The sequence below is a fragment of the Ictalurus punctatus genome, chromosome 18 (genome assembly GCF_001660625.3).
Source record: "Ictalurus punctatus breed USDA103 chromosome 18, Coco_2.0, whole genome shotgun sequence".
NCBI lineage: Eukaryota > Metazoa > Chordata > Actinopteri > Siluriformes > Ictaluridae > Ictalurus > Ictalurus punctatus.
This window is the reverse complement of record NC_030433.2, coordinates 23220561-23363898: the sequence shown is the minus strand read 5'-3', so window position 1 is coordinate 23363898 and position 143338 is coordinate 23220561. Positions and strand designations below refer to the sequence as shown.

Sequence of the window (143338 nt, the reverse complement as noted above, 5' to 3'; positions counted from 1 at the left end):
CTCGTTTCTGGGAGTCATGTTTCATCGTCAAAATGTGTCGCGTTGCAAATTTAGAGGGATTCTCGATAATAAAATAGCATCTCACTTACGTGGCTCCAACCTGACGTAGGCGTAGAAATGCTGGAGTGAACTGGTATCGCACGAATCGTCCAGCACTGGGGTCGATGTCTAGTTTCTCTCCACTTTTGTCTAACGCGACAGACATGAAGATCACACACGAGCATGGATTTACATGATTTAAAGGGATTATTATTTCATGTACCAATAGCAAAGCAGGGGAAGCTAGGGGTGGACGATTTGACAAAAATATCATATCACGATTCTCAAAAATATTTACACAATACACGATGTGTGTGTGTGTGTGTGTGTGTGTGTGTGTATATATATATATATATATATATATATATATATGTATGTTTGTTAACAATCTGACAGCAGTGTTATATTTTGAAATATAAAGGAGAACAAAATCTGTAACAATGTTAACATTTTACAATTTTAAAGATTAAATACAAAAATTTTAACATCAGTGGCTTCCAATCTGTTAGTAATTTATTTATTTAATTTTTTTTTTTAAACATTAAAAAATTTTGTTTACTACAATAGTGTTAAAAAGCATACCGTGGAATAATTTATCATGATATATTGATATTATATCATCATAGTGCCGAGACCTAAAACATACTGAGATGGCACGATACCGCTTGAGTATCAGCTTTTTAAATTAAATAAAAAATTAAATAAATTAAATAAATAAAAACACCACTAAGCTTTAAAATGCTTATTTATTTTGTAAATAAATAAATGTAAATGTATTTATTTGTTTGTTTATTTACAGAAATTTTATCTGGAGCCGTTAAAAACAGAAAAAAAACATAGCTAAACCACAAACACAAAACATAGCTTTCGCACAAAAATCTCTTACATCATAAATTATTATCTATCTACCTATCTACCTATCCATCCATCCTAACAGAAATATGACCAGGTCTCTTTATATATACTGTAAACATCTATTAAAAAAAAAAAAAAAAAAAAAATATCCCATATCCCATTCCAATCTTTTTTGTTTGTTCAGAACCAGATCAAATTCATACATTTTTTTCCTCAGATATCCGATCCAGATCTACTACTGCCCTGAAATCGGATCAGTGCCATCTCTAAAACATACTATATAAATTCCTAAAAAAAAAAAATTCCTCTGTAAATGTAATCACATTTCAGGGTAAATCACAGGGATAGGGAAGCACTTGTTGTCAGTCTGCTGCTCCGAGAATAAATCCGCACTGAAGGAGAACAGTTACGTAATCGGATCACTCAGACTCACTCAGACTCACCTGTTACTGGAGGCTTTGTAATCTCAAACAGCACTGTCCCCGTCTCCATGTCCCTTATCTTAAACCGCGTGAAGTCAATGTTGTATACGTTGTCCTCTGGACTGCACAAGTAGTCTGGAAAAGGAGTCATTTATTACCAACATGTCTGCCATTTATCTGAACGGATCGATACAACAGTATTAATACAACTCGTGTGATACAATATCGCAGTATGAATTCTTACATTATTGTTTATACCCTTTACACTGCAACAGACAAGATCTAGCGTTGTGTGTCTTCGCAAAGTTCAAAGGAAACCAGCAAAAGTGTAACTGTGCTCTGGGGACGTTTGGGACATGTCCCCGCCATGCCCGTCTTTGTCCCGACCACTTTCTCTTTTTCCAAAGTGTACTCCATTAAAATACTTATCATCTGATCTAGATATCATATATCATATAATCCAAAGGGCAAGGCAAAAACGATAAAAAGACAGGAAGAGGTCAGGTGATCAGGCAAACAGACTAGAGCAGGTAAGGCAGAAATCAAACCTGGCATCAACAGCTCAGTAGAACGGCTCGGTAATCGGCGGAGACTACAGCAACTGAGCGTTCACTTCACAAAGGTCTAGTGGATGAACAGTCTCTTTTATAGTGTGGCGTGATTGGGAACAGGGTGTGTGATTAGTCTTCTGGGGAAGTTGAACGTGTCTGTGTGTAGTTTGTAGTTCGCGGTGCGTTCTGGGAAATGGAGTCGCTAGTTTGCCGTGACATGACGGCTGCTAGATAACTTTGGAAAATTTGACCCCGCTCTTCTCGAGAGATCTCTTGTAACTGTGAGATGTCATAATCTGTCTTCTTCGGATTATGTCTGGAGAGTGATCGAGTCACGGTAAACTATTTGTAATAAATAGTAACGTAATGTCGGCTGGGGGACTGATCGGAAGGTCGGGAGTTCGAGCCCCAGCACTGCCGACCTGCCGCTGTCGGACCCTTGAGCAAGGCCCTTAACCGTCTCTGCTCCAGGGGGCGCTGTATCATGGCCGACCCCGCGCTCTGACCCCAACTTCCTAACATGCTGGGGTATGCGAAGAGAAGAATTTCACTCCGATGTAATGTATACGTGATCAATAAAGACTCATCATCGTGAAATACTTAAAAATCTGTTCATTTTGCCTCACGGTTCGGATCGTCGTCTCGTTACATGGTTTGCCTCGTCGTTCGACTTTTTGCAGATATACTACAATACAGCACAAACTGGCCTTCAATAAGATAATCCAATTCCACGCGGAAAATGTCTGAGGAATGCGACGTCAAATCGTTACAAAGCGAATTCGACCAAGTGTCGTGACGTTAGAAGACAAAATGTAGAACGGCTCTCAAATAATAGTCGCGTCAAATCTTTCATCGCGGTAATAAAATCTGCTTCGTCTGCTGTTCTTTTCACCCCTCACACACACACACACACATCCCTGTTTCCCTCCCTCTGATGGATTACAAATCCTTTTTTGTATTCTACGGCACAAATGAACACAACCTGTATCCCAGAGATTGGACCGCCAGACGGACCACCGAGGGATTCCTGAGCCGGGATCTTTCCCTGTATTCACTCTAATATACTCACACTTCATATACTTAATCATTCCTATTATCTACACAACACAAAGTGTACCTCTACCAGTGTAATGAGTGTGACTGGAACAGGAATAGATCACGAAGCCCTCTAATAAACAGGTCATCTTTGTTGGCATTTTTTACAAACGACTATCGGCCGTTGGCGTAGTACAGTTCTAGGACAAGGCCACGTTTACGTTCCCGTGGATGCATTTCCCGTCGTCACATAAGCCGTGTCGGTGAATGCACCAGGCCCAGATTAAGGTTTAAGCTGCTTATAACATCTGAGCACCGAGGGTCACACCGGGATGGAGTGGATTTAGTTCCATTTACCTCTCGAAGTGCTGCCAGTGTACGGTACATATTCCATGTGGCAGCAGTGCAATGCATAAAATCATCACTGCATATTCAGGTCAAATGCTTCAATTCATGATCACGTCAAACATCAGAATGGGGAAAAATGTGATCTCGGTGACTTGGCGTGTTTGTTAGTACCAGAAGGGCTGGCTTGAGTATTTCAAAAACACCCGCTAGCTCTCGTACGGTAACGCAACGAACCCGTCTTTACGACCGTGATGAGCAGAAAAGCATCTCAGAGAACGCACAATTCACAGCATGGTGCGAGAAAGAAAAGAACATCCAAGAGAAAACGCCTTGTTAAGGGCATCAAGTCGTATAATCAGTCTTTACAAGCGCGGCGAGCTGAAAAGCATCTCAAAATGCCTGGATCGGCTACTTTAAATCTCCCCAGGTGCGAATGAACTCTCTGTACGAACGGGCGCGATGACGAATCAAAACCTCTCTGGAATAACTGTGAATCCACGTCCATATTCATCCCCGAGTACTTTCTGGGCCTCTTGTGACACTGACTCACCGTCTTATCACAAACCCTCTATTATCATGTAGAGTTTATGCGTCACACTGTTTTATTAGCGACGAAATGCAACATTGTGGAAACAGAAGATTAGAAATTTCATATCTGTAACAGACAGTCTAGTGCGCACTATAAAACCTAATGGCGATGGAGAGAGTGAAAGGGCGGACGAGCGAGTGAATGGAGAAGCGTATTAGATAAGAGGCAGTGAGTAATCTTCTCAGTGCAGTGAGGTCACGCTCAGAGCGACGGGAAAAATGACGCTCTGCACAAAGACATGCACAAACTGTCGAATAAATGATACACCTGCTGGTCACATTATTAGGAACACCTAACACTAATACCATTTTGCTCTCAGGTTCCTGTTCTTCGCTGACAGGAGTTGACCCCGATGTGGTCTTCTGCTGTTCGAGCCCATTCGCAGCAAGGTTTGACATGTTGCATGTTCTGGGATGCTTTTCTGCTCACCACGGTTGTAAAGAGTGCTTATCTGAGTTACTGTAGACTACCATAAACCGATCTGGCCATTCTCCTCTCACTGAATTTTTATTTTATTTATTTTTTTACTCCATGCTGTGTAAACTCTCGGTGTGTGAAAATCCCAGGAGCTCAGCAGTTTCCGAAACACTCAAACCGACAACGCCGTCGCAGGAAGGGACCTCAAATAGAAATGACTAGCGACAACAGTGCTAACATGGACTGCAAAAGGAAATGAAAATGAAAAGCTATATAAAAGATTTTCAATTGCCTCCCTCTCTCTCAGACACACACACACACACACACTGCGACTGCAGTAGAAACGACAAAGCTCTTAGGTTTTTTGCAGCACATTTTCAGACAACATAACGCCACAAACCACGACCGGCCTGCAGAACAGAGTGAGCACTAAAGCAGAAATCTACTCGCTGATTTAAAAAGACGTGGACAGCACGAAACCCCACAATCAGTCAGCAGGAACAAGTGTTTAGCACGTCTACATTTGTTAAAGGGTGTCAAGCATTAAATCTGTCAGCCTGTGGACTCGGTAACAGCATGCGATTATTCACATACGAGCAATTTCCCCTTTCCTGCTCATTTTTAACAGCACCGAGACGGACAAAAATATTGTCATTATGGACTACAGCGGTATGTGGACTCACAGTTGTTTATGACTCATTCGCTTTGTATGAAGCAGTGATTCATGGTGTGATGCAGCTTTGGTGCCTAACCTATATTTTATTCTCTTTATAGCGTATCTCGGAACTGCTCGGTCCTGGAAAAAAAAAAAAAAAAAAAATTAAAAAATAGACTGATTTTACTTCAACGCTCAAAGAAAGTTCCTTTAAAACTACTTCTTGTTAGGAAGAAATATCGTCACTGTATCAGATCCAGCCTTACTCGGTGCGAATAAAACAACACGCACTTGCATTCTACACACGTTCGTACACATCGACGGAACAGCTGCTCATTCATGCGATTATCCAAACAGTCCATCGTGTAGAAGCAGAAAAAAATGACTTCAGTGACTTTGACCAGACGTAGCATGGACGTCATGGACTTGGATAAGCCTGTAGCCTGAGAGTCCTGTTCTTCTGTTCTAGCCTCAAGGTTCGCCGTGATGCTTTTCTGCTCACCACGGTTGTAAAGCGTGCTTATTTGAGTTACCGTATACCGTCCTTTTAATGAAAGGCAGAAAATCGACACCATATGGGAGGAAAAAATGAGCAAACCTAACAGATGTATCAGCATCAGAGACGTGCTTTGTGAAACAGGGCTACTGAATCAAAATCGCTACGTCGTTGGAGAACAAAAATAGAAAATAATCCCATTCTGTACACAGCAGAAGCCACAGTGTCGGTATATTTTCCTTTCAGCCTTTCCTACTTTCTGAGAGACATTCTCAAGGGTTCTCCTGTTGGACTATTCACTTAGAACTCTGACTGACAGACACACACAGAAGCTACAAGCTGCTCCACTTGTAAGCTGTTTCTTCTGCTTTCTCGTTCTTTCTCCACCCTCGTTCCCTCTCATCCTCTCTTCATCACCGCCCTTCAGACTCCGCCATCGTGCTTCCTTGCTCTTCTTTCTCATCTATTCCATCTCACCCTGCTTTCTCTCCTGACACCGACTCGCCTCCACTCGGCTCTCTCGTCTGCACTCCTACGCCTGAATGTGCTCGTCATTCTCCTAGCGCTCAGATCGAACAGAACACTTCTCCGGTGGAAGTCAGACACTTGTAAAGCAAACCACTGGAGAATGGCCGGATTACGCCTTGAAGATGACTGCAAATGTAACGTTTTGCAATGTAAACCAAGCTAACGACCCATCTACCGAGCTATCCATCCATCCATCCAAGATAAACAGACAAATACAAGTAAATAGAGAGACAGATTATGGTTACAATAATGCCAAGCATCACAGGAAATGCTTGTAGGCTTTCTTACCATTTCTGTATGAACTCAATTACTTCAACACGATGGGCTTGAAATGTCGAGTTTCAGTGAGTCTGTACTGACTGTAGCGTCAGATACCTGTTCTTGGCTGACAGGTGTGGAACCCGATATAGTCTTCTGCTGCTGTAGCCCATCTGTTTCAAAGTATTCTGCAACGCTTTTCTGCTCACCACAGTTGCGAAGAGTGTTCATTTGCATCACTGTAACCTTCCTGTCAGTGTGAACCAGTCTGGCCGTTCTCCTCTGACCTCTACCAAAAACAAGATCCTTGTTTCCTCTTGTACCTACCAGAATTGACATATCACACCAAACTGAAGAAGTCTGAACATACACCCATCTTCAAATTACTTCTATAACCTATATTGTCTCCCAATTTTGTGGAAAATGCGTAAGTGAAGTTCTGTACTGCTATACAATGGGCTGGGCTTGTTAGCATTGTCCTAGCGAAAAACACCGGACGTAAGCAGGAGTGCCATATGGTAAGTCCAAAAGAAATGCAACTGGCAGCAGAAAGGGTTTTAATAGAAGTAGAGACTCCTGCTTCTTTTGTCGTATTGATTAGAAAAAGGTGACCACGGAGTCGAGAAAAAGTGGTTTGTATTTAACTCGTCATATTGCTCGCCTCAGAAGATGCATACAGTTTCATCCTTTATACCTAAACTACACCGGGTTAAAAGGACATCCGTGATACATAAAAATCAGATTAAACATTGAGACACTTAAGAATGGTGTTTACGAACTGAAAGAAATGACCTGACAAAAACGAATGGACGTAATTAACACTACTTTTAACAAAAAATAACGAAAGTGAATGTTCGGCCTAAAATGCTTTCAGAACTGTTGTGTCATGAAGACCTCATAGAGGAATGGTGGACAATAAAACTAATACAGGACGGAGACAGCTGTGTCGGCCATTTTTCGGCCTTTAGAAAATGAAGCGACACCAGGAATGTGAACCGATTTCAGTCCTGTGGAGCTCAACAGCTCTAATCTGGTTTAGTGATGGGAGCAAATCCATCTAATCAGAGGATACAGCCGGGGCGTAAACGACAGGGACGGAGATGGAGGATCCATGCGGTGAGCTTCCAGACAGAAATAAACAAGAGTAATAAATACAACCACGAAGGCCAGGCCAGGCAAGGCAAGGCAAGGCAAGGCAAGGCTGGGAAATTCGGGCCAGGGTCCATAATATCCGGCTTTGTGAGTTCAAAAGATACGATGCTTGGAGAAAATGGTCTTCAGTACTGATATTTGCCCAACAGCAGTGGGGAAATACCTCAGTGACTACGTTTACATGGACAGCAGTAACAGAACAGTGAACACCCGGAGCGTAGCAAGTCTACCTAAGAAAAAGGGGCGAAACAACGTCAAAAAGACTCGTAGTGAGAAGGAACAAACTTGTAGAGATGTTAAATATGATGTACAGAATATTAAATTCCCAATTTCTTAAACAACCGACGACTAAAGGTTTGAGAGGAACGATCAGGAAGTGAGTCACGTTTGCGAGCGTCCTCTCACGGTTTCCTCTCTGTTCGTCTGGTTCCTCTCACGGTCCCTTCCTCGTGCCATCTGGGGGAGATTTTCCTTCAGACCATCACCTCTTGCTTGTTCATTAGGGATCCAAATCTACAGCTGGATTTCTTTGAAGCAGCTTTCGCCAATGCCCGTTGTTAAACGCGCCGGGCGAACTGAATTCAACTGAAGTGGCTCGTGAGTTGCTATGGCAGTAAAACAGAACCATTGCCACATTAATCAGCTGGTAATATCGCTGCTGCCGTCATACGGCGTAACTGAGGGCGCGAGTCAAAAAAAAAAAAATAAATGCACGATCTATTCACTGAAACCGCTTCGGAAGCATCCCATAATGCTTCTATTTTAACCGGCAGCTTTATAAATTAGTAACAGCGTAATGACGGATGTGTTGGAAGCCTTTTAAAATGGTTCACATCACCTCTGGGAGGTTGTTAAAAGAAACCGAAAAGACGCATGATTTAATCAGCCACATTATTGACTGCTACAGCCGGTATAATGCCTCGCACTTTGTGTAATCGCATACGCAGCGAGATCAAGATTGGAGTTTAATGTAGTACATTGCACTGTGTGTAGCAAACATGAAGAAGTGGGGTATTTATTTATTTATTTTGAAAAGTTTGTTAATTAGTAATCATCCCACTGCCTGAGTTTTAGTACAATAGGAGACTTTTTTTTTTTATTACAGCCAGCCTTATTCTAAACAGGTCTAAAGTAATATGTTTAGAAATAAGTTAGCTCCTGTTATAGCAGCTATAAACAGTCCTTCCCTTACCAGCTTCTCTCTCTCTGTCTCTCTCTCTCTCTGTAGTATAACATACAAGAGTTGGGACAGTACGGAAAATGCTACTAAAAACAAAGAGGAGTGATTTGTAAATGTACTTTGACTTGTATTTAAACAGAAACCAAGTAAAGACGAGGTATTTGATGTTTTATATAACCAACTGCATAGGTTTGTTTTTTTTTTTTGAAGATAAAGGTTTATTTTGAAATGGATGCATGCAACATGTTCCAAAAAAGTTGGGACAGGGGTGGTTTAGGACTAATAGCGATGTGAGAAGTTGAAATAAGAAGGTGCAAACGTCTAATCATAGTATATGAGGAGCCGCCAAAAAACGCTGAGTCATGAGTCAAGAGCGAGGACGGGTCGAGGATCGGCCATCTGCCAACAGATGCGTCAGCGAATAATCCAACACTTTGAGAAGAACGTTCCCCAAAGACAAATCGGGAGGATTTTGGGCGTTTCACCTTCTACAGCGCACAATATAGTTAAAATGTTCAAGGAATCCGGTCAAATCTCGGTGCGTAAAGGGCGAGGCCGAAAACCACTTCTGAACGGGCGTGATCTCCGACCCCTCAGACGTCACCGTCTTAAAGACCGTCATGAGTCCGTAATGGAGATCCTGACATGTTCTCGGGAATACTTCGGTAAACCTTTGTCGGTCGACACCGTTCGCCGCTGCATCCACAGATGCGTTAAGGCTTTACTGTGCAAAACAGAAGCCGTACATCAACACTGTCCAGAAGCTCCGCCCACTTCTCTGGGCTCGGTCTCATCTGAGATGGACAGTAGCACAGTGGAATCGTGCTTCGTGGTCCGACGCCTCGACATTTCAAATAGTTTTTGGACAAAACAGCCGTCGTGTTCTCCGGGCCAAAGAGGAAAAGGACCGTCCGAGCCGTTATCAGCGTCAGGTCCGAAATCCAGCGTCTGTCATGGTATGGGGGCGTGTCAGTGTCCATGGTATGGGTAATTCACACATTTGTGAGGCCAGCATTAAAGGGCAGCATGCAGAAAGATATGTACACATTTGATACTTAAGACAGTCTCTCTCTACAGCATCATTTAAGAATTAACGGTAGGCCTACGCCAGATTCTCTACAAGGTTGCTCACATACCGATCAAATCCCTTATCCTTGATGTTTCAATTTCTGTTTAAAAAAAAAAACCTATCATATCATAATTTCCTAATATATATATATATATATATATATATATATATATATATATATATATATATAGTAAAATCCAGCTTTACTACATTTACCACAATACTTCTGACTAAATCAGAGTCATTAATAATAACAATGCATAATTATTTACATTATTTGTGACCATTAAGATATATATATATATATATGTTTATGTTTAAGAGAGCTACTGTAGCCTTCAGATCCTTCTGGATGATGTAATTCCCAGAAACAACAACTGCAGCGTTAAAAACGTGATGATGTCATTGAATATCCTCTGACCTTCTTGTGCATCCTCTCTAATGCTGACTGCGTGAATTAATAGCTCAGAGACGGGAAATGTCACTCAGTACACCACATTCATGGTCGCTCAGCTTTACAGAGGAAAAGGGACACGAGACATTAATCCTGTCCCCTACATTTAGACACTGTACGTTGGGAAAGAAACCAATTATTCCTGATCATGTCTTACAAATAAACATGACACACATGTGGAAACGGTTGGTTGAATCTGAAGCTCTGACGCATTAAGCCGGTTTACTAATAATGCAGCAGTGGCATTTCTGATGGTTTCTGATGGTTTCTGATGTGTCTTGGATTTTTTTTGTGGTAACGGAGGAGCGAAGCTCAGAACTGAACATCGGCTCTGAACTGCCATCTGCAATGATGATATGATTCGATAAAAATCTGTTAGTGTGCAAAAGTCACATATAACATGAACTTAAAATGCATTTTAAATATCAAATTACTGCTGATACAACCAGATCGCCGCACTATTACACCAGGCTCAATATTGACTACGGACTCGTCCTTTATTATAAAAGAAAATATTCGATTACTGCCGTTACGTCCTGATGTCGAGCATGCACTTCCTTTAGACTTACATATCTTTATGCACCAGAATGGGGGGGGGGGGGGGGGGGGGGGTATGATCTCAGTGACTTTTCCATGCCGTAGTTCAGAAGCCGTGGATCTCCTGGGATTTTCACACACAACATCTCCAGGGATTATACACAGAACGGAAGAAATACATCAAGTTCTGCAGGCGGAGTCCTAACGAGTGAGGTCCGGGGAGAACGGCCAGACAGGAAGGCTAAAGTGACTCAAATAACCACTCTTTACAAACGTGGTGAGCAGAAACGTAGCTCCGAATGCACAACACATCAAACCCGTGAGGTGGACGCGCTACGACAGTAGAAGACCACATCGGGTTCTTCCCCTGCCAGCCAAAAACAGGAATCTGAGCCCCACCATCAGACATTTAAAGATTGGAAAGATGTTGCCTGTATTTTTACAATGTGTTGCATCGCTGTTGTATCGCTGTAACATTAGCGTTAACAGGAACTCGCATAACACTATCTAAACATATAACTATATAGTTATTATTATACTAAACAGTTCAAAAAGTATTACGTGTCATTCTTTAGTAAACAAACAAACAAACAAAAAAACTTTATTGTTGGCAAATTGCTCTGCTATGCAGAAACTGGAATAAAACGTGACCGGATGCGCTGGTAGCGGAAAATAATAAACGATGCACTGAAGTTGATGAACGTCCTAACACGGAAATAAATCAAATCCAACACAAAATTGCAAATATGAGTGTAAACGATTCAGCCATCTTCTCGCGCGCACGTCTCCGCTTATTTTCATCGAGGACATCACGCTTAAATATGATTTATCCGAGTGTGTTTAGTGGCTGTGGATCAGCTGGTACAGCGGGTTGTCCACTAATCGTAGGGTCGGCGGTTCGATTCCTGGCCCACGTGACTCCACATACCGAAGTGTCCTTGGGTAAGACACTGAACCCCTAATTGCTCCCGATGGCAAGTTAGCGCCTTGCATGGCAGCTCTGTTACCATTGGTGTGTGAGTGTGTGTGTGAACGGGTGAATGAGAACCAGTGTAAAGCGCTTTGGATAAAAGCGCTATATAAGTGCGCCATTTATTTATTATCCCTTAGAAGATTGAACGAGTATTGCAGAAACTCTAACAAATCACTATCAGCTTTCCAGCAGTGTATCCTTTTAAAGATGAGAACAGACTCCACGTAGACTTTTTAAAATCCGATAACACGGGTTAAACGAACTTCAGCCGATCCTAATTGCTGCTTTGTTAGAGTTTAAATGCGTTTGTGCTGCTTTATAACTCATAGAGGAAACGATGTCTGTCCAGGGCCCCAGGTCACCCAGAGAAGCTCATTAAAGTGTGTGTGCGAGAGAGCGGGACTCGCCTCGCTTCAATCAGCACACGCTGTTACCATAGTAAACTCCGGAACGATGCCTCAGGGATTTAAACATGTGTCGCTAAGGGGCTTATAAACCAGTCTGTCTAAAAATATATCAAGGTGCAGGTTGTACACCTTCATCCTCGGTTAACTGTTACTAAAAACATCTTGTTTACGTACATGGATTTAGAATATTTAAAATCCTGTTCACGAAATTCATTCAACTTGATTGTTATCCTGTACAGACGGAAGAAGAAGTAATGAGTTTATTTCAAGGATAGGCAAAATATTACTTCACTTTACAGACAAACAATATTTTGTCTCTCAGTGATGGGCAGTAAGTATCGAGGTACTGGCAGAATTCATTTTAAGTGATCGATCCGACCTTTAAAAACTGAACGTGTCAGCCAGTATGTATAGGGACGATTGATTTCACATGCGCCTGGTTTCTCAACGTAGGCCATACTCACCGAACAAGAGGTTACGCAACAGCCTACAACAGATTATTAGAGTACACGGTGAGGGATCACACGTTCAAATCCCGATAATGCTACGGACATTCGTAGCCAGGACTCTAGAAAGCAAACCTGGCTGTACTCTCTGGATAGGAGGAGCGTACTCTCTTTCCCCCGTCAATCACGGCGATACCAGCCAATCGTGGGCATGTATGCCGAAGAGGGCCGATAGCGCTTTCTTCCGAGTGTGCGGCATCGTCAGCAGTTGGATAAGATGCAGTTGGCTTGCTTCACGTCCCACGGACGAAGCAAGTACATGAACGAAGAAAACAGTACATGAACTTTGATTCTAAAACACGATGAATGCCAAATTCAAACCGTTTATATCAATGGAACTGAAACGCACGCGTCACTTCACGGGCTACGCATTACGCGATGGGATCACGTTACAAGCGATACACGTCGTTTAACGGATCGAAAAGGAGTTTCTTTGCAAAACCTGCAATATCTGTTTTGAACAAATTGCCTGCGCCCAAGAGCTTTATCTAATTAACATCATCGTTAACATCTAAAAACGATTTCTCTTACAGCTTTATATATGTAAACTTACTTTTTTTTTTTTTTTTTTTAGCCCAAAACAGGCGGGAAAATCCCACCGCATCTGCAAATTTCACGCATTCCCAACCAAAACACCAACGCGGTGGCATTAACTGGCGAAGACGCTTGCATCGGGACAATCGTTAGATGTAATTTATGCCGAAAACACATACGATATTGCATCAAAAATGGAAAAAGTGGAATCGGTATAATCCTACTATAAAACACGCAGACAGTCAAAGTGACATCATATGACATCAGCTTTTTTTATCTTATGTATCCCAGTAAACTGTAATACACTGTATAAACTAAAAACAATCCTCAATCTTTAATAAACTGTCCATTTTAATTTAAATAACTGGTAATGAGGTGTGACTGAAGGCAACAATATGTGAAATCAGCTCATTATTTTTCACCGACGTGGTGTCTGAACACACTTAACGCGAATCTGAAAATAAATTTTAAAAATTAGGAAGCAAAGTGACGCGTTCCTGCTCGGTGGCTACAGACTGAAGCGTCTCCACGGCATGCTAGTCTTTCAACATGTCGACCGCCTTAACATTTTGCTCGAACAATCGGCGTGTAAAATTATATTTAGATTTACAGCGGCTTTTTCCAGAGAGATCCTCTGGAGCAGCATGTACAGAGGGCACGTGAGAGTAGAGACTTAAATCCACAGGTTAAAGGCACAGATTGCAAGAGGAAAGTGCAATACCTCATGGAGTTGTTCCTTTTTTTAAAATAAATAAATAAATAAAAAGCAACAGAAACCAAGCAAACAAAGTCTCTAAAGACTAGAGACGTTGACGAGACTTTCGGTTGAGCCCTGTCACGTCAAACCGGTGAGCAACGGATATTAGCGTCCACGTCATAACGTCTGACAACCTGTGCTTTCCTCTAAAATATTTTCTTTCAGTCATGTACAAAATGACCAGATGTCACCATATATTAAAAAATAAATAAAATAACACTAGCCTGTGATTTCTAAAAGTGTTTTAAATGACCTTGTATGAGCCCGTAAAATTCAGAAAAACAATTACAGCTTCGAAAACGAATCTTTTTGAGTCTAGTAAATTACATTACGATGGATTCAGAAGGTCATACCTGACTAACACCGAGGCAAACGGACCAGATACGTGAAGTAGTTTGTTGACTGAATCCTAATGCGGTTTTAAACTAAACGCTACTCTCGAGACAGTTTAAAGATGCGTCTGTTTTGCGTTCATTTGTAATGAATTAATCGTATAACTTGTGCAACAGGTTGCGATGTAATATACAACAGGGTCCAGAAGACTGGGACCCGAGACGTGAAACGATCAGCGTTCAACCATGAGAATTATATCACGAGCAATAACTTGAGCGAAAAGTAGAATCAGAGGTTTGCGTAAAAGCTGATGATCCGTGTTAGGCCGAATCCATCGCCGTGTCGTCTGAGCACCTGCTTTAAAGGAACGGATAAGACTCGGAGGAAATCTGACCTTCTGTACAAAGGCGTTAACACGGTCAATCGGACAAATTCGCTTCCATCTAAACAGCGACTTAAATACAACAGAACGAAACAGAGCAGTGTCTGGATCGTTCAACATTAAAGAGATTTCCCTTCTTTGTTTTTAAATGCGTTTAATTCAAGTCTGTGGACTCAGACCCTACTTTGGACCCTATATCATTGCTAATTGTCCCACAAATGATATGGAAAACTACGTGGATGGTTTTAGGAGTAATACGAACGGAAATAACTAAGAATATCAGACATTATTTTCTTACAAGCCTTCCGTACTGATCTGAAAATCTCCGTCACAGTAATAAACGCTTAAGAGGTGTGTTGTGTAGAGATGTTTATACGCAGATTTATGATGACGATGATGATGATGATGATGATGGAACACATACTTACTGCCTGTTATCTAATTCTTAGGAGGGCACGGTTCGACAATCTGAAGATTAAACATAGCTCATCCTTCTGCGTGTCATCGGGACTATAAATACACACGATTAAACACATGACTAAGATATAACCACAAACTGATCCGCGGTAAACGGATCTTGAACGTGGTATCGGGTAGTTTCGAATGTAAAATTATCTTCTTTTTTTTTTTAAATAAAAAAAGATGTCAGCACGTGAAAACATCTTGTAGATACTCGAATTAATCTAGTACTTCCTATTATGTGATTACAATAACCCAGAACAAAGATATCGGATTATTAAACCTATTTCTAGACATTCAAGCTTTCGAGCATTACATTTCTTTATTCTGTTGGCGGATTTTCCTCCTTTGAGAAGAAAATTCCTACAATTAGCAAAGCTTTCTGCCAATAGAAGACTATTTCAAGCTTGAAAATGTCTAGAAATACTCTTATATTTAGTTGATTGTAATCTTTTAATGGGAAATTACTATTCTTCTTCTTCTTATTATTATTATTATTATTATTACAGGAAAAACAGCACGTTCAGTGCTCATTTATAAGTTATTATTAGTACACTTTTCATTGATGATCAGGGACTGCACTTCTTATCACTTCTCTCACCTGCAACACGTGGTCTGTGCTCAATCGAATGGTTTAAATGGGAAAAGATCAGTATAATAATGAGATGTTTTAACAAGCGATCTGTCTTTGGGACAAGGAGTAGAAAAACACACTCCACTGAAATGAAACGATGGCAGAGGTAAATCATTCTTAATGTCGCTTTCAAGTGTCCACACACACGCGCGCGCGCGCTCGCGCGCGCACACACACACACACACACACACAGTGTAATGGTCAGTGGGATTTAAGGATTTAATGTATCTTGTAGCCTTTATGACGCATGTAAACAGCCATGCTTGTTGTTTTGATCATGTCAGCATTATGATGCCTGAACAGAATAAATAAATAATAATAATAATAATAATAATAAATCTTCCAGACGGTCGCGGTCTCCGGTAAACACGCAGATTAGCGAGCGTCACTTACTTTCCGTGATCTTCTGCAATCCCAGCACGTCCTCCGGGGTGATGATGGTGTTGGCCAGCAGGTCCTCCTCGGTGGTGACGGGGACTCCCACGTCCGTGGTGTTGCAGCCCTTCTTGACTTTCATGGCCTCCTCGGGTTCAGGGTTCGAGCTCGACTCGCCGTCGCTGGGACTGGGATTGAGCTCGACGTGTCCGGTGCCGCTGCGACTGGCGGGATTAACGCCGCCGCCGCACTTCTTATTACAGCTCGATGCGTCCTGGCTGGTGCCTGCGCTGGTACAAGAATAGCTCATTATCCTGTCCCTCCTCCTCCTCCCCTGATCCCCCCCGTCTCCTCCTCTAGCCCCTCGGTCCAAGCGGAACAGGCAGGCGGTCACCGTCTCTAAACCGAAGGGGTTTGTTTGTGTTTGTTTGTTTGTTTGTTTGTTTATTCAACCCAAACGCGCTTATTGAAATCCGCCGTTTTGTCCGGCAGTCGCTCTCGCTTTACGGCGCATTCGCCTGGCAAAGCGCGCGTGAACCGGGTGGTGAGGGGTGTGGTCTCCAGGCAACCACCACCATCTGAGATTTACATTTTGTGTGTAATCTGTAATCTGTAATCTACAGCACATACACTTGTTAAAAACTTCCTCACAAGGAACATAACACGGGAGTAAACTGTGGTCTTGTCAACAACACAGTTGGTTGTTGTTGTTGTTGTTGTTGTTGTTGTTTGTTTGCTTTTCTAATTTTTTCCCTTTGTATAAATCAATACAATTTAACTTGGAAGATCCAAAAAGAAAAATTTGAAATTCAAGTCGAATTTCTAAAAGCTACGCCTTCTGTTAACTATCAAAAAATATGAAAGGAAATAAAATGATTTTTATCCATCAATCCATTTCCTGTCATTTACCCACGGAACTCGGGGCACCCTGGGCAGGGTGCCAACCCACTGCAGGGGACAATCGCACAAACATTCCCACACAACAGACAATTCATCAGTGCCAGTCAGCCTACAGCGCATGTCTTTGGACTTGGGAGGAAACCGGAGTACCTGGAGAAAACCCGGGGAGAACGTGCAAACTCCGCCTCCACACAGGGCGGAGACAGGATTTGAACCCCCAACCCCAGAGTTGTGAGGCAAACGTACAAACCACTAAGCCACTGTCCCACCCGACAATTATCCATAATCATTTTCTAGACTTATTCCATTATGGTACTGCGTTAACAACAACATCGCAAACAATGTAAACCCTAAATGGAAACAATGTCAATCCTAAATGTAAACATTTTAAACAATATAAACCCTTGTATTGTCATTGTCGTTGTTGGATGTGGTTGTGGTAGCACTGCGTTGCCTCACAGCTCAAGGGTCCTCTGTTAGCTCCTCTGGGTTCTCCGGTTTCCTCCCACTTTCATGAAACATGCATCTAGGTGAACTGTCGATGCTAAATTACCCATTAGGTTTATCAATGTGTGTGTTGTGGTGCCTTGTGATGAATTGGTTTCCTATTCCGTGTGTGAATAACCACCTCGCATCCGGTGTTTACGGGATTGGCTCTGGATCCACAGCGACCCCGCAGGCCAGGATAAAGCGGTCATTGACAAAAAATAAAATGAAAAAATCAGTTTAAAATCTCTAACACTGGTAATAAATGTCAACATGGTAGATATACAGCGCGGCGTGTGACTGTGATCTACGTAATCACATGGAGAAGCTCAACAGCCTTCATTACACCCATGTGTAGCTTTATCAGGGTGTTGGTACGATAAGTGAGTTTTGTTAAGATGGGTATGAAGTGAGCTAGAATGAAAAGAGGGACTCACACACACTCACACACACACACACACACACACACACACACACACACGTAATCACACAGTCATTTCATCTAACGAGCTTGCTGACATGGCTACCTTCTTTGTTATCAGTGTGGTTGCTCTCATCAGCAGAAATGAACACACCCGCAAGCGCAGACGTTTGTACACACACTCAGAACTACGTTTGAAAACACATACAGAGACACACTAACTTCACACATAGACACACACGTATAACTTTCTCTCTGGGCATTCTGTCGGCTAAACAACGTGCTGACAGCGGTGGACTGTGAATGTACAGCTTATTGACTTGATAAAGACTGACGTGTTTTATCAATTTACCCTCCATGAACGTCAGACTAACAGCTTGTCGGTTTCATTAAATCATTATAAACAAATAACATCATTGACATTTTTGCACATAATTAATCCATATTGGTTTCTAGGTCCTAGGTTGTTGTTGTTCTGATTCTCAGAGCGTGTGGACTATAGATTCCCAAAATAAAGCTTAATAGGACCTAAAGGAAGGTTACATTTTGAAGCTTAAAAAATTGTCCAATTTTAAGTAGTCTAGAAAAAAAAACACACGTACAGGCCAAATGTCAATGTTTGATCCCAGACATTTTAAAATATATATTGTTGTGTAGAGTAAAATCTCTGAAATGCAATACGTTTTTTTCGTCTCCAGTTACAATTGAAATGCCAAAGATTTCACTCTTGTCGTTTTTACGTATTTGATCTTAACCACAGGTACTTGTGTTTTCATCACAGGCCAAAATATCTAGGCCTACTATTTCAACATTGCTCTAACAGATAAACATGTAATAAGAAAATAATAAAAATAGACCAACACAGATGTTCACTTAAACGTACTGTGGCTACGTGCTCTGTTTTTAACTCGCAGAGCTAGCTTCTTTGTGAGGCGTGAGGTGGGAGAATGAAAGGCCCAAAGCTCAGTTTAGAGACAAAAAGACCCCCAAAGCAAAGTGCTGACAGCAGCCGGGGTCTGTGAGACAGAAAGACCATTCACTTCATCCCTGTATAAATACCCCTACACGTGCTTGACCGAGAGACCACTTTTTGGAAACCCCCCAGCGCACACGGCTCATACCTCGGGGTAAGTCTATCAAACACTGATTAACACCATTGATGACAGTCTTCATTCATGAAAGAAATTTTAATTGTGGTTCATCCGGGGTATGATAATCGTTCCAAATCATAGTAAAGACTAAAAAAACCACCACAGACAACTTATGTTACAAATGATTCATCTAAAAGAGTACACTCTAAAAGAAAACCCACTGGGTTAAATACAACCCAAATTGGGGGATTTTTAGCCCAACGCCTGGGCTATTTTCAGGGCTATTTTTAACCTTAGAAAACGTCAAATCTACCACATTATAAACAAACATCTCAACACGGTATCTCCTTTATTTATACACAAGAAGGTGTTCAGAAATGTATTGCTAGAGCTGATAAAGTGGTGTTTATGTATAGACTTTGAAGTAAATGACTCAAATAAGTCGTATATTTAAGCCGAAAACGTCAGACTTGGACCAAAGGAGACGTTTAAAACATCTTTAAAAAAAAACAACTAACGATCTGGTGGGCATTACAAACAAGTACGCCAAAGCTAACAAAGATAGTGGTGCATTTAATGTCATATAAACTGGACTGTTACGCACATGTTTTGCTTTTTCTAGAGTACAGTGATGCTTTTATGGATAAATATATTCATACGAACCTTGTTTCTCCAAATAAATCTAGCAGCATGTCTGTGTGAAAACCACTGAGTTGATTTGACCCAAGGAGCTGGGCTGATGTGTTGGGGTGGGGTGTGGGGTGTGGGGTGGGGGGGGTGCATTGATTCAACTGTGAGTGAAAATGACCCAGCCGCTAGCCCAGCAGTTGGGTTACACAAAACTACCCAAAAACCCAATTAAATGACCCGAAAGGCTCAACCCAGTGTTAGGGGTAGAAGAAATAACCCAGCATCTTTTAGCGTGTAATAATGGAAATATATCTAAGTAAGGAGTTTATCAAAAACTGAAGAAACATAACTACTATGTACCTGTGTGAAAAGTTGTGCATGGGTGTAATGTTTGTCCTGAAATGGTTCTCATTCTTCCCCACAGGTCAAGCAGTAATAAGACATTAGACATAATGGCTCAGACCAATCAGATGAACATGGCCATGGGACCATGGAAGGTAAAGTCTGCTCTTTGGGCTCTGGGATTTCCTAACTTTACATCAAATACAAATTTTCCACCAGGCCACTAATAGCATAAGACCACAGCACTATTGAGTTCTTGATTGTGATTGGTCAGAAGGTTTTGATTCATTTTCTACAACAGCACGACTCTGCAAGGCACAGGTTCATCTTAAATATCGCTCTGACACCTTAGCATTACTATAGTAGCAGCTCATTTACCTAATAATGAGCAGATTTAAAGAAACCGTGCTGTTATTTAACAAAGAAATAAATATAAATATTGATATGTTGGAGCTATTGTAAGGAGACTATTTCACATTTATGGAAGGAGTCTCCAGTGTCAGTGCTTTATAACATTATTAAACACTGAAAAATATACTGTTAGAACATAAGCGGTGACAGGAGCTGGCTTATTTCACAGACGTTCCACAGTATCAGATGTAACTATACTGTAAATGGACAAAAAGCATGTTGTGTGGCTCATTAATAAATAAAAAGTGTAACTTGCGGTAGCCTATAAGACTAAAACACATCAGGTTGTGCCGTTATGGGAAAATAATCAACTTTATATTACCTGTTATCAACGCTCCACCTTTTTGTTGATTCTTTTTCCTAGAACTGCTATAATCTTGTCACGTTTTATTCTGTACAGAGACAATTTTTCATGGCTTACACGTGTAGTTAAACGTATCTGTGTTTTCCACCAGATCACTGTTTATGACCAGGAGTACTACCAGGGAAGATGGTGGGAGTTCACTTCCTGCTGCAAGAACATTATGGAGTATGGCATGGAGAATATCCGCTCCATGAAGGTGGAATGTGGCGCGTGAGTATTTTTTTTTATCAGGCATAAACGCTTGATTCAATAATAAAAAGCACATACTGATTCAACTGAACGCTTCAAAATTCTTACATAGCTCCTTTACAACGTCAATGATCACCTTAGCTGTGTAATTATAATCAGCCTCTCTTTCACATTCGTACCCTGCTTCATCGCATTGTCCGTGTTTGCCCTTTTCTTTGGTACCCAGCTGGGTGGGGTTTGAGCACAGCAGCTACAACGGCCAGCAGTTTGTCCTGGAGAAGGGAGACTACCCTTGCTTCGAGGCCTACATGGGAAGCCATGGCTACCGTGTTGAGAGGATGATGTCTTTCCGCCCAATCTATTCGGCTGTGAGTTCATCCAACATACTTTTAGAAAATTCAGTATATACTGTTATACCACAGCGCGGTTGAATTCTCAAATCTGATTGGTTGGCTAATATTCTAAAACAGCAGCTGTGACCGAAAGTGACAACTGTAGCCTTTTTCTCTGTTTGGACTCCTTGAACATCCTAAAAATCTTATGTCTCCTCTTTGTCCAATTCTATTTCTCCTAAGGAATTTTACGAGAAATATAAGTAGCCAAGTCGATACCTAAATGAACCACGAGTGAGAATCCCCATGAAATGTTGTGAGATATCAAAGAGAAGGGGGGAAAAAAATTCCTCTGGGGTTGTCGATTAGGCAGGTAGACCATTCTGAGCAAATGCTTCCAGTCTTAGTCTTCTTCATGTTGAAACAGTGCCACAAGGAGTCCCGCATGTGTGTGTGGGAGTGCGAGAACATGATGGGCAGACAGTGGGAGCTGTGTGATGACTACCCTTCCCTGCAGGCTATGGGCTGGCACAACAATGAGATCGGCTCCATGAAGGTTCAAAGTGGCGCGTGAGTACCTCTGCCAGAACCTCTACTATAAACACATAACACAATCATAGTCATGACAGATACAACCTCATCTCTCTTCCAGTGAAAACAGTATCTATGATATATAATGGAAAGAATTATAGGATTATTAAGAATGGACGTTTTTGATGATAGGGTACTGGACAATATCAGCATGATTTCAAGACTGCAAATGGAGTTGGTTTTTATTAGACAACTTCATTTATATAAAATGTATTCACACTATATGACCAAAAGTTTGTGGACACTTGACCGTAATACTCATACCCACCCCTTGCTGTTATAATAAGCTCCACTCTTCTGGGAAGGCTTTCCACTAGATTTTGGAGCGTCGTTGTGGGGATTTGTGTTCATTCAGTCACAAGAGCATTAGTGAGGTCAGGTACTGATGTTGGATGAGGAGGTCCGGGGTACAGTCAGCATTCCAGTTCATCCCAAAGGTGTTCAGTGGGGTTGAATCAGGGAGTTGGGGTTGGGTCAGGGCTCCATTATAGATTTCATACCCCTTTGCTCTTATAATATCCTCCACTATTCTGAGAAGGTTTTCCACTAGATTTTGGAGGTCTGGAGTGCAGTAGGTGTCCTAGTTCATCCCAAAGGTGTTCAGTGGGGTTGAGATCAGGGCTCTGTGCAGGACACTCGAGTTCTTCCACGCCAACCTTAACACACCATGTCTCCATGGATCTCGTTTTTTGTGCACAGGTGCATCGTCATGCTGTAACAGGTTTGGGCCTCTTAGTTCCAGTGAAGGGAAATTGTAACATTACAGCATACAAAGACATTCTATACAGTCTGATCAGAAAGTCAGGAGTTCAAGCCCCAGCACTGCCAAGCTACCATTGTTGGGCCCTTGGGCAAGACCCTTAAGCCTCAATTGCTCAACTGTATAAATGAGATAAATGTAAGTTGCTCTGGATAATGGCGTCTGCCAAATGCCATAAATGTAAAAATAATAATTGTGTGTTTCCAACTTTGTGGCAACAGTTTGGGGAAGAACCACATATGGGCATGATGGCCAAGTGTCCACATACTCTTGGCCGTATAATGTATACCAACATTGCTCATTAGAATGTTGTAAGGTGGTATGTGATCTGTCTTGTAATATCTTTTGGCTGACTGGCTCATTTTATTTCATTCTTCCAGCTGGGTGTGCTACCAGTACCCTGGTTATCGTGGTTATCAGTACATCATGGAGTGTGACTGCCACGGAGGAGAGTACAGATGCTACAGGGAGTTCGGCACCCACGCTCACACTCCCCAGATCCAGTCCATCCGTAGAATCCAGCACTAAAAATAACATGTCCTTCCTCCTTCCGTTTTTCTCCTCCCTCTCCAATCTTTCCATTCCTCCATACTCAGCTCCACAGTACAGACCTCACTGCAGGGATTGCCAGCCGAATAACTGGTGCTACATTCATGTATCTTGTCCAGTAATTTTTCAGAACTATCGGTTAAGGAACGAAAGACACAGAGTGAAAACTTAAGAAATAAACTTCTTGAAGCTGCAGTCAGACTGTAGCATGGTGAGACACCAGGGACATTGTTTTATTTTATCATTAATAACTTGCAACGCCTGTCAACTTCTGTGAGACTTGGTGAATAAAGACAACAAGGGAAAAAACTGAAGAAAAGGAATGTGTGGCTCTTTTCGGCATCATAGTGAAGTGGGGGTGGTGTATTAGCCTAACTTAAACAAGTGTACTCAAGTGAAAGTAAAAATGTTGTTCCCTTTAAATGTACTCAAGTCTTAAAAACTAAATTGTAAATGTTTTTTTTAACTGAAAAAATAATAACGACTTATAAAAAAATATATATAAAAAATAATAATGACATATAAAACAGTTAGGAGATTATTTACGTTTTTAAAGCAACTACGCCATTAGCATGAAAACATCGTTCAATCTCTGTCAGTTGGAAATATGCGTGACAAACACTACCTAGTTTGCTAATGAATTAATCAGAAGTAAAATATCAAGCAAATAAGCAATATTTACCGTTAGCTAGAATTTCACTTGCCGCCTAGCTAGTTTATGTTAGCTAATGGAATCGATGCAAGTCTAACTAGCAAAGAAAACAGGTGAACTTAGTTAAATATAGCCGGTCAATGTTGGCTGATTAGCAAAGCTTACCTCTAGACGCTTTTTCAAATTAGATGGAGTTCATGCGTTCTAAGGAGGCGAACAAGCCACCTCATTTCATGAACAGGTGTCGTGAATGTTAGCTTGCTAGCTAGCCAGTCTTCTGGTTATATCATAGAACAAACAACTCCTGAAATAACATAGTCCTTGCCTGCATCAGCTGCTGTTTAGGGACACTGGACACCACTGGGCTATCATACAACGAGCTAATCTCAGTAGCATTAACTTCATTCACATGCAGTTTAACTTACATAGACATTCATCTCTGGTGTGCAGTTTATGGTCAAAACATACCTGATCTACAAAGACTTTGCCTTTGTGCCAGTTATTCTACACACAAACACACACACACACACACACACACACACACACACACACACACACACAATACCAGTTCTCTGCGAATCCATAACTATTAACGTTAACTATTAGACATTCAACAGTAGTGTCAATAGATGCTCTGATGAATACAAACTAGTAAGCTGAAAGAAATGGAAATGGCTAACCGGAAGTCTTGCACAAAAATAACCTTCAAACAGACCGAGTCCATCAGAACGCTGATAATAAAGTGGATACGAGTCTTTGCTTACTCCAGCATACGGAATATATTTTACCGAGGTAGGGCCAGGGGCGCTCATCCTCAAATTTAACACTGCAGTCTGGTGGGTTATCCATATTCAGATACCTATAGCTATAAGTTACATTCTTGATAGTTTATTTTCTACATTAATCACCTTGATTGGATGTTAAACTGAGCCCATTAGATTTACATACAGCATACAGTCAGATGAGAGATCAGACTTCCCTGCTAAAAAAACAAACAAAACAAAAACCAGACAATAGAAACCGTCACAGAAAATCTAATGGTTTCCACTTCAAATACCGTTACAAACCATTAAAACCATTACCATTATTGGTCCTTAATGGTATCCACTAGACATAACATGCCACCAATAGAAGGCAACAAATTACCAGCAGAGACCCACAGACTATTACAGTTTCCATTAAAACCAATACAATTCCCATTATAACCATTAAAACCTTTACAAATTATATGAGGGTTTTGAAATTTGTAGTTTACTCTGAAGGTTTAAATTATAATGTAATTATAATTAATTAATCCACTTCCCAGAAATGACATTTAGTTTGGGTATTCAATTTGTTTAAAACCCAATTAGTGTATTAATTCGCCAAAAATAATATTTATTAAGTATTACTTCGTAATATTTACTTCTTTAGATTTAGTAACGAAGCTAATGCTAATGCTACTGCAGGTAACTACATGTTTACTTCTCTTCGGGTTTATATTTTTTATCTTTTCGCCAGCGGACTATCGTGTGATAGTAATTAACTGATCAAATGTAATATTTAGTTGTATAAAAAAACAAACAGTATTATCAGTTTAGGTTTTTTTTTTAAAAAAAAAAAAAAAAGAAAGAAAAGAAAAAAAAAAAGAAAGAAAAAGAAAGGTCACTGTTTTTCGTGTTTCGTGTTCATACACATTTCCGGTAGCGCATAAAACGCAGCGCGCGCCATCATGACTAGGTCAAGGTCACCTAGCAACATGGCGTCTATCTGGTCCATTTTAACACATCTTTTAGCGATTTCACACGTTGTTTATTGTGCCGATGTCGAATTCCAGGCATATCATGAGGAAACGTACAGGCATTACTACAATTCTGTGGAGATTAGTCGTCGTCTTCAGCATTTCGCTGAGAAATACCCGCACATTTGCAGCCGCACGAGCGTCGGCAGGTCGGCTGAAGGCAGAGAAGTTTGGGTGATGAGGATCACAGCTCGCACAAATGTTCCCGGGAAACCGAGATTCAGATACGTGGGGAACAACCACGGGGACGAGGTGCTGTCCAGACAAGTCTTGATCTACCTCACTGATTATCTCCTGAGTCAGTACGGAACTGATCCCAGAGTGACTGAACTCGTAGACAGCACGGATATTTATATCTTACCCAGTGTGAACCCTGATGGCTTTGAGAAGGCTGTAGAAGGGGATTGTACTGGCAGCAAAGAGGGCAGAGAAAACCACAAACAACATGACATAACCCCTAGTTTTCCTGACCAGTTTGATCTTTTGGAAAGCGCACCTGAGGTGTTTAAATGGTTTTTAGAGAAAAAGTAGGTCTTTACTTTTGAAAATGCATTTATTTTCCTATTTCCTGTTTGTGCGCCCCCTATGAGAATTCGGCTTTCCGCTTAATTTTGGAGCATGGCTGTGGGGATTTTAGTCAGGTCAGGCTGATAACAAGTCAGAAGGTCTGATGAACAGTCTGTATTCCGGTTCAAAAGCGTTGAGGGTTCTGTGCAGGCCACTCAAGTTCTTCCAATCCAACCTTGGCGAACCATGTCTTCATGGGCTTTGCTTTGTGCACACGTGCACCGTCATGCTGAAACAGGTTTCAAGTCAAGGGAAATTATAATGCGACAGCATACAAAGACAATCGTGTGCTTCCAAACTTTGTGGCGACAGTTTGGAGAAGAACCACATATGGGTGTGATGGTCGGGTGTCTACGTACTTTTGGCGATATCGTATATAGCGTTCTTTAGGTTCGTGATTTTTTTTTTTTGCTTGTAATTTGAAATCAAATGCAATCTGTTTTTGTCCCCAAGGTTTGTTCTTGCTGGAAACTTGCAAGGAGGTTCAGTAGAGTCCAGCAACCACTTCGATTACTCCAGTTCTCACGTTACGCCAGGTGCATACAGACATACGGATGATGACGATGATGCCCTCTTCCACTATTTGGTACAGACTTTTACTGAAAACCACTCGAACACGAGAGAGGGCGAGTCGCAGTGTCCTGACGAGATGAACGAGGAGTTGGGAAATGGGCCAACCGCAGCGTGGAGCGGCGTGCAAGGTGAAAATGTGTGCATGGTGTTACTTTATTCCTGATGTCAAATTGCATCTTGATGTGCTTGTAAACTGCAGGAAGCATGCAAGACTTCAGTTACTTCAGAGGAAACTGCTTTGAAGTCACCTTTCAGCTGAGCTGCTGCAAATACCCATTGGCTGCAGATCTCTATACTGAATGGAACAACAACAGGGAAGCTCTGCTAGCATACATGGAAAAGGTAAGAACATTTGGACATAGCAGTGTTCCAAATGTTCTGGGACTTTTTGTTCAGTTTAAAAAATTTTTTTTTTTTTAAATAATCATAAAAATGTCTTTCAAAAGATAATAAATGATGTTTATCTATCTCCATGATTTTAAATTAGTTTGCTCAATTAATTAGCTCTATTGGGGCCTCCTGAGAGTTTCTTGGTGGAAGCACATGATGGCTTTCAACCTCTCTTGATGGTACCTGTTGTATGATGGGACAGAGTTGGCTGGAGGGAGGGAAATTTGGGGTATAATTGGGGGGGGGCATGGATCTACTGGGTCTCATTACTGTGCAATTTGTTTTTATTATTATAAATTAAACATTACTGATTTGCTTTTGGTCACGTCAGTAAATAAGCTGCATACGTCATTATTATTATTATTATTATTATTATTATTATTTATGTATTTATTTATTTATTTATTTATTTCAAGGTTCATATTGGAGTCAGAGGTTACGTCATGACCACCTCGGGAATGGGTATCCCGGACTCAAACATCTCCGTTTCCGGGACAGATCACATCATCACAACGTGGATATTTGGTGATTATTACCGCTTGCTGCTTCCTGGAACGTATAACATCACAGCCAGCTCCCTTGGGTGATTACCAATAATCAGGATTGTCTTGATCTCAGTTGGTGTTGGTTGAGCTGTTACCTTTATCTTATCTTTTATGCGTCTCAGGTACCTTCCAAGCACTGTAAACAACGTGAAAGTGATCGAAGGCAAAGCTACTCTACTAAACTTCACCCTGAAGGATTTGAGTGAAGAGGTGCTAATACCCGGCCTTCCCACCACTCCTGTACCGACAGAAGTGGGATACCGGTCGACTGAACAGGTTCTTGACGACCACAAAGCTCCTACACCTGAGCCCTCAGTCCAGAGACAGGCTTTTAGTCATCGCAGTTACTCAGACGTGGAATTGTTCTTGCAGCGAATTAGCTCTTTTTATTCATCTCATGCCCAACTGTACTCTATTGGCCAATCGGTGCGGGGCAGGAAGCTCTATGTCATGAAGATATCTTCTAACCTTGGCACTGATGAACCAGGTAGTCCCTTAGAAGAAATCTCTTTATGTATATATTCCGTTTAGAATGATTGGCATGCCAAATCAGTTTTTAATGGCTGAGATTAGGGTTGGGCAATATCATTTATGATCATTTAAAAAAATACATTATTTTGACGTAAGCATGAGTTACTTGCTTATAACGTGAATCGGCTCATCATTAACACTGAGGCCAAACTATCTCCTAAAATATGAGCTATATCAGTAGTATGGAAGTGGTTCAGCTGTACAAGGTCAGTTTTTTGGTATATAATGCTGGTATATAAATATATTCTATAGTATAGGATATAGTCATTGCAAAAATATCCAAAATATTGTAATGTTATTCGAAGGCCATCCATATTGCCCACTCCTATCTGAGCTGCTCATTTACTTCTCAACATTTGAACTATTTTTTCCCCATTTTCTGGCCTCTGTTGAGCAGGTAAACCAGAAATCATGTATGTTGGCAACACGCGTGGCAATGATGCTGTAAGTCAAGAGATTCTCTTGAATTTGGTCGAGTACCTGTGCAGTAATTATGGCAACGAACCTTTAATCACACAACTGGTGAACCGTACAAGAGTGCACATTCTGCCTTCCATGAACCCAGATGGTAATGAAGAAGGTATGAGTCTGGGAACGGTAAAAGGACACGATATTGTTCTGCTCTGGAAAACGACGTCAAACGCACACATTGTTTGTTTATCTCTGTTGTAGCTCAAGAATATTCCAACGCAAACGGAGAATTCACTGGTGGTGTGAAAGACGGCGACGATCAAAACTCTGACTTGAGTGGGAACTTTCCTGACAGGTTCCACGCGAGCGATTTTGTCCGACCAGAAACCAAGGCAGTGATGAATTGGATTAAGGCTCACTCGTTTGTTTTGTCTGCTAATATTCTTGGTGGTACGTTCTAGATTTTGTGTTTTAAACTTTAGCACGACGTCGAGAATCGCCGTGTTAAACCTTTTGTGTTTCTTAGGAGTGATCGGAGTAACGTATCCGGGTTCGGTCGATTCCGTTGATGAGGCTGTATTTAAATCAATCACGCAAGCCTATTTGGTAAGTACAGAAGTATTTCGTATCATCGATGTCTAGCTGGAATGAAATGACCTGTACTGAAAATACTCGTGCATGTGATAACTGAACATCGTCATCTCCTAGAACATGCCCAAGTAAAGTGCAAGGACGGCAACGTCATATTCATAGTGTAGATACGAGGCGGAAAGGTTCTAAAATATAATAATATATCGGATATTTACTCTAAATTGAGTGCAGTGAGGGCAAATATGACTCCACACCACCCCCCAAAAATGCTTGACTAGGTCCATATTGAGTTTCATGAGTGGCAGGCTCACAGTAGCAACCGTCCGTGTCCGTCTAAAAACAGTTAACGATAATTTGAGGAAGAGGAACGGTGAGAGATGGAGAACATGCACGTTACCCAACGTGTGGTGAGGAAACGTTTCTTGTGCGACTAAAAATCTAGAAATGCTTCAACCCACTGAAAAGCAAAAGGAACTCTCTGGTGGGAAAACCTCAGTTTTATTCAAAGAATGGCAGGATTATACCTGAAACTATTTTTGTGGTATTCTTTATGATCTTATTGTATTACTATTTGGGTGGAGGGTATGTTTCACAGACAATAGAACAAAATGGAAATCTAGTATTCACCCAAACCTACTTCTAATGTATTTATTCCTTTCTTTTTATTAAAAAAAATTACTTTTATATATTTATTTTTGGTTCAGAAGTATTCTTCTCCCCCGATGCCACAGACCTGTGAGGACACAAAGCAACTGGATCGAAATAAATTGAATCCTGGAGCCCCTCCAGGTGAGGCCTAGCTTTGATTTTTAGCCATCATCTGGAGACTAGAATATATTTCTTGAAACATAAACATGTATACAGTTGTCTGCTCGAGTTCGGAATGAAATTGAAACTAAACAATGAAAGCATTGATGTATTAATGACCCTGCCTCTATTTGCTTGTAAATTACAGTGTTTTTTTATTATTATTATTATTATTATTATTATTATTATTATTATTTTATCTTTCCCATAGAACTATTTGAAAGCTGGTATGTTAATGATCTTTCTGAACGCAGGGATTGATCTGGAGGACTGGACGTACCGTAACACAGACACTCTGGGAGTCCGTGTTGGAGTAAGCTGCGATCTGCATCCACCGGTTGAAAACATTACAGTGTCTCTGCTACACTTAATCCGACAGGTGCTCTCCTTTACTGACCTGCCTTCATCCTTTCTTTGCTTCTTTTCACTCATGTATTTTCTGTGTAGAATTTGCCTAGAAGGAAGCAACAGAGGAAAAAAAAACAAAATAATACTGCAAAATAGAAGTATTGATTGAGAAGCGTTTTTTTTATTATTATTATTATTTTTTTTTTATTATTATTATTATTATTATTATTATTATTATTATTATTAACCATTATGTCATTCTGTCTCTCTATGGTTACGTACAAACTTCCTACTGTCATTAAATATTGCGTGTCCAGTAGCACACCTTTCATGGTAGCCTCGGATATGTTATACATTTTCAATATGTATATCTGTGATGGTAATATGGTCCCTTTTTGTAGCTATCCCCTGTCAATCAAAGTGACACTAGCCAATCGTGACTGTCTGTGAGCTCATGCATGCGGGTGAAGGCTGATACGCGTTCCTCAAAGTGTTACGCTGCTCTGTGGTGCAGTTTGAAAAGATGCGAGTGGCTGGCTTCACGTGGCTCAGAGGAAACGCGTGTTCGCCTTCACTAACCCCAGGTTTTAGTTGTCATGTGATGGGGAGAGCTGGAAAATTGGCAGACGACCAAATTGGGGAGAAAAATGCAAGGGGGAAAAAAAAGTCACTTAATGCTTTTCATGTTGTCTCAAGCAGTTCCTTCTGACCACTGTTGCCTCTAGCTTGCTTATTAGGGATTTTAATCTATTATTAGAATTGCTGGAAAGCTGCTTTGTGATGATGTCTATTGCGAAAAGTGCTGTATAAATAAAATGGATGCAACAGTTAGCTTTGCCGCCTCACAGCTCCAGGGTCCCGGGTTCGTTCCTGAGCTCCAAGCGGCCGTATCTGTGAAGTTTCTCTCCGTATTCTCCTCCTGTCTGTGTGAGTACGAGTATGAGTTTGTTTGTTTTTTTTTGTCAGGTTCATTTTTCAGTCAGGGGTAGAGTGACTGATAGCCAGTCCGGTCAGGCTATTGCTAATGCTACCATAGAGGTGGACAGCTCCAGGCATCGGGTCCACACCAGCAGCACAGGAGGGTACTGGAGACCTCTGGCTCCTGGGATGTACCAGCTCCATGCCCTCGCACCAGGGTGAGAAATAAAAGGCGATGCGATTACACCTTACTGTATATACACTATATATACTATATACTGTGTATATACTATAAAATTTGATGTCCAAAAATACAGCAAAACAACATTTCTTGATTATTGAAGCATTAATACAAATCTATTTTGAAGATTTAGAATCAGTAATTATAATGTAGATCTAGTAGTGCAAGCTTTTTATCACTTTATTTATTTATTTATTTATTTATTTATTTATTTATATATATATATATATCAGTAACCTATTAGCCTATTAACCAATAGGAGTTTCCCAGGTTTTGTTCAGGTGACGCTAATTGTAATCTAAAACAAATTCTCATCATTATAGTGCTTACTGGAATAATTAAGCAACCATAATATAAGCAGCTCTAGTTTGTTATTTAATGCTGCTGTCTCTTCAGGTATTTAACACTCTCCGCGCCGGTCACGGTGACTGAAACTTGGGTGGAGCAGGTGGATTTTGTGCTGACTCGAGATCAGCCATCGCCATCTGAAAGTCAGATGGAGGAAGAAGAGTTTCGGAGCTTGGTGGAGAACCTGTCCTCTGCTCATGGCCTTGAACAGCTTGTCCAGAACTATCTTCCGGCCAGAACTCTGCACTACAGGAAGCACAAGGAGAGCTCAGAATTCCTGCATGGACTTCACCTCAGCTTTCCTCGTATCACTCGTCTGTACAGGTAACCTGTTGTTTATTATTATTATTATTATTATTATTATTATTATCATCTGTGGGGTCCAGGCAGCCTTCACAAATATCACGCCAGTGTCCAGTTCTTGTCAAGTTACCAAGACCAATAAAGAGATCTTGGATGAACATATTTAGCGTATTTATGTGACGGTAGCTCATTGCTCAATGTATAAAATGTGTGCTGAAAGCTGATTGGCTGTCAGTGGCCATGCTTTTGAATAAATTCTTCAAAAACAAAATCCATTTACGGATTAGCACAAAGGTTGCAGTGTACCAAACTTCAACTTGATCGGACTTGCGGTTCCAGAGAAACAGCTATTTAAACTTGACTCCGCCCCTATTGGTTCAATGAAGGTATTTAATGGCAAACGACTACAACTTTTTAAAAAAATGTTAAAAATGATGAATTATTCTTGTGTTAGAGAGCTCTTTTAACCAAAAGGCTTCATCTGAACTGTTGATCTATTTCAAAATGTAAGTAAATATGCACTTTTTTATTTTATTTAATTTTGTTAAATGGTCGTTTTTAAAAATAAGCATCAATAAGAATAATTAACGGACATATCCGTATATACTATTTAGCAAAAATAGCTGGATTAATATGAAAAATTTGTGTGAACAAACTGTTTTGTTTGGGGGGGTCAGTCTGGGTAACAGCTGGGAGTTCCGGCCTATCTGGGTTCTGGAGATCTCTGCGGGTCCCGAGTCGACACGGCCCACGGTGCCAAAAATCCGGTACGTCGCAGGTGTCCACGGAAACGCTGCAGTAGGACCAGAGCTTCTGCTCGAGTTTGCATCTGTTCTGTGTAGAAACTACGGTGGGAACCCTACCATCACAAAGGTGGGTGTCACTAGTCAGCAGCTTTATTTCACCTTTTTGCGGCGCATCAGAAAAGCGTCCGCTTTATCGTCTGTCGGAGCTCGCAAATTCGAATCTGAGGTCTGAGGCTTAGCATACTCTCTCTCTAAATGCAGACGCTAGCCAATTGCAGGCATCTCTGAGGTCATGTGTTTCGAAGAAGGCGGATAACATTTTCTTCCAAGTGTGTTTGGCTGCCCTGTGAAGCAACATAAAAGATGTGGCGGCTGGCTTTGACGTGTTTCTGAGGAAACACGTGTTAGACTTCACGCTTCCTGATGATCGGTAGCTGTAATATGATAGGGCAGAGCTGCCTGGTGGGCGGGACTTGGCCAAGACCAAATTAGGTCTTAGGAAGAGAAAAAAAGTATTAATCTAGCCACTTATTATTATTATTATTATTATTATTATTATTATTATTATTATTATTACTATCAGCTGTGCTCCTTATTATTTTCATTTTGCGTGCTGTTTTGAATTCTATTTGTCCACTATAACCAGAACACTGTGCTTTAGCTCACACACACTGGCCGAATAGAAACGGATTCATACAAGCGCCTCTGCTCTTTCAGCTGATTGACAGGAGCAGGATTGTAATCGTGCCCCGTGTGAATCCGGATGGTCGAGAGCTGGCTCAGGAGGGCTCGTGTTTCTCCACAGCAGGACTCCACAATGCTCACGGTGTAGACCTCGACACAGACTTCTTCTCTGGTCAGTTAGTACACTGCACTCGGTTCTTGCTGTTTGTTCACTTGTTGAACGATTTCAGTCCCTGAAGCCTGTAAACGTGTTCAGGCAACACGTCCGCGCAGCCGGAAACGCGTGCGATGATGAATCTGATGGACGGAGGAGGCTTCTCTCTGTCTGTTGCGCTCGACGGAGGCTCTCTGCTGACGACGTACCCCTACGACAGACCCACTGAACCAGGTAATTTATTTCTTATCTGGCTCTGAATTGATGTTTGTTCAACACGGATGGACCTTTGATGGACATGCTTGCATCTTTCTAGCACACAATGAAGAAACGCTGAGATATTTGGCCTCGATCTACGCAAGCAGTCATCCTGTCATGCACTCGGGTTACCCTGGATGCGTAAATGGACTGGGTAGGGACGAAAGGCAGATCATTTCCTGGATGGAAAAGAACGACAACCACCTACATTTGCCTTGCATAAATATTCACCCCCTTGTTAGTGTTACAGCCTGGAACTTGAATCGCTTAATTGGGATTATTTGTGATAAATCAACACAAAACTCACCCATAATATTGAACTGATTTTTCTAGTTTGCAAAATATGCAAAGAATATTTTTTTTAAATAATTTAAAGGTTTAATGGTGTTCCACGGGATGTTTTTGAATGGTCGCTTGTTTTGATAGCTCCTTGGTCTTCAGGAGTTTTAAAGCAACAGGGGTGAATACTTATGTAAGCACAACTTAAGGTTTTTAATTTGTAAGTAATTTAGCAAAATACCAGGATTTGTATAGATTCATGAGATATAATATATAAAAACAGTACAAAATGTGGAAAAATCTAGGGGGGGGATACTTGTGCGAGGTATTATATTTATATATGGCAGTCTCTTAAGTGTGTGTGTGTGTGTGTGTGTGTGTGTGTTGATGTGAATGCTGTTATCCCACAGAGTCAGTCCAAGGAGGAATTCTGAGGGGTGCAGAGTTCAGAAGTCACATGGGCAGTATGAAGGTTGAGTCAACATCTTATGCTTCGTGGTTCTACGTATAAAAATAAATAATATAAATAGTATAAATAAACACCACCATTTTACATTGTTTAAAATGTTAAATGCTTATTAGCTTGCTTCAAGTTTAACAAACACATTTTCTTCTTTTTTTACACAGGTAGTGTTTAGGGTCAGTGGGTACTGTCGTCACGTCACAGCTCCAGGGTGACTGGTTTGATTCTGAGCTTGGGCTACTCTCTTTGAGTTTCGCACGCTTTCCACATGTCTGTATGGGTTTCCTCGGGTTTCTATGGTTTCATCCAACCTCCAAAAAAAAACAAACAAACATCCCAGTAAGTTGATTGGTTAAGATCGCTTCCTTACTTCCTGTTTCCTCAGAGGGGGGAAAAAAAATTGGCCTGCATGGATAAAAATCTTCTCATACGAGATCAGCTGTGCGTCCGAAAAGCATTTTCCTTTGCCGCTTACGTGTTAGTGTCACACTAAAATAATTTTTTAAATACATGAAGCCTCCACCTAGTGTCAAGCATTTTGTGAATCCGCATGCAAAAAAAAAAAGAGCGACGCGTGGAATTGCACATACAAACCACAATCGAGGAAAAAAATTTCAATGTGAATGCAAACCTGTGATTATAAGCCCCGCCCACCACCAAACCAGCCCAGAAACGGCCCCCGAGTATGTAATCGAGTGTCGAGATGTGAAAACTATCCCAAGATAAATCGCCCCGAGGTGTGAATGTGTACGCATGGTATCCTGCGACAGGCTGGCGTCCCATCCATTGCGTATTCCCACCTCGCACCCAGTGTTCTCAGGATTAAAGTCTTAAAGGTTATTCTGAGCCTTGCGTGTAGAAGGAGGAAAAAAACGTATGCGTGATTGAAGACGGTTGTTAGAAATCTGAAGCAGTTTGTAAAGTTCTTATGAAGTCTCTGTGTGTTGCAGGATTTCAGTGTGGATGTGGGTTTGTGTCCTGAGATCACGGTATACACCGGTTGCTGTCTGTTCCCACCTGCTCCGCAGCTGCTCCCGCTCTGGGCAGAGCACAGGACGGCTCTGTTCGCCATGCTGCTGGAGGTCAGCGCTGCATTCACCGCACGTGGAGAACTGTCCGAGATAACGTTCCACACTGTACACGTCACAAATCACACTGCCACTATCGTTACTACAGTGTGTATCCCGTTCACATTGACATGTTGACAGGTGCTGCGATTTTGCTCGGCGTAGCGATTAATGCTAAAACCTTCATAAAGCAGAAACGCAGACAGTACATATACAGATTATACACGACGTACACCCTGTGCTATGATTTTGTAAGGAAAGATTTTGTATTGGATTAGAAACGAATGCCAGAAAGAAGCCACAGAAAATGCGAATATATAAATGAATATGAATTCATTTCATCGGCACGTTGATGTTTCCTATACACTATCCATTTAAATAAGATTAATAGAAAGTCATCCAGTGTGGAGTATAATACAACAATGAACTGAATGGATAAAAGCATAGTTTTATTTTAATATTAAATCTAGCTGTTCGATTGGATGTTTTTGTTTATTTATTTAGTTTGTTATTTTAGTTATTAGATATGCTCTGTAGTGCACAAAATACAGGAATGCTGCGTCTGGTTTTTGCGTGTCCTAGGTTCATAAGGGGCTGAGTGGCCTGGTGAAGGACCAGGACGGCCGGCCGGTGTCCGACGCGGTGATCAAAGTGAACGGTTCGGCGTTGGTACGTACGGATGCGCGAGGCTTCTTCCACACTCTGCTGGCTCCAGGAACTCAGCAACTGCAGGTTCAAGCGTCAGGTTTTCAGGAGCATCTCATGCAGGTTGGTCAAAAGAGAGTGGGTGGGGGAATCTGGATTGGATTCCAGCTGGTACAAAGGCTCCAGGAGAACCATCTCTAGTGTCCAGTAGATGGTAGTGTAAGCTTTGTGCTCTGGTTTTACTCCTATTGTACCGTTCTGATGTGTTTATTTATTTATTTATTTATTTATTTATTTATTTGTTTGTTTGTTTGTTTATTTTTCTTTTTTTTCCTTCTTCCCTGTGCTTGTCAGGTAAACGTGTCATCACGTCAAAAGGCAGTGCCTATTATGATCCAGTTCACTGACGGCAGGAGATACAGAGGCCAGGGATTAGTGCTGGCTGCTGCAAGTAAGCAAACTTGGAGTATATTTACATACTACAAATGCAGAACTTTTGGGATTTATTTATGTATTTATTTATTTATTTATTTATTTTTTTATCTATTTATTTATTTAACTACTGTCTTGAACTCTTATTTTGTATTCATTATTAACATATCTTTTTTTTTCTAATTTTGGCAGTCTCCACAGCCGTTATCCTGCTCTGCTTGCTCCTGCTGTGGCAGTTCAGCCGGATCAGAGAATCGGTTAGACGGTTCCGTCGTCTGCGAGAAGATCTTCAAACGGAGGCCATAGCGTCTGAGAAGTTGCCTCTACAGAGCATCTTTTTGGAGGACAGTGAAAGCGAGGATGATGCTTTTTACCTCGACCAGCACTGATTAAAAATCTTAGCACCCTTGAATTTATGTCAATTTTCAGTTCTCCATTCTGATGTTGCTAGCTATATCTTTAATGTAATATACATTTATATTTGTGTGTGTGTGTGAGTGAATTTATTTCAACAATAGTAACTACATAATAAACATAACAATCTTGATAGGAGTTGATTGTAAACTCCACCACCATCATATGCTTTAATAAGAGCGATAGGAAACGCGTGGATATACATCACGGTCCCTTGAGAACCGTGGATTTGTACCATTAGTATGTATTGTGAGATTTACACACTTCCGTTTGAAACGAAACCATAAAACTCATCGTGTTTTGGGGGGGGAAAAACTTTCTTTTGAATGTAGAGCGAAGCATTATTGTGTTCTTGTGGATGTGCAAGAGAACGTGGGGCTGGAGAGAGAGAGAGAGAGAGAGAGAGAGAGAGAGAGATAGATAGATGGATAGATAGATAGATCAGCAGTGCAGGAAGTCCCAGCAGTGCTCACTTCCAGTAAGTGTGAAGGAGGAGGAAAGAGTTGGGAGGGTGCAGACCTGTGTGTGTGTGTGTGTGTGTGTGTGTGTGTGTGTGTGTTACGAGTGAGCATGCACAGGGTTAATTAGTAGTGCTTTTTCAGTCATTTGTTTCCAGGATTTTGTAATGTGTTCATACGCTGTAATGATTCAAAATCAACCACACAATCCTAAAGCTTCTAACGACCATGCCTTGTCCGTGTTGGCTTTTAGCCATGCTGCTCCAGAGACACAGAGAGAGAGATTGTGGGTGAAAATGAGTGAGCGAGTGCATTAGAAGTTTACTGGAATCTCAATACCATTCGCTACACCCCAATAACACCACTTATCTGATTCTTTATGCAGTTCTTGCATTACGTTTACAACAGCGTTGCAGAAATCAGTGTGTGTGTGTGTGTGTGTGTGTATAAGCTAACAGCTTCCTCTTATTACCAGCATGGCATCAATGCGCTTGCTTAAACAACTCTGAGATCATATTGAATTGATCTCACACTCGTATTTCCTTGCGTTCGCTCTGATGAATGACGTGACGGTTCTGTGATGAAATCATGAAACGGAGCATGCTGTAATTAAATAGCTGACACTTTCGAATTGTCGCTGAAGTGCGTTTCAGGCACACGCTTCGCCTCCCGTGGACCAGACGAGATGAGGCTTCGTTCTAGGGAAGAATCTGAATGAGGCAGACGAGAAGAGCACTATCGATTTCCAAAACATCATTTAAGCAGAGCAGGATCTCTCCTGCTTTTAAACGGTGTGCTACTTCATCGTTCCCAGCAGAGATCCGTCACACACATTGCTGTTGGGAAGCTGCTGTTTCATTATAATAATATATCGTGACGTTAAACGTCGCGAAGATATACAACACTTAAATCCTCGTACTAATATGCAGGGAGGGAAGTAACAAACTACATGTACTCTCCTTACAGTACTAGACTACATGGTTCATGGTAATGGTACTTTTTTTGAGTATAATTAAATCATAATACTTTTACTTGAGTAGTCTTGTTTGTTTTGTTTTTTTTAAATAAAATATGCTCACTAACCACTTCAATCCCATAGAGTTATTATTGCACCTAGTGGTCAAAATGGGAACTAACAAGCACTAATAAAGGCCCACTGAGCCAGGACTCACGCTGCCCCATGCCCACTTTATGAACATTTTCCCTGGAGGAGGAGAAAAAGACAGAACAGTTAATGACAGGGTTGCCAGGGTGATGGATTGTACTCGCATCTGAATAGAACTATTTCTATTTTAAGATATATTACAAATATGAAAGGAAAAGAGGGATTTCAGAGTGGTTAATGGCTGTATATCAAAAATGCATGTGCACTACAGTGACCTTGTTTCCCACTCAAAGGCTGAGTAAAAGAAGAAAAACGTATCTCTCTTTCCCAGTGCATGATTTTGGGATATTTTCAGGCCTGAACACAGGTACAGCTAAAACCACTCACAGCAAGCTGCTAGATTGTACGCTGGATGATTATGGGTTTCTCTAAAACTTCATTACATGATAGCGAAGTCGAGCGTGATAGCCTCTCAGCTTAGTTTTGTTTGAAGTTACGTTGTTATTAATGTCGTCCTGCCACGACAAAATCTACAATCGCACACCGCTGTTGCGTAAACGCTTCATATAATAGACGCAATCATTATAATAGTCCGTATAACGTCCTCAACTGTGTACAGTTTCTCTCTACAGAGTCTGCGCTCTTTAAAAGATCATCTATTAGTTGTATCAGAATACGTTTGGTAGACGGTTAAGAGGCGCATGGAAGAGAATAGCTGGGGAACACCATGTCAGACCACAGCACTCGAGAAATGTAAAATCCTTGTAGTCATCAGTAGCAGATTTGACACCGCTCCCGAGAATGTGTTAAAGACCATAAAGGGTCTCCACATAAACATTACTAGTATGTAATTATTATTATTATTATTATTTAAAATAAATAACTGATGTACACAGATCTGACACTGGATTAGAAACATACTGTACATCCAGCTATTAATACCAGTCTATGGTCCTCCATCAGCAAAGCCTTTTATACCAAGGTATGTGCTTTTATCATTATCTCCGCTTACGAACACCCACATACGCATTAAAGAAAATCAAGATTCTTTATGGATTTTAGTAGCTCTAAAACCTTCAGCGGGCGGTTCTGTGGTTTTAGGGCCTACAGGAACCTGCTACATGAACTTCGCTCCATCATGAGAAATGTTCACAGGGCAGCAAGATAAAAGTTCAGGAGATCATTTCTAAGTGCATACACGCAGACCTTGTAGAATCCAAAAACCCTTTCTTGATGATGATAGGTGATTGATACTGATGCCTGAAAACCTACCAGCAAGCCTTCCACGATGATAATAGCATTCTAACAATATACTGTGTGTAATAATTAATAATATATTCTTTACTGGTTGTATTACGAGCTCGTGTTTCCTCTGCATGCTCTTTCATTGGTTTAACCACTCAGTTGAAAGATATTTTATGTGATAATCATGCGGCACGAGAAAGAGACAGCTCTAGTTTCTGACGGGAAAGCCTGCCTTAGCCATCCATGCCTTGCTGGCTTTGTAGCTGGTAATGACTAAATGCACATGGAAGCTGGTAATGACTAAATGCACAGACATATGAAAGTAGTGCACTTACAGAGAGAGCGTATCGATTACCGGACTCGCCTCTGTCTCTGTCTCCTCTGATCTCTGGGTTTCTCAGTCCTGGATGACTTTTAACCTGATTTTCCCTCACCCAAGCTCACATGCGGAACACATCTGACAGGATTCTGTGAAGGTTTTCTTTTTTTAAGGTGAAACCGTACGAGCTGAGAATAACGGTGTGGATTTTAGGAACGTTTTGACATTTTTCACCATCATTTTAATGAATATGTATGTCAGTAGGATCTTATTTTAGAGTGGCACTTGGGATTATGGGATTGCGATCTAGATTCATGAAGCACAATTCAAATAAACACACGTCGATTAACCAGGCATGTTTATTTTAAAGACGTGCAAGAAATGTGCTTGGAAATGCATGGAAATCAAACATGTCTCAATCGATCTGATGCTTCGTACAATATTGACACCTCATTTGCATAAATTACGATGAAAAAAATCTACAAAGGACTCGAGATTTTTATTAGATTTTTTTTTTTTTTAAACATAGAAGCATCGCGTAAATGGCACAGGATGCGGACCAGCCACCTTCCTATCGCTTATTTTCCCCGTAAAACCATATTAAACACATTTAAAAAATAAGCCTCACCCGTGGCTCAGTTGGTGATTTGTCATAAACACTGTGCTTGTCAGAGTTTAAAAAAAGAAGAAGAAGAAGAAATGATCTCTTAATCCAGCAGGTGTGTTGAACAAAAGAAGCAAATACCAATGAAATCCATAACAGCAGACTGTGATTATTATATATGGTTATAGATTATTAAATAAATTATTGTAATTATGCATACTTTAACCACACAGAGCATAGACTGTTTTTTTTTCCTTTTCCAAATGTAACTTTTATGAGGATTAAAATACAAATAACACGCCTAAATTTGAATTTAAACAGTTACGAAAATCTATAGAATTCATAGAAATGCTTCTAGTCCATAGAATTACTGTGCATATTATATATATATATATATATATATATATATATATATATATATATATATATATATATATATATATATATATATATGTTTTTTTGCTCTGCTTTTCAAGCTTTATTGGCAGATTTCAGCTCATGACAGTTTATTTGGCCGCGCCCGTCAAATAAGACACGCCCCACGCAGACGTTGTCTACTATCTCAGAGGACGGAGACAAAGCATGCACGAGAAATCCATACTTGCCCGAGATACGATAAGGCATAACATGTATTTTGTAATTGTAGTGCAAGATATTCTAGACCTTTCAGATCTCAAGGACGCTGTTCACGCCCTCAGAAGGACATGCCACCAGACCCGGCCGATCGTCCGTGACATAAAGGTGTTCTAGAGTCCACCACATCAGCTCTCTAGGGAACACAGAAAGAGAAAGGGCAACAGAGATATGTGGTAGATGGAGGTGGTATGCGTTATCGGTGTGGATTTGCATGATGGTGCGTTTGTGTATTTACCTGTGATCGCTAGATAAAGGATTATACTCAGACCCACAGCAATGGCCAGGACACTGAAGAGCAGCGAACGCTGGCCCAGTCTTCTAGCGCCATCATAATCATTAGCCTGGGTCATGGAGCGGGACTGTCCCACAAACACACAGACACAACCTCATAAGCGTGTAGATAAGAGTGAGATGTTCAGATTCTCCAGAAGATTGGACAGCATGTAAAAAGTATTGCATTAAAAAAAATAAACATGAAATAAACTCTTTAGTTCCTCTAGCATGATATAAGGGTTCTTGACGTCCTAGCCAGCATCTACTTGGGTTTCGACATCCCGACAGGGACAAAATTTCTTTATTTTTTTTTCTAAGAGAAACCAAAAGCAATCTTTACTCATGCTTTTCATTTAGCCTATCTACATACAAAAGGAAAAACCCCACTCATAATACGTGATAACAAATCGACAGCTTGTGACGTAAAAACACGTCTAGTTTAATCATTTACAGTTTTATCCCAACTCCATCAACCACACAGCATACACTTCACTAGACTGCTCAAAATGAAAAAATTCAGCTCGACGTTTTTAAGCCATGCCGAATAATGGTAAACCTTATTTCTTGAAACGTAAGGGTCGATCCGGAACGATCCAGCGTTTTCTGGAATTTGCTTCATCGCCCTGCCTTCTCGAAACGACCCGCTTCCAAGTTACAGTTCCTCGCTACGTTCATGCACTGTAGATCTGAAATGAAAGCCTGGCGTACTGTAGATAGACGCTCGTCCAAAATATATCCATGATCCATACAGTTTCAACGCACGGGTTTGTACAATATTATTATCACTGTTGTCTTTATAAGAGTCCGTCTACACGTGCACATGCATGTAGGCTATGCATATGGACACGTAGATGGCCCAAGAGTGTGTATACATTTGTGTATGCAGACTGTGTTTGTGTGTATGCGTAGCTGAGTCCAGAATCGTAGGATGGATGATTATTTTTTTTAAATATTTTTACAGACTATGATGGATCTGAGCAAGCAAAAACTACTACTACTACTACTAACAACAACAACAACAACAACAACAACAACAACAACAACAATACTTCCTCACGGGAAATCGAAGTCCATTTGAAAGCGCAGGTAAAAGTAAGAACGTTGAACATTTGCATCAGCACATTATGGACGCATGTAACACCATTACATCTGACATCATTAACTGTGCGTTTATTGACGCTTAGGTTACTAAATCCGGGTACAGACGAAAATGGTGGACTATAGGCCTATTGAGACAGTTCTGTACATAAAAGCTTTGGTTTGTTTGTTTGTTTGTGTTTACTTTTCTCCTGTGATACTAGACTTGACCGGCATCCTGTATGAGTTTACAGGCCTGTGCTTGTGTGTGTGTGTGTGTGTGTGTGTGTGTGTGTTTATATGTATAGAATTTGTTGAACTGTGTGTTTATGCTTAAAATAACTCAATAAATAGCCTAATTGATCACGAAAAAAAAGAGAAAATAAATCAATACAGGATATACATGATAACCTATGCAAATTATTTTGTATTTAAAATATTGACACTCATTTGGGAAAAAAATTCACGTTTCTGGACTAATACTAAAATATAGCATCTCGTATATACGTTCAACAGGTTTTATATATTTGTTTGTTTGTTTGTTTGTTTGTTTGTTTGTTTGGTTCGAGTAAAGGAAGCACACCTAGGGTGTGGTACCTGGCTGTGAGGGTCATTAAGGTGATGGGAGACTCACCGCGTGGGAGAAGTACAGCGCGATGGCGTTGAGCGGCAGTGCGGGACAGAAGCAGGAGAAGAGCGCGAGCCACATGTAGCTGCGCGGCTCGGGCTCGGTGCGCTCCGGTGCGGGAGAGCGCGGCAGGGACTGAACACTTCCGGTCCCTGTGGACTTGTAGCTGTTCTGCTCTACGTTCAGGGATCTGAGAGACTTCAGAGACTTGACGCTCGGCCGGCGTGAGTCGGAACAGCTCCCGAGTCCGTCTTTACCGTCGCCCACGACGACGCCGAGAAGTTTCTGCGTGTCTCTGAATTCCGCCGCGCCGCCGCCTCCTTCTCCTCCTTCTCCTCCTCCGCCGCCGCCGCCGCTGCTCTCGCCCATCGCACTCCTCTCAAACTCGGCGTCTGTATTGATGGCCATTACTGTAAAAATGCAGAGCTCGGACCCAGAAAAACACGCAACTCCTCTAAATGAAACATATGATGCGTGGGTTTAATGAATCCCCTGAAGCGCAACCCTTTCCTTGCACATCCGAGTCCCTCATTAAACTTTCAACAAAGCTCAGTTTGTATTCAGAGAAGCACAGAAAAGTCGACCGTCCTGCATTAAGACTGATGCTTTAAGACCAAGACAACTCCATGGTAAAGGTCTGGATGCAGAGCTCGCGTTCTGATTGGTGGAATGTGCATGATGGCTTCACTCCCTCTCCAGTGCAGTTAGCGATATCCATCCATCCATCCATCCATCCATCCATCTTCTATACCGTTTTATCCTTTTCAGGGTCACGGGGAACCTGGAGTCTATCCCAGGGAGCATCGGGCACGAGGCGGGGTACACCCTGGACAGGGTGCAAATCCATCACAGGGCGCAATCACACACACACTCACACACCCATTCATACACTACAGACACTTTAGACACGCCGATCAGCCTACCATGGATGTCTTTGGACTGGGGGAGGAAACCGGAGTACCCGGAGGAAACCCCCGCAGCACGGGGAGAACATGCAAACTCTGCACACACACACAGGGCCACGGTGGGAATCGAACCCCCGACCCTGGAGGCGTGAGGCGAACGTGCTAACCAGTTAGTGATATGTACGGAGTAAAGTTACATGTAATCGTTGTAGGTGTTACGCTGTGCCTGTTCCATGTTACCATGTGCCTGTTCCCTTTCAGGTCTGCGTCTTCTTACCAACCCACTTTGCATCAAGTCAACCTGTCCCGACGACCTGACCCTAAAAGTTGTTTAGACATAAGACACATATTCCCAACCCCGGTGCAGGAAAATCTCTTATCCTGCATATCTGAGTGTTTTCTCTGCTCCCAGCACACCTAATTAATTCACCTAATCAGCTCATTAACAGCCCTTCCTGACTGGATGTGAGTGTGTTGGAGCAGGGAAAACACTCGTATATACAGGACAGGGGTTACTCCAGGCCCAGGGTTGGGAAACTGAAACGAATTCTACAATGTTACTCAGGTCGACATCTTAACATGTAGTCAATGACACCCAGTTTTCTTTGTTCATGCAATATTAGAATAAAGCGATGATGAAAAATTCTCTAAATTCATCATCACTGCATTAGGACATAGTGACTACAGTGAATGTTTCAGGTGTTTTTGTAATATAATATATGTTTTCAGCGTTCCACACTCATTCCTTAGTTGGAACAAAATGACAGAATGGATAATAATGTTCCTTACATATGATAGCCTACTCTGAATATAGGATGCCAAAGGTATAAATAAAACCAAGCACTGCGTTTAACTACAAACTCCTGTGATTTCAGTAAACGCTTCATCCTGATCGGCTTCGCTGTCGATTTGGAGCCTATCCCAGGAACACCACGGGTGTGAGGTGGGAAAACGTTCTAAACAGGATGCCAGTCCATCACAGGGCACCGTATGCGCACACACATTCACCATTAGCACCTAGGGGCAATTTATCTTATCTCGGCCACCTACTGGCAGGCTTTGGTTAGGTGGGAGGAAACCGGAGCACCAGGAGGACACGGGGAGAACATGCTGAGAAACTCCACACAGACGCTCAGCTGGTGCCAGGGTCATTTTCAGAGCTTCCCTTCATCTTTGCAGTGTGATTGTTTGCCTACAGAATTGTAAGAAAAATACTTTCTATACAGATTTTCCTGCCACCTTTGAAAACCCAGCTATATGTCCAATCCAATCTAATGTCAGATCTTTCTGTAACCAGGCGGGAAGTGACAAATTCTGGACAGAAATTTAGGCCTATTGGGGAAAAATGAAATGAGGTTTATGCCAGGGGTTCCCAAACTTTTCCAGGGCAAGGCCCCCCAAATGGCATTAACATTTGACCGAGGCCCCCCTTTTTGCAAGATGTCTTTAAAACACATTAAAAATACAGACTTCTGAATATATTCCCCTTTTTTATATATTAATAATTACATCTTACATTTTTACATTACATTAGGAATTGATTGTGTGTGTGTGTGTGTGTGTGTGTGTGTGTGTGTGTGTGTGTGTGTGTGGTTGTCTGAGAGTGAGAATTTATTTTTCACACCAAATTGTTGAGGCCCCTCGGGCGCCCCCTGGCGGCCCACACTTTGAAAACCACTGGTTTAGGCTATAAGCTCATTTTGTTAAAAAAAAAATAATAAAAATGCAACATGCTCAATGTGAAACAATTGAATTTTTTTTTTTTTAAATATATTTCTAATACCTAGTGTTTATCCCAAATTATCCCCAAAATACTTTTCATTCAGCCTTGACAAAAGGGCAAGCAACGCTTCTTTATAATATAATAAACACTTTTTTCTTTCTTCCATTCCGTGGGGATTTTCTTTTATTAATGGCAAGAAAGCTTAGACAAAAAATATATATCAATATATCTGAATACATCATCAGGTTATTAACCTATTACAGTTTCATACCAGACAACAAAATGGTGAAACAGTGCTCTAGTGAACAAGGTGTGGCTCTGAACATACAGCTGGTCCCGGAATACCCCTTTGCCCTGTACCTTTTCCTGCTCTCACACACCCACAACTCTGAAATAGTGTCTTAAATAAACGATTAGTTGAATCAGGCGTGTGAGAGCAGCGACACTCCCAGGGGTGCTCTAAGGATCAGGGTGTGAACTATTTCGGGAACAGGCTCCCAACCCTGGTCCTGGAATTCCCGTGTGTTTGTAATGAATCAGCGAATTAACATCGCTCTCTGACTTGAAGCGAGCGTGTTAGAGCAGGGAAAACACTTACATGTGCAGGACAAAGGGTTCTCCAGGACCAGGGGTGGAAATCTGAGATTTGGCAGACAGTAGAGTTACACGTAGGCTCTGGATCACATGGGCTCAGGAGAGTTGGAGTGAAGTCAGATGGAGGACTGGTGTAAGTTTTTCTCAGGAGGTCCTACATTACTCCAGGACCAGGGTTGGGAAATATGTCATTCGTTGAACAGAGCAAGAAGCTAACAAACACCTCTTGCTTTATTGTTAGCGATGTAATACAAGCATAGGTGTATTTTGAGCACACATTTAGTGTATGCATAGTCCCCCCCCCCCTCCTTCTGTAGGACAACCAATAAACAACCATAAATAGATGTAAAAAAAAAATCGGTGTTGGTTGCAATTTCCTGTTGACGCCCACAAATGCGGATGAAGCTGGGGCAGGTGTACCTCAATGGCTCCGGCATCGGGCTGATGATCGGACAAATCCGCCACTGTTGGGTCTTGTTGGGACTGTTGGGTTGTCGCACTTGGATAACGTAAATATAAAGTTGCAAGGCTCGGCTCTGACCCAAATTCATCGCCCCAAATGGTACCCTAAGCCATCCAAGTCCATGCATCCACGATGTGCGAGCGATCGTGCGCTTGAGAACGTAAAAGCGAGCATTTCGGACGGTCCTCAAGACTCGATTATATTCTGGCTGGGTTTCAGTGTAGTGCTCGCCCTTCGCTGATAATGACAGAGAGTCCAGTAATTGCAATCATTCCTCACTCGGATCCTCGTGCTGATTATATGAGAAATAGAGATAATAGTTGCGGTGTGATAACCAATCAAATATTAAGCTCCGTTTTCCAGTCAGAGACCGATGGAGTTCATAATCGACTGCATAACACATAAACGATGTACCGTTGCAAAATCAGACATGTAGGACGATGAACATACGGTAAATCGAGTAACCGAGTTGGTTTGATCGAGAAGCGTTAAAGAGTCCGTTTCAGTGTGGGTTTCTCAAAATGGTGTGGTAAGGGCACTTCGAGAGCACTCGTGAGCGTCCTTTAGAAGCCCTAAATGAGAAACGGGACGCCTTAAAGGCCTTGCGGACCTGGCAGACCTCGCGGGCATGTACAGAAGAGCGCTACAAGACTGCAGGGTTTGTGAAGGGGCAATACTTGTATGTGTATGTACACTAGGTGGCAGTGTGGCATGTTTAAAACCGGAACTTACAGGAAATGGAGTGAAAAAGGGGAAGAGCCAAAAACAAAGGAGGGTTGATTAGAAATAATGAAGATGAACTTTGTTTATGGACGGGAATGATCACGTTGTGCGAAGTGTTTCCGAAGCCTGTAGCGTTTCTGAAGTGCTTTCACTCATCTGTATTAGCGCTAAGTGTTCCATGCATCGAAGCACCAGTGTTCCCATTCACACACTCACAGCATCATGGATGCCTTAGAACCTGCGGGCTGGTTAAATTATGAAAATGACCGTTATAACGACAGCTACGTTATTTATCTGTTAAAAAACAACACTACTGACAGCCAAATTGTTCGATGTTTTGTGCCGAGCGCGTTTATCCTACTGATTAGGAAGATCGCATTGATAAACACCAACGCCAAAAACAATACCGGATTTGAGATTCAGCCTTTGGTTTTAGCTGTAGTCTGCATCTCCAGAGGACTCGCACTAGCATTTAATTTGCATACCGTCACGTTTTGACGTCATAAACCATTTTTGAGTGAAACTATTGGGACGGTTTGTACAGACAACAAATCCGTCTTCACCGTCCGGATCCACTTCATGGAAAACCTCGACGTTACCAACAATCCGTCCTCTCTCGAGCACTACCCTGTGACTCGGTGAATTAGCAGGAGTAGGGGCGGACACACTCTTTAAAATCAACATTTTCTAACCAATCAGAATCATGAATTCATTGTTGCTGTGGTAAATGGTATTTATTTACATTAAAAAAATAATAAAAAAAAAGTTTACAGGAGTCAATAAGGTCAAATTAATGATGTAAAAGAACACTTTGTAATTTCTTTGCTTCTATAATTACACAAGCGTATTAAAAATGCACGTTTCCTCCATATAAACAGCAGCTAGAACTATCCCAGAAGACCTGAAAGATACGGTCTCGTATTTCTACAAACTTTTCATAACTACCTTCCTTTTTTAAAAAAAAAAATATATATATATATATAAAAAACTAATTTACCAATACAACTTATTTTATGAGTATACCGTATATACAATTTCATAATATACATATGAGCAAGAATATTTTAGTTTACAAGTCTTACAGCCCTGATTAAGTTAGCAAAACCTTACGTAATTGAACTTGCTTTGCTCTTTGCATCTTGCCCGCACGGCCTCTGTAAAACTGCGTCATGTGATTTAACCACATGGTGTCACCGTTAAGGCTTAGCAATAACAATGTTAGCTTACGCTTGTTAGAGACCATGACTCAACACAGGCTGCAGTCCATCCAAAATCGGTGACCGGATAAGGAGAGCGTTCGTCAGAGAAGCGAGCAAAAGGTCAAGGGTCAAGCGATCCACCTCTCATAGGGGAGAAAGTTTTCACAGGACCTACCACACCCCGGACACGCCACAAAGCCGGGCTACGGAAGAGCGAGCGGGTCATATGGGATCCCTTTTAGAGAGCCGAAGACTCGGCAAACGTGTGTAAAATGCTTCTCTAGTCTGAGTCGCCGCACAAAAGCACTACAGTTGGTGGAAACTCGGCAAGAACGCCGTCCCTACAGTGAAGCACGGTGGCGGTAGAGTCACGTTGTAGAACGGTTTAAAACGATCGACATACTTACAATACGTCTGAATGGCCCAGTCGAAGCGGAGACTGCAATCCGATTCAGAATACGTGGCAAGACTTGAAAAACGGTCTCTATCCAACATGGCAGAGCTTTTTGAAATGAAGAATGGAGAAAAATATCAGGATCCAGAAACATATCCCAAAAGATCTGAGGCAGAGAGGTATTGACACGGGGTGCTGGGTTTTCTGTTTGTTTGGTTACTTGTTTGTTTATTAACCTTTGGGTGAGAATGAAAAATGATTTACCTTCGAATGTTAAACCTTTTGTGTGAAGTAACATTTCGGGGGTGGGGGGTTGAATGATTACACAAGACACTGTATTTAAATGAGTGCTACAGCTGATGGAAATCAGGAGAAGATCTCGCGTGTACAGTGTTTTTTAAACTATTTTCCTACAGAGTGTTTAATTTAATAATAGCTTCTGCTGGTATGTATTACTCATTACTAATTTTTTTTTTTTTACACATGCACTTTAGAAAGATGAATCCAGCCTCCCCAGCCTGACATGCTTGAAAAGTCTGGAAGGCAGCAGCAGGACAAAGCTGACCACAACAGCTCTTCAGCTGGCAGCTTTAGCATGTGAATACGAACATAAAGTTTGCCAGAGAAGAACTGATGTAGGTTAGCCAAGAGTTACTCGATGACCCGATCCATCTTCTCCGGTCCTGAATACTCCTCCCTGTGAGACGAGAGAGAGAGAGAGAGAGAGAGAGAGAGAGAGAAGAGAAAGTCCCGGGTTAAATATAAGCAACAATACTTTGGCGCTTACAAAAGGCTATGGATCAACGTATGGAATCTACCACTTTCTTATCGGCGCCATACAGCTGCCCGAGCATAAAGTTAAACAAGCCAGCTATTGTCCAAGGAACGTCTATGCCTATAATCATCCACATATGGGCACGGGGCATTCCACGCACAATACGAATGCCTGTTAACGTGACTCAGAGATTCATGACCAACATGACCATCTTTGGAATCGCCTGAGCTTGCTGAGAGTAGTCTTACTGGTATAGCAGCGAGGACTTGAATGCCAATGTCTAACAAGAAACCCCGGGTTCCAGTTACGATACTACGGATTACATGAATTTTTTATATACTGTTAAGATTAGGAAAGTATTACAGCATCTAGATCTATGGATTTATTTATACACATAAAAAAAAAAATACACACACACACACATACATGATGGATAGTCCACTTTCTAGCATACGTAAATATATCACGATTCATACACCGACTCCAATGACATCACCGCATATCGTTTGTGACTTGGTGACATTTTCCTGAGAGAATATGTTGTCGAGTGTTTTCTCTTCACATTCCAACACCCGAGTGCGGGAAAGGCGTGTCCGCTATTGTTCGACTCGCGCGATGCTTTGATGTCCGACACGAATCCAAAGCTCCTGTAGAACGCAAGTTGTGTCGACGTCGTGCACGGTATTCAAAGCGTGTGTCGGGAACGTCCGATTCCCGACACCCACGTGTTCCGTGTTCTCCGCTTTAGAAAGCCAAAATAAGATGACGCATACCAGCTTCAATCAAGATGACTCCAAACGGGCCAATCTGGCTCGCTCAATGAACCGGAGAACTGGAGCAGCCAAAGGAGGAAGAAGACGAAGAAGAAAAAACGAACTAGCTACATTTTCCTAGCGGATGTTTTGGAATGTCGGCTCATCTGCATTTTGAATCGCCGATTTATCGGCACCGCGACGGACGGAATCCTGAGCGCTAATAAGCACTACTTTAAATGTAAAAATAACATAAGGGTGCCGATCGTAAGAGGTATGGTAGCGTCCTCGTAAAAGTTGAACGCAAAGCGGTAATATTGACGGCTGCTCGATTAACCAGTCGTTTCCGTTTCTCCTCCTGATAGCAACTCGTGGGCCACTTGTGGGTGAAACTTGGACTTGATGAACAAGCTCTATGAGTAATCAGTCACTGGCAAGATTCGAGCGAGACAGCGCCGGCGGCCATGACTCAAGTGCCCCGTTTGCTAATTCCTTCAGCAATTGGGAATTTAATATTCAGTACATGACATTAAACATTTCACAGATCACCACAGGCGGGCATTTCGGTCATTTTTAAACTTCATACGCAGATTTTAAACGTTGTTTTGACCCTCATTTTTTCCCCCTGTAGACTCTCCACACGTACGGTCCTTGCTGAGAGCAAATGAAGTGAACGTCATCACTATGGTTTTGATGTTTACCTGAAGGCAAACGCTCCAGAATGGACTCCGCCCTTGAATCGACTTGCATCCGACGACTCGAGGTCGCTTTAAGAACGCGATTTCGCGTGCAGCCCTAATACACCATTTACGTATGACCTGAAGTATAACCAGTGTGGGAAAACGTGTTCGTAAACACCACTGAAGGAGAAAGCCGACCGCTGTTTCCAGACACTCGAGATGGCTTCTCGCTCCCATTAAGCACTTTCATTCTAACTGCGCTCATCGGCGTACAGGCATCCAAGATGGTTTCAAAGCACCGAACAGCTGGATTTAATACGCTGAGAAAAAAAGAAATGTTAAAAAAAAAAACCCCACTAAAGGCAAACAGCGCTCTCGATGTCCCGTAAAGAGTCTCCCCTTTCCTTCCGCGAACAGAGCGTCGAGAATGCCAGGAATTCTGGAGATTCCTCCTGCACATGTCAGAAATTCCTCACGCGCTCCTCTGCCTGTTCGGCTCACGCGCTCCGTCCGGGGACGGGTTTTCACTTATTTTCTCCAAAACTCTAGAGAGTTCAGAGGAAAAATGTTTCTTCGAGTTAATTCTCGTCCAAGGACGTCGGTAGAAATTCCAGGGCCCAGACGGCACTGTATATTGTGTATATCGCATTTAAATCGCAGATATCTTACTCAAATCCTCGTGGGCCGCCTTCCTCGTTCCGGCGTCATCACTAATCCGGTCCACAAATGACTACAAGAAGCAGCAGATCTTAACCGTACAACAACAAGACTGTATCGAGGTTATGATGCGTCATGCTCGCGAAAGCACATTAAATCAGTCCGTCGCTGAAGACGAATCAGATCTGCTGAATCATAGCACTTCCACAACCTGTGCTGGATCATTCTCGTTCCCCTTCCCAACCTTATTTCTTCCCTTTGGTAGTAACCTGCGGTTATTTTGCTTCACTTTTTTTTTTTTTTTTTTTTTTTTTGTGCGTGTCCTCACCCCTCCCCCTGCTCAGGCACAGACATCAATAAGCAGGCAGACACAGGAACGGCACAGGACGAGATAAAGCTCTCTGCGTCAGCACGCCAGCCATACACGCCACCGAGCCTTTGTGCTTTTACAAAAAAAAAAAAAAAACACCACTCAGCGTTATAAAGAACGACGCATGACCTCCTAACAGACCAGCTGCGTCCTGATCTGGCTTTGAGTCATAAAATGTTCCAGGCTGACGAACAACAAATAAATCAAATCCACTCTCTGCATTACTCATCCGTAACTATAGTAAACACGGTGAAATCTTAATCATGAACAACTGTGACGCATCAGCTGGACGGCGGTAATAAGAGATCGATAAATCGAGAGCGTCTGCATTAATTCCGTCCGCGCTGCTCCGGTCATCGGTCGATCGATTGACATAACGGTTGTGGCTGCAACCCTGCAATGCGTGGACTGAAAAATAGGAAACTTTTAGGTCACCCAGCTAAACCCTAAACCGCTCTTCTTTTAGCTGGAATCCGATCTCATATCCTGAGCACGTATAACGACATAAAAAAATAAATAAATAAAAAAAGATGTACAGATACGGCGCAGTATCTCATTAGAAGGCGAGTCGTCGGCCGGCCACACCCTGAACTGTGGCCTCGTGGCGCTTTTGCCGAAGTGAAAGGCGGCGCAAGGGAGCAGGAATCGAGGTCGGCCGAGACGTCTCGACCGATCGAGCTCCGCAGTTCGAGGAAGGACGCGGTACCGGCGTGTCAGGGGCTGATTCAGAACGACGACACGACAGAGCTCTGACCTGCCACGGACTCTTCGAGGAAGGATGTGCAAAACATCCAGGCAGGATTGCAGTCGAGTCGTTTAGCTGTAAAGACAACATCCTGTCGCGTCATCCTGTGCTGTTAAACGATAATCAGTGGAGGGGGTTAAATACGTACACAAAACGACGACGTCACGGACCGAGCGCTCAGAAGATTCGCCTTTAATCTGAGCGTTCACCTGATTAAAATTTAACGAGTACGTTCAATTCCGGACCGGTTTTTCAATTACAACCTTCTCGCCCAAGCCCTAGGGTTATTAAACCCTGCGCCACGTCTTCCTAACATACTTTCCAGGGCGGGGCGACTGACTAATACCTGACTGCTGCGTCTGGTGACCAGAATCAGTAGAGCTACTGGTAAAGTAGGATGAAGAACCGTCAACGTATTACCACCGATCTATCTACGTGCACGATCGGGTAACGTTTATCGCCTCGCCCGTTTTTCAATCGATTTCACACCCGAGACCCTCGGCCTAACCACGTGCGCTTGGGGCTTCTCTATAATACTCTGTTCAACATGAAAAGCCCTCACGAACGTGCGAGCGCGACTTGTACGGAACGATCTTGCAACGGAGATGCCGCTGAAAGAACAACGGAGCAGGGCGTGGTCTCGAACAAAAAAAAAAAAAAAAAAAAACAAAAAAAAAAAAAAAAAAAAAAAAAGAAAGAAAGAAAGAAAAAGTTCTCCTCTTCATTTACGCCACAAAATCTGGGTGTGTACTCGGTTTCAAATTTGAGGAGCAGGCCAAGCGATTACGCCGCATGAAACACGACACATTTTGGACGTACTCTCGGAGCGACGACACGACGATGAGAACGACGAGTCGTTCAAGGACAGCCGACGGGGTTCTGAAATGAAGTTTCAGAAGTGAGTACCCCACTCGTTTAATAAATAAACAAATGAATAAATAAAGAAACCCAGGTGTTTCCTACATCTGTCAGGCTTCATAGAAGGTGGTGTAAGTTTAACACGCCTTTCGAGGATTGAGTTTACTCGACCTGCTCGACAGTAGACGACATTTTCCACAGCGTGTGCTGCAGCTTTAGCACAGAACTGAAAGCGAGCCACTGACAAAATGGCATTCCTCCTCCTCCTCCTCCTCCTCTTAGCTAACTGCTAGATGGAGAGAATTACATAAGGACACACACTCTGTCCATGCCTCTAATCCAAATCAGGAAAATACTGCTAAGCACACAGACACGCTGGCAACCGAGCAGCAATAATGTCACACAAATACTGTCAGGGTTATTCATGCCAACTAAGTCGAAGTTTCATCATCATCTAGGTTCTGCTAGGTCATGACTCCATTTGTGCCACATTTACACATGGTTACCAGTTGCTCAATATGTAGTTTGACCTCCGTGTTGTATTACCTAGACTGATTTAGGAAGGGTGAACAGAGTTAGGACAGTTTTTTTTTCTGCACCGCCTAGTCTACTGATCAGCCTTTTTTTCTTCTTCTTCTTCTTCTTTTCTAAGTTTGGACAGTGTGCCAGAACCTGCATTATATAACGTTTACCCGATTAATCACCCGAGCTACAACGAATCAAGGCTTTATGATGATGATCAAAACTAATCCTGACGCGTTGATTTTTCTTTTTAATCTTAACCAACGCCCCACCTCGAGTGACTCGATTCCGAGTCGATTCATTTCCTATCGCCTTTCCTACACGCACCAAGCAAGATTCATTTCGCAAACTGAACACACCGCGGAGGATGAGATGAGCTTATGGAAGAATGTAAAAGTTTATATGTTATTATTTATTTATTTTCTACTAATAGCTCACCTTTTCTCGGCGTGTCTCACTCCGCCGGCGTCTCCGATCAGCTGGCGAGAAGTGACGCGATTTGTAACAGCTGGCTTCTGCTGCCTCAACGTCAAAGGTTACGGATGACGAGCGACTTCCGTAGCTTCGACTCCAGCCAATAGCGCGCAAGTGAAGGGGCGGGCTCAATCTCTGCTAACCAATTGGAATCGTCGTTTTTCCAACGACGGTTCATATTCTGCCCAATGGGACGCGTGTGAAAGTTTCCGAACGCGAAAGTTCTTTAGGGTGAGGCTTCAAGGCCTCGAGAAACCGTGTAATAATTAAAGGTGTAATCGTCAATCGTTTTCGTTTCTTATTAATACAAATAATATTTACATTATGTTAAAAAAAATGATTTTTAAAAAAATAGTTTACGACATTTACGTAGCTGGGGGGGGACATGGCTTCCGGTCCGGAATGTTTGTTTATATTTAGATTAACCTCTTGTCAGTCATTTTTATAGACACGCCCCCAAAACCCCTTCACAACTTCTGAGTCACAATTCGCCTACTATCCGTCCTAAATAGTATTCGAGGTTAGAATTTCATGACTAGTTGAACCACTATGGCTGCATATACTTATGTACTATATAGTAGGCGAAAAGCGCTACGCCAGAGGGGTAGTATATCCGAATTCTAAGTATGCGAGAAACAGTAGGTGAGAAATCCCCGGATGGCGTATTGCTTCCGGCGAGATTTTGCGGTATGCAACCGATGGACACTATGCGAGTCAAACAATCCCACAATGCAACGGGACTGGCGCGGACAAGCTCAGAAAAAGAAGAAGGGGAAAAAAACGCGGAAGATAGCATCGGCTCTTATGTGTTAAATCTTGGTTAAACCGGACTTGTTTAACAATACCCGAATAAATCGTTAACTCGTTTAAGATTTGTGTTTATGATGACATCGAAGGTCACATGACAATGCTAACATGGTGGATGTAGAATGCCCGGGATTGTAGTCATAATACACATACATACTGATTAGTACGTACTGTTTCAACGGCAATGCAGTACATTTCGTACGCACCCTATACGTTTTGGTGTACATACATGGGTAGAAACTGGACGTAAAAAAAAATATCATTCAAATCTTATTCAACCCCACCCATTTAACAGTTAGAGGCCTTTTTCTGTTACACATCTTCCTTAATGCACCTTTAAAGTGATTGTAAAGAAACTAATTTTATTTGTAGGTCTGTAGACACTCTCACACGTAGACACAGCTCTACATCCCAGCGTAGATTGCTTGCGTGGTTTAAGATCAGATTAGATCGATGGTAAAATCTGGGGCTGGATTCACAAAACATTATTAAGAATAAAATTCTTCTTAACTGCCATTTCCTTCTTATTTCCTAGCTTAAGAAAAAAATGAAGAATATTTTGAATTCCCACAATTTCTTCTTAAGAATGAAGTAATGACAGTGACAGTGTTCCACACTCACGTCACTCTGTATCTCCTTCTCGTTCTCTGCTTCAGGTGTCTGAACTTTGCCCGTGTAATGAAGACGGCCGGGTTGGGGACATCCCAATCCTGAGCTGTTCGGATAAATTTAGCCTGTCCCTTTGGTCTTGGATCCCTTCCCTTGCGTCTATGTCTTCCCCCTCTCTGGTTCTCGATCATGTGCCAGCAACGAACACTTCGTATAGGGGCTGAGCTAAGACATAATCACATCACCGGCCAGTATAAACTAATATATTGCACACAAAGTGGAAACACAAATATACAACTCGTTCGATTAAAAACGTGGAAGAAGATTCATTAATGAAACTTTCATTACCAAAAACCGTGTAACACTCATATGATCTTTTAACATACGGCTTCAAAAAACACAAAATAAACGGATTATGTCAGATGCCCCCCTCATGTCCACGATACGTCTTCCGGTTTTTATCGTCGATATTTTCCTGCTTAGTTTATGGGTTATGTTGTCCGTGTGCCTAACCTTTATAACTGTTGCTAAATTTGTCTCCCTGGCACAAGTTACGTTCCAGCGAGGTGCTTGAACTGATGTCTCTATTCTAAGTACAGGCTCAGTTTCCGACCCATAATCAGGTGTTATATCAAATCAGCATTCTTCACAAAGAGAAATGTCACTTACCTGACAGAATATGTATTAGATTTGGGTCTACTTATTACCCAAATTGTTTTACATAAGCACATTCATATATGAAAAATATGTTGCTATGTGCCATAAAGTTAAGTCTTCGGTCGGACTAAACACCTTAAGGCACACTGTAGACGCACGCAGCGTTGTGACGCAATCCGTTTATTTTATACCATATAATACTCTGACTCTATTTGACATCCTGTCAATCATTAATCATTCATTTTGTCTGGCTGTGCTGCTGCATGTGACTGTACAGTTGTTCCACGTGTCCACGAAAAGGGTAGAGCATGTGCAAACACTGTGTACATCATAGATATTTCACTTTTCATATGTTTCATAGTCATTTGAGCAGTGTGCTAATTATTATGACAGTGTTTATGACAAAATGACTGTGTTGCCAGGCTCTCTCTGTCTCAGGATTTGAATATTCAGTATATAAAAGGGGAAAACAAAAGGTTTTGCCCAACTTTACAGGAAGTAAAACCTCAAAGCAAATCATTAATGAACACCTGAGTTGCAGTTACAGGTACAGAGGGTTATAAAAGGGTTTACCTCTTCTTCTAGGTTACTTTATCATGGATCATGTATCTGCACGCTACTTGCTGTCGTTTCCCCCCTGAATGAAGAAGGAGTCGGCGGGTGCGCATGCGCACACGACCCAGTGTATTTCCGTTCCGCAGAACAACAATGTGGGCGGGGCTAGGTTTCCATAGTGACGCGCCCCTACGTCTAAACACTCCTTTGACCTATCAGTTCACCTTCATTTTTTTCCCTGCTTTAAATCTGAACATTTCAGATTTACTTTTTTTTATTTTATTCTATTTTTTTAATAACTCATGGACAGAGCACTTTGTTTACACAAAAACAGAACGTTTTAAGGACAGAGTAGCATCTTGATTGTGCACAAAAAAAAAGTTTAGTTTGAGTGTGTTTCGTTTCTTGGGTTAAAACACAAACAATGAGTTGACGTTCTGAACCTAAATCTGTAAGGACTGGGAGGACCATGGCAACTTTGACGGGGAAACTGCGTGATCCTCGGGATGTGATTCAATGCTCCAGGAGAGGAGAGCCTCACACTACACCTGCCTGTGGCTCTGCAGGGAGAGAAGGGAAGAAGAAAAAGAAACGAAAGACGATTAAAGAGAAAAATAAACCCACCTGTGAGCAAAAGAAAAGAGGACATCCAAGCACACCTTCCCATTCTGATGACTCGGGTACTTTTATTCCTTTTATTTATACACACACACACACACACACACACACACACACACACACACACACACACACACACACACACACACACAATACACTCAGTTTATTATCATTGCAGCATGTATTTTGTTTAGTCTACCTGTTCAAACTTTCTACACCAAATCCCAAATTCAGTTAAAACTAGCCTATGTTTATGGCAGATAAACTATTTAATTATTATTATTATTATTATTATTATTATTTACCTCCAAAATCATCTGCATCATGCAGCAGTCCTAATAAATATGCACAAATATGTCAGGAATACTATTATATTTTGTTAACATTTTGTTCATCAAAATGAAAGATTTTTAATTGTTCTTTTAAATTTTTTTTTATTTATTTTTTTTTACTAATATGTTCAGTGCATATTAATACATCGTTTAGTGTTCCTACACATGGACAGTCTATTTACTTCTTTTTTTTCTTTTCTTTTTTTTAAAGTGATATTTAGGAAAATTTATATGACGTGAAATTTTAATGAGAAAAAAAACATCAATGGAATCTGATTTTGTGTTTCAATCATTTATGCGTAGGGTTAAAGTAGATACACGTCACATTATGTGGTGCGTTTAATACATTTACATTGTTTCACAAATTGCCTTTTTTTGCTAGGGGTAAGATTTTTTTTATTATTATTAATATTTTTTTTAAAAAAACAAAATGAAGGATTATGGGTTTGAGGTTTGAGGTTGAAAAAAAAAAGATCAAATCTCAAAAACAGAGATCTTGTGTGAAATTAGGGCAAAGCTAAAGCGTCTCGGAATCCCAGGGAAACGTAGACGCTTGCAGAAGTGGTTCGATTCTCCAGCATTTTGCCGATCGGCCGTCTGTCACGCTCACGTCCATGAAGTGAAGTAAAGAGTCGTGGAGTTAAGTGGAGTCAAAATGGGAGATATTTAAACCCTGATGAGGAAAAACTTATAAAAAAAAAATGTTTTTTGTACTAATACAGCTTAATTCCTGTTAAGCAGCTAACATTTGTCAGCAAGCTAACTTTAGCATCGCCTGTCTAGCTATAATGTTATCTGAATAGTTATGCTAGGTATCGAGAGTTTAACATCGCTATGCAAAACTTGAGTAGAACTTTTTTTTTTAACTGAGAATTTTTCCCTGGGAATCCCCCAAGAATGACGTATTTACCTAATTTACATATAATCTGTATTTCTATATTTATATTTCAAATGATATGTTTTAAAGGCATATGTAACCCCTAGCGAGTTCAAAACAAGGAAAGAATTTAATTATACGAAATGCATATTCAGCATATTTATATATATAATATATTTTGTCAGCGCTAAAGCGCCATAGTTTATTAGGCACACCTCCTATCGCCATTCAGTGACTGAAGCCCAACTGTTGCTTTACACAATTTGTCAGCCTCTCTCTACTCCATCCATCAGTGGAAACGGACCGACAGTGGACCGTGCTGATCCGGTATTATTTGGGTGGTGGTCAGTTCTCGTTGCTTTGATACAATCCACCATAGAAAAGGACATCATTTGGCGCCCCCTATCTTTGACTGGCCTGAGTAGGACCCACCTCGGAAATAAATGGCATACACCCTGGCAACATTTCTTTGTTGTCTATCAAGCTACAAAAGTCCTGAAAACATTTTTTTAATTATTTTTATTTTTTTACAAATTCTAAATCTTTAGCTAATTGTAGCTAGTAATGAACTGAAGAAATGTTTGTTCGCTGTGATCAGTGAGGTCGATTCTCCTCTGTGTTAGCTGGCTTGTTCTTGCACTACATTTCACTCGTTTTCAGTCCTTGCCATTGGAAAATTGACGAAATTTCCCAGAGATGTTGTGTGGGGTTTTTCTTTATTATTCAAACTAGTTTATAACAGTGACATTGACCAAGTTTAGTTTTGCAATACATGATGCTGTAACCACACTGATGACCACCACCACCACAACAACAACAACAATAACAACAGTAACAACAGTAACAACAACAACAATTACAACAGTAATAACAACAACAAATAACAACAACAGCAATACTATCATCAACAACAACAACAACAACAACAATAACAACAGTAATAATATCAACAACAATAACAACAGTAACCATTGACTGTTATGGGCAGAGGGGTGCTGATTATTAGGCATAGCAACATATTAAAGTTGGTAAGTGTATACAAACCAAGCGAGCAAGATGGCAGGTGAAGTTTAGCTACAGTGTAGATATGTGTGTGTGTGTGTGTGTGTGTGTGTGTGTGTGTGTGTGTGTGTGTGTGTGTGTTAAGTTTTCACTTACTTGAGCCAATAACTTTCCCTGTTGACCTCCAATGTGCCCTTAGATATTTATTTATTTTTTCTTCTGGCAGTATTCACACCTGTATGAAAGTAAGGTTTACAAGCTAGCACCACCATTTTAGGAGGAAAGACTGAATGCTCAGCAGATCAGTGCCACATTTTACACCTCAAGTCCTTGAGAAACCTCACCCATGCATGGGTGTATTCCCGAGAACCAATTTGGCTGCAAGGGAAAGATCAATTACATTGAATCCCATCATGTTTAGCCATACAGCGTATAGGTTAGCTCTTTTGTGGAAAGGGGATTAAGTTGAAATCCATCTACCTTGGTTTATTGTTTTGGTGTGCTGTAGAGAAACCCCAGACGCAACAGTCAACCAACGCGGAGAAGAGCAGTGACCCGAACCATGCCAAAGGCCATGCCAAAGAGAGGAGTGCAAGGAAATGCCGTAAAGGCAAAACCGCACAGGCTGCAGTGGAGGAAACCCCAGGCGCAGATAAGGAGGATGAAATGGAAGCAAGCAGCCAAGCACAGGAAAGCCTGAGGTGGGAAGGGGTTCTGGATGATCCGATTGCTGAAGCAAAGCGGCTGGAGGTCTACAAAGCTAACCGGCGCATACGCTACATGGCATTCAAACAGACACTATTAGAACATGCCAAGGTGGCGCTAGGTTCTGAGTCCGATGTGAAGAAACTGGCTAGAACATGCAAAGCTGGTTCAGCAACCGTTATGTAGAATTCTGTGTTGTTTCTTATGTGTTCTTAATTTAGTTTTTCCAATTTGGCAGCATAAATATAGTATATACTCTTTCTTTTCGGTGTACTATGACTGTACTGTATTCATTGCTTCAAACTGCCTACCATTTAGCTTCGCCAAGATCCCAGAGAAAAAAAGAAAAACATGTAAGCTAAACATAAGAGCGAGAGAGAGATGAGAAACTCAGCAAGATACCAAAAACCAGACCGCAACATTCTCGGGGACCCGTGGCCACAACAATCACATGACACAGTGTGGACAATAAACACAATTATATCCAGTTACCAGGTGCCAAGGGAGCAAAATTGGATGGGAGGGATGACACATCTCTCGCTCTCCTGTCAATCACAGTGACGCTAGCCATTCGTGGGTGTCTGTGAACTCATATATTTTCACGCTATCCGTCGTTCCCCAGATGAGGACGGGTTCCCTTCTGAGTCCGGTTCCTCTCAAGGTTTCTTCCTCTTAACATCTCAGGGAGTTTTTCCTCACCACCGTCTCCACCGGCTCGCCCGATCGGGATAAATTCACACGCTTAAAATCTGTATACCGTGTTTATATGTTTCTGTAAAGCTGCTTTGAGACAATGTCTGTTGTAAAAAAAAACACTATACAAATAAAATTGAATTGAATGGAATTGAATATATGTGGAAGACGCCGAGCGTGCTTTACTCTAGGTGTGTTACGCTAGTCTGGGACACAACATGAACTTGCTGGCTTCACATACCGCTGAGAAATCCTTCACCCACTTCTGGTTGGTAGTTGCTGTATGATAGAGCTGGCTGCTGGTTGGAATTTGCCAAATTGGGGAGAAAAATGGGGAAAGCGCCACATTTACATGCTTGGATAAACACCTGGAAGATCCACCCAAGAGTTCTTTTCCCAATGAGAACTGCAGTACGGTTTTATACACATTGTTGAAAATGTACCTCAAATAAACCTAGTACTACATTATAGAAAGCATCGGGAATCTTTTTTTTTTTTTTTAAAAACATATTTCCGGTCAGATTTTCTCGTTATATCGTAAAGCACTGCCGCACTCGTAAATACGTTTTTTAAACGCTTACTTTCGCTCAGAATTAAAACTGCTCATTGCAACGTTTCTAACACAAAGTTATTCGGGTTAGAACAACACAGTGTCTCAATCCTGAATTTGGGTTACTCTCTGCGTAGAACGCCACGTCTTCTCCTCGTGTCTATCTGGGCTTCCTTCAGGTTCTCCGGTGTCCTCTCGTCTCTCAGACCACACGCTATCCTTCATTTCTAGGTATTAGTAAGTGTACAACTGTGTGCGCGTGTGCCCCGTGATGGACTGGTGTCCCGTTCCGGGTGTATTCCCACCTCGTAGGATAGGATCCGGTTCCACCGTGATCCTGAACATTTAAAGCGGTTAGTTAAGACGAACAAATGAATGCATATGAGTCGAAACACGTTTGCGGAGAATTATCTACAGTAACGATCGGTTTGGAAAGACACCAGCTTTATGCAAACGATTAGGGAATGACATCGTGATGATGCGTTTATCCTCAGAACCTGCGCGTGCTACACTAACTAGCGCTAGCAAATATTAGAAGAAAAACAAAACAAGATCAGGATCTTTCTGGTGCATTTTGACGTATTTGAATTCTGTTAAACAAATCAGATATGCAATTTAAGATTCTTATATTGAAAATCCACCTGTGTGTCCTGTACCACTGGGATACCGGGCAAAAGATATTTCATAATCAGCCTTTTCAGTCGACATCTTGAGACAGTTAGACGTCTAGACATTTTCTTTAATTCGCCCTAATCTCTTTCCTTTTTTCCTTAATCTCTGGCCATTCTAGCCAGATATCTGGTTAAGCCATAACCATAGTGTACAATCTACCATACTGAGAGTATCCTTAATATTTGCTGAAACATTATTAGTGGTTCGAGCGCCTTCACTTGCACCATTATAAAGTATATTCTCCAGATTTGGTGTGACATTCTACAAAACTTTGGGGCGGCGGCTTTCTCCTAAACATGGTGTATGAGATTTTACAACCTGGCAATACAGTAGGTGCACGGAAATCGATGGCAACCATTTTGCTGCTCGCTCTCTGGTTGTTACTCTAACGAACTGCTCCTGGTGTAAAACTATGTATTTGACTACTTTCACAAACATCTCTGTGTCTCCGTCAATTCAAACTCAAATTCAAATAAGCGCTGCTGACCTCAGAGGTGAGATTTTAATATTCATGACAACCTACAATAGAGTGTGAAGACGTAATAACCTGAACCTCGACCGATTCCACAGTGACTCCAGAAGGGCCGCATCAACTCAGTCAGGAACGCATCGACATTGCCTGGTCTTGCCTGGTGAACCTGTGCAAACTGTAGTCTCAGATTCCTGTTCTTGGCTAACAGGAGAGGAACCCGACGTCATATTCTGCTGTTGTAGCCCATCTGCTTCAATGTGTTGCACATGTCCGCTCATCATGGTTGTAAAGAGTTGCTATTTGAGCTACCGTAGCCTTCCTGTCAGCTCAGTCCAGTCTCATGACCCTCCGCTTAACACTACTCCCCCATGTTGTGGATTATTTTCCTAGATCAGCACGCCCCATCATGTATTATTCCTTACTTCTATTTATTCATATTCATTCATTAAACATACCGTCATCCACAGTAACCGGATAAACCCTGCCTAAACCGTCCCTATTGGCCAAATTGTAAACGGGCATGTAATAAAGGTTATATTATCTACTGGATTCTCAGATTGAAGTTCAGGAGTGCTCACTCTTTTGTTTATACTCACACAAACTCTTTCTGTCCTCAACTTTCAGCTTTTAACAGAAGAAAATAACAGAAAATTGGTTACAAATCTTGACGTTGTCATTACTCTGCGTTAATGTACGATACAGATAGTAATAATGTGTACGTGTAATGTGTCTACTTGACACTAGAGGGCGCTTTACATCTAAAATCCCAGCTTCAGGTTTGTGGAAAAGCAGAAGGATTTGATACAATGACAAAGCAGTCCAGGTGAAGAAGTGCATCTGGAATATTCAAGGAAAGACATATTCAAATAAATTCATATTCAAGATATGCAAACCTTCTAAGCGTTTCTCTGTATGTATAGTGCTGTACACTCACTATCCACGTTCAAGCAATCAGCCAATCGTGTGACAGCAGGACAACGTATGAAATCATGCAGATACTAGTTATGATAATGTTCAGTTAATGTTAACGTCAAACTGGGGGAAAATGAGATCTCTGTGACTCATTGCTGCCAAATATTTCAGTGTCTTGGTATTTCAGAAGCTGTGGATCTTCACGCACAGCAAGCTCTAGAGCTTACACAGAATGGTGCGAAAAGCAAAAAACATTCAACGCGCAGCAGTTTTTAAACTTGTTTTAGGAAAGCTAGAAGTACATGTCTATCTAAAAAAAAAAAAAAAAAAAAAAAAAAAAAGGTACAAATACAATGCACAGAATTAAAAAGGCTAGAATTTTTGTGTGTGGCTGTTTTAATTATTTGTTTAACCTCCTATAAAAATGGCAATTCGAGTCGTTTTGCGGTAAATATTTCCAAGCTTTATAAAAGATTTGCTATAGTTCTGTAGTCTTTTGACTTTTCTTGCCTGCCCGGGGACTTCAATCATTTTTATGTTAGAAGTGGCTAATTAAATACGGTAATAATTGTCCTACTTGACTTACGTCTATAATGAGTCTGCAGTGTACAGCGTAAAAATAAACCAGGGGTCAAGTCGCTCGCATTAAAATAGCAGTTTATTAATATTACCTGCAAAAAAAAAATGGTGGCTCGGATATTGGAGAAAGCATATCGGATGTCCGATCTCGTAACAAAAGGCAAAGATTGGAAAGCCTTCCCAGAACTGTGGAGGTTCTTATAGCAGCAATAAATAAATAAATACATATTATATATGGTATGGGACATGGGGTGCAGAAACTTTTGGCCATATACTGTAGTGTAGCATGATGAATCAAAATCTGGCAACTGTGTAGTAGTGAGCAAAGCATTGTGAGTGAGTTTAATCAGTATCATTTGGTTTTATATACCGTGATGTCATTGATGAAGATTTTCAGTCACCGTAATGACCACTAGGGAGCAGTCTGTCCCTATCCATGGTGCTGAAAAGGACAGGGACATCGTTTCTAAAAAAATAAATAAATAAATACATACCGACATACATTTTAAGTAACCTAATAACAATCTGGGTCTGTATTTCAGCATAGGATCTACTCTGTAGTCCTAATCCTTCATCCTTGCGCAGATCAACAGCTGTTCGGCTTGGAAAGTGAAAACCAACGCGACCCAGTTCAGCAGCTTCTTGTACACGGTGAGATCAGATCAGGTCAGATCAGATCGCCCTGGTTTGTGACTCCAGCTCATTTGTTAAATGAATGTCGGATGTTGGAGAGCATGGCAGAGAGCAAATTGATCTTCCATGCCCAGGAGGTGATGGAGGAGAGAGCCGTCCTGCGCCTTACATCCGCCTGATCGTGAGTAACATCGGTTACGCGCTAGCCTATATCATACAGCTGTTGGACAGATGTTCTGGTCGATAGATAAATGCACTAGTTCTGCTTGTAGTGCAAACTTTTGGATCAACTCGCCTAGCTGCAAAGCAGTGTCGTGTTTGAGATTACATCATCATCATCATCATCCACCTCAGTTACGCACTCGCTACATCCTGCAGCAGAGACGATCCTGACCCGATGAGAGACGAGTCTGACCTTTACGTTCACATTTCTGATTACTAGAAATGGTCTGAGGACAAAAAAAAAAGCTCAAATCGCGAATGACCGAGGTGCTTGCGCAGTTCATCTTCTTTCAGCTGGTCCCGGATGTGCACGTTTACGCGAAATTTTCACATGGTATAAGTAGAGTTAAAACAACCTGAAACCACAAGGTTAGGGAGAAGGAAAAAAAAAGTTGTAAATAGATCATCACCAGTTACTAGTTGTGTAACCAACCGGAACCTGTCATTTATGCTATTCTATGAAATTCCCTTAGAGTAATAATAATGATGCATTGCACCATGATACCTTATGTGGTGTTAAAAATAAATAAATAAGTAAATAAGGACCACCCTGATGACCCAGCTTGGTCTGACCAGCTGCCAAAACACAGCCCAGACTGGTCAAACTGGAAGCCTATGTAGGCTAGCTGGCAAGATATTTCCTGCTTTGACAGACTTTTGCGTTATTTATTTTCTCATAAATAACTTGTCTATTATAATGAGTCTTTATCTGTCACATATACAGGGGTTTGCTTTTCTTCACATACCCCAGCATGTCAGGAAGTTGGCGTCAGAGCGCAGGGTCAGCCGTGATACAGCGCACCCTGGAGCAGAGAGGGTTAAGGGACTTGCTCAAGGGCCCAACAGTGGCAGCTTGGCAATACTGGGGCTTGAACCCCCGACCTTCTGATCAGGAACCCGGCACCTTAACTGCCAAGCCACCACCGCCCCTATTATGTAACATTTGCTAGAGGTTACCAGCTGACAAAGATGGTCTACAGCGAACAGTCGATAACGTCAACAAAATAGACCTCATGTGAAAACTGGAATGAATTTCCTGGTTACACAGTTGTACTTTTTGACTATGTACTGTGGCACACAGTTATAGAAGGGAGTTATCGATAATCGAAATATCCGGTGTCACCCAGACGATGACGGGTTCCCTTTTGACTCGGGTTTCTCTCAAGCTTTCTTCCTCGTGTCGTCTCGGGGAGTTTTTCTTCGCCACCGACGCCTCCGTCTCACTCATTAGGCACAAATTTATACATTTAAAAATGTATATCCTGAATTGATATATTATGTAAAGCTGCTTTGCGACAATACCCATTGTTAAAAGCGCTACACAAATAAAATCCAATTGAGTCTACCAGTTTGTCCAGCTCAGCTTGCGTTTTAGTAGCTGGTCAGAATAGCTCGATTTTTCAACAAGGAAGGATCCAGCTATTTTTTCAGTATTTTTAGTACAACCGCGTTTTAGCGGTTCCAAAGCGCTTTACATTGGGTCTCATTCACCCATTTCACACACACTAACGGTGGCAGAGCTGCCATGCAAGGCGCTAACTTACCATCGGGAGCAACTTGGGGTTCAGTGTCTTACCCAAGGACACTTCGGCATGTGGTGTCACGCGGGCCGGGAATCAAACCGCCGACCCTACGATTAGTGGACAACCCGCTCTACCACCTGATCCACAGCCGTCAAATTGTCTTACATAAACATCACAGAATACTTGGTGCAGTTTCTCGTCACCTCACCCCAGCAGGCATGAAATTCCTGCGTCATACAGAAGGCACACATGCTCATAAAGTCGGCATAGACTTTCACATAACATTTGGGATTGATTAGGGTTTGCTCGATGAAAGGTCCGTGTTGTCAAATAGCAGATACGTAGACTTCTGTATTTTGTACATTGAGCTCTGTTTTTACTCAATTTAGGACACATGTTGTGCGTCCATGGATACCTGCACCGTCGCCCAACAGGTGGAGAGCGTCGAGCGGAACATCGCATTCTTGCAAAAAGAGCATCAGGTCCTCCTGACTGGCCTGCGCCTGGAGATCCGTCACCTGAAGAAGAGATGTAATGGTCCGTCGCGTTCTGTAACATCACGCACTGTCACTAGGCTGTCTGGGACAGCTCCAACTAAAACAGAAATGCTGCACGGACACATGTGTGTACCGTGTAGAGCTGTTTTTCAGTGTCAAACGATCAAATTCTCTCATTTCTCTTCATAGATCTGAGCTGTGAACTGAGCAAAAGCTCTCCTGAGAGAAACAGAGAAGGTAATGCTATGCATGTATTTGTAAAAAAACAAACAAAACAAAACAGAAATGTTTAATATTTTAATAACAATATTTTTCTTATTAGTTAGGTAGTCTTGTGTGTGTCCCCCTAGTTATACAAACCTCCATGTGTTAATCAGATATAGTAGCTGAGGAGGAGTTTCTTCAGGCTCGCTTATTGCAGACGGAACATAACCTGGCCGAACAGGAGTGCTCGCAGCGGGAGCTAAAAGCCAAGCTCCGGCACAAGGGGGCGCAAGCGAGCGCTCTGCAGGTGCGGCTGCGCGATGAGGAGCGACGCTTTTTGGAGGAGCTGAAGCGGCGCAGTCATAAGATCACGGCGCTTAGCCGCGATCTCCACAAGCAGACCGACATCGCTGCCCAGCTCACTTTCCAACTACACTCAGCACGCTTCCGCCTTTACCACCAGGCAGAGGAAGAAGATGACGAGGAGGAAGGCGAAAGAGACAAGAAGGTAAGCAACAGGAAAAACTGTCGGTTGAGTTGACGTATATCAGTGCTAATTGTACGCACGGAAACCTTGCTAGATTGGTATGTTGTGCAACCTACGTATTAGACATTCTATGTATTTCACAGGGTCCAGGCTGTTTGTCAAGCTCTCCACAGGTCTCAACATCCAGAGCTGAAGCCAGACATCGTAGCCACTGTTCAGCACGATTGCGAAGGTCAGAACGAGTGAGGGAATGTGTGCCACAGGAACGCATACTGGGGCCGGAGAAGCCCCGCCCAATGCCTGACCCCACCCTCTTCCTGTATCCCTTCACACAAAGGCTTCTCCCTCTGCACATATCACTGGGAGGGCACTGTGGAGAGGGGGATTCACAAAGGCGGATGGGTAGATTACGGACCCGAGCAATGAGAGAGGACACCGGACCAGAGACTACAGATTTATAGTGCGACAGTGGGATAGAGACTGATTAGTTGCACTTTAGTTCACTTGTATAGTCTATAGCATTTCTTACTGCATCTTTACTACTCATTTGAGCAGTGACGGCTCGTCCAGGTTTGGGCAGGTATGGCTGAGCTCCACCATTTACAATATATCAGCCGTTCAACAAATGTTAATCTATGTAAAGTCCTCATTCACAACTCCATACATTTTGAATTCAGTTGAAATACCAATCACCGTTTTTGAGTGCCCAATGATTTAAAATAAAAATAAAAAAACAAACAAAACGTAGCTATTTACAGATATTTTCCCCGTTTAGCTCTATAAGAGTTATTAAAATTTGGCCTAGTGGTCAAAATGGGAACTGCGTCGAGCACTAATAAAAGCCCATTGGAGTGTGAATCACACTGCCCCATGCCCACGCTGTGAACATTTTCAGTGGAGGAGGAGCGACAGACAGGACAGTTAATGACAGGGTTGTCAGGGTCATGGTTTTTATGCCGAATCGCAGCGGTTAAATATACTGTGCGTCCACCAGGATCTCGTTTCAAATCCAAATGAAATCTAATAAACGTCTCAAAACAAAGGCGAGGTGTAAGCGCAGACAGTGTGTCTACTGTATGACTGTAAGATATTTTGCAAGGATTGGAAGAGGGAAAGACGGATTATAGAGTGGATAATGTCTGTACATCAGAAATGCGTGTGTACAGTACCGCAGTGACCTTGTTTTCCACACAAAGGCTGAAAAAAAAAGAAGAAAAACATGCCTCCTTTTAATAATGTTCAAATTTCTTTGGACTAGTTTCAGGACTTTTGTGTGTGTGTTTTGAGATGTATGTGGACTGGGATTTTTTCCCTGAAACCTGGCAACCCTTAACGATTAATGATATTAGCTCTTCGGGAACCTCACATGCTGTGTGGATCACAGTTGAACTGACGTATGTATAGACGTATGTATATGCTGGATGTTCTCGTCTCTTACCTGCCTCTTACCGGACATTACAGGGTGTAGGGTTTCTTTAAAAAGTCACTAGATACTGTAGTAGCATGAGTCAATTGTGATAGCCTCTTGACATAATTGTGCCTGACGTTATGTCGTTATTAACATAGTCCTGCAACACCAAAACCTATGATCACAAGCCGCCGCTGCTGTATTGGGGTGATCAGGGTGGCTCACTTGTCCTTTCTCTAGTACAGTGATGTTTAACCAATACAAAACATACATACAGTAAAGAATGAAGTAGTCAGTACTCTCATACAGGTGTTCAGCTGTTCCATGTCGTTGACCTGCAGTTAGCTAGTTAGACGTGTCAATGAAGTAGAAGGTTTCACTCTCTCTCAGGCTGGTATCTATTGTATTGTGAGTACAAATCGTATGCACTTAACACCAGAAGAAAACTGAGCCGACTCTGTAGATCTGTACAATTGTTGATCATGACAAACGTATTTGTCCACAGATGACACAGACACTACAAATCACCAAATGTTAACAGCTTTTGTTCGTTTATTTATTTATTTATTTATTTTTTAAGATTAACAAGCCACTTGAACAGTTAGAGTTTGGATACCGAACAAACAGGAGTGATGTATAAGACATATGAATAAAAAGATTCATATTTATGTTTACTTGGCTCTTATTTTTATTCACATTATCTAATTTTGGCAAAAAAAAAAAAAAATGTAATTAAATAAACACTTATAGTAAATACTTTAGCAAATGTGGATGACATCATCCTGGAACCACCTTGAGGTGCACAGAGAGCAGTGGCCTCTTCAGTAACGGAGACAGCGTTGCCAGGTTTGCATTATTATTATTATTATTATTATTATTATTATTATTATTATTATTATTATTATTATTATTATTATTAATTTTGTGTGTATTTTTATGAGTTTGTTGCCTATAATAAAAAATGTATTTGTTTCAGCAATGTTTTGCAAGCTCCATAGGTAAGCTGGAGGGTTTTTATTGTTTTTTTTCAAATGCAAACAGTAAATTTATTACATAAATAATCTATTATTTAAAAAAAAAAAGAAAGAAATATATTATATATGAATGTACATATACTGTATATATATATCTATTTCTGTATGCATGCTGTGGTTTAAATAAGTAAATTAATAGTTGTATTAGTTTGGTTGTAAATAAAACATTGCAACGAATAGGTAAATTAGTATAAAATTAAAAGTACACGACTATTTAGGAGAAGTTTATAGTTTAATTTTCTTTTATTAGTTAGTTAGTTTGACAGTTACATTTATATAGTGCTTGTCTAGACACTCAAAGCACTTTACATTGTATGGGGGGGGGGGGGGGGGGGGGTCTCCTTAACCACCACTAGTGTGCAGCATCCACCTGGATAATGCAACGGCAGCTATAGTGCTCCAGAACGCCCACCACACACCAGCTATTACTGGACAGGAGAGGTGAGTGATGTAGCCACTTCAGAGATGGGGATAATTAGGGGGGTCATGAAAGAGAAGGTCCAATGGGGGAATTTTGCCAGGACACCGGGGTTATACCCCTACTCTTTACAAGAAGTGCCCTGGGATTTTTAACGACCACCGAGAGTCAGGACCTCGGTTTAACGTCTCATCTGAAAGACGGTGCTGTTTTTACAGTATAGTGTCCCCATCACTAAACTGAGCCATTAGACTCCACACAGACCCCCACACAGGTGAGCGCCCCCTGCTGGCCTCAATAATACCACTTCCAGCTGCAACCTTAGTTTTCCCCAGGAGGTCTCCCATCCAGGTCCTGGCCAGGTTCAACCCTGGTCCTTCAGTAGCACACCAGGCAAGAACTGCAGGGTGATACGGCTCTGGCATCATTATTCACTGATTAGTTTTTTGTTTTGTATTTTTATTAAAGATGGCACGATACCACTTGTTCCACAAAACCTATTACATTTACATTTATTCATTTAGCAGATGCTTTTATCCAAAGCGACATACAAATGAGAAAATACAAGCAAAGCGATATATCAAGCAGAGAACAATACAAGTAGTGCTGCCATACAAGATCCGTTAATTGAGTTCCAGAAGAAGTAAAGTGCACAGAGTCAAGGTGTAAGTGCCAGAGTAAGGTTTTTTTATTAAATTTTTTTTATGGGTTGGTTACATGTTCAAGGAAGAGGTGGGTCCTTAGCTTTTTCTTGAAGATGGTGAGAGATTCTGCGGTCCGGATTGAGGTTGGAAGTTCATTACACCACTGAGGAATAGTTAGTGTGAAGGTTCTGGAAAGGGATCTTGAGCCACGCTGAGTAGGTACTACTAAGCGCTGGTCGTTGATTGATCGCAGATTGCGTGAGGAAACGTAAACCTTCAGGAGAGAGTTGAGGTAGGGGGCACTGTTCCAGACAAGGTCTTGTAGGTGAGCATCAAGGCCTTGAATTTGATGCGGGCGGCTACAGGAAGTCAGTAGAGGGAGATGAAGAGGGGTGTGACATGGGTTCTCTTGGGCTGGTTGAAGACGAGGCATGCTGCTGCATTCTGAATCATCTGAAGGGGTTTTATGGAGCTGGCTTGGAGGCCCGAGAGTAGTGCACTGCAGTAGTCCAGTTTTGAGATAACAAGACCCTGAACTAATAGTTTTGTAGCCTGTTCGGTGAGGTAGGGTCAGATTTTCTTGATGTTATACAGGATGAACCTACAGGACCGTGCAGGTGTTGAGATGTGGTCTGTAAAGGTCAAGCTGTCATCAAGAATCACCCCAAGGTTCCTGGCTCTCCTGGTTGGCTTGTGTGTGGTTGAGCCGAGCTGTACAGTGAGGTTGTGGTTGATTGAGGGACAGGCTGGGATGATGAGAAGCTCAGATTTTGCCAGGTTGAGCTTAAGGTGGTGTTCCCTCATCCAGACCGAGATGTCCGACAGGACGGATGGATCGTCAGGCTGGAAGGACAAATAGAGCTGGGTGTCATCAGCATAGCAATGGTATGAGAAGCCATGAGACTCAATCACCTGCCCTAGAAATGTAGTGTAGATAGAAAAGAGCAGTGGACCCAGTATCACTGGATTGAGCTAAATTTAGTTTAAGCAAATGACATCTTTCTCAGTTAATCATTAGTCATACATGCTTCATTAAATATAGGTTGTGAAAGAGCAGGGTGTACATGTGCATGCAGAGAGAGAGAGAGAGAGAGAGAGAGAGAGAGAGAGAGAGAGAGAGACTTAGTTGGTTCTTGAAATTTACAGACACACAAAGCTCTTTTATAATTTTTTTTAACCTTGCTGAGGTCTACCACAGCATTCTGCTTGTGCTGCAGCACCCTGCCATAGCAACTGATCTGGAGCAGCAGCCAATTCATTAGGGACAGAAAGGAGGTGTGTCTTACACAGACCTACACGGTCCTTCTGCCTGATAAGCATGATGTACAAGCAGAACACTTATTCAAGCTATTTATATGGATGACCCAAGCGAACAAGCAGCTACTGTACACGTGATGCATACACTGAACCGGATCCAGGAAGCTGTCATGTGGTCGGTTCCTTTATTGGATGGCTGCTGTTTATGTGAGGAGCTGAAATGATGAGTTCTGCTTCTCAGGAAGAGAAGCGGGCTACAGCAGTGGGGCTCCAGTCAGACTCCTCCTCGCTGGGAAAATGTGTGTGTGAAGGAGGGGCGCTGCAAAAGAGAGGGACACACACACACACACACACACACACACACACACACACACAATGAAGGGCAGAAGAGGATACAATAAGAGGTTGTGTAACCTGCTCTGGGAAAATAGAGAAATGGATGATGTTTTGCTTTCTCATGCATTTATGGAAATTTGTGGAGAGTTAAGAGAGGAGAAAATACAAAGGTAAGAAGTGGTGCATTTTCTCATAGCGCTGTTCACAGGGACGTGTGGTTCTTCTGCAGGTCACTGGACTGAAATATGATCTATGATGAACTTTAAAAACCTGTGATGCTGTCAGCCTACTACAAATGTTTTCTCTATTTTTAGAAGGAAATAATAATTTAAAAAAACCCCTAAAACCTTTCTAAATAACATCCTTCGCATAGAAGTCCTCTTTAATAATATTTAGGTCGCGTTTATATTATGTCTGTTCATATATCGTGGTACCAAACTTCTGAATCAGCTCTCAGCCTGGATATCTCTGCACCTCCGACATACAAATCTTGGAGCACACGACTGTCAAGTCTGCAGTGACCGTACTTGCGGGTGCTTAAAAACTTCCAAAGTGTTTGCTTTCGTGAAATCGTGTACAGAAATCTGTTTTCATGCATGAAGGTCTCGCTGGAATATGACGGCTTGTTGAACACTTCTCTACCAGCATGGGAAACCTGCTTCAATGCTGTCTCAGACGTTTGTTCCGGTGTAAGGACATTCCTGACCAAATCGAAGAGCAATCTCCGCTCTTGTCGAGAGAGAACAGTGATGTTGAAAGTCTCTCTCCATCAAGGTCTGACATGCTGGCATCTCCTGTTTTGGATCAGGACCACCTCATTTACCCTGACATAGTCCTTAGCAGTAGTCATCGAGCTAACCTGGACAGAGCTGACTTATCACAGCAGTTAGAGCTTGTTTTACCAGAGAGTGGACAAAACAAAAAACAAAGTAGCGTCAAGGAGGAATGTCAGGAAGGTTTCGAAGAAGAGGGAATGCCAAGTACAAGAATCAGTCAACAGGAATTCTGCTATTTGGACAGAAATCAGCTATGCAGCACTGAGAAAGAATGGCCGTTACTGTCTTCCTTACACTCATGGCCATCGGAACAATCAAATGCCGCAAATTTTGCTTCTCAGACCATGATCTACACACATGGACAAGGAAGCAGGTATTGGCAGGCATCCCCGTGTCAAGGAGTGCAGTTATTAGCACAGGGAAATGGAAGCCAAAGACTCATTTTCTCAGAGCCCAAATCTGCTGGTACCTTCAGCACACCTTCATCTGACAGCCTTGGAAAAATATCAACACAGACTGAGACTATCGTTCAAGTAGATGAAGTTGGGATTCAAGATGAGTACAAAGAAGAAACTCAACTAGGAGAAGGAACAGAACAAATGGAGCTAAACGTGGTACGCCGAGACCAGAATGTAGCACGACTGGGACAGGAAGTTACACAGAGACCAAAACATGAGCAAAGTGCGGTATGTTCAGATGAAAGTGCAGCACAGCTAGATGAAGTTGGAGTCAAAATTAACCTTGACGTAAGCAACCAAATGGAACAGTGTCCAGTTCAGTCCGGACAAATTGAAGCACAATACAGACCGAGCATAGCGCAGACGGATGAAATAAGGCATGAAACTGATGTTCTAATTAGTCAAAATGGAGAACACAAAGAACCAGGCTTACGGGTTAGACTAAAGACGAGCCCAGATATCGAAAGAAACCAAGATGAGATCACACAGACCCAACAACTTGTGCTGGAACTGGACTCCATTCAGACAGAAGCTAAGACTTCAGGACATAAAGAACAGCACATATCTGGGAATGAACCTGAGTTTGCACCAAACAAGCAAGGTGCAGTAGAGTTAAGATCTCTTAATAAAGGACAAGAAAGGGAGAAGTCCGAAGAGCTGGAGCAGGACGAAATACATCCAAATCTGGACCAAGGACCAGAGCAGAACGAAAGGTTTACGCTGTTCGTAGTTGATAAACTGTTCCTGGCCACACCAAATATCGCAGGTATGTGTTCAGTGGTCATTCATTAGTAAACAATAGTATAGCTTCCAACACAGTACAGTGAACAAATAGACTATTGTGTCTTAGAATCAAACACTTGCATCATATAGTACAATATTAAGTTTATATAATATAGTTAGATGACCAACTATTCACTGTATGCCATTTCTCTTGTTTATATAAGGACCACGTCCAAATAATATCCTCAGTGACCAAACAGAGGTTTCAGAGCTAAACAGGTATAGTGACAAAGAACTCCAAGCAGATCCTGATTCTGTAGATGCAGACCCCTCTGAGGACATCGGGTTGACAATCAGGATCCAGGTCCCTGGTACTGAACCCACTGACTTCCAGGTAAATTGCTTTTCCTGGATAGAAAGTTGGAAGGTTACACATGTACCTGTAGTTCTATAACGGTGACCTATAAAAGATGGGCTGGTGGTCCTCCACTCAGTTGCAGAACCACAGGTACATATCTAAACTTCCATTCTACTTTCTTTCATTCCGGACTGCCAGAGCAGTTTATTTTGGAATTAGTGGAGTTGTGAGAAATCGTCATAATATTATATTATATTTATGGCATTTGGAATGACACCCTTATCCAGAATGACTTACATTTATGTCATTTCTATAACTGAGTAGTTGATGGATAAGGGCCTTGCTCAAGGTTCCAACAGTGGCAGTGGTGGGATGTGAACTCACAACCTTCCGATCAGTAGTGCAACTGAGCTACCACTTCGCATAACACGTCTTCATGGCATCTGTATCTATGGTCATCAAGGCATGCCGTCCGCCTACTCACCTGGCTGTAGTTGTCCCGTATTATCCTGTATACCGCATCATCCAAACTCAGTAGCGCCAAATATAGATCCCACTATAGAATCAACTGTTTTACGTGTAGGTTCCTGGTCCTTTCGACTAGTTTATGCTCTCCTGTCAGCAAACTCTCCTGGTGTGATCACAATAATGCAATGCAGACTTTTAGGAGAGGCCCAGAAAAGACTCTTCAAAGCATTATTTAGAGTACAAGATAAGGGGTTTATGCCTAGCATTTCACACCATAGTGAAACAGTGTCCACTTGCTTCCATACAACCAGAGCATGCACACTTACAAGAGTTTAAATGAACATGTTTGTATTCTGGGGTTGCTCCCAGGGGCCATAGGCATAATTGCAAGGTATGAACTGTTCTGGAACAGTAGGTCAGGTCTGGTGGGTAGTAACCTCAAAAACAGACAGGATCCTGGCATCCTGGGTTCAAAGTTGCTTTCTGTGAACCACATCGGAAAGTGAGTTGTCTGTCTGATTGCAAACAGATTGACTTCCACGTTGCTGTAGGTGCTCCAAATGAACTGAATCACCTTCTTGTGGATTTGGCCAATCCATGGGTATAGGCTTACTGTGAGACAGTGCATCCTGATAATGTCTGATTGTAGGTATGCAGCTCTCAATGACAGGAGGTGTACATCTGCTCACTTCCAAACCTTGTTTGCCTACCTCGGAAGTTCTTTGTGTTTTGTGCTTCCCTGTTGGTTAATGTAAAAGTGGTGCACACTCATAGTCCTTGGAAAAAATAGTCAGGCTCTTTGGTCTTTGTAGTATTTTTATGGCCTGGTTTTGTAGTAGGTTCTTCACTTCCTGTGCAGTGGACTCGCGTGTTTGGCAGTGGCTGATGATGAAACTGTTAACATTATTCTGTGGGTAGTATAATTAATAGCCATTGGTCTGTTGCTTCATGCTCCAATGCTTCAGTTGCAATGGGTAGAACCTCTCCACCCCCTGTATTTGGTGGACGATCTAGCTTTAATTTTGCTAATGCACCATTAACACCAGTCTGCAATGTATTCAGTGCTGCGTCTGTGCTGTGCTCCTGAGTACACCCCATCTTCTGACTGCACCGAAGGAAAGTACCCTGGTGGTCTGGAATGAAAGGAAGTATGACTCCAGTGTAATCGGATCCTTTGTGTTTGCTGACACATCTCTGGTTACTTTCACATTAGCAGTCATTTGAAGTAGGCACTTCCTGTTGACCTTTTGATTTATTCTTATGTGTGCCATGACTTTTAGGCATCACCATTAGCAATGGTGCAGGAAATCAAGCAAGTGTTAATGGACCGTGAGGAGACCTGTCATCGTACCTGTTTCTCCCTGCAGTTAGATGGACATACACTGGATAACTTCACTGATCTGAAATCCATCACTGGTCTACAAGAGGGCTCACTTTTGAAGATAGTGGAAGGTAAGACTCTAACTGAAACAGTGAAAAATTCATAAATACGCTTCAATTTCAATCAAGACAATAGTTTCACACTTTCAGTGGTTTCAAACTGTGTTACATTTGTAGTGTAGAAATCATTATAAATTTCGGAGAATATATTTAACTTGTATGCACAATTCACCTATGTGTAACGTTGCAAAAATTTAATAATGCCGACTGTCCCTTTCTGAGAAATTGTCAATCCACTAAGGTCCAGTAAAACTAAGTGAAATAACTTACTGGCATGCTATATATGACTTCTGCGAAACTTTCAGAGCCATACACGGTTCGAGAAGTTCGTTTACACCTTCGCCACATCAGAGACCTGCTAAAGAGCTTGGACCCCACAGATGCCTACAACGGCATAGAGGGAAGCTCTCTGTCCTTCCTTAGGTTCTTCACTGAAGAACGTGTTGAAGGTGAGATGCAATATTTAATCATTATTAACAATAATTGAGATTCTTATGTACTTTAATCATTCCTGGTGAAAGATACAGTCGCTGTTCTCGGTAAAATGTATGCATTCATTCTTCAGAGAACAGCAAATTCAAGAAAAGAGGTGAAGAATTGAAGCAATTCAACTGTAGCCCTCCTGAGTACATTCTTCCAGGGACGAAAGAATGTTTACTGGGACCCCTGCAGCCTCAAAGTGAGAATTTGAAGGTAAGATAGAGGAAACCGCTCTCTAAGGATGATAGCAAAGACCCAGGAGTAGTCCTCCAGTAGGTTTCTGCTAGGTGCAAATGTATGCGTGGTTCCCTGCAGTTGACTGGCATGCCCCCTCAGGGTGTATTACTGGCTCCAGAACCACTGCAGTGCTGGCTGGGATAAAGCGGTTACTTAAAATGATAATTATGAACTTCACATAGAGTATTTATTTCTCCTAGGGTTAGTTGGAATTAGCCTCGCAGAAACTGCAGTAAAACACCGGATGCAATCCTTAGTGTAATCTGCAACTGATGAAAAACCTCAGTGAAGTTATGAAGAGATTCAATCTCACGTGTGCTCTGTGTACTTTTGTTAATAGCCCATCGAATGCCTGAAGGTGCTGATGACCAGTAACTGGAACCCTCCTCCAGGAAGCAGAAAAATACATGGTGATCTCATGTACCTGAATGTACTTACCATGGAGGACAGACAGTTCAGCATTACAGCATCAACGCGAGGGTTTTACCTGAATCAGTGAGTAAATGAATAACATGAATATGCTCTTCAGAAGCTCATTTTGGAAAACAATTAATATCGTGTCATGTTGCTTTTCTGTCTTTTCTAGGTCTACGACTTACAGCTTTAACCCAAAGCCAGAAAATCCCAGTATGCTTAGTCATTCTTTAGTGGAGCTCCTGAGTCAGATCAGTCCCGTTTTTAAAAAGAACTTCAGTCTTTTACTCAAGAGAAGGTAAATGAGGTACATAGATATTAGTGTAGATTCACGTGAAAAATACGTCTGTTTTGTCAGCAGTTCCCTGTAATATTTGCTATTGTCTTGCGTATGGTACTTTGCTTCCCAGAACATCAACGCATCCCTTTGAGAGGATAGGTACTCCGTTGCAGGTGTTTAGCTGGACTGCTCCAGCTCTCAACCATGCCATGGACTGTGTTCGAGCTGAAGATGCCAGCTCTTCGCAACTGGGCTATGAAGGACACGTGCCTGGACAGGTACGTTCTGTAACAGTTCTGACTTTTTTTAGGTCTATCCTTTCGGCTTTCATCCAAAGCCAGAAGGTCCTAGTATGTTTAGTCATTTTTCAATGAGACCAGTCAAAGATTTAAAAGATCTTATGTACAACTTTCTTCCAAAAAAATTTGATAAATAGTCCCTCATACTCCATACATGTATTTGGATTATTGGTTAATGAAAACCTTTTATGAATTTTATGGAAAACAAAGGTAATTTCAGAGGTAATTTTGGTGCTGTTAGAGATAGAGGGCGTTAATTTGGCAACTTATTAAAACTGGAAAACAACATTTCCTTGGTGTACCTTCAAAACCAGCACTGTTTCAGAAAGGGTTGCCATTATGTATCAAAATATGATGGAAAAACGAATTCCTAAATTTCATAGTCTGCAATTAATGTGTAAAATATACTATATTAAACCTAGGTTTGTGACTGGAACGAGGAGCTTCAGAGCACCAGAGAGCTACCACGTCAGAGCCTCAAAGATCGTCTGCTGAGAGACAGAGCAATCTTTAAGGTGAGGCAGCCATTTGTCAGGTGTCCCTTCTCATTCTCATATGACATCAAAGAGGAGCACTGAAAAGCTATTAACAAGGAAAGGGAAAGATGTTACTATGATAATTAAACGTTGGCTGAAAAATAAGGTGCACAATGCGGTCTTTTGAAAGCTTTATTATGATAATTGTATTCCTGACCCTCCTCAGGCTAACAGTGACTTTGTGAGCACTGCTACACGTGGTGCGATGGCCGTGGTCGATGGCAATGTGATGCCCATCAACCCTAGTGAAGAACCACGCAATCACATGTACGTCTGGAACAATATCTTCTTCAGCTTGGGCTTAGATGGACATGAACACTATGAGGAGCTGGGTGGTGAGGCTGCGGCCTATGCCGCCTCAGCCATTGACCTGAATGGTGTGAGAGCATACAGTGCAGTGGATGCAGACGGCCTGTATGTGCTCGGTACCGTACTGGTGGATTATCGAGGTTATCGCATCACTGCCCAGTCGATTATCCCGGGAATTCTCGAGCGTGGCCAGGAGCAGAGTGTGATCTATGGTTCCACTGACTTTGGAAAGACTGTTGTCTCTAATGAACGGTAGGTTGGTTCTGGGATAATTTGTCCTTAGCATTATAAAATATTATTTCCAGAAAAGTCAACAATTCTGCGTGATTATCATTTGTTGGTTCGGAATATTTGATTGTTGGCTACATGCAAAATCTCTAAACGTCTCAAGGTTCCTGATGCTCCTGGACAAACCCAGCAAGCATCTGAGAGTGCAGCGGCACCTTGTGCTTAACAAAGACGACTCCGCTGTAGAGTTGTGTTCCTCTGTGGAATGCAAGGGCATCATGGGTAACGATGGCCGTCACTACATTCTGGACCTGCTGTTCACATTTCCACCTGACCTCAACTTCCTGCCTGTGGAAGGCGAGGAGCTCCACACCGAGTGTCAGCAGCTCGGGTTCCCACTTCAACACCCTCATCGCCTGGTCTGTCTGAGACAAGAGCTAATCGAGGCATTTGTGAAGTATAGGTCAATAGATTTGTCACGTATATTTCTAGTAAAAAAAAAAAGTATTCTATGTGTTCTGGCAATTTAGGAATTTCAATCAGTACATACGTGAACTTTTATTCCTTTAGATATCACTCATGTAAGAGCACGGCATCTCAAGGCTTGGATCAAGAAAGCAACAGCATCGGATCTCCTCACAGCCCAGAGGCAGCTGCTTTGCGACTAACGGCGGATATTTCCAACAAGGGTGTAGATATTCCCACCCCTGACAAGAACAATTCTCCCTCTCAGACGTCCTCTTTTGATATTCGTTTCAACCCTGACATTTTCTCACCAGGTGCGTGGGTAATGAGTACCATTCTGATTTTTCTGTAATTTGCCAGTTCAAGGACGACTAAAACTACAAGCAACTATGAAAATGTTATACCATATGGTGGCAACACTTACTGTACAATACTGTTCCATAACTCATAGGTAACTCTGCAAAGACTAAATAAGAATGAATGAGTAGTTCTATGTTAACACCTAAGTCACTAACATTATTTACTAATGAATGCTAAGCAACTGTACAGTAATTCATAATAAAGTGATGGTTTGGTAAGAGCTAAGCAATAATTACTTAATTACATCATGTGTCCTGGAGAACTGCTAGCAAACATAATATGTTAGCTTGTGGCTAAATTTACATGCTACACAAGGTAGTTAGCATTATAACCATCCATGCCTGTTTGAATATGGATAGGCCACCAGTCTGCAGTTTGGAAATTGAGGATGAGCACCTTGGTCCTACCTCAGTAAAACGTTTTAAAAATATGCTGGAGTAATTAAAGACTCGTATAAGATGTGATGTCTCATTAGCCTCCCTAGAAGGCATGAACTCCATCTAATTTTAAAATACAATGTGAAGTAAGTTTTGCTAATATGCCAGCTTTAACTGGCTGGGTTTTTTGTTTGTTTGTTTGTTTGTTTGTTTTAAAAAGTTGTTCTTTGCTAATGACAGGCTAGACTAGCATTGATTCCAGTAGCTAGCATCAATTGGCTAGGCAAGTCAAATTCTAGCTATCGGTAAATATTGGCTATTTACATGATATTTTACTTCTGATTAATTCATTAGGGGAAACTACACAGCTTTAGTCATGTATATCACCGGCAAGCTTATAGAGATTGTACAGATATATAAAAGTAGTAGCTGCCTTGCTTTGCATACATTTCTGGTTGGAAATTTCCACTTTCAGTGAGTAAGATATAAACTCATATACTCGCTGAAGTATAATTATTTCTCAGTGCTTTTTCCATCCCTGGATTATTCGTAGTGAGATGTCATGTGTTTCACTTTACAATCCTGTTCCGGATCATTTTGAACTCCTAGAGAAAGAGCAACACGTCAGTCATTATCTCGGCTTCGTCCCTACATATGAGTTATTGAAAAGTATTGGAAATAATATGAAGTGCACGTACATCTCAGTTTAGCCGATTTATAGTTAATGCATGACGTATTCATATTCTAGGTGTACGTTTTCCGAAGGAATGTATGCAGGATATCCAGGAACAAAAACAACTTTTAAAGGATGCTGCAGCCTTCCTCGTCTCCAACCAAATTCCCGACTTAGTGAGTATGCGTTCTTTGCTAAATGCTCCATGCATCTTTCTTGCTTTCATAACTATTCCCTGAAACTAATAACGACCGTTTTTTGTGAGCATGTAGATTAAGAGCTGTGTCGATCATACCACAATGCCAATGGATGGTTTTACCTTAACTGAGGCCCTCCATCAACATGGCATCAATGTCCGGTACCTGGGCACGGTACTGGAGTTTATTGAGAAGAGTCCTCAGAAGACTAAACTGGACCATGTTTATGTGAGTGTTCGTCATTTAACGCCACAGCTTTTGATGGAGCATTTTCACTCTTAAATACATACAAACTGACAGTCATCTGTTTCTTGATTTTCTTGTAGAGAATTGCACTATGTGAGCTGATCACTAGATGTACAAAACATATGTTCAGGACATATTTAGTAGTAAGTATTTGAGTTGGGGGAGGGGGATCACAGTTTCATTCCTGATATCCCAAATTGTTTTTTTTTTTTTTTGTTTTTTATATTTGTTTTGCCACAATTCTTTGTTATATCTGCCACACCTTGTAGACCATGACCTTATTGTTTTTGCATATTTCGCTACCAGGCTGTGGAGTCATCTTCCCTCTCTGTCTCAGTCAGCCATTTCCTCAACTGCTTCCTCAGCTCCCCACCTGATGTTCTGGGGACCCAGCAGATGGACAGACTGTCATCCAAGCGCAGGAGTCGGCGGAGGCGGAGCCGGGGCTCTGTGAGCGGCGAAATCACATCTGTGGGAGCGTCATGGGCCAGCCTGACCTCCAGTGAACTCTGGAGAACTATCCAGGCTGAGGCTCGGGAGTATTATCACTACCGCCTGCCATGGTGAGAGCAAACAGTATGCAGGGCATGTAATAATGTAAGTCTAACATATGCAGTAGATCGAACAAAATCTTCAAGTCTATCGGGTACTTAGTGCACGTTCCAGACTTAACTAATCATTCTCTTATTCTCTTATCTCTCTAAAGATTCCCTTATTGCTACATAGCTGAAAATCAATAATAAACAATACAAAATAAAGTGCAGGGAAAGACAAAAAGGAAAGACAACACATTCAAGAAATGTCCATTAATACTGAGTCAGTGAGTGTAAATTTTAGCAGAAGAGTATAAGAAGAGTCAAATGAACATCATTGGCCATGTGCTCTGGGTGTGATGGATAGCATACTTTCTTTCTCCTGTCAATCACAGTGACACTAACCAATCGTGGGCTTCTGTGATGGGCTCATGTATACTCTTGGGCAAAAATAAAAATGGGCCAAGCCCAAAATGGCAATATATTAAGCTTTTAATGGTTGTAACAACAAATCATTGGTCAGAAAATTAGCAAAATAAATAAATAAAAAATTGCACTCCTGTGCCACCATTTGCTCGTTTACTTTTACTGCTGTGGACCGTTTGGGGGAAATGCTAGAAACGGGGAAATTCATTTATAATCTTCTTGTACGCAAAGGTAAAATCATGATAACGGTTCAAATGTTTGCTGTAAAATTCAAACTAACACGTGTCTGGGTGTACAAAACTAAAATAAAGTAAAAAATCAAATCAAATCAAATAAAAAAGCTGTTTGTGAGTTTACCCACATGGCTTAAGCATGTAAAGAAATCAAAGGGAAAAGCTATCTCATACTAATTCTGGCTAATTTCCTGACCAATGATTTGTCATTAAGACAATTAAAAGCTTAATATTTTGCCATTTTGCGCTTGGCCTATTTTTTTGCCCAGGTGTGTATGTGGAAGAAGGCAGATAGCATTTTCCCTCCGAGTATGTTACTCTGCTCTTTGATGCAGAATGAGCTGCAGTTCGATAAGATGTGGTTGGCTGACTTCAAGTGTCTCAATTGAAACGTGTTAGCCTTTACCATCTCTGGTTGGTTACTAGAGGGTGAGAAATTTGCCAGGTGGCCAAATTAGAGAGAAAAATGTGGGGATATATATACATATATATATATATATATATATATATATATATATATATATATATATATATATATATATATATATATATATATACAAATCTCTGTTGTTTAAAAAAAAAAGGAGAGTGCGATGTTGCAGTTGTACAGATGGACTGAAACCTGTAGCAGCAGTAGTGATTGATATTAATACCATCAGAATTAGCAGTGCAGATTTAACAGAGCGATTTTGACCAAATTTCCTGAGTGTAACGAATGACGAAGTAACTATGAGTGCAATGCTTTAAGGTTTGGGCTCACTCGCATTGCACCAAGGAACAAATCAGATATTCTGTGAATGTAATCTTATCCCTCACCTTTCCACCCCATGTCTGAACATATTACTGTTTCCTGCAATGTACAATTCACATGTGGTTAATCTAAACCTGATGTCTCATGTGTGTCTGGCAGTGACAGTATAGAGCAGGCAGTGGACAAATGTGGCTTACAAAGAATCACCTTGCTCAGAGAGATCTCCATCAAAACTGGCATCCAGGTAATATAACATCCGGTAGGTCTGCCGTCCATCGTACCAACAACGCATTCTGATAGTGAATATTCTCTTTCCTCTATAACTCCACCCCATCCACTTCCCAACGCTCTCGGAACCCCGCCACCACCCCAAACACCAACACTCGCACATACCCACTGTTTAGCTTCTTATCAGAGAGTATCAGTTTGATGTCAAGCACAGACCGGTGTTCACCGAAGAGGACATCCTGAACATCTTCCCCATAGTAAAGCACGTCATCCCAAAGGCTAACGATGGGATTTATCTTCTGCACTGTGGCCAGGCCAGCATCCAGCAAGGTGAGCCCAGGAGTACATTTACTAGCCACTAAATAGAATCTTACAGCTAACAATACACAAAATCTGTAATGTTGATTAAACTTGCATCACGTCTACGTTTGCTCCATGGCTGAATGAATGGACACACAACAATGATGCCTTCATTTTTTCATAATTACTCTATCAGGAAGCCTGAAAGAAGGCTGTGAGCTAATCAGCCAGGCCTTGGGCCTGTTCACTAATGTTTATGGGGCTCTGCACCAGGATGTCTGCGTCTGTCTGCGCCTGCTGGGACGCATTTACTACATACTCGGAGACTATGCTGAGGTGCGGATTTTGTGCTCTTTACCATTCCAGTCAGAGCTTTAGGCTTAGGTGTGCATGCCTGACTTACTCACCTATTTTAAAATCCCAGCATGCACCATAGATGCATTAACCCATTCCAGTCGTGTATGTGTTTTATGTTAGGCACTGAGTCACCAGCAGAAAGCTGTACTGATCAGTGAGAGAGTTCTGGGAATAGACCATCCGAATACTATACTGGAATATGTGAGTTCGAATTCAAGACACTTACTTTAGTGAATGACTTTGCAGTCATCGTGGTTACACTATATGGCCGAACGTATGTGGATATATGAGCTTGAACACAGCATTCCAGATTTAGTCCCCCTTTGCTGTTATAACAACCTCCAATCTGTTCTGGGAAAGCTTTCTACTAGATTTTTTAGCGTGGCTGTGGGGATTTCTCCATTCAGCCACAAGGGCATTAGTGAGGTCAGGCACTGATGTTGAGTGAGGAGGCCTGGGGCGCAGTCGGCGTTCCAGTTCACCCCCTGAGTTTAGGGCTCTCAAGCAGGCCACTCGAGTTCTTCGACTCCAATTTGTGCGCAGTGTCATTGTCATGCTGGAACAGGATTGGGCCTTTTAGTTCCACTGAAGGGAAATTGTAATGCTACAGCAAGCAAAGATATTCAATATACATTCTGTGCTTCCAACTTTGTGGAAACAGTTTGGGAAAGGCAGTGGTGGCTCAGTGGTTTAAAGGCTCTGGGTTACTGATCAGGAGTTCAAGCCCCAGCACTGCCAAGCTACCACTGTTGGGCCCTTAGGCAAGGCCCTTAACCATCAATTGCTCAATTGTATAAATGTGATAAAATGAAAGTCGGTCCGGATAAGGGCGTCTGCCAAATGCCGTAAATGTAAATGAAAGGCCCACATATAGGTGTGATGGTCAGGTGTCCACATACTTTTGGCTGTACAGTTTGCAGGCAATGCAGGGGTAACACTAACTCTGTTTTTCCCTCCATTTTTAGAAACATCTTGGTCTTTATTGCTTTGCTGGTGGGCAGACATCCACAGCACTGCGACTGCTCTACCGTGCCCGCTACCTCATGCTGCTGCTGTGTGGAGAAGATCACCCAGAAATGGCTCTACTGGATGTGAGTAAAACCAACCTTTTCTCTAAATCTGGCTATTCACTGTTGGAGTATAAATGTCGGATCCAGATTTAGCTACTTCTCACTGTTAACTTACCTTTGTTTTTCATTTACCATGGTTTTTTTTTTTTCTTTTTGGTCTGTTCAGAGTAAGATTGGTCTCATGTTACATGGTGTGATGCAGTGTGATCTCGCACTTAAGTTTCTGGAGAACGCCCTGGCCTTGACCTCCAAATATCAGGGGCCTACCTCGCTTAAAGTGGCACAAGGGTGAGAAATAAACCACTGCAAATAAAGCTGAACAAATAGCCCCCAGTCTTCCAGAAGAAAGTATGCATTGTTGACGTCTGATGAATACTTTTCTACAATCCTACACTGTAGACATCACTTGTTGGCAAAGGTGTACGAGAGCAAAGGGGAATTCCGCTCGGCGCTGAGACACGAGAAGGAGCGCTACATGATTTACCGGAACCAGGTGAATTCTTAACCACAAGACAAAAAGCCTCGAATGTTTGTTAATAAAAGACCAATACAGTTCTGATCATTGGAATATTAGCCGTCTGTGGACCCATGGCGGTTATAAATGACACAAAGAAAATCAGGACGTCTCATAATTTAAATCATCTCACCAGTCTCACTTTCATAAAGTCACATGGACCCTCTTTTATCCAAGCGAAACCATTTTCCTTCCTATCAAGTAAAGCTGAGTCGTAAGTACCTAGTAAGTTTGCTGAAATATCCCTGCTGAAAAAAACAACAACAACAACAGAAATCTACATAGAATTTGTAATAGTTCTAATGGTTATAATGGGAAGTGTATTGGTTTTAATGGAACTGTACTGGTCTGCGTGCTTCTTTACTGGTAATTTCTTGCCTTATATTGGTGGCATGTTATGTCTCGTGGATACCAATAAGGACCATTAATGGTAATGATTGTAATGATTAGCTGATGGTTTGTAATGGTATTTTTAGTGGAAACCATTAGAATTTCTGTGATGGTGTCTATTGGGTTTTTTTTTTCCAGCAGGGATATTACCCATTATGATCCATTGTCTTGTATAAATGACATTTTTCCTAGGTCAAAGGTCAAATGTTGTGTATCACAAACAATCTAATTTGTGGATATAAGACTTGGAACTATAAAACACAGTGAATTCTTCTTGAAGTTTGAATAAGAGCATGGTAAGATGCTCAATCTCTGCCACTGAACCTGCGCATTTGAGGTCCGGCCATATTTTGTCTAATCCGAGTCATGTAATGCATAGAACGAGTTAAAAATATAGCTGGACCTATTGAGAGTTGCGTGACGGTTAATCATCTTTACCGTATGGCAAAGTCAGAGTACCGACTGTTGCTTTCCACAGGTTGGAGAAGCACATGAAAAGACACAAGAGAGCTCTGAGTACCTGAAGCACCTCACGAATCAGGCTGTAATTCTGCAGAAGACTATGAACATGATATACAAAAACCGTTCTGCATCCAGTATTACTCCTCTCACTGTGAGTACCAAAGTGTAGTGTGTGAGAGAAAAAGCCACACCGGTCATGAATGAACCTGAACCTGTTTTAACATTCTCTTAACCGTAGCTCGCCACACCGAGTCGGCTCTGGATTGTGGAGCAGCTAAATCTGGTTACTGGCATTGTCCTTATCCCACTCAGGTAAGCTCTGCAGATAGTGAAACACAGACGTCAATGTTGTATGTCATTCTTAAACAATCAACCTTTAAATTAAACTCTGACTTCTGGCTTTTTAAAATCAAATTGTTCTTCTTTTCCCCCTCTTTTTCTGTTCCCCACCACGCAACCTTCTGGGTACTCGACACTGATTTTCTTCTAAGCAACAAGGATCTTGAAACTCTTAGGGATAACACCCAAAAAACATCTGCTTAAATGCAAACAGGCCACTTTATATTGGTCAGGAATCGCAGTAGCATGATTATCAGCTCCACCTACTGTCCCGGAGGACCAATTTTACACATGCTACAGTATACACATTAATATATATGAGCATGATGTCAATAAGAAAATTGGGCATTTTTTTAATCAATGAAAGAAAAAGAAAAAAACATGATAGGAGAGGAGAATCATAATCCTCTGACACACCAACATGTGATGTCTTGAGATCCTGGTTCTTGACTCAGCAAAATGTGCCTGCAAAATAAATCTGGATTATTATTATTATTATTTTTTTTGTATTCTAATATAATTAATAATGAATGTCGACCGTAACGTCATCTCAGTGATATAACTGCTTACGATGATATATGCATTATTTTGTATCTTCAGTCATAAGAATGAGCTTTGTATTTGGAATAAGGCTACTCAGTGTGATGCTGTTGCATGTAGCTGTTTGTTTACGGGGAACGGAAATGAAGACGCTACTTCCTGCATTGTGCCACATGCCAAGTGCTAATATAAATAAAGTTGGATGTATTTGAATCAGTCACTCGGCCATGTTATATGTGATATTGACAGTAATACCATGCTGAGCGTGAATACAATGTGATTGGAGTTTAGTTAACAAAGTGTTTGTGTATGCTGTTTTACGAATGTACTGTTGTATTGTTGTTTGTATATAATGATGATGATGATTAGTAGTAGTAGCATTTTCACAGCCAGTGTCACAACACGAACACAGAAAAAGAAAAAAGTCAGCTGAGTTGTCAGGAAGCTATATCTGTGCTCTTATCTGCATGCTTTTGCCAGTAAGAATCCCCTTGATGGCCAATGGCAACATGCCATGCTTAGCACATACTTGAGTATGATGTTCCAATTAAAATATGTTTCATTTCTCTGGTAAGTTTCAGACATGTAACAGACATCATCACATAACGTATTTACACACTGATGAACAGGTAAGGTGGCACAGTGGCACAGCAGGTAGTTTTGGTGCCTTGTTTTGTATGTTCTGCCCAGTTCAAGAGCTTCGGTTAATGTTCACATCAGACATCAAACTCAAGATCTTGGTGACTTTGGCCATGGCATGACTGTTGTGCCGGATGGTCCCTGAAATTGCTGCTCTCCTGGGATTTTCATCCACAACAGTCTCTAGAGTTTACACAAAATGGTGCAAAAAGCAAAAAACATCCAATGAGCAGCAGCTCCATGGGCTGAAATGCCTCGTCGATGAGAAAGGCCAGGGGCGAACAGCCAGACTTGTTCGAGCTGACTCTATAGTAACTCAAATAAACGCTCTTTACAACCGTGGTGAGCAGAAAAGCATTTCAGAACCCACAACATGTTGAACCCTGAGGTGGACTGGCTACAAAGACCACATCAGGTGCCAAGGACAGGAATCTGAGGAATCTACTGAAACTGGGCAGCTGAAGATTGGAAAAAGACCAGTTTGGGTGACTGCATGAATGAGCAGGTCTACAGGTGTTCCTATTAAATTGGCCAGTGAGTGTATATTAAAAAGGAATTAGGATTCAATACATTTAGCTAAACAACACAAGGGCTGAGCTTACCATTTGAACTTACCATGATGATATCGAAGAATCAGCGTGCATAGGGCCTACAGTTACGAAGGTGAGTCAAGGCAAGTAAATAAAGTATGCTGTGGGTTATGAAGATGTGAAATGTGTATTTGTAGGGGTGTGGAATGTTAAGCTGTGTGTAGAGGTCCCCATGTTGAGAATCATGATGCATACACAGAAGACCTATGGTCAGAAACTGAACTAGAGGACAATTACCCCAAATGGTGCATGTGAAAATGAGCTATATTTTCTCACTGTACTCCTACAAGGTGCACCAACAAGGTAGATAGGTCTGCAAAGTGACCACCTGATTCATGACTACATTCATACCAGTCACTGCCATTTCAGTGCTGTGCCAGGAATGGTCCAATACTCAATGTGGGCAGAAGTGGTCCAGTGGTGGTACAATCATAAACTGATTATTATTGATTAGAATTTATTATAAATTATGACAGATATCAATAAATTACAAATATCAAAATTATTATCAAAAAACGACAAAACTTTCTGTGTACTGTGTTACTGTGCGTAATGTACCTAATGTGCTCTGTCTTGTGTTATTTTCACTAGCACGTGTTATATGTTTACACCTGAGGCTAACTACATTTCGTTATACTGCACACCCCTGTATATGTACGATGACAATAAAGTTGAACCGAAACGATCTGAACTGGTGTGTCAAAAAATGATAAGTTTTTAGAAGCATAGGTTATCAGGACAATTTGCGCATAACTCTATCGTATTGCAGTACAGGGGTTCCCAAACTTTTCCAGGGCAAGGCCACACAAATGGCATTAACATTTCACAGAGGCCCCACTTTTGCAAGATGTCTTTAAAACACATTAAAAATACAGACTTCTGAATATATCCCCCTTTTTATTAATAATTACATATTACATCTTTAATAATTACATATGACATCTTTACATTACATTACATTAGGAATTGTTTGTTTGTGTGGTTGAGAGTGAGAAAGAGAAAACATACTAGTGGGAGGGATGGGCACACCAAATTGTTGAGGCCCCCCGGGCGCCCCCTGGCGGCCCTCACTTTGAAAACCACTGCTGTAGCAGATTCAGTGGTATCGTCAAATAGTGAATCGCTTACTAATGAATTAAAAAAAACACGTCGTATCGTATTGTAGCAGATTCAGGGCTATCGTTAAATATCACATTGTTGACTTATGAATCAAAATCGTATCGTAGCAGATTCCCTTATATGGTCAAATATCGAATTGTTGCATTAAGAATGAAAAATTGTATCGTATTGTAGCAGATTCCATGGTATCATCAAGTATCGAATTGTTGCCTTAAGAATCCAAATCTTATGTACGATGATAATAAAGTTGATCTGAAATGATTTGGTGTGTCAAAAAATAATACGTTTTAAAAGCATAGGTTATCAAGGCAATTTGCTCATAACTCTGTCGTATTGTAGCAGATTCCGTGGTCTTGTCAAATATCAGATCATTGACTTATGAACCAAAATCATATTATTTCGTAGCAGATTCCCTTATATCGTCAAATATCAAACAGTTGCCTTAAGAATCAGTCATATCGTATTGTAACAGATTCCGAGGTATCGTCAAATATAGAATCGATGACTTATGAATCAAAATCGTATCGTATTGTTGCAGATTCAGTGGTATCATCAAATATCGAATTGTTGCCTTAAGAATCAAAATCGTATCGTATTGTTGCAGATTCAGTGGTATCGACAAATATCACATCATTAACTTATGAACCAAAATTGTATCGTATCGTAGCAGATTCCCTTATATCGTAAAATATCGAATTGTTGCCTTAAGAATCCAAATCTTATCGAAGCCTGAGGTTCACACCCTTAGGATAGTGAAGGCTGACAAATTGCACATATCAAAAGATGGCCTATAAGTCATTAACTTTATACCTACAAAGTGATCTATAGTATAGGGTCATTAATAAAAATAAAATACGTGTAGCTAGCTACATACTCAGTAGACCTCATAAACCGAACAATGGGTGTATGTTTCAATGTGAACTTCCTTAATTTGGCATTTAAAATATATATATATATATATATATATATATATATATATATATATATATATATATATATATAATTTTATTTTTTTTTTAAAGTCAAAATTAGCAGTAGTTAGAGTTAATAGTAGGGCTATTGTTATGGATTAGCACATCAAGCTAGTTTTGATCTGAGAATGAAGCGTTGAGCGCGCCCCCGATAACGCTATGTTGTTTGTGTGCGCGCGCGCGCGCGTGAGTGCGTGCGCGTTCACGGCGTCCGTAGGCGACTGCGGCGCAGAGCTCGAGGAGGAGAAACAGGGCTGAGTGAGAACCGGGGAGTCGGAAGTGACTTTGTTGTGGAGCTTAGTCTTAATCCGTTAATGTTCGTGCTGCATTGTCAACGAGACACGCTTTACACAGCAAGGTAAGAAACGTTCGGGTTTGGATATCTGACTGGATTCTGCTTGGGAAAGGAGTCGTTTTTTTTTTGTTTGTTTTTTTTTTTTGCTTTTACAAAAAAAAAAAAAAAAAAATCGCCTATGTGGCTTCAGAAATGTGCCGTCTCCGTGTGGTGTGTATCTCAAAATGGCGGACGGGCAGCGAGTGCAAAAATAAAATAATGATAATAACAGGGCGTCAGTGTTACAAAACAACACACAAAACCACTCGTGTATCTCTTGCGTTTATAATCTGTCTGCTCCGATGGAGATTAATACTTATCCAGATCATATATATTTCTACTTAACCAAGTGAAGGCCACCCGGCGATGTTAGTTAATCGTGTTATCGCTAATTGGCTAACTCGGCTAGCTTGCTAGCTATCAAACGGTTATGATAATCATTATTATCATCGTTCTGGTTAGATGACGTGCGCTACGAGATGTTTATCTATCTTTAGTTGCAGTTGCCACCTGACATTTCTTGTACGTTTCTAACGACCTCGTATGTTTAGCATTAGCTTGGGTGTTGCCTGTGATGATGATGATGATGATGATGTTTTTGAGGTGGGTCTATATTTGGTACCCGGTGCTAGCATGCTAAGCTGTGAAGTTCACCCAGCAAGGGCGTGTAACGTTAGCGTAAACGTAACGGTTAATATGGATATTTGTTTATAATATCGTTCATACACAGGTCCAGACTGTCTGAAAACACTCTGTAGAGCTCCAGGGATCATTATGAATCTGTACAAGCGCATAAAACATTTGCAGTCGGTAGTAATTACGTCAAAGGTGCTTCATTTTAGCTATCTGTTTATCTATCTTTCTATCTGTGTCTAAGCAAACAAACAAGCAAGCGAGCCTGCTAGTTCATATCTTTTAATTTGTGCTTTTATTAATGAGATAAAGGTTTAAAAACATGCTCTGGGAGAATGATTGATTTAAATGTACGTTTTAGTACTGCTTTAGAGAAATGTGTCAGCTCCTGTGTTTATAATAAGTTGAAAGATCTCCACGTCTTTTTTTCATATTAGTCAAATGGACTAAATGTGACGGGGGGAAATGTCTTGAGTGGTACCAGCTTTACGTTTTCGATTTCACTGCTATGTTTATGTGTGTATATGTTCCTCCCAAGCCCCATCTTCACCAGAGGACTTTGGCTTTGACCAGGCCGCATGCAGATCTTCTTATAAAGTCACAAGTAAACATCTGGTGATTTAGAAGAATCTGATTTTGTCTGGTGTCTGACACAGAGGACGTTCGAAAGAATATATATATATATGTATATGTATATGTGTGTGTGTGTGTGTGTCTTCCAAGCTGGACGTGGACATTCGTTCAACATGTGTTGGATGGAATATATTGAGGTCTGTTTTTGTCGCACTACTGATTGCCTCTTTTATCCTCTCACCCACTTTATTTCAAAATGTCCTCCTCATCAGGTTGCCCTTGCAGGAATATGTGGTTTTTTTTGTTGTTGTTGTTTTTTTTTAAAAAAAAAAAAACAACCCCCACAAACCTTTTCACGATGAGCTTAGACAGTCTCGTTCAATGACGCCGCTTCTAATCTCTTCGCACCAGCGTCCCGGGTGTCTTTGGACTACGGCGTGTCTGTCGGCGTGAAAGTCTAGCTCTCGGGAAATCGCACGTGTCGGGCATTTCTGGCTTTTGAAAAGTCGTGGTGAGGAGACGGTGAGGTGCAGTCAGCATCCTGTGCCTCTTGAGGGCTTTAATCTTCATCCACGGCGTCACCCGTTTTTGAAGCCGTTTCCTATGACCGTGTCTAAATTGGATAGATAAGCCTGCCTCTGCGCACACACACACACACACACACACACACACATCATTTACTGTACCGGTGTAATCATATTTTCAAGGGCATACAGCATAGTAGTGCACGGTTGGATCGAAGAAATGCCTTCAGTGGTGTTTTTAAGATCTCTTTACTCACCTGTCTACAGCTGTACCACCAAATATTTAGGCTTTAATAAGTTTCCTTTGAATCAGAATGAAGCCGTTGTCATAACCATGAGCTTATCTTGTTCTGTAATGTGATCCTAGGATTGTGTGATATTGATCCCCTCCCGCCCCAACAGATTTCGTTGATACCAGAATCGATAGTGTAAAAAAAAAAAAAAAGACAGGAAAGCAAGCATTTCCACCATTTCATGTTTAAGGAGAGAAGGGCCAGGTGTAATGATATTACCAGCAGTGCGGTCGGGAACTGCTTGCTGGCAGTGGCAGGAGAGAGAAAAAACTCAGCTGGATGTTGGAGACAGTTTTTTTTGTTTGTTTTTTTTTTTGGAAAGAGTACATTTTCTGTATAGTCCTCGCAAATCGGTTGTCCAATGTCCACAAGCCTAACGTGATCCCGTTTTTGCATACGGACCTTTACGGCTCTCCGTGGTCAGATTTCGTCTCGCCGTCTAGTGATGTCCTACTGATGAGTATCAGCTGATGCTAACCGCTTTTTTTGAGTTTTTTTTTTCTTTTCGTGGTTAGAGATATCACGACGCTCTAACTAGCGTGACGTGTAAATTATTCTGCGGGAACTCTAGGATTATGAAATCCAGTGGAAGTTGTACCCATGACTGTCAAGACGACTTTTTTATGTTTCGCTTGCGTGATTATTAGGGATGGGGCGATATCTATCATATGGTTTGCGATATACCGCTAGGAAGTCTCCCCACGATAATAACGATAGAGCCTAGTTGATGAAGTATTTCTGCGCACGACGGTCTGCCATCCGTTCGCAGCTCACGTGCAGAGCGAAAACGAGTACGGCGGAAGGCGGACACGAAGCCGAGGAGAAGTTTATGGCTAAACGAGGAGTTACTGTAACTCTACAATCTGGAACTGGTTTGGTTAGAGAAAATCGGTTTTATAATTTAGATCATGTTTGTGTTTCTGAGGCTCTCGAGATCATGGGGCGGTGGTGGCTTGACGGTTAAGGCTCTGGGTTACTGATCAGAAGGTCGGGGGTTCAAGTCCCTGCTCTGCCAAGCTGCCACTGTTGGGCCCTCGAGCAAGGCCCTTAATCCTCTCTGCTCCAGGGGGCGCTGTATCATGGCTGACCCTGCGCTCTGACCCCAGCTTCCTCACATGCTGGGGTATGCGAAGAAAAGAATTTCACTGTGCTGAAATGTGTATATGTGATCAATAAAGACACATTAACACAGCTATGACTTGTCGCCAAAACCAGTGGTGCACAGTGCTATACTTATATCGTCACTGATCTCGTTATCGCAATAAATGCCTGAAAATATCGTGATATCGTGGTATCATATCGCGATATGTAAGTCCGTATCGCCCATCCCTGGTGATTATATTTTGGTTCATTCACACAGATGGTTCACTAGCATTCATATTTTGCTGGACTTGGAATATATGATGGATATATGATTCCGATCTGGAATGCTAGTTTGTGTTTGGACGCGCTTCTTGTCAGTCAAAGGCAGGAATCGGGGTGGGGTCAAAAAGAGAGTTTTAAAAATAAAATCCTTCGCACGTCGAGCCGACCTGACCGTCCAACCTAAAGACTAATCTACGCGACGTGAAGCGTGTTTAAAGCTGGGACCGTATGACGAAAAGCCCCTTTCCTTTACAGGCGTTTGCAGCTCACCTCTGGCGACCTTTATTCAGATGTCATTAGACGAGCTGATGTTTTTCGACTGACTCTGAGACGTTCGAGTTGTCGGCGTGGCGTGCCTACACAGGTCTAACCTGCATACCGCGTATCATACTTGATAAAGAGGTGACGCGAATGTTTGCCGACGTTCAGGCAAAGTTCACCGCAGTAAAGATTTACAGCTTCTCATGCCCGTTTACTGGTGTCCAGACACGGCAAGATTCTCATAAAGAGATCAAAACGTAACTGGTTTGGGAATCGCCTGTTGGAGTGCATGAGGCTTTAACAGATATATTTGTGCAGAATTTAAAAATAAATAAATTTGGTTTCATGCTTTTTTTTCTTTTCTTTTTTTCCTTTCTCCTCTCGGTTTTGTCCCGACTCATAACGACCTGTTATCTGGACGGTGTGTCAGACTTGGCACGAGCTGTTTTGCAGCTCAGCGAAAACTTATGACCAACCTTTGAGTTATGACTCGGACTGTCGTACGCTATAAAGATCCGATTCATTATTAATAACTCGCTTGGGGTTTGTTTTTTTATTTTTGTGTGTACGCACATGGTTTGGACCCCGAAGCGGATTTCACCTCCATCCAGCTATTCTAGACATCATCCTCCAGATTCGAGTGGAGGATGTCTGCAGGCTCTTACGCTGAAGAGATCACAAAGCCATAACCCTTCTCCACTCGATCCCACCGTACATCTTGTCTCAGTCACCTCGAGGTCTGGATTAGACGTCGAGATTTAAGGCCCTGTTCACACCTGGTATCGACATGAGTCTGGAGTGATCCGATCTCGAGCGGACAGCTGAAGCGCGTCGCCGTTTTCACCAAGCGCTACGAACGCTTCTTCGCCGATCGCCCGCGATCGCATTTCACGCGTCGTTTCGGCTGGAGGACGGGCGTCGCGCACGGCGATTTACATCGGTCTTAAGTGGGGTTTTTTCCCGGGCAGAAATGTCCCATACGTCATGTCTCGTACCGGCACTGGCTGCTTGAAACGTTTCAATCGAAGAAGCTATGAAAAGCATCTGGTTTTGTCCAAATTCTCGCGACGTTTGCATATTTTCCAGGCTAAATCACAGATGCGGCCTGTTTGTTACGCAATCCTTCGTCCCTCTCCGGGACGCATCGAGACACCCGTACTTCGATCGGGTCATGTTAATTCCAGGCGAGAACGGGGCCTAAGTATCCGTTTCCTCTGCTACGTCTAGTTCAGACACTTGTAACGGAACCGTACCGGTAGTGGTGCGGTTGTAGGACCTTGCCCTCTACATTTACAATAGCATAGGAGTACATAGGTCTTTGCCTCTCGGTGCAGTGGAAAGTCCGTGGACTGAAGTAATCAGATCAGTTCGGCTTAATCTCGGAATTAAACTAGTCCATAGAGTATATATTAAACTAGTCCATTATAATCCATGTTTAGTGTATGATTTTAGGACTCAGAGATGACATGCTGACCTCCTATCTTCCCCCCCCTTTCTCTGTAGATGAAAGGAAAAACACAGTGTTGATTTTTCTGTGAGGTGAACGGTTGAGAGATCGAGTGACGCCAGGACCCGGAGCGAGTGTCCCTCCTCCCGTGCGTCCATCTTGCGAGGAGCTGCTGAGCGCACTGAGGACCATCTACAGGCTCCCTGACCGGGGCAGAGACAGCGCCCCTGTACACCTGCCATCATGGTGCTGTCACAGAGGCAACGAGATGAGCTGTGAGTTCACAATCCTGGTCACTAATAATCCTGTGTCCGTAGCGATGTTTTGGATTTAGGACCTTCTCAGTAATAAATCTCGACAAAGACGCACAAATCCCGCAAATATGATACGATTCCGATACGATTCCCCTGCTCCTTCAAAGCCGTCGTGTCTTCACACAGTCTACACCTCACGGAGCTTCATAAGAGACCTAGTTAGCATTAATATTTCATACACGACTTCTATGACTGAGGCCGTTTGGGTTGATTGTTGCATGACTTCATTTTCTTCTTGCTTGAGCTAGCAAAACAAAACCCTAGCACATACACGAACCCTAAATTCCTGAGGACATTTTCATACGATCATACTTTTCATACTCAGCCGACCGTAGGCTCGTTTTTGGGGCGGGGATCGTAATCACAGGTCTGGATACATGGCGTTCACGTGTAACAGGAAGACCTACAAACGCGGAGTCGGTCTCGTTCATCGCGCAACTTGAAACAGGAAGTAACGTGACAAGTTGAAGCGATCGCATTGTTTGGCCCCAGACCAAGAGGACCAAAGATCTGTTCTCTGTACTGCTCCCGGGATTGAAAACAGCTTTCACACTTCATCAAGCGTATCGAACTCTCGGTGTAAACGCTGCTGGGTCTGAGGTGGGGGATAAGAAAGAAAAAAAACACAAAGTGTGAAAACGTGAAACCGAACAACCCAGGATGTATTATTAAGAACCAGCGTACAGACCGGTCGTCCCTTCCCACGCTTGAATTGTTGCGAAAGCTTGTTCCGCTAAATATTCAAGACAGGATCTCGGATGCTTCGCTGTAAGTTTGTCGTGCGTTAGTTCCGTATAACAGCACGGCCCGTAGTGCGTCCGTGTATTCCGTGTACACCACAGCGATTTGCCAATGAGTACAACGTTTCATTTATTAACGGACAGATCGTCACATATTCTAACGGTTTAGAGTTAGATTTAATGCTGTAGAACATTCTCTCTCTCTCTCTCTCTCTCTCTCTCTCTCTCAAAACACAGTTAGTCATTGTACTGAAAAACCAGAAAGCGTAAACTTCTCTATCCTCTACACATTCCTGTCCTGATCACTTCGCTTCACAACGCACCGCAACTGGTTACGAAGCGCTTAGACTCCTCCCATCAATGTTAAATAAAAGTCTTCTAACCAAAAAAAAAGGAAACGCTACCGCATGGACGATTATACTATTGAATTTGTTAATCGACACGTCTTTTAAAATCAGTTTATTATTAGTCTTAGTGTATTAGCTCTTACTATAGAAACGATAGCATATTAGAACGTTTACGTTACAGCCCGAAACGCTTTCCGAGCCGTGCCGTTGTATATACGGAAATGACGCACACCTTCTGACCAATCAGATTCGAGCGTTCAAGTGCGCAATAGTATAAGGTGTTGTGTGCGTGTGTGTTTTGTTTTTTTTTGTTTTTTTTAAATTAATTGTGACTTTATATATATTTACTCTCACCGAAGCCACACTTAAGCAGGGTTAAGCAGCAGTTCTAACACCCCCATCTAAATTTAGCCGCATGCGCAGCTTATAAAATATTCACCACCATCTCAAGGAGTTGGAAACCCATTTACATAATAATGAAGGATTGGAAAGACAGAGATTGTCTGTGTGTCCATCTGCTCGCGTCTCTGTGTCGGCGGGTCCGGTTCAACTTCCCGCGGCGTCGTTTGAGAACACTTCCATGCTCCAGCCGTGCGTGCGCTCGTAACCATGACGACATTTTTAAAAAAGTATTTTTTTTTTTTTTTTTGCAAAGATGAGTTTTATTTATTTATTGGTCTAAATCAGGATGTCTTTATTTTTAATGGTATGTATAATGGCGTACAGACACAATGGTCTTATAATGTAACATTACATCATATCTTTTTATATTTATATATATATATATATAATCACTGTTTTTGTGAGCTGAACGGAAGCTCTGGTCGTTTCAGAAATCGAGCGATAGCAGATTACCTCCGATCAAATGGCTATGAAGAGGCTTATTCTGTTTTTAAGAAGGAAGCAGAGTTAGATATGGTAAGATTAATTCACCTGAAAAAACCCCCAAACAAATCAAGCTCGATCCTCTGAATGAGTTTTTTTTTTATTTTTTTTTTTATCGAATGCTTCTAGTATCCGTAAATGTAATTACCACATGGTCTTGTTTCCTGATTCGCTCTCCAGAATGAAGAATTAGATAAGAAGTATGCAGGCCTTTTGGAAAAGAAATGGACTTCAGTCATCAGATTACAGAAGAAGGTCAGTACACCTATGTCAGGTTAGTCTGGTTTGTTCAGGATATGTTGTAGGTGTGAGCTTGTATCATATATATGTGTATATATACACACACACACATTAGACGAGTGTAGATTGTTATCCTGGTGTGACCCTCAGAATAATGTATGATCCTTGAATCAGTAGTTCCCTGTCTTATATTACCTGTTAAGGTGATGGAGCTGGAGTCCAAGCTGAACGAAGCTAAAGAGGAGATCACTTTAGGAGGGCCCATGGGGCAGAAAAGGGACCCCAAAGAGTGGATCCCGCGCCCCCCGGAGAAGTACGCGCTCAGCGGACACAGGAGTCCCGTCACGCGCGTCATCTTTCATCCCGTCTTCAGCGTCATGGTGTCTGCCTCGGAAGACGCCACAATTAAGGTACGTCCAAAAGAAACAACAACAGTGTGCTCTTCCGGGAGAGTAGATGGTGTTTATGTCGCGACGTGGTGTTGCCGTTTAAGCCGGTGTGTCATCCAGAGAACACGCGTTCGCTGTTTTGTGCTGACTCACCGGGTGTTTCTATGGTGACTGTCACGATGCACCGGTTACCCAGAGCAACAGCGCAGCAAGCAGTTCTCTGGGCCTCAGATGCACCTTAGCCACTCTCCATTTTGAGCAGAGGATTCTTCACCTTCCTGCCGTGTCTGTTAGAAGACGCTGACATTTCACGGGAAGCAGAGTTGACCTTTTTTAACACTTTGACGCAAGAATCTGTCATTCATGTGTCTTTCTGTGTGTGTAAATACCATAGATTAGGACCTTTTTTTTTTTTTTTTTTTTTTTTTTCCTTTTCTTTTTAAAAAAAAATTAATTGTAGGAATGTGTCACTGGATGTCTGTCATTTTAATCTGCCGTACTTTTACCACAATATTTAACTTGGCATGCCTTTAAAAAAAAAATTTTAATAAAAATTTTGAGACTAGCCTACTCGAATAAGAAGATAGTCTATCTGAAGTTCAGGATTTTATGGCGGACCGGTTCACTCACATCCTGCGTTGTAGATGGACGCGTCCCTCAAGCGGCAAGGAGACTAGATGGAGATGATCGCACCACGAGTGGACTCTTGACCTAAGAAATGCCTTTGTGTGTGTATGTGTGTGTGTGTGTGTGTGTGTGTAGGTGTGGGACTATGAAGCGGGAGACTTCGAGAGAACTCTGAAGGGTCATACGGACTCGGTGCAGGACATCTCCTTTGATCAGACCGGAAAGTTGCTGGCCTCCTGCTCGGCAGACATGACCATCAAACTCTGGGACTTCCAGGGCTTCGAATGCATCAGGACCATGCACGGTGAGCGAACCATGCGAATATACGGCTCCGGTGGACACGGGTATGCTAAAATGACTGTCAGGAGTGGTGCGTAAATAAAATAACATACGCACGCGTTACTTTCTTTGTCTATTTCATCAATGGGCTCAGAACAGAAATGGAAATGCTTGTTTTGTGGCAGACAAGTTCACAAAAATAAAAAGCATTAATCCCTGCGCGTAGATGAAAGCGTGCTCCCTTTTTTTTTTTTTTTTTCCCTCCTCTTGATTGTCTTTATTAAGCTGATAATTATTTTAATCTAAATATAGCACCTACAAGGGTTCACACTCTGGAAAGACACGGATGTTTTAGACACTGCCCGGTGTCTAAACGGGTATATTATACTTGACCCTGTGTTCTCTTTTCTCAGGACACGACCACAATGTGTCATCAGTCGCCATCATGCCCAATGGTGATCATATTGTGTCTGCATCGAGGGATAAAACCATTAAAATGTGGGAGGTGGCCACTGGGTGAGTAGAGAAGGTCTGATTTGTCTGATTAGACCAGTGACTGGGAGCTGACCGTTTATAAGTGGGTGTGAATATTTTAGGCAGGAAAAGGATCTGCACTTTATCATAAAGCATGCAGTATAAATTCTGAACTGGGGGTTTTTTTTTATGCAGTAAAACTATAACCACAAAGTATAGCATTTTCGTTTCACGGCTCAGGAAGCGTTTCATATCTGTGAAGGGTCGCCGATGAGCCGGACATCCTCTTACTCACTTCGGCAGCTCGTATCTACACACCGAATTTCCGGTCGACTTTGCGCTAATTGATCTTCGGGATCAAATTCAGGATAGGGTTTAGCTAATTTTCCACTGACTCGACTCGGCTCGCTTTACTTTTCCGAGCTTGCTTTTCCACTGCGGTTTCGTGGCCGCCTCGACGTGGGTGCCATCTTCCACTCGCCTTCGCGCAGGAATAACGACGTATTATCGGAGCCCTGTTCGAATACACGCTCACTGAACACGGACCTTATTAAGGATGTAAAATAACGGCGCTCTAGAACCTACGTAGTGCTCGATACGGTCAAGTAAGATTCAGCCGCGACAGCAGTGACGTCGATAAACACCGGTTTGGACATCGCTGACAAGCGAGACGTAAAAATCGAACACAGAAATGAGATGTGATTAGAACCAGACCGAGACGAACTCACTCGGCTGGTTTCGGACCGGTGGATTTTGGTCCGTACCCCGAGAGCGCTTTTCGTGTTCTCGCTCCACTAAACACTATAGGGGGGGAAATGCTCCAGGGTTTCATTTAAATACTACAAAAGCAAACAAAGTTAATCTAGAGCTATATATATATAATCATTAGAGTAAACCCTATAGTAAAGAAATTTTCCGTGTGTGTAGTTATTGTGTGAAGACGTTTGCGGGTCATCGGGAATGGGTGAGGATGGTGCGGCCCAACCAGGACGGCACGCTGTTGGCCAGCTGCTCCAACGACCAGACCGTGCGTGTGTGGGTCACTGCCACCAAGGAGTGCAAAGCTGAGCTGCGGGAGCACGAGCATGTCGTGGAGTGCATCTCCTGGGCTCCGGAGAATGCCTACCCCACTATACTGGAAGCCACTGGCTCGGAGGTGTGTCCGTTTATGTACTCGCAATAAGATTCAGAACTTAACGGTTGTAGTTGCTTGTCGTAGCGTGTTACGGCCATAAATAGTTGTTTTTCCTGTTCTTTCCGTAGAACAAGAAGAGCGGTAAGCCCGGTCCGTTCTTGTTGTCTGGATCCCGAGACAAAACCATTAAGATGTGGGATGTCAGTACTGGCATGTGCCTTATGACACTTGTGAGTTAACCTTGACACCTTGGTTCTTTTGTTTCAATCCAAAATATTACCATTTTACAACCAAGTGAAAGAACCTTGAAACGTATTCCTGACCACGACTAGCTTAACAAATACGCAAACGTGTTCTTTCTCCTACTTTCAAAGGTGGGCCATGACAACTGGGTGCGTGGTGTGCTGTTCCACCCGGGTGGGAGGTTCATCGTGAGCTGCGCCGACGATAAGACCCTGCGCACTTGGGACTATAAGAACAAGCGCTGCATGAAGACCCTGAGTGCCCACGAACACTTCGTTACCTCTATGGGTGAGATTCCGTTAGAATCTCCTTGTAGTGTGTTCAATGCACTGTGACATCATCTCGGGGGGGGGGGGGGGGGGGGGGGGGGCGACTTTATCAGGCTCGGACGAAGCGCGTGTTCCTCTACCTTCGCTCTTCCTTTTTTGTTTAAAAAAAAAAACGTGAATGGGAACAAATTTCAGGTAGGAACGTAAGCGAGGAACTGAAGAAACGTCGACGCACACGCGTGTTCGAGACGTGTCGCACCTGATTACCGTCACGTGGAGAGTCTAGATTCAAAAGCCACTCTCCGAGGTTTCGATTCAGTGAAGGGAATGGGCTTGTGTGACAGACGGAGAAGAGGAAATTGTTAGGGGAATAGTACATTTTAAGGAAGCTTTTGCTTATGGTTTGTTTGTTTGTTTGTTTTTTAAATAAAGAAAATTCCTTTCGTCTCTTCCCTGCAGATTTCCACAAGACTTCCCCCTACGTGGTGACGGGAAGCGTAGATCAAACAGTTAAAGTGTGGGAATGCCGCTGATCTCGCTCGCCCCGGCCCTTCCTCCGTACCACCACCACTCCTCCTCCCTGCCACGACACTCGTCCTCCGGGACGCGCTCATCACCATGGCTACCACCCCATCCAGCGCTCTTCTAATAACTATTGTCCTTTTATGTAAATTATTCTGGATGTAGTTTTGAGCTTATTAAATGTTACATAGGACACCCTCACAAGGAGAGAAAAAAATAAGTTAAGAAAAAAGAAAAACAAGTATTCTTGCATGGTGAATCCCAAACTTGTATACTGTAATTATTATTATTATTATTATTATTATTTGCTTACCATCATCTTGAAGGGTTAAAGAGCATCAAGCATCGAGTTACAAAAAGGCAGAACGGTCCTTTCTGGGGAATTCAGAACGGGGCACGGGAAAACCAGGCTCGCTTTTCTTTTCTTTTTTTTTTCCATCCCATTTATTTATTTTTCTTTCATGATTCGCTGATGCTTCAGAGAGAGAGAGAGAGAGAAGAGGGCGAGAAGCTGTTTTTAGTGCTGCCACTAAAGCAAATTAAAATCGGACCGGATGTTTGTCCTCTTAAAGGACTTCTATTGATGTATTTTAGGTGCTAAACGCTGTACAGTCTTCATTACTTCTAAGATTGAGATGTGTGAAAGTCTCTGAACTATAAATGGAGCTAGATGGATGCTTCTGGAACAGTTGGGGGGAGAGAGGGAGGATTTCCTGGTTTGTTTAGGATTTCGATCGAGAGCAGTTTGGCCCAGTTATACCATTTTGTATATAATGACGCACAAGTAAGTGACGTCTCGGGAATAAACGATAAATCAGCAGTCTGATAGTAAACCCCTGATTATACTGAAGTGCACTTCTAAAAGGAGGTGTGTGTGTGTGTGTGTGTGTGTTTAGCAGGATTTAAAATTTAATGATTTTTTTTTTTTTTTTTGGTCCTGCGTGCGCAACATATCTCTGACGTCTTCGTCGCCGTTGTCCTCCAATTGCACTTGGTTGATTGACAGCTAGAGGGTAGGATAGCAGCCGAATTTTAAAATAATAATAATAATAATAATAATAACGGTGCTTGTTGTCCTTGTATGTAAGGGATTGTTCGAAGCAAGATTTTCCAAAGGGACACCAAATTCCGCCATGTTTATTAGCAGACATGTCTCATCGAAGCTTTACAACATTCAATCTATACATCAGCTCTTTTTTTTTTTTTTTTTTTTTTTTTTTTTTTTTTAAATAGATATCTAAACGGAACACATCATCTTTCATATAATACTTTCTGAGACAAAGGGTTTTTAACCCACACGTGGGAGGAGGGGAGGAGGAAGGCCACGTATCGCACGGTCACAGCTTCATCAGTCCACTTCTGCAGCTTCTTTACATGTGGTGTGTTCTTCTCTGACACGTATTTGTGTGTGTGTGTGTGTGTGTGTGTGGCTCAGCTGCCACTGAAAGAAGCTTTCCCAGTATGTGTTCTCAACGGTACCGCTTCGCGCCATTGTGCAGGGCGAGCTACCTAGTCAGACTGTCTCGAATCAGGGAAGCTCGACACTTTTGGTTTGTTCGTTTGTTTGTTTTTTTCTTTCTTTCTTTTATGCGAATTATCTCGTCCACTAAATTTGCACCGACGGACCCGCCGAGTCTGGCTGCGCGTGCGTGGTAACGAAATAAAGACGCCTCCTAGCTAGATCAACAAGTGCAATAACAATAGGCTGCTCTGCGTTAACCTTTTGACGGACAGGTATGCGCGAGTCGTGTAGTAAACGAGCCTCCGTCGCGTCACGGACCGAACGATTTGGAAAGAAGCGACACGAACGTGAAGTGAGAAACCCCTCCCTCGGATCGTGTCGAGTTAGGGCGGAGTTTTTAAGCACCTTAAGGGAGTTACGTAGGAGGTGCACGCGGTTGTGACGGTTTTTAACGGTGGTTGTATAGGCCCGGCCTCTGCTATTCCAAAGCTGTGTGTGTCGTATCAGTGGACATGTGAAAGGATCTTAGAGCTTCGCTGTATGTGCAGTAGGTTTGTGCATTCAGTTCGCTCCGAGTCCAGTCGTTTGCTCTCTATGCCTTGTTAATATACTGAAGCCCCCTAGACCTTCATTCTGTTTTTTTGTGATCTCACTCGTTCGCACACACACACACACACACACACACACACTCACTCACATATACACTGACAAAATATAAGTTGTGTACCAATATATCTGGATGTCATTGTTTGCAACATAATTAAGAGTAATAAAAACTGTAAATATAAAGCAATCCCTTTGCGTCTGATTTATTCATCTTTTTTTTTTTCCTCATTATTAAGGGACCGGTTGTCGGGTTGCGCTTTACGAAATGCAATTCATAATTTCATTCGCCGAATATATACTGTATGTTTCTCAAAGATTTTCTCGCGTACACTATATGACCAGAAGTATATGGACACCTGACCATCCCGCCCATACGGTATGCGGTTCCTCCCTAAACTGCTGCCACAAAGTTTGAAAAGCACAGCTGTATAGAACGTCTTTGTACACTGTAGCGTTACAGTTTCCTTTCACCGGAACGGACAGGCCCAAACCCGTTCTAGCACGACAACGCCCCTGTGCACAAAGCAAGCTCCATGACGACATGGTATGTCAAAGGGATCGTTGACCCAAAAATGAAAACCTGTCATCGTCGACTCGCCCTCATGTCGTGACAAACCTGGATGCGTTTCTTTCTTCTGAGGAACACACGGGGAAATATTTTCAAGAATGTTGGTAACCAAACAGTTTTGGTGCCCATTGACTTCCACAGTATGGACAAAAAACAAACACAGAGACATTTATCAAAATATCTTCTTTTATGTTCCACAGAAGACAGAAAGTCATACGGTTTTGGGACGCCATCGGGGTGAGTAAGAGATGACCGAGTTTTCATTTTTGGGAGAGCTATCCCTTTAAGGTCGACATGGAAAGGACTCGAGTGTCCTGTGAACTCGACCCCACCGAACACCTTTAGGATGAACTGGAACAAACATCCAACCTGACCTCACTGACCCGCTAACGTGTTACACAAACATGCGAAGCACATTTCAGTGCTGTCATAAAAAATTTTTACAAAAAAGTTCAGTTTATTAGATCCCTGACGGGAAGTCAGGACGTTTTCTGGTCAACTACGGCAGTGGTGGACTTCGGGTAAAAAGGTGATTTCAGCCGTAACCTACTTCCTATAAGCAAACAATAACGCTCCCGTGGAAACAACCTAACAGACACCATCGCTTTTTTTTTTTAAGCGTACGAGTGCGCTGCTTGTTTACATTAGCATTATATTAGTATTCTTTTCGTGAATGATTTTATGATCTCTTCATGGCAATGATCCATGTTCTGAAAGATTGCTGCGTTGCTTGCTAGCAACCATAAACCTATATACTGTAAGTATCTGACTAATAAAGGTGTGTCGGAGCAGCGAGAACACTGAACCCATCCGATCGGGTCGATCTCACAGGCTGGGAAAGACGAATATGACCTTACGTGAAGTCGAGTGATCGCCGATCTACCTTTCTACCAACGTTTAACTCCACTTTAAATTCGCCAAACCAGTTAATGCATCTCTACCGATTAGATTAGCGGACATTGATTCGATTCTGGCTTGAAACAAAAATCTACTGGAGGGTAAATTTCCAAGAGGATTAATGATTATCGTTGGAGCTGGCACAGACTGTCCAAAGAACAGGGGAGGAAAATTAAAATGGCGCCTGGAGGACATTATCTCTTGGTTTGTTTGTTTTTCCTGCTATAGAGACAGACAGAGGGGCAGATTTTCTCGCACGTAGGGATGATTTTCACATTTTCTCCACTGGAAGGACGCCGTTAGGGCACTTCATCTCGTTTCCTGGCACATAGGATAAAACCTATAGGTCACTGCATCGTTTATTCTCCACTGTAACGGCACCCTAGGGGGTAATTGCACAGCGTTTTCTCCTCAGTTCCCTCAAGTGTGTGCAAAGTCGCTAGTTAAAGATATAAATGCGATATAAATGGCCGTGCTGCAGTCAGTAATGCAATCAGCATTATACAGGAAAAAGATAGAAATATATCTGTGGGGGGTATGTGTGTGTGTGTGTGTGTGTGTGTGTGTGTGTGATAAGAAATAACAACACGGTACACTTGGTACAATCGCTCGTATTGACTCGTATAGTCATATTTACAGTGATAATATCGGGCGCACGGTGGCTTAGTGGGTAGAACGTTTGCCTCACACCTCCAGTGTTGGGGGTTTGATTCCTGCCGCTGACCTCTGTGTGTGTGTGTGTGTGTGTGGAGTTTGCACGTTCTCCCCGTGCTGTGGGGGTTTCCTCCGGGTTCTCCGGTTTCCTCCCCCAGTCCAAACACATGCATGGTAGGCTGATTGGCGTGTCCAAAGTGTCCGTAGTGTATGAATGGGTGTGTGAGTGTGTATGTGATTGTAGCCCTGTGATGGATTTGCACCCTGTCCAGGGTGTACCCCGCCTCGTGCCCGATGCACCCTGGGATAGGCTCCAGGTTCCCCGTGACCCTGTAGGATAAGCGCTATAGAAGATGGATGGACAGTTAAATTTATCTAGTGTTTCCTATTATCAGATTACAATTCACCAAATATACGATAATCAAACCTATTTCTAGAATTTTTTTTTTATTATTATTATTATTATTTTTTACTAATTTCAGGCTTGAACTCTAATTTCAATCACTTATTTCTAGAAAGAAATACGTTTCACTGTTGATTTTAATGTTATAGCAGTTCAACCCTTCAGGCCAAAGGACTCTTATCAGTGGTTTTCTGTTTCTTCTTCAGAACTGATTCATCCTAGGGAGGAGTCTGACGCGGTGTTTTGAGAGACAGAGAGCACATTCTTCAGTGACTTGGATTTGAAAAAGGAACGCCACACAGAGCGGCTCCTTTACTGTAAACGAATGCAGGTAGGAGCCGTTAAAGGAATCTGCATCGATGTATGAGTTGTAAGGGAAGGCTGATAGGGGTGTATCGTGCAGGGTCCTGATGAGTGATGAGTGCATGGGAAGGAGATAACACTTTGGATGAAGTCTTGAAGGTGCACCCACTAGTGGCTGGTTTCTGTTGGAAGAACTGGCATGACGTAATCCAGCTGTGCTGCAGACCGTGACAGAGAAGACAGCCTTCCTCTGAGACCACTCCATCATACGCATGAAGTCATTTTACAAATGCTTTTAAGATCTTTCCTGCGTAGCGTCCACACTTATGAACAATCACCTTCAGGCTGTTGATAGTAAAATACAAAAAATGTATATATATATAAACATCCTCAACTATTACAATTTAAAATAAATCATTATCCTGATTTCTGCTGATTTCAAAATTCTCACGTCTCTGGTGGATCTTCACAGATTTTCTAAACATGAAATCTCCAATGAAGTGTCAAACATTGCGCGCTGAATCTAACAAACGCTAGAGCTTTTCTAAAACCTTCTATTCCTTATAAACCTCCGAAATCAGCTTTATCGTCCAGCAGTCCTAAACTGTGTAAATTGTTCCGAGTTCAGGAATATTAGGTCAGGAATGTTGCTCTGTTTTTGACCGGAATATGAACAATTTTTGTGTATAAATATTGGAATTGGAAGATTTCATTTTTTTTTTTTCACTCATAGTATTCCTACACATGGGCACATGTACACATCCTACACATGTATTTTTTAATACACTGTAAGTGATATTTAGAAAAAGTCATCATTCATATGGCGTCATATGTTTGTTTGTTTTTAAGTATGCATGAAAGGGTTAATTAATAAATTGTGCAAGAATGAATTTATTGTCCATTATTTATAACTATTCACTGTATTTATGTACTGTATTACTGAAATACACCGCAACTCCTTTTTGCATATTTAATGCATGAGCATTCTTGTCCTGTCTTGATTATCGTGTAATGCATTTTGAACTTCTTGTTATTTTTTAAGCTGAAATATCAGGACGTTTGTTCTATCCCAGCGCTCATTGCATATTTTTGACACCGATGATGGATGAACATGATGTATATTGTGCATATTCATGTGTTCTTTGAGGGCGTTTTTGGATAGTTAAGGGTAAACCCTTTACGTTTTGAAGATTCCTTTGATTTTTTTCTAAGACTGTACTGTATGGTGAGTGAATATGGAGTGTATTATCTCTGATATTTCTAATCTACATGGCAAGGTTCTCCTCAAATGAGCACATTTCACATTCAGACATGAGTGATGTCAAGTCAAGGTATTAAAATATAGAGCATTTGTAAATAATCAGTCCTTTTACATTAGACTAAGTTTGCCCTTGATAAAGAGACAAGCAAAGCACATGCTGTAGCATGAAATCACTCTGTAGTTCCTGGACTCACCACATGAGGGGGCTCTAAGCCTTAAGTAATATAAACTGGATTATGTCATATTAAATGTACGTGCTTTTTTTTATTTGTTTGTTTGTTTGTTTTAATATTTGGGTCTCCTCACAATCCATGCGTTTTTGTTCATAGTTCATAATGAAAACTCAAACCCCAGGTGAATAAAAAAATGACCAAAAAGGCATGGATTTTATAGCCAGGTTTTAATTTAGTAACAGTGGTAGAAATCACAGCCCATGTCTATCAAAGATATTATAGATATTTTGTATTAAGTTCTTATACACTCACTGGCTACTTTAATAGGAAATGATCTAATCAGCTACTACTAATCAATCTACTCTTTTGATTTTTTTTCCCTTTTCAAATCAAAAGAGTATAAAATTTATGCCATCTTTTCTTCACCAAGGCCAGAATTGCTTTAATAAGGCAGACATGAGGAAGGAACCAACCGACCTCCCTATAATGTGCTGTGACAGCACACTATAACTGTAAAAGCATTCCTACTGCAGAGTTTATTTCATCGTTATTTTTTGTGAGACTTTATGCGTGTTGGTTGTCTGCTTGTGCTCACACTTCTGTCACTTATGCCTTATGTCTACTGTTGCAGCATGTGTGTGTGGGCATTTGTGTTTTCACTAGAGCGACATCAGCACTGACGCACTTCCAAAGCGCTGTGCTGATTGGAGGAGATTCTGTGACTGTTTCCTGGTCGACCAGGGTTTTCCTCTCTGTCAGTGCGTTACCATGCCAACGTTCATTCATACAGATGGCTGGAGTGATGATGTGAAATGTCCTGCACTGCTGCTGCACAATAAGCTCTCCAACAGGTGCCTTTATTTTCAGCCACAGTTAACAGTGGAGGAAAGTTCACGTAATGCTCCTCACATGCCATAGCTATAACCTACATTATCTGCAGAATCTGTTGAAATGTAACTCCTCGAGCATTTCACTGGCTTTATAGCTGCATCATGTTCACAGTCTATCACCGATTGCTCACTGATTATGTGGCTTATACTTTTTTTAAAAAAATAAAATTTTAAGTCAGCTGATCATCATGAAGTCTAAGTTCATCTCCGCATGTCTCTGTTAGATGGCATGGGTCCAGCTGGCAGTGAAGTGAGATTGACATTGTTTAGTTTAATGTTATTACGTGTTATAGTAGACAGTGAACAGCACAATGAGTTACACTGTGTGGCCAAAAGTATGCGGAGACCTGTCCATCACACCCACAAAGTTGGAAGCGCACAACCGTATAGAATGTCTTTGTACGCCGTAGCCTTACAATTTCCCTTCACTGGAGCCAGACCTGTTCTAGCTTGACAATGCCCCTGTGCACAAAGCGAGCTCCATGAAGACATGGTTTGCCAAGTTTGGACTGGAAGAACTCTTGAACCCTGACCTCAACCCCACTGAACACCTCTGGGATGAACTGGAACGCCGACTGCCGACTGTACCCCAGGACATCCTGACCCAACATTAGCGCCTGACCTCACGAATGCTCTTGTAGAAGAATGAACACGAATCCCCACAGCCACGCTACAAAATCTAGTGGGAAAAGTCTTCCCAGAAGAATGGGGGTTATTATAACAGGAAAACGGGAATACATCCGGAATGGGATTTTGCTTTCCGTATCCACTTTATCAGGGTTGCTGTGAATTTTGAGAACGCCGGGTGTAGGGAACTGTGTGTAGGGAACCACGCACACACTCATTCACACCTAGGGGCAAGTTATCGTAGCCAATTCACCAATTGGGAGGTGGGAGGACACCGGAGAACCCGGAGGAAACCCACACAGACACCAGCGGAGCATACATTGTTATTATTATTGTAATTGTGTGTGTGTGTGTGTGTGTGAGAGAGAGAGAGAGAGAGAGAGAGAGAGAGAGAGAGAGACTTACTAGTCCTTCATACAGTAGCTAACAAATGAAGACATACAGTGTATACTGTCAGTTTTTTTACGTCCAGGGATTTTAAATGTTCACTATTTAACACATTCCAAGTGCTTTGTGTAAGAGAGCCAACATGGCTACTGCATACTACTGCTATTTATTGCCAGAGCTGTGACCGTGTTCTAGTTTCCCGTGTTGTTTTATTTGATAGTAGCCTATCGTGTTTCTGACGACGCCACCGTTCAAAAATCTAAGCCTGATCACGTGATTCTGGGCGTGTCTAACAGACTCAGCGTGATTGACAGGTTACAGGGCGGCGAGGCGAGGCTGGGTCACGCGCTCGTCATGCAAATAAGGCGCGCTGCAGCCCAGCGGGCGCCCATGTGGACGGAGACCACGCCGTGTTGTTCTGCACGCTGATTGGCTGCCTCGGGCTGACGCATTTTAATCATATGCAAACGAGGAGCGGCCTGGAAGAGCGTCTGGAAAACGCGGAGCTGGCGTTACGGATCGAATTAATTCGACTTCGAGACGCAAAGAGGGGTGGAGGGAGAGAAAGAGATTTCAGTTTTAGAAATGAAGATTCGCCAGAGCCTCGTTGTTATTTTTAGTTTATTTATTTATTTATTTGTTTATTAATTATTATTATTATTATTATTATTATTATTATTATTATTATTATTATTATTATTATCCATCCATTTTCTATACCATTTATCCTACAGGGTCGCGGGGAACCTGGAGCCTATCCCAGGGAGCATGGGGTACAAGGCGGGGTACACCCTGGACAGGGTGCCAATCCATCGCAGGGCGCACACACACACACACACACACACACACACACACACACACACACACACACACACACATTCACACACCCATTCATACACTACGGACACTTTGGACTCGCCAATCAGCCTACCATGCATGTCTTTGGACTGGGGGAGGAAACCGGAGTACCCGGAGGAAACCTCTACAGCACGTGTGTTATTATTATTATTATTGTTGTTGTTGTTGTTGTTTTGGTTACTGTCCGGGCAGCGTTTCTCAAGTTCTCCCTGCGTCCTTATGGGTTTCCTCCAGGATCTCCGGTTTCCTCCTACCTCCCAAAAAGATGCCCCTAGGTGTGAATGTGTGTGTGCATGATGCCCTGAGATGGACGGGCCACTCCTATCCGGGGTGACTGCTCCTGCCTTGCACCCACTTGTTGCTGGGATTAGTTCCAGATCCATTTTGACCCTGAACAGGATAGAATGCTTACTAAAGATGCACGAATTATTATATTTGTTATTCTTATAGTGTCTTATAGTTATTAGCCCATCACATTCGAACGGGTTTAATCCAAACCTCAATAACTCTAAAACAAGATGGTCTATAAATAATGTCAGCTTGTGTGGAAAGTTCAGGAATAACACACTCTCTGGCTCCGGATCACAATGACCGACATGCATATATATAGCCATGAAAAAGCCAGTAATCGTGAACGGAATCGAATCGTGACACCTCTAATAATGAAATCTTTGAGCGTCACCTTTGTACGTGAAGAAACATTATTTGTACAGAATATAAAACCATAAACCAAAGTGGGGTGTTTTTTTTTTGTTTTTTTTTGTACGATAATGGAGCTTTTTTTTAATTATTTCGTTCTGACGTCTCTGACTCCTGATCCGGATCTCTAGCCTTGTTTTCTAGAACCGATAGTATTTGGGGGCGGGGCTTGGTCTAAGGAGGCGTGGCTTGATCGCTATGCCGCCTTCCACTATGTTGTGTTTTCTGTTACTCGCATCGCCATCTTGTTGCAAGTCAAGTAATGCACGTCTGAGGAATTTTCGGAAGGACTGTAGAGATTTTTTTTTTAACGTAATCATAATCTTTAAAGGAGTGTTAAAGCTTAGTGTGCGTGAACAACCCGGTCATCCCGCAAACACGCAACTTGCAGCGTGTGCGCGTGTGAATGTGTGTGTGTGTGCGCGCGCGCGTGTGATTTTTAAAGACACTGTATCCGCTCGGTGTACGAAATGAGTATTGATACTCTGCTGGAAGCGGCTAGATATCTGGAGTGGCAAGCAGCCCAGCAACAACAGATTACACGTGGTAAGGTGAAGGGGGGTGAGTGTGTGTGTGTGTGTGTGAGTGAGTGGGTGGGTGGGTGGGTTGGTGGGTTTGTTCATTGTATGGAGAAATTACAAAATGTATATGCATTTTTGTGTGCATAGAGTCGTGCACGTTCATGCTGCAGCACTTCGTGCGACTGTTAATGCAGTGTAACATTTATGTAAATGATCATCGTGTCACGGTGCCGTTGTGGTTCTTGCTGACGCTTTGTGTCATTTTTTAAAATTTTGTTGTTTCTGTTATTTGTTTGTTACATTTGATTTTTATTCAGCGGTGTCAATCCGCGCGAGCGCTTCGCATTGCTCGGTTTCCGGGTTAATACCGTGCTATATTTAGTCGGCGACTCCGCGCGCGCAGTCCCGCCGTAGTGGGTGGGTGAACACGCACTCTCTCTCTCTCTCTCACACACACACACACACACACACACACACACACTCAGTCTCTCTCTCTCACTTTCTCTCTCTCTCTCTCACTTTCTCTCTCTCTCTCTCACACACACACACTCAGTCTCTCTCTCTCTCACACACACACAGTCAGTCTCTCTCTCTCTCTCACTCACACACACACACACAGTCTCTCTCTCACGCACACTCACACACGCGCACTTTATAGACTAGAACTCTGTAGGAAATTGGTTTGCATTTGCGCGCGCGCGTGCACGCCTTCACTTAAAAAAAACATTATTTTGAATATTTGTTAGAGTCTGTAATTAAAAACTAACCTTAATATCTGACTACATTTCCCCCCTAAGTTAGGGAATGTCGTAATGCATGTTTGTGCGTTGGGCGGTGGCGAGAGAGAGAGAGTGTGTGTGTGTGTGTGTGTTTACAGTATGACATTGCCGCGTGACTTTTCTCCTGACTTCCTACTTCATGATTGTGCATCTCTGTAAGATTTTCCCTTATAAGACCTCCTCGGTTATGTTTGCAATGATCAATTGTGTGTGTGTGTGTGTGTGTGTGTGTGTGTGTTATCGCAACAATCTGGGAGTAGGTTTCTTTTTCCCCTTCCTTTTTTTTTTTTTTTTTTCTCTCGTGCTGGAGATGACGTGTCACTGGGTCCACACCCCCGGTGGATAGCGCGTGCTAAAAGGCCGCCCCTTGCGACCACGTGCGCAATAAACAGGCCCCGCCCCCTTTATCTCGAGTGGGACCGCCCACCGTGGGTCACGACGTGGGGAAGTAGGGCAACTCCCTCCAAGCCTCGTCTGTCTAATGCACAGTTATATAATGTGATCATCTCTGGGGGAGGGTATAACTACATTCAAGTGAAAAAATAAGTACACCCCATGGAAATTGTAGGCGTTCTTGACATGCTTCGACGAGCAAACGTTCGCTCGTCTTTGGCACAGCGCGTATTAATGAAGTTGATATACTTGAATAAAACCACAAGGAATATGAGCCTTTTCAATCATTGATTCAACAGAATTATCAATAGGTGTGATATTCTTCGGGGGGGAGTAAGTACAGAAGCTTGGCCTCAGAAGCTAGTGTTGCCACGTTTAGCGGAAATAACTTCTTGTAGACGTTTTGCATAATTGTCCACCAGGCTTGCTGGAACATCTGACCACTCTTCCATGCAACATTCCCTCAGTTTTCTGTTTCAAATCCCCCCACCGACATTTCAACGGGATCCAAATGTGGATGTCTGAAAAGTCAGGAAAACATAAGAATTACGTTGTATATATTTAATTTTGTGTTTATTATTCACAGCATATGCTTATTCCATCTTTTGCCGTTATAATGCGCTCCACTCTTCTGGGAAGGCTTTCCACTAGATTTTGGAGCATGGCTGTGGGGATTTGTGATCATTCAGACACAAGAGCATTAGTGAGGTCAGGTACTGATGTTGGGTGAGGAGGTCTGGGGTGCACTCGACGTTCCGGTTCGTCCCAAAGGTGTTCAGTGGGATCGAGGTCAGGGCTCTGTGCAGTAGGGTTGTGCCGACAGACGATGAAATCGGGGATCAGCGATAGTCAGAGATATTGAAGATAACTGATGCCTTTGACGATATGTCAAGATGATATTTGGCACGTTTTCCCCGCTAACAGTGCAACGGGATTGTTAAGCACCCAGATGAGGACGGGTTCCCTTCTGAGTCGGGTTCCTCTCAAGGTTTCTTCCTCGTATCATCTCATGGAGTTTTTCCTCGCCACCGTCACCATCGGCTCGCCCAATAGGGATAAATTCACACTCTTAAAATGTCCATTGTTAAAAGCGCTATACAACTAAAACTGAATTGAATTAAGTACCAAACTATGCTGTGTACTCGTGTGCTGTGATATATCCTTGGAAAGCTAAGATTCTTGTGATACGAACCATTTCACGATACAATCACAACAGTAGGTACAATCAACGTCTCTGTCAGATCGCCGACACGCAAACAAACAGTCACAAAACGTCTTCATCAGATATCTTTACTGATGACTTTATCAAAATGGCCGCCGCACTCTGACCTTTCGATTGACACCTCATTTGAGCCAGTAGGAGCTTCCTTGTCCTGTCCGTAGCCTTCAATAACCGATGAGAACCCGCGTTGAAATGAAGTGCCGTCGTGAAATGCTCGCGCCTCTTGCAGCCGGTTGTGTGGATGACTGGCGCATCGTATCGCACCGTATCGTATAGCCAATGAAATTCGGAAAAATACGATATGCTACATTAGTGGCAGATTTCAACCCTTGAACTTAACCGATGCCAAGTTGTTCTGTGCGTAAAAGGTGAAAAAGTGCAGTTTTGTGACCGCGACTAACTTTTGGAAGGTGAATTACGTCGAAACGGACGAGGAAAACAAAAATATTCGCTCCAGTACGTGCTGGAAGAACGCAGTCGGCGGGAAAGCGACGAGTCTGGGGATGACGTTTCAGAAGTAAATAGTGATGAATCGTGTATTGATTCCGAGGCAGAGGGAGGAGACGTTGCTCTCGACAAGTAAGTGTTTTATTGTAATAACATAATGAAATATATGATAAAAACTGTATATTTAATAAATGAGTACATCAATTCGCAAATAATAACTGTCGCCCCGCCTTGCCCCGCCCCTACGTGCGATAATATCGTGTATCGGCGATCTCAGGCTGACGATAGGACGATCTGACTACGGAGAAGCTCGTCCAACGCTACCGTGAACTCTCGTTCTTCCGGTCTAACCTTAACACACCGGAGCTCAAATTGTAACGCTATAGCATACGAACACGTCCTATACAATCGCGCGCTTCGGAACCCGTTCGTACGGTTCCGTACGCCTTTTATCCGCGTACAGTGTGCTTCTGTGTGTTCTCGGTGGTGTGACGTCATTAAATAGAAATGCCTCGTGCACCAAAAAAAAAAAATAGTCGAACGTAGTTATATTTTAACCGGAGACGTGTTTATGCTTACACACTGTTGTAAGATACGATCGGACCGATTTCTCTTCGGCTAAAAACGCAGCCTATACGAACGTATAACGGTCTCTTCCTGCCCAGTTTGTTCTCCGAGAAACCCTTCGAGGATTTGAACGTTTTTAAGCCTTAGATGCGCAAAAAGCGACCCGTCCTGTCTCCTACGGTGATCTCTGGGGGAAACGGCATCGGAGGACAGTCGCCGAAGAAGCGTACCGAGCCGTGCACCGGGTCAGATTTTTGGGGGTTGCGTGAGGCTTTTGTGTTTTTAATGCGTGAATTTAGCATTTATTCGCATTTTGCAGAAAAGGCATCATTGTGAAATCATTGTGTGTTTTAATAGCCTTCTACTACAAGTGTTCACAAATAACAATGGGCAAGAGAAGGGGTGCTTAAGAAATGAATAATCAGTGATCTTTTATAAGAGGTACACTGCGCGAATCTATGCCTGTACAAGCTTGCGTGGGTTCCTCGCTTTGTTTGTGCTCCAGACCGCATGTGTGAGTAATTGCGTGCTCTTTGGAGAAGGAGGGAGGGAGCTTAAATGGCTGTGTTCTGTTGGCACGTTCCCCCCCCCCCCCCCCCCCTCTTTTCTCCTTTTTTCCCTGACTCACAGTAGTCTGTAATCTTTATAAGGCGACCAGGCACTGCCGTGCCAGAAACACATGTCCTGTAAGAGCTGTCCTCTAGAGTGCTTGTCCTATTGCTCAGAACACCGTCCATCTGTTAACGTCTTATTCAAGATCCTTGAGCTATCGTTCTCTTGGACCTCATTAACGGAAACACTGTCTGGGTGATATATTAGTAGCTGTATGAGCTGCTGTTTTAATGATTCTTAGTTTTAAAAAGGGGGGGGGGGGGGGGGGGGGGATAAAAGCCCCAGACGATGGAGGTCGTTTGCTCGGTGGTGTTACTTTATTTGACAGATCGTGTAAACGAGGGAGTCTTCTCCCGTGTCTGTAGCGTACGTTCGAGTCTGTAAGCGTTTTCTCGGTTTTTAATTTGCTCGGCGTGCAGCCTGCCTCCCCAAAGCCTTGTTCTTGCGAAACCGAGATGCAAGGGAAGGGGGGGGGGTATTGGGAGTCGTGTTTTGGGTACCCGCCTGGTTCCAGCCTAATTTGACGTTCAAGGATTCCCACGTGCCTCTGTGTTGGTCTCTTTGCATCCATGGCAACCGTCGCCTCGCACGCTCGACCGCATTAGCAGCTCGCTTTTTTTTTTTTCTTCTGTCGAGCGGGACGCGGCGTAGGCACTGCAGCAACGGATCACAGCTCGTGTCTCATAGCGCTAATGACATCAGCTGAAATGTGCTTTGGGCAGCTCGGCAAATCCCCCCCCCCCTCCTTCTCCTATTAAAATCCAACCCGCAGAACAAAAGCAGCGACCCTCAGCCATTGGTTGATGCCTACTCTACAGCTCCGTCTGTCAATCATGACAAACTGACCAATCGAGGAGTCTGCAGACGAGACGCAGCCTCAGGTTCCCCCCCGATTTTCCTCTGCATGCTGGTAAATGATATCAGCACCAGGACTGGTGCTGGTTTCTGGGTCAGACACCTCCCAAGGCTTTTCTCCTAAGCCTGGATTATGCTTTGTTGGAAGTGCTTCTGAGAAGAACTTCTGAAAGCCTGGAATGTTCGCGGTTTTTATTGTTATTTTTTCACAGCAGGTAGTTCCTCCTCATCGATTGCTGTCTGTTAAACAGGTGATGCGGGGTAAACAGGAAGTACACACTCCATTGTTAAATTAAAACGGTGGCGCACTTCAACGCAGACGATGATGTCGACGTTATTAGTGTGTAAACCGCAGCTAGTTAGCTGAGCTACGCGTCAGCGTATTAAAAAACAGCCCCTTACCGTCGACTTCACAGGAAACAGCCCGACTGCGTTGATGCGAAAGTAAACAAAACAGCTCCAGGCAAACAATACGAAACCAATAACGTAAAATGATCAAATATATATATATATATATATATTATATTTTGGGCTACGTTAGGAAAAAGAAAAGTGCGGCTAAATTCTCAATTCTGATTAGTCCCTCTAGGATTTAGCAAGCGCACCAACGAACACGAAATCAAGCAAACGCCGCGATATTATGAAGGGTTCGCAATCGTTCTAAATTATCACGTGTCGTCGTCACGACGCGCGTTCAGCCGAATCGCTCTTCGATTCGCACGCGTCCAACACGAGTACGGCTAAAAGGTCTCGCTTACGTACAAACATCACCGCGAAAGGCCGTGCGAAACAATTCTGCGCAATTGCGATTTCGCCAGTTCAATCAGTTTACCGTAAAAAAAAAAAACCACAAAAAAGCGCAAAAAGATTCATGCACGTTGATATGGTGAAGTTTTCTGTAAGGAGATGTTTATTTACGTCTCCAGTGTCAGCGCTTTGGAACGTTCAGTAAGTTTCCACTGGAAACGAAACGTAAACCAGCCCTTATCTGACTTTGTAAGCGTGAACTCCTCCCACTCTCAGCCAGGAAGCTTTCTATACGGCTCGCAGCTGACGGATGGAACCTGCTCTGCCGGTTTTAAAGTTCCACGATTATTACGCTTCTACGTAGGAGCAGAGGAGTCATCTTGCTTCTTCTCGTGCCTTGCTTGAGGTCCATGTGGTGACGTGTCTGCCGTCAGTTGGTGCGGTGCGGTGCGGTTTAGTCGCGATAACAGTCTTGCAGCAGTAGCGAGAAAAAGTTTTTTTTTTTGTTTTTTTTTAAAAAGAGGAAGGACTTGTTATATATATTTGCTTTATATATACTTTATGAGGAAGACCGTACTAATAAAAGGTGCTTTGTGGCGTTCAGACGATGCTCGATCAAATGAAAGCACCCGATGTGTGTCAAGAAAACATTCCTCAAACCGTTACACCACCACCACCTTGTTGACAGAAGGCAGGTTGGATTCATCAAATCATGCTGCTGAAGCCAAATTCTAAACCGTACCATCTGCGAGTCAGAGCGGTCAGAAAAACCCATCAGGCGACATTTTACCAATATTCATCAGTTTTAGTGACTGTAGCTTCAGCTGTCCTGTTCTTGGCTGCCAGGAGTAGAACCGAATGTGGTCCTCTGCCGTCGTCGCCCGTCCGCCTTACGGCTTGTCGTGCGTTTTGAGATGCGTTTCTGCTCACCACGATTGTAGAGAGTCGTTATCGTAGCCTTCTTATCAGCTCGAAGCAGTCTGGCCATTCTCCTCTGACCTCCCTTACCTCCAAGTGAAAGTAGTTACTTGTAGATACATCTATTATGTATATCTGTTCGTCCATCTGCATCGGCGTCATCCTCTTATCTTTTCTCTTCTTCCAGAGGAAGATGAGCGACGACAAAAGGCCCTCCTGTCCCGTGGAGCGGAACCCAAGCGTGTCGAATTTGCTGCCACGTCCATCCAGCCGGCGCCGGTTAACCACACGATCTGGGCTGGCGAGGCACGAACAGAGCCTCGCAACCATCAGCCACGCCCTCCGGCCCCAGCCCCTCTCCTGCCTCCACCCATGCCCATCACGGTCATCCCAATCCCTGTGGTTCCAGCTAATCCCGCTGCGTCAGCGCTCCATACGGCCTCCCCTATACCGGTGGTAACTTCTCTGTCTGCAGCACTGTCCCCTCCGTGTGCTCCTTTACTCAGCTCTGTAGTGAAGGACACGCCCTCGGCACCGCAGCAGCAGCATCTTCACCAGCTTCAGCATCGCCCCCTGGTCACCCACGTGAAGGCAGAAGGCAGCACTTTGCCTCAGTCTGGCACCAGTCCCAAGCAGCAGCCTCAGGCCCTGCTGCAGCCGTACCCTGCCCCTGTCATCACCCCCCAGCATGCCTTGCTGGCCCAGCCTACTCTCGCACAGCCTCCGAGTCACGTATCGCAACCGGTCCGGCCCAACGGCGCAGCCTTGGAGGACACCCGTGGCCTGGAGGGCAAAAGGCGACCCGGAGGGTGAGGTCATTTATAGTATTTCTTCGCCTAATTCCATATATTTTACTTCACTGGCAAGGCTAAGGTAGATAATAAGGCATAGAGCATTGTGCAGTAAATGTGCGGTGTGCAGAAGGTTATGTGAGGTTATCTAAGGGATGTTATAAATACAGAACAACTTAAGAGTGACTTGGATATGTTGCTCATATGCAGCTCCAGTTCTAACCTAAATGCATCAACACTGTGCTTACAGAGCAGGAACCAGGGAGGTGCACAATAAGCTAGAAAAGAATAGGTGAGTTACTTCTACTTCTATATCTGTTCCACATACTCTGCCTGTGCTTGAAGTCATATTGCACTGACTTTTAATCACGACTAGATCTAGCTGAGGGAATTACATAGGTAAAGAAGTGGAAAAGATTACTGAGATGTTTTCATTCAAGAACTTCCGAGGCTGTAGGAAAAGAACCTCTGAAAGGAAAAAGCCACTTGTTTTTTAAATACTTTAACGGATCCCAGCGGTTATATGGGGTTAGACTTCTTAACCAGGCCACCGCTGTACGGAAACGCTACAAATATAAGCCTTACGTGAAGACGTTTACTCCGAGCGTATCGTATTTCCCGACCCGCCAGAGAACATCGGCGTAAGTTAATACGAGTTATCACGAATCTGACGGTTTTGAACTTCTGATGTTAACTGACACTGGCTGGAAGCCCCGCCCCCTCTTGCTCTCACCTCACATTCTCTCGGGGCTTTCGGGACGCGTAGGGTGCTCTCGTTGTTTTGAAATAAACCGACGAGTCATAATTAATCTCGTCGATAAGAAGTGAAAGATTTGATTAATAATGTTCATTGTGACGATGGTTAGAAAGTCTTGTTTTGTTTTTTCCCCCCAGTTTTCCACCGTCGAGTTTTCTTGATTGCCAGCAAGCGGTTCCTGACTGCATAGGTAGTAGTAATATTATCACGCCGCGTCTTGTGCTTCTTAAACATGAAGTGCTCGCTAATTTTCCCTTTTTTTTTTTTTTTTTAGGCTGTACGTTCTGGACAATGAAATCATTTATTGCGATTTTTTTCTCTCCAAAACGGTCAATTGTGAGTAGGGGAAAAATCGATATCGCACAAACCTGAACCGTAGGGTCGTTAAATAAGCAGCCCGATCGTAGCCGACTCTCGGGTCGGACATGACAAACGCTAAACGTATACGTGATAAACGTAATATTATAACCTGTAGATGTATGGAATATAGAAACGCTATTACAGTACTCGGGAGTAGTAGCTTGTCATGATATATATATATATATATATATATATATATATATATATATATATATATATACGCCCCCCCCCCCCCCCCCCCCCCCGCCCGCCTTCTGTATAATACCGTGTAATAATACCCCCCCGTTTTCTGTATAATACCGTGATATCTGTCCTATAACGCTGCTACATTAACTGACATCAAAACTAAATCGTTTACGACCTGCTCTATGTGTCCGCTTTAGACGCGCGCACCTGAAGGAATGCTTCGAGACCCTGAAGAGGAACGTCCCCAACGTGGACGAGAAGAAGACGTCCAATCTGAGCGTGCTCCGAAGCGCCCTGCGCTACATCCAGGTACGGACTCGACGCTTTCCTGAAACGGAGAGTAGCTCGGGAGTGCACGTCCGTAGGTTTTTGTGTAGAACTCAAGAACGCTGTGTGACGAAAAGGTGAAAGGCCTAAAGGTGGGAATTGGATGGATTCTGTACTTAGGAACAAAATGGTGGACTTGAAAGGGGTTTTGATCGGTTTGCCGGTTCCGGCGTGTCTTTATCTGACATCTTAGACGGGGTTAGATGTTCCGACATCGATAGGAACTTCTGACAGTTTTGACCTTATGGAGACGTTCGGATGGAAAAATGTGTGGGGGGTTTTTTGTTTTGTTCTGTTTTTTTTTATACAAAAACCGCAGCGTCCGCTTGCAGAACGTCCGGACATTCTTTCGTGCACTGGGCATTTTTATGGTGCCGTTTGATTAGCCACGTGCACGGACAGGATCGGATTAAGGAAGTTTGTAGTTGTAAAAGTTGATGTTTAACGCGGTGGGTGGGATGGTTATTCAGGGTCAGAGTGTTTGTGCTTTCCTGAAGCACCTGACATGCCAGGGTTGAGGTTTTATGTGTAGCAAAAGCGAAAAATGTCTATGTTAAATGAACATCGAGGACTGGGAGCTGATATACATATACTGTGTGTGCGTGTGTGTGTGTGTGTGGGCTTTTTTTTTTCTTTCTTTTCCCCAAACGTGCTCCTTTCTCTTTCACTTTTTCATAATGAACTGCAGGAGTGTTATTAAGCCAGTATCGCTCTCTGTTTCTCGTGTTCGCTCTCTCTCTCCTCCCACCCACACACACTCGCACAGCTTACGTGCTATTGGCAGGAAAGTGTCACAGGCATATGCTACAGTGCTTCCTCGCTGGGAGATCATGCTTGGTCATTATGTCCGTTTGTCCCTCTGTGTTTGTGTGTGTGTCGGTTGTTTTTTGTTTGTTTTGTGGTTTGAGCATCTGATAACACCTACTGTTGAAGTTCTGGGTTATACCGTGCGTGTTCTGTAGCTGCATATGAAGGTTTAACGAGTACACCGGATTAGGTCTGTTGGAATTAAGAATAGTCGAAGGACGGAATATTTTTTTAGATGTATTTGTCATTATCAGGCAGTTTTACTGAGGGAAAACATCGTGTTCTTAGTGCAGGGAAATAGGCCATGCAGTGACACAATTACTTCGAATCCTCCTGTACTAACACCGAGACTCCTGTTCCTCCCCCCCCGCCCCCCTCCTTCCTGTGAGGCCACGTGAGGCCTGAGCACATGGCGAGTGCGAGCCCGCTGATGTCAGCGGCAGCTCTAGACAAACTCCTCCTCCTCCTCGATCCCTCCCCGCCCGTTTCACCGAGAGTATGCCAGACTCTGTTTTGCTGCACACTGCTCTCCTGTAGCACATGCTTACTGGCGCGTTGACTCAAAGCTGCAGCCTCCTTAGGGGGAGTGCGCGCATGGAGAGACAAACCTGATAAGACAAAAGACAAGGGGAAAGACCGTATTTGACTTCCGTAGTAGGCTTGAGTCTTCATTTCGTGTTTGCCAAGACGTCTTGTACCTATTGCGCAATCCGGTCGAGCGAATCTTTTGTAGACGTGAATAGCCGGGGCATCCGGGATCCCGTGATATCAGTCCCATTGAAGGCAAGGAAGCCTTAAAGCCTTAAAGTTTGGTTTTTTGGCGGGGTTTTTTTTTTTGACAAATTGCAACATACTATTTTATTTCCGCTGTCAAACCTCTTCTCGGGCCTGAGTCACCAATTTAGGAGGCCATTTTCCAAGATAACGAGCATCTAGCTCGCTCGCATTCTTTGTCGCATCGAATCATCTTCATAGAGGCTTGTTATGAATCTGTTGGAAACGAGGGCAAACCCAGTGTCTGTGTAGTGAAGGAGAGAACACGAGGGGCGGCTGTAATTACAGCGGAAGGGTGGAGGAGTGCTGGGGGTGGGCGTCTGAGAGGTGTCCGAGTGGAAGGATGCGCCGTCCAATCGGATCGGCCCTGCCGTTCCGGCTCCGCCTCCTCCTCTGTCGCCACGTTGCTCTCTTTCTCTTCCGTTGCCAGGGAGACTGCGGCGGGTTCCAGCTGTTGCCGTGGTGATATCCTGCGGGACCCGGCGATCCCGTCTGCTCAGTAGCTGGAAGACAAAAGGCAGAGCTCGGGTCGAAACTGACCTGAGATCAGTCAGCAGCGGCGACTTTACGTACGTGTACGTGAGCGCAGAGGTGCTGTCACATGACACGTCCCACCACGCTCGTTCACTTCCTGTTCAAAAGTCACCGACCGGGTCGCTGACCGGTGCGGTGCAGTGGGTGTAGAATTTTTTTTTTTTTTAAATGTTGAGCCGTTCGTAAAATGGTTCACTTCCTTTTGCTCCAGGAACAGTAGCGTATTTGTTAAGGTCCAGTTTTGGAAAATTCTAGCAAATTCTAACAAATTCCACGTTGTTCTGTTTCACACCGGCGCTCCGCGTCGCCACGTTCGACAGACGCGATACTCCGTAAACGTGCTTGCGTGTCATTTTTTTTCGTGTTTTCTGTCCGGTTTAACGTCTTAAGCAGAGTGCTCGTCGAGGTCACGGCAAGGTCAGCTGTCTGAAATGGTGTTTCTTCAATCTCTTTCTTCTTGTATATGAAGTATATCTTAAAGACATTCTAGGAATACCCTTGAAGGACTCCGTAACAGTGAACGGTGAAGGTGTCCCCGTCCGTGCCGTAGGCGTCGAGTTTTGTGTGTTTTGCGTGTATAAACGTCCCGATAAGCGGCCAGCGTGACCGGATTTCCGTAAAACGGCGTTTCCGTTTTTAACGGAAATCCAGACGTCCGTTCGCCAGTTAGCGAGCCGTGCTACGTTCCCTTCGACGCTGCTAGTAATGCTCTTCACAAACCCGATGCTCGAACTCAGCAGTGACGAGAAGCAGCTGTACTCCGACTAGTACCATACCCGTTCGAACGAATCGCACACGTTTAAATACGTGAACGTCATCGCGTATGTGATCTCCGTACAGGAATCTGTACAGAAAACCAAAGCGCAAACCTTCTTCTGAAGAGAAGGCCTTTCGGCGTTTCTTCTGCTCTAGACCCGCTGAGGACATTTTTTATATTTATATTCCCGCACAAAAATATCACAAGCTCGTCGGTTTTCTATTCCTGGACTCATTACTCTTGACATTTTGGTTCCGGAAAAGTTTCTAACTAAGCTCGAATCCTGAGAACGTTCCAGCGACGACAAAAAAAAAATTCCGGAGCATAAAGCAGGGATAGCGTGACGCTACCGGATTAAAAATAGACCCGGGGTGAGCGAGGCGGCTGGTTTTAAAACGAAACAGCCAGTAGGATCAGATTATCCAGATGATGCGTTTCAGTCTGAAAGGCATGTAATTTACCGGATGAGTTTAATGAACTGTTCGAGTCTAATTAAGACACGCTGTTTATTCGTTTTTGTTCTTGCTGGCGCTCAGATGTAAATCACGACAAGATTGAGAACGGTATCGGAATTGGGTTGCCATGTTTGTATTATAATACCCCATAGGGCTTTATATCTCCATTTATGATCGTTCATAAAGCTACATGTCGTTTGGCCAGTTCACCCTTTTGGATTTCAACCTTTAAGTTGAATGCTGTGTGTGTGTGTGTGTGTGTGTGTGTGTGTGTGTGTGTGTGTGTGTGTGTGCTGTTGATTTTCTGCACGGAAAGGCTTACGGCAGACTCACTGACCAGACAGTCCAGTCACACTAATCCCGGATCAAGCTGCATTCGCACACATGCTCCTCGTGCTCTCGCACTGCGGCGGTTTCTTCCATATTCCCTTAATATCCACGTTTATACGATCATCGACACGTTACCTAAATAATATATAATCACGCAGTCTTTTTGTGTTTATTTATTTTTGCACGGATTCCATCTCTTCGTACCATTTGCGCGATATTTCCCGCCATCTTCCCGTACGTACACCGTGTACAAGTACGGTGTCTGGAGGTTTCACCGACTAATTCCTAGCAGCTGAGAGAAAAGCAAGGAGTCTAGAGAGCAAATTTGGCCGTGTTGTCCGGGTGGGAGGGGTGGCGTACTCTCTCACCTGTCAATCATAGCGAGCGTAACCAATCATGGGTGTATGTGAGCGCAGATATGAGGAAGAGGGTTAACGGATAACGCTTTCGTCCGGGGGTGTTACGCTGCCCTGTGACGCAGCATGAGCGGCGGCTCGAAAAAAGATGCCACGGTCGGCTCCGCGAGTCCTGGAGGAAGCACGTGTTGGCCTTCACCCTCTGGGTGGGAATTGGCAAGAAAAATGAGGAGGGAGGGGGGGGGAAATAAGGCAAAATTCTGATGCGACTTAATAATAAGCAGCTCAAACATATTTATTTATTTATTTATTTATTTACCGACCGTGAAATCACCATCACTTCCTTGTTTTCTACTCACATGACAGAGGCTCATGAATTCACAGGTCGAAGATCACGTAGATCACAAGTTGGCATGAAAGTGAAAGTAGCCGTTACCGGAAGCAAGAAGAAGCCTTCCACGTCCTTCGTTTTTCAAATCATTCCCCTCCCCCCGTTTGCTCAGGCTGCTGCGTTTTCTCCCGTTGTCTCCCATACCCACAATTCATAAACACTAAGCCCAAACCGTAGATATCGGCACCTCGGCAGTATCGCTAAAAGCCTTTCCTCGTAGTATTATTCATTAGGTGGAAACGCGGTTGTGTCGTAACGGCGTTTTGCTGAAAAAGGGAGGAAACCGGCTGGAGATTGGACCGTCACTCACTCTTTCAGAGGGAACATGGCCAAGTTAAACAGCTTTTCACAGTGTGGGGTTTTTTTTTCTTTTCCCCACCTACACAAAAGCATGTGACTGTAGTTTAAAGTGGCCGTGAAATCCAAAAGGTGTCTCTGAGATTTTCGTACCGGTCCCTTGGTGTTACAAACATTGATACGATACTAAATCTAGAGAAGATCGATTTGGAGATGTTCTCATTTTAGTTTTCTAGTTCGTCACTTCCGGGGAAAATGATCGGATTTCGTTGACGATTCATCGTCCTGCAGATTTTACTGACCGTCCAGTTAAAGGCTCTCAATTAAAGAACCGTATCTTTTCCTCAGATTTCCCCTAAGGGATCAATAAAGTATATCCTCCATCCCTCTGTCCATCCCACCCCAGGAGGCAGGTCTTGCGCTACGGCAGTAGATCTTTTAGTAGTAAACCATGTGTTCTTGGCTGAGTTTACTCATTTTGACGAGGGGGATCATTTTCACGAGGTGGCGGATATACGACCGGAACGTCTCGGAGGTGTTTCACCGAGTCTCTCGTTAACCGTGGCTCCGTTCTCCGTATTAAGCTAGTTCGCTAAGCTACTGTCAGGTTTGTTTAGATCGGGTGGGAGTTGTGGTGCGTCTCGAGCCCCGTTCGCCGTCGAGCATTTCAACACGACGTCACTCTGACTCGCTGTTTCAGAAGGAAAATACTCCGATGCAACGTACCGAATCGAATCGAATCAAATCCGAGCCATTTCATGGGGACTTGCCGTAGCGCGAGTACGTTTCCCGTCCTCACTCGATGGAGGTCGCGTCGTTCCGCGGCTAGACCTTACGGTTTCGTCCTATTCTTTGTGAAGTCACGTCGAAATCCCGGTTAGGAAACCCTATGAGGATTAATACCCGGGTGGACGGATGCCGGAACACACGGCACGTTCGCCCGTACTCTCCCCTGACTCCCCTGAATTTGTGATTTGATCAGCTGACCGAACGTAAAACTGGGTCACCGTGTCGTTTGACCCGCGTCCACTCTTCCCCTTTATCTCTCCCCCGTTCACATTCCGTATGATTGTTACAGCATTAAAAAACGTACAAGTAAAAAAAAGATTAAAGAAAAAGGAGGCCGGAGTCTAAAAACACTACTATGCTAAAATCCTGGAGCGGCTTCAAGCAAAACGAGTTTGCACAGCAACAGAAACACACGTCGTGGTATTTCTTGTACTTAAGGAACATAAGAGAGAGGTTATGACGTACAGGAGACGACACGCCCACTGACACAAAGCCGACGCGCACCTTACGCTCAGCTGAGACACGACGACGCGGAATTCTTTCTACCAAGCGGTCTGGCAGGTTTTCTGTGGACGAGCCTATCGGCCGAAACAGGCCGCTGTATCTAATCCCCGAGGGACACGGCCGCTCGGCCGAGGATGTCTGTAAGGGGCGGGGCTTCATCGGGGAAGGAAGAGGAAAAAGAATAAACAAAGGAAGCACATCAGTAACAATATAAATCCTGTACACAATGTCCCAAAAAGAGCTTCAGTCTAGACATTTCTTCATTCGGACCCCGAGGGTTTTTTAAACCGAAAATCTATTTATATGTCTAGAACTTTGAACAAAACAATAATCCCATCCACGTAGATTGGAAATACGAATTAGTAAGTAAGTCTTATTTATTAAAACCAAAGTTCCGTACGTCCAGCTGCAGGACGGATAATCAAATGGACACGATAGGAAGACATTCCTAAAGAAAAAGTTTTAAAAGCTTACATAAAAAAAAAAAAATGTTCAAATTCCACATTATATATCGCTAGACTGTCTGTAGGCGTTCCGAAATATCTGAATGCCTTTTGCACGGAATAAAACCAGGAATATCCACTTCAGAATATGTGGAATGGGTCATTTTACCATGTTTGACGTTTAAAAAAAAAAGTAAATGGTTTTGATGTTTTGCGTGTAGACGCTAAAGCGAAAGGAGAAGGATTACGAGCATGAGATGGAGAAACTGGCGAGGGAGAAGATCGCCACTCAGCAGAGACTGGCCGAGCTGAAGAACGATCTGAGCCAGTGCATGGACATCGTGGAGATCGAGCGCATCGTCCGGCAGACGGTCCAGCCTGAAGACGACCAGGCTTCCACGTCAACAGCATCAGGTACGGCGTCGTTACGTGTTCCTCGGAACATCGTCACGATCGCGGTGTCTCGTTGGTTTCGGTCTTGGGAACCGTCTTCAGTCTCGTTCATCAGGCTCTTTAGTAAGGATGTACGGAAATGTTTTGGTCGATCGCTCCACATCCCTGCCACAGAAACGGCTACGAATGTTTTGGCGACGCCGATGTTCCTCGTCCTCGCGTGCAGTGCATGCTGGTAAATGCTAAGCAGACGTAAATCACTCGCACGTTCACGGCACGTCTGATTTGCTCGTAGTGACGCAGACGACTGCGTTCAAAAGCCCCCGGAGGAGGAGTGAACGTCTAGTATTACGGCGTGCCGACATTTCATTCGTTCTAACCGAATAGCTAGTCTTATTTCTTCTTCTTCTTCTTCTTCTTCTTCTTCTTCTGTGTCCTCAATACTCCGTTTTGTCTTTCTGCAGAAGGCGAAGAAAACTTCGAACAGGACGCAGAAGGTGGCGCCCCGTCCTCGTCCCGCTCCTCGGCCCTGAGATGTCAGCCGGCGCCGTCCGAGCCACGCGGCCCCGTTCTTCCGCCTCCTCCGTCCATCCTCCCCTCCCACATTGCCTTCCAGCACAAACCGTCCACCCCTCCACAGCCCCAGAACACAGCCATCGCTCCTCAACCCAGCGTCATCGCGCACGCCTCCGTCTCTCACGCCTCCGTCATCCAGGCGGTTAATCACGTGCTCCCGGCTGTTTCCAAACCCATTGGTCACATAACCGTGCACCCGGTGACCCTTTACCAACAGCCCGTGGCTGTCTCGCAGTCCCCAGTGCTGGGTCACATTACACAGACGCTGGCGCAGCAGCCCCATAGCCACAGCCATGTTAACGGTGCAGCGGTGGGTCAGCAAGGCGCCGTCATCGGAAAGCCCACGGCTGTAGTGACCCACCATCACGCAGGTCTCATGGGGCAGGCTGTGCTTAACCCAGTGACTATGGTGACCGTACCGCCTTTTCCTGTCAGCACACTTAAGCTAGCATGAGCCACGCAGGTTTGTGTGTGATGTGTGGTATGTGGCATGTGAAGAACATCTGGATGGTCAGAAGAGCACAGGACTTTGCTATTGATTTAGCATCGTGAGCGTGCCCGATCGTGGAAATGACTCTCGTCACGTCGACTGAATGAGAAACGGGTGATGCGATTACGTGACCTTACAAATCATGAAACGATGGGTGTCGGTTATTCACAGCGAGTGATGGAGGTGCTAGAAACAAAAGTCTCCCCGTCTCCAAGTTTCAGTCCCGCTCCTCTGATTAGCTAACGTACCTCAACGTCTCAGGCATCAGTTTCTCATCCGGTCACAAAAAAATGGTAATGTCAAGAAGAAAAAAAACCCCCAGAGATGATCACGGTCAATGAGAATGCATGATTTGTTGCATTATTATTATTATTATTATTATTATCAGAAAATATTACTCATAATTGGGCTGACATTTGAGAACGAGTAAATCTAGACGTGCCTAACCCCTAGTCTAAGTCTAATGGCGCCCTCTGCTGCTTACACATGGTCCTGCTGAGCTTTCTCAGAAAAGACTGCCTGACTCCGACAGCCACAGGCAGCGATAACGGGCGATTTCTGTCCTTCAGATACGGACTGTGAGACGAAGTGACGACAGAACGCTCAGCAACGTGGAGAGCACTGAAACAGTCGAGCCGTTAAGCACGTTTCTTCCATTGCAGTTGTGATGCCAATATTTCTTCACCACACGATGTACCACTAAATTTCCGAAGTCTTCTACTGGACATGCGATTGATTCACTTCCGCAGAGAAGCAGGCCGACGTTGCTCCTCTAGCTCTACTTGTATGAATGTGAGAGCTTGTCCTTAGATTCCTTTTCGTTTCTTTTTTTTGAAATGCCGCTTGATGCATGGTCATATTTTCTTTTTTTTTGTGCGTGCGAGCTTACTTCCAGGAGGTGGTATTCGTTGTATGAACATTTCTTTTACTCTTTTAATTTATCTGTCACTTCAGCGTTCTAGACATCGGTGATAGCTTTACATGACGCTATCTTCCCAACATCCACGTACCATGTAACACTCATGTGACACATTTCTTGTGTTGCTTCCTTATGGTGGAATTTTTTATTTTTTTTTTTTTACAAAACATTTTAATTATACTACAGGATGAAAAACTCTGCTGAAGCGGATTCGATGCTCTGACGTACTGTGTTTCGTTGCTACGTACTATCAAATTTAACCAGAACACTGTGATACCCTGCTCTTAATTTACAGCCCCCACCTCCTTCAAAAGTGGGGGGGGGATTTAAAAAAAAAAAAAAAAAAAAACAGTTTGGGGCTTTGATTGACACGCTTAGGTGAGAAAATCATGTGCTTATGTCCACTTTAGATGTGAAAATCCCTAAATCCGATGACGGGAAGAGTGAACGATACATGCTGTGCTTTATATTCGGTAAAAGAAATCACTTACCCTTTTTTAAAAAATTTGTATTTACATTTTTCTTTTACATTTTCTGTCTGTGTGTGTATGTGTGTGTATATATGTATATATATATATATATATATATATATATATATATATATATATATATATATATATATATATACACACACACACACACACATTATATTTATATATATATATATATATATATACACACACACATTATATATACATATATATGTGTATGTGTGTATGTGTATATATATATATATATATATATATATATATATATATATATATATATATATATATATATATAATATATATATATAAACTAATTGTGATGGATATGCACGCATTCACATATACGTGTATGTATTTGAGGATTACACTGTTGCCTGGTTTTGCATGTAGATTGCAAATTTTTTTGTTTTGTTTAGTGTTGATCCCTTTCTTTTTCTTTGTTTTTTTCTTTTTGGGACCATGTCTAATACTGTATGATGTGGTGGGGACCATTAGACCTCATTCTAACATTGATATTATATATACATATATAAAAATCTGCATTTTTCCCTATGGAGAAAGTTTAAGTTATATATCGCCTGTACGTTTTGGGCTGCATTAAAATCTAATTGTCCACCATGAAATAAAACTAATGATGTTGAAATATGCTAGAGTAATTAAAAAAATAAAAAATAAAAACATAATGATTATTCATAATAAATCTTACATTTACAAAATTATTTGTCCTTTATTCTTTTTCTTTCTTTCTTTTTTTTTTTTTTTTTAAATGTTTGTCATTGAATAAAATGAATACAGAAGGTACTTGGTGTGTGTGTGTGTGTGTGTGTTAGCAAACTGCACTGCATAGCAAATACTTTGCATGCTAATCGTCCAGGTTCTCCTCCTTTTTATATAATATATATATATATATATATATATATATATATATATATATATATATATATATATATATATATATATATATACACACATAATTATTGGATATGTCATATTCTGTTTCACTTTCCATGCTGCATCTGCTCTTGGATCCTTTGTAGCATCTCCTGCATTCTTTGTAGCTGCATATCAAACACACACACACAACAAATCAGAACAATAACTCCAGCAGTTAAACCAAACCTACAGTATCACTACTTAATAATATATACACTATTTGGCCAAAAGTTTGTGGACACCTGACCATCACACCCAGATGTGGACCTTCTCCAAACAAAGCGAGATCCATGAAGACACGGTTCGCCAAGGGTGGACCAGAAGAAGTCGGGTGTCCTGCACGGCGCCCTGACCTCAACCCCACTGAACACCTTTGGGATGAGCTGGAACGTCGACTGCACCCCAGACCTCCTCGCCTGATGTCGTTGCCTTATCTCACTAACGCTCCTGTGTCTGAATGAACGCAAATCCTCTCAGCCACGCTCCAAAATCTAGCGCAAAGCCTTCCCGGAAGAGTGGAGATCATTATAACAGCAAAGAGGGAATAAATCTGGAACGGGACGCTCTAAAAGCACATACGGGTCTGACGGTCAGGTGTGAACAAACGTGGCCATATAATGTACTATATGCAGTACGTTTGCGTTTGGAGGGGGGAAATGGGAACGTTCGGTCGATCCAGCTGTATTATACTGTGTAAGGACTGTCTTTGAGAAGCATTCTAGCTCTATAGGTTTATGGTCGGAGATAAATTTTAAATAAATTTGCTCAGAATCTGCTGGTAATATATCGTGGTGATGATGATGATGACAGAAGGACTATATTAAGTATCAGAGTTATGGGCAAATCACCACCTTTTCACCGTTTCAAAATATGAATTTTTTTTTTTTTTACACATCAGTCATCTGTCCTTTTTGATGATCATTTCTAATGAATTTAGATTTTTTTAATGGATTTTTTTGCTGAAATTTATAATCGGTTATAATCCACAATCGATTTAGGATCGTTGCCTCGATTCATTTCAAACCTTTTCAATCGTTCCAAATTGTCCGGATGTTACTGTACGCCCCTAACGACCGCCGCGATAACGAACGCTAACAGCTGAACGGCTTTCTTACCTCCTCGTCTTTCTCCCAAATGAGCCGCTCTGTTTCATCGTCCACGGGCACCAGGGGTAAGTCTGTGTTGCTGTCTCTCAGATAGTTACAAAGGCTGCCATGAGTAAAGAAAGAAATAAGGTACGACAGAAAGCCTGTTCTCAACCTATAGTGAAACTGAACTCAAAATCAAACACACGATGAATTAACGTGTTTGTTCACATTTGTAGTACTAGACTCATCTGTGGTTCTTTCCAGCGACCTTCTTATGCCCTTGAATTCTAGATAAAATGGTGGGGCAGTGGTGGTTTAGCGGTTAAGACTCTGGATTACTGATCAGAAGGGTGGGGGTTCAAGTCCCTGCACTGCTGAGCTGGCACTGTTGCTCCCTTGAGCAAGGCCCTTAACCCTCTCTGCTCCAGGGGGCGCTGTATCATGGCTGACCCTGCACTCTGACCCCAACTTCCTAATAGGCTGGGGTATGTGAAGAAGAGAATTTCACTGTGCTCTAATGTATTTGTTATCATTATAACACGTTATTGCTGGCGTACACAACCGTGGCTGTAGATTTAACCCTCCTGGATGGACAATTGAAAAATGTGAGCAAAAAACGAAGACTAGAATTGAAATGTTTTATAAAAGTGTACAGAAATGAGCACAAATGGAAGCCTAACCAGCCAAACACCCTTGTTGTGGACAAGCTTGTGTTAGGAAGGTAGATCTTTAGCATGAGAGTTATCGCCGTCTCGCGTATTGTGTGCAGACCTGCGTTTTCTCTCTCGGACCACCATGCGTGTCATGTTCCGGATGCACTCGGAGCGGTAGTTCTCATAATGGGTTTCCTGCGTCACGTCCTTCAGGTCTTGCATGTGGGTACGAACCAGCATGTTCCTAAGCTTCAGGAAGTCCGAGTGGGCGGGGTTTTCCACTAAAAACAAAAAAAGTGTCACAAATTGCCAGGAATATTATGTAGCGCAGGTTTTATGGGGTCATTAGGCAATAAATCGAGTATATGATTAAAGTCACGATTATCATCTCATCACATAATCGCAATTATTCCACCTGAATGGGATTATTTGTGACTGAAATGATAATTGTTGTTTTTTTTTACATATAAAAATATACTGTACGTAGCTAACGTATACACAACATGCATTCTTAATTAGTCTCTATTTTAATTGTTTTGGCATGTAACAGTAATATTGAGTGGTTTGGCTAAAAACGGTCATCTATGACCAGATTCAGTACATTAAGTTAAAAATAGAGCACAATGGGGGTGTGCTGTTATAGGAAAGTAATCAACAGTGGGGTGGTGTGATACCTGTTATCGTCCTAAAGCTGATTATTTTTCATAAACAACATGTCCTGGATTTGATTGCTATAATACAGTGTTTATTGCATCGCATCTATTTCTTAGCACCAGGCTGCTTAAAATGCATATCAAACATTTATGTAACACGTGTATATTTGTACATTAATGGCTGTTATGGCGGTCTTGCATACAATTCTTAAAATGCCCACAAGATGGCGCCATTTATCGGTGGATCCGATACTACAAAACCGATAACCGATTATGTTAAAATGCTTAAATATCGGGAAAACCAATTATAGGTCGATCTCTAATTATCAATCCCAAATTATGTGTCAGACAAACTTCCCTGTACGTGACAGGCCTACTCAGTCGTACAAAGTATAAGTAAAAAAAAAAAAAAAAAAAAAAAGGGGAAAGTGCTCGGTTATAAAATACCTTCGACCACACCCCAAGGATACGCACGGCCTCGGACTGTCCTGCCTTTGATTTCAACGAGAACATTACTGCCGACTACAGCAAAGGGAATACTGTCCTTCAGTGAAGAGAGCACACGACAGACAGATCAGACCTCAAATTAATGTCAAACACACGACAGAAGAGAAAGAATACAAAGAATTCCAGTACGTTTTACGATTATAATGGTGGCCTTGAGTTGACTCAGTATGTAAACAATCAACATTTTTGGTGCATGACATTGAAATTACTTATCACTTGCTCACTTCCAGGTCTTGATCTCGGATTTTAACTTCGTCATCGTCCTCATCCGAGTCACACTCCGGGAACTGGTAGATGTTGATCCCAAACCTCTCGATCTCCTCTCGTATCTGGATAAGGCAGGGCACTTAAAGCCGCTCGGTCATAAAATCCACACCCTGTCGTGTCCCGGACACAAGATGGTCATATACGCACCTTTTTTTTCTTCCGTGACACTTCCAGTGATGTGAGGCAGTCTGCTTTACCCAGCACTGGCACTATGTTGACCTTCTCATGTAGCGCCCTCATGAACTCCACATCGACCGGCCTGAGGCTGGAGACACGGTTATGATAAATAGATCAGAATTGAATAATTAAGCGATACATTCTTAATACAATACATTTGTTTTTGTTTTGTTTTTTACCCATGGCCATATGGTGAGATGAAATAGAGGCAGCAATGCACTCGGTTGTCCTGAATGTTCTTGCGGTTCAACCCACTCTCGTCCCTGAAATACTGCTCAAACTGATGGTCGACAAAATCCACTACGGGCTTCCAGCTATCAGGAGCATAAAAACACACGTTTAATAAAACTACTATGGCTTTGGCCTGCTACACACTATATGGCCAAAGGTTTGTGAACGCCTGACCATTCCGTTCCAGATTTAGCTCCCCTTTACTGTTATAATAACCTTCACTCTTCTGGGAAGGCTTTCCACTAGATTTTGGAGCGTGGCTGTGGGGATTTGTCGCACTGATGTCAGGTGAGGTCTGGCGTGCAGTCGGTGTTCACTGGAGTTAGGGTCAATATGAGCTCTATGTAGGACACTGGAGTTTTACTACTCCAAACTTAACACACCATGTCATCATGGAGTTCGCTTTGTGCACAGGGGCATCGTCGTGCTGGAGCACTGTTTGGGCCTCTTAGTTCCAGTGAAGGGAAATTGTAATGCTACAGCATACAAACAAAGGCATCCTAGACAATTGTGGAAGAGATGTGATTTAGAGGTGTCTACAAACTTTTGGCCATATACTGTATCGTTACCTCTCAGTGTTGTTGACAGCATCTCCGAAGCCTGGCGTGTCCACAACGGTGAGCTTGAGCTTCACACCTTTCTCCTCAATGCTAATGGAATGTTTGGTGATTTCCAATGTTTTAGTGATCCTTTCTGTGTGAGTGGATAACGCACACATTATCCCGAAGCACGTGACACTTTAAGAAACAGCTTTAACTCTGACATCTGAAATCGTGCAAATCAAAAATCCAGTATCCGGTATTAATTAACCAAATGAGACAAAAATATTACACTTGGTCGTTTATTTATTGAGGAATATTGGATCGTTCCAATATCAAGTATAATATTTGCGTCTCGTTTGTTTAATTGGGTTCGCTTCGTCTACTTTTAGGACTTGTGTGAAAATCTGACGATGTTCTAATACATATTTATGCAGAAATATAGAAGATTCAAAAGGGTTCGCAAACTTTCAAGCAAAATATTTCAGCTGTTGAAATAATAGACATAATATATAACTTATATTCAATAGATATATGAATTTAAGTCACGAAACTGTGTACTGCTTGCATTTCGCGCAGTAGTTTCACATATGAAAGCTTTCTGAGTTACCTTCAGCATTCAGCAGTGTCCTGTCCTTGTAGACATCTGTTAGGAAAAGACTGTTGATCAACGTGGACTTTCCTAAACCGGACTCCCCTAGAGAGATTTTTATAAAACAGTTATAAAGTAATTTGCGTTAATAAAAGAACTTTTTAACTGTGACCGTTCTTCTCGCTTAATACGAACTGGTGTGAGATGCTGTGAACTCACCGGCTACCAGCAACGTAAAGGCAAAGCCTTTTTTCACTGATTTCCTGTGTACTTGGTTGGGAAGTGTTGCAAATCCCACATATTCCTTATCTTGATCCTTAACACAATTACACAGAATGATTACAGACTAACAGACATATTACAAGACCTTGACATGCTCGTCACACAAAACGTCTCAAACCCTGTCTTGAAGATTTCAAACATTACCTCAGGAGAATCATAAGGATCTAGTCTACTCCATTGGCTCTTAGATCGTGAAGGACTAAGCGGAGACTCTAGAGAGCTGGTGGAACTGAAGTGACAGCGGTGCAGCAGGTCTGGTTCGGAGCCCTGCGGGTTCCTCCACACTCGACGCATGAGAGTGGGTGTGCCAGGGGTGTGAGGACCGGCTCTGCCATCCGGGTCCCTGTCCGTCACATGCGCCTCTCGGCTAGGAAACGCATGTTCTGGTCTGGGGGGCAGACCTCTCAGGGTACTCGCCAGCTCTGCATCCTCTGGATCCTCTATAGATAAACTGGACCACTGATCGACGCACACAGGAAGTTTATCGACATTAAGGACATACGTATTTCTATTTTGCAGTCCACTTTCCACTAATAAAAAATAATCTCATAATAGCTATAAACAACAGCATTGTTTCTTATAAAAGATTATAAAGGAGCATACAAAGTTAGGGTCCAAGAACCATCCCATGTCTCCAAACTCATTAGAAATGACAGTAATGACACGAATATAGTAAAGGGAAAGACACTTTGGTTTTTGAGAAATGGCTGGAAAAGAGTCGCAGGACGACCTGAAAGCAGCAGGAACACCAGTTACACAGTGAACAATAAGCAATGAAAAGCACCGCAATCAACTTTATTTATTTATTTATTTTTATTTTTTTTACACCCCACACAAATCTTCTTTGCTTAAAAAAAAAGAAGCACGTCTTAACTTTGCACGTGAACATTCAGACGAATCAGAACTCCGCTGGAACAATATACTCTGGTTAGACGAAACAAAAACACAACTCTGGCGACAGTTGAAAGAAAGTTGTGCGTATGATCCAGTGTTTTCTTAAACATCTCTTTGTTAATGCTTATGAATACGTATTGTTTGTCTGTACAAAGTCAAAAGATGTGGTGTGGGTAAATGCACCGGAAGTATATTAAAGTATATTAAATAACAAAACCCAAAAGTGGTTTCCCCTCACAGGCTACTCTTTTTTTAGAGTCCTACTTGCTCTGAAAGTGCCGTATGTTACTACTCTTAGCTTTTAGTCCTGTAAAGTGGTGCGTATTCATTCTGTCACTTCCGATTAGTGAGCAGCCGCTGTAGCAGGATTAAATCCTCACACCTAATTCCCTGAGCTGCATTAAGACGTTGGAGACAGGGTTCAGGAGGCAGCCTCTTTTTTTTTATTTGCTCACATCTAGGGCAAAACACAAATGAGAACTTAACTTAACTTCACTGTTTCCATACCTCAGGTTCTTGGCCGAGTGCATGTGCAAGCATAGAAAAAAACAGGGACAGCATAACCATTCAAGCATGAAAGCACTATAATTCTTAAGGGTATGTAAGTCCAAGACTTACTGTTTTTATGTACTGTATATTTACTCCATTTAACATTTTTGACAGCTAGAATGGTGTTAAAATGATTGTTGGGTAATGAAATATCGATTACAGTAGGCAATTGTGTAGAATCTTTCATGGATGAATGTTAACGTTTAAAAAGACTAAACGTGAATAAGATTGTGAATAAAAAAGTAAATAGACGCTTTCTCACCACGTCGTTTGAACATCGCCTTGATGAAACGATCACTGCTCGGTCTTGGATAATCCATCTGTCCAGAAACGCCGACGAAGCCCAGATGCGCGGCCGACTTCTTTGTGCTTCTCAACGCCTCGGTCGATCCTCAGTGTGCTTGTGCTCCGTGGGGATTAAATGACCTCCTGAGATTTTCTGTACGGTTTTCACGTCTTATACACGGCAAAACGCTGTTAGTTTTTCTGTTAATTAAGCTCTTCCAGTGTCTACTTACACTACCGGTCAAAAGTTTAGACACACTCATTGTTTATTTATTTTTTTAACCACATTTTAGAATAATAATTGAAAGGAAATTCTCTTATCTCATGTACTCTCTTATATTATGAACTGCTATTAAGACACCTTAGATACAGGGGATACTGGGTTATAGTTTCTGTTTGTGTGTCTCTGTGCTATCAAATAACAGCATTCATTTATTATTCATGTATTCATTTAATTACCTCTTTGAATAAGCTGATCAACTGCCATCCTTTCTTATAGCTGACACATGTATTTTCTATATCTTGAAAAGACTTATTTTCGTAGTGTGCTGTGTGTTTTGTCTATCTGTCTGCACCTGCACAAGTAGAAACCCGCCTACTACGCAATGCTGTTATCAATGTGTATAAATACTCCTGTTCTAGACTAAATAAACGGGATGTCTCTGTGAACAGCAATGTGTCAGTGTGTGGTCATTTTAGACCCCCCAGGCCTGAACGCTCTACGGTAAACCACACTTCCTAGCTCAGAACAGCACAGAACTAAAAGTTAATAGAAGTAAAAGGCTGAAAAGGCATGACGGAGGACTGAAAGACATAATCTGAGATTCCTTTATCTCTAACAATAATAAAGTCATTAAAACTCTGGAGTAACACAAATGGAACTATGGGAATTATCTTGTGATAAAAAATCCCAAATAAATCAAAATAATTTGATATTTTCGCATCTTCAAAGTAGACGCCCTTTTCACCTAGAATTTCCAGAAATGTATTCTTAGTGTTTTCTCGGCCGATTTCTTGACGAATTTCCCTGAGATGCTTTTTAAACAGTATTAAAGGAGTTCACACCTACACTGGATGCTTATCTCCTGCTTTTCGGAATATTTCGCTCCGAGTCGTCTGTTTAAAAAAAAACAAAAAGAAGATTTTTTTCGTAAATAAAATGTTCGTTTTCTAACGAAAGAAACGAATACGTCGGCACGATTATATTTTTGTCTACAACACCGATTTCAAACATTTAATCACACACCTTCAGATCAAAAGGGTTTTATGATCATGAGAAACGTTTTAGTCGAGTGTCCACAAACTTTTGACCAGTAGTGTATATCTAGCTGGATATATATCCATCCATTGACCCATCCATCTTCTATACCGCTTATCCTTTTCAGGGTCACGGGAAACCTGGAGTCTATCCCAGGGAGCATCAGGCACAAGGCGGGGTACACCCTGGACAGGGTGCCAAATCCATCGCAGGGTACAATCACATACACACTCACACACCCATTCATACACTACGGACACTTTAGACACGCCGATCAGCCTACCATGCATGTCTTTGGACTGGGGGAGGAAACCGGAGTACCCGGAGGAAACCCCCACAGCACGGGGAGAACATGCAAACTCCGCACACACAGGGCCACGGTGGGAATCGAACCCCCGACCCTGGAGGTGTGAGGCGAACGTGCTAACCACTAAGGGATCCCTAGTGTGACTAGGGTGCCCTAGGGATCCATTACCCAGAAAGTATTACAAAATCTCAGATCATACTTTATACAACATTGTTGAATTCTCAAATCTGATTGGTCAAAAGGTGTTGATTAATTTTCTATAATTGCAATTGTGACAGCAGTACCGGCCACAGCATAAACAATTATTTAAAAACGTTTATATTAATGCACTTGTTCTAATATGGTATCGTTTCTATAGTAACAACTCATTCGTAGACTTGTACGGCGGACGCTCCACATAATCAAAGGCTACTAAGAAAATATTTTACTTTTTTTAAATTATTATTATTATTATTTACAAAACTTGTTGTAACCCAGGGGTAAAACTTAAAAGATATAAATAGATTAAATAAATAAATAAGTCCTGAGGCTGGGGAAAACATCTGGGAAAATGCACCACCCCCTAATAAACTATTTATAAAATACTGGAATAAGTGAGAGACTTTAGTAATCTAGTAGGAATATCTAGTATATAGTTATTTATCTCTTTATTTTCTTTAACTTATGTAGTATTGTTTTGGTATTATTATTACTATTTTATTTTTTCTGCCAATATACTGCCCACACTCCAGTCAAGTAGGTGGCGGTAATGCACCCTTAACTGGTTTGCCAACCGCCCTTAAAACAAAAAGAAGAAGAAGAAAAGAAGAGGAGGACGAAATAAGTCCTGA

At 42.4% G+C, this 143338-nt stretch overlaps 9 protein-coding genes and 1 long non-coding RNA gene across 14 annotated transcripts in view; 6 read left to right on the top strand and 4 right to left on the bottom strand.

Moving 5' to 3' along the window:
• The window catches only part of unc119b (unc-119 homolog b (C. elegans)), a 19233-nt gene extending 2756 nt beyond the window's left edge, over positions 1-16477 (bottom strand). Inside the window, exons 1-3 of the mRNA XM_017491983.3 lie at positions 15964-16477; positions 1338-1451; positions 90-189 (exon numbers count right to left, since the gene is read on the bottom strand). Coding sequence (XP_017347472.1) covers positions 90-189; positions 1338-1451; positions 15964-16255 — 506 coding nt within the window. The 5' untranslated portion in view covers positions 16256-16477. The remainder of the gene's footprint in view (positions 1-89; positions 190-1337; positions 1452-15963) is intronic.
• Positions 16478-18847: 2370 nt separating this feature from the next.
• Positions 18848-23325, top strand: cryba1b (crystallin, beta A1b; the record flags this gene model as incomplete). The annotated part of the gene is given in 6 exon segments (NM_001200568.1): positions 18848-18879; positions 19898-19970; positions 20682-20800; positions 21006-21147; positions 21539-21681; positions 22843-23325. Coding segments are annotated over 5 exon segments (597 nt in total). The 3' UTR covers positions 22991-23325.
• A 2021-nt stretch (positions 23326-25346) lies between these two features.
• cpdb (carboxypeptidase D, b) lies at positions 25347-38652 on the top strand. 2 transcript variants are annotated; one of them, XM_017493065.3, is made up of 21 exons: positions 25347-25970; positions 26464-26711; positions 26783-26925; positions 27390-27556; positions 27641-28005; positions 28447-28629; positions 28722-28910; positions 28987-29066; positions 29756-29840; positions 30113-30237; positions 31173-31342; positions 31762-32037; positions 32694-32889; positions 33480-33618; positions 33703-33834; positions 33917-34012; positions 34548-34609; positions 35551-35682; positions 36250-36435; positions 36667-36763; positions 36937-38652. In XM_017493065.3, exons 1-21 carry the CDS (start codon positions 25375-25377, stop codon positions 37131-37133), a joined length of 3864 nt encoding a protein of 1287 aa, XP_017348554.1. In that variant the 5' UTR covers positions 25347-25374; the 3' UTR covers positions 37134-38652. The 2 variants fall into 2 exon arrangements, 1 of the variants encoding a protein (XP_017348554.1); XR_001815458.3 differs by lacking the exons at positions 36250-36435; positions 36667-36763; positions 36937-38652 and adding an exon at positions 34765-34939.
• Positions 38653-41348: 2696 nt separating this feature from the next.
• trarg1b (trafficking regulator of GLUT4 (SLC2A4) 1b) lies at positions 41349-44181 on the bottom strand. The gene is made up of 3 exons (XM_017493064.3): positions 43510-44181; positions 41761-41884; positions 41349-41658 (listed from the first exon to the last, which is right to left on the bottom strand). The coding sequence occupies exons 1-3, from the start codon at positions 43909-43911 to the stop codon at positions 41651-41653; spliced, it is 534 nt and encodes a 177-aa protein (XP_017348553.1). The 5' UTR covers positions 43912-44181; the 3' UTR covers positions 41349-41650.
• Positions 44182-48872: 4691 nt separating this feature from the next.
• LOC124629130 (uncharacterized) lies at positions 48873-55387 on the bottom strand. The gene is made up of 2 exons (XR_006984014.2): positions 55302-55387; positions 48873-50201 (listed from the first exon to the last, which is right to left on the bottom strand). It is a non-coding gene; the product is annotated as an uncharacterized LOC124629130 (long non-coding RNA).
• Positions 55388-58527: 3140 nt separating this feature from the next.
• ccdc92bb (coiled-coil domain containing 92Bb) lies at positions 58528-71009 on the top strand. Of its 2 annotated transcripts, XM_017493061.3 has the most exons (6): positions 58536-58645; positions 65920-66191; positions 68145-68292; positions 68442-68489; positions 68630-68964; positions 69087-71009. In XM_017493061.3, exons 2-6 carry the CDS (start codon positions 66093-66095, stop codon positions 69402-69404), a joined length of 948 nt encoding a protein of 315 aa, XP_017348550.1. In that variant the 5' UTR covers positions 58536-58645; positions 65920-66092; the 3' UTR covers positions 69405-71009. The 2 variants fall into 2 exon arrangements, with proteins under 2 accessions (XP_017348551.1, XP_017348550.1); XM_017493062.3 differs by lacking the exon at positions 65920-66191 and having other exon boundaries at positions 58528-58645.
• Positions 71010-73924: 2915 nt separating this feature from the next.
• Positions 73925-91422, top strand: LOC108279094 (clustered mitochondria protein homolog). The gene is made up of 26 exons (XM_017493060.3): positions 73925-76040; positions 76222-76391; positions 78104-78275; positions 78569-78712; positions 78829-78956; positions 79321-79475; positions 79567-79692; positions 79805-79952; positions 80396-80488; positions 80676-81070; positions 81210-81509; positions 81617-81825; positions 82997-83097; positions 83194-83346; positions 83445-83507; positions 83671-83927; positions 85467-85551; positions 85712-85865; positions 86032-86171; positions 86313-86393; positions 87158-87283; positions 87429-87550; positions 87662-87755; positions 88645-88779; positions 88867-88940; positions 89120-91422. Exons 1-26 carry the CDS (start codon positions 74687-74689, stop codon positions 89169-89171), a joined length of 5031 nt encoding a protein of 1676 aa, XP_017348549.1. The 5' UTR covers positions 73925-74686; the 3' UTR covers positions 89172-91422.
• Positions 91423-93025: 1603 nt separating this feature from the next.
• pafah1b1b (platelet-activating factor acetylhydrolase 1b, regulatory subunit 1b) lies at positions 93026-106975 on the top strand. The gene is made up of 11 exons (XM_017493094.3): positions 93026-93184; positions 98313-98531; positions 100491-100575; positions 100723-100797; positions 100986-101192; positions 101934-102102; positions 102491-102593; positions 103479-103707; positions 103815-103916; positions 104061-104217; positions 104658-106975. Exons 2-11 carry the CDS (start codon positions 98500-98502, stop codon positions 104729-104731), a joined length of 1233 nt encoding a protein of 410 aa, XP_017348583.1. The 5' UTR covers positions 93026-93184; positions 98313-98499; the 3' UTR covers positions 104732-106975.
• Positions 106976-114709: 7734 nt separating this feature from the next.
• Positions 114710-131980, top strand: mntb (MAX network transcriptional repressor b). Of its 3 annotated transcripts, XM_017492681.3 has the most exons (7): positions 114710-115054; positions 117834-118002; positions 121757-122378; positions 122611-122652; positions 123861-123972; positions 130649-130841; positions 131285-131980. In XM_017492681.3, exons 2-7 carry the CDS (start codon positions 117951-117953, stop codon positions 131848-131850), a joined length of 1587 nt encoding a protein of 528 aa, XP_017348170.1. In that variant the 5' UTR covers positions 114710-115054; positions 117834-117950; the 3' UTR covers positions 131851-131980. The 3 variants fall into 3 exon arrangements, with proteins under 3 accessions (XP_017348170.1, XP_017348169.1, XP_017348171.1); XM_017492680.3 differs by lacking the exon at positions 117834-118002; XM_017492682.3 differs by lacking the exons at positions 117834-118002; positions 122611-122652.
• A 2311-nt stretch (positions 131981-134291) lies between these two features.
• LOC108278924 (septin-5-like) lies at positions 134292-140978 on the bottom strand. Its single transcript, NM_001329295.1, has 13 exons — positions 140921-140978; positions 139819-139945; positions 139360-139666; positions 139153-139249; positions 138952-139038; positions 138372-138495; positions 137751-137885; positions 137542-137659; positions 137352-137456; positions 137068-137164; positions 136086-136248; positions 135342-135435; positions 134292-134351 (listed from the first exon to the last, which is right to left on the bottom strand). The coding sequence occupies exons 1-13, from the start codon at positions 140976-140978 to the stop codon at positions 134292-134294; spliced, it is 1572 nt and encodes a 523-aa protein (NP_001316224.1).
• Between the last annotated feature and the right edge of the window lie 2360 nt (positions 140979-143338).

Excerpts from the sequence above, each read along its gene's own strand:
- cpdb (XM_017493065.3), top strand. The coding sequence starts at position 25,375 with ATGACTAGGTCAAGGTCACCTAGCAACATGGCGTCTATCTGGTCCATT. Across the intron at positions 32,890-33,479 it reads GGAACCCTACCATCACAAAG|CTGATTGACAGGAGCAGGAT; the intron begins GTGGGTGTCACT and ends CTGCTCTTTCAG. Across the intron at positions 33,619-33,702 it reads CGACACAGACTTCTTCTCTG|GCAACACGTCCGCGCAGCCG; the intron begins GTCAGTTAGTAC and ends AAACGTGTTCAG.
- trarg1b (XM_017493064.3), bottom strand. The coding sequence starts at position 43,911 with ATGGCCATCAATACAGACGCCGAGTTTGAGAGGAGTGCGATGGGCGAG. Across the intron at positions 41,885-43,509 it reads CGCTGTACTTCTCCCACGCG|TCCCGCTCCATGACCCAGGC; the intron begins GTGAGTCTCCCA and ends TTTGTGGGACAG.
- ccdc92bb (XM_017493061.3), top strand. The coding sequence starts at position 66,093 with ATGTCGGATGTTGGAGAGCATGGCAGAGAGCAAATTGATCTTCCATGC. Across the intron at positions 68,293-68,441 it reads CCTGAAGAAGAGATGTAATG|ATCTGAGCTGTGAACTGAGC; the intron begins GTCCGTCGCGTT and ends TTCTCTTCATAG. Across the intron at positions 68,965-69,086 it reads AAGGCGAAAGAGACAAGAAG|GGTCCAGGCTGTTTGTCAAG; the intron begins GTAAGCAACAGG and ends TGTATTTCACAG.
- LOC108279094 (XM_017493060.3), top strand. The coding sequence starts at position 74,687 with ATGGGAAACCTGCTTCAATGCTGTCTCAGACGTTTGTTCCGGTGTAAG. Across the intron at positions 78,957-79,320 it reads CTCAAAGTGAGAATTTGAAG|CCCATCGAATGCCTGAAGGT; the intron begins GTAAGATAGAGG and ends TTTTGTTAATAG. Across the intron at positions 81,510-81,616 it reads GAGGCATTTGTGAAGTATAG|ATATCACTCATGTAAGAGCA; the intron begins GTCAATAGATTT and ends TTATTCCTTTAG.
- pafah1b1b (XM_017493094.3), top strand. The coding sequence starts at position 98,500 with ATGGTGCTGTCACAGAGGCAACGAGATGAGCT. Across the intron at positions 100,798-100,985 it reads TCATCAGATTACAGAAGAAG|GTGATGGAGCTGGAGTCCAA; the intron begins GTCAGTACACCT and ends TTACCTGTTAAG. Across the intron at positions 103,917-104,060 it reads GCATGTGCCTTATGACACTT|GTGGGCCATGACAACTGGGT; the intron begins GTGAGTTAACCT and ends CTACTTTCAAAG.
- mntb (XM_017492680.3), top strand. The coding sequence starts at position 114,979 with ATGAGTATTGATACTCTGCTGGAAGCGGCTAGATATCTGGAGTGGCAA. Across the intron at positions 115,055-121,756 it reads GCAACAACAGATTACACGTG|AGGAAGATGAGCGACGACAA; the intron begins GTAAGGTGAAGG and ends CTCTTCTTCCAG. Across the intron at positions 122,379-122,610 it reads GGCAAAAGGCGACCCGGAGG|AGCAGGAACCAGGGAGGTGC; the intron begins GTGAGGTCATTT and ends CTGTGCTTACAG.
- LOC108278924 (NM_001329295.1), bottom strand. The coding sequence starts at position 140,978 with ATGGATTATCCAAGACCGAGCAGTGATCGTTTCATCAAGGCGATGTTC. Across the intron at positions 137,660-137,750 it reads ATCTCACCATATGGCCATGG|CCTCAGGCCGGTCGATGTGG; the intron begins GTAAAAAACAAA and ends CCGTGTCTCCAG. Across the intron at positions 137,165-137,351 it reads TCCGAGATCAAGACCTGGAA|GACAGTATTCCCTTTGCTGT; the intron begins GTGAGCAAGTGA and ends TCTTCACTGAAG.